Source organism: Eublepharis macularius, chromosome 16 (genome assembly GCF_028583425.1).
Source record: "Eublepharis macularius isolate TG4126 chromosome 16, MPM_Emac_v1.0, whole genome shotgun sequence".
NCBI lineage: Eukaryota > Metazoa > Chordata > Lepidosauria > Squamata > Eublepharidae > Eublepharis > Eublepharis macularius.
In genome coordinates this window covers 12,311,961-12,433,856 of record NC_072805.1, presented here as the reverse complement: position 1 = coordinate 12,433,856, position 121,896 = coordinate 12,311,961, and the positions used below count along the sequence as shown (strand labels likewise).

The 121,896-nt window shown below is 45.9% G+C and overlaps 5 protein-coding genes across 8 annotated transcripts; 3 read left to right on the top strand and 2 right to left on the bottom strand.

Annotated features, from left to right (window-relative positions):
* Positions 1-4,022: 4,022 nt before the first annotated feature.
* On the bottom strand, positions 4,023-8,725 carry GINS3 (GINS complex subunit 3). Its single transcript, XM_055000625.1, has 3 exons — positions 8,502-8,725; positions 6,873-7,106; positions 4,023-4,658 (listed from the first exon to the last, which is right to left on the bottom strand). The coding sequence occupies exons 1-3, from the start codon at positions 8,676-8,678 to the stop codon at positions 4,428-4,430; spliced, it is 642 nt and encodes a 213-aa protein (XP_054856600.1). The 5' UTR covers positions 8,679-8,725; the 3' UTR covers positions 4,023-4,427.
* A 29-nt stretch (positions 8,726-8,754) lies between these two features.
* Positions 8,755-22,543, top strand: PRSS54 (serine protease 54). The gene is made up of 6 exons (XM_055000837.1): positions 8,755-8,868; positions 15,537-15,597; positions 17,397-17,571; positions 19,744-19,994; positions 21,180-21,295; positions 22,043-22,543. Exons 1-6 carry the CDS (start codon positions 8,755-8,757, stop codon positions 22,541-22,543), a joined length of 1,218 nt encoding a protein of 405 aa, XP_054856812.1.
* A 169-nt stretch (positions 22,544-22,712) lies between these two features.
* Positions 22,713-45,811, bottom strand: CCDC113 (coiled-coil domain containing 113). Of its 3 annotated transcripts, none has more exons than XM_055000512.1 (9): positions 45,512-45,811; positions 42,184-42,319; positions 41,344-41,505; positions 39,267-39,422; positions 34,292-34,372; positions 29,763-29,918; positions 26,982-27,089; positions 25,306-25,461; positions 22,713-22,999 (listed from the first exon to the last, which is right to left on the bottom strand). In XM_055000512.1, the coding sequence occupies exons 1-9, from the start codon at positions 45,661-45,663 to the stop codon at positions 22,907-22,909; spliced, it is 1,200 nt and encodes a 399-aa protein (XP_054856487.1). In that variant the 5' UTR covers positions 45,664-45,811; the 3' UTR covers positions 22,713-22,906. The 3 variants fall into 3 exon arrangements, with proteins under 3 accessions (XP_054856487.1, XP_054856489.1, XP_054856488.1); XM_055000514.1 differs by having other exon boundaries at positions 45,574-45,661; XM_055000513.1 differs by lacking the exon at positions 25,306-25,461.
* Positions 45,812-46,161: 350 nt separating this feature from the next.
* CSNK2A2 (casein kinase 2 alpha 2) lies at positions 46,162-84,927 on the top strand. 2 transcript variants are annotated; one of them, XR_008598370.1, is made up of 12 exons: positions 46,162-46,351; positions 48,660-48,771; positions 63,015-63,116; positions 63,657-63,707; positions 68,456-68,515; positions 69,487-69,570; positions 71,655-71,765; positions 73,691-73,792; positions 76,454-76,554; positions 78,783-78,931; positions 80,824-81,315; positions 84,494-84,927. XR_008598370.1 is itself a non-coding variant. In XM_055000668.1 (12 exons), exons 1-11 carry the CDS (start codon positions 46,248-46,250, stop codon positions 80,898-80,900), a joined length of 1,053 nt encoding a protein of 350 aa, XP_054856643.1. In that variant the 5' UTR covers positions 46,162-46,247; the 3' UTR covers positions 80,901-80,917; positions 84,494-84,927. The 2 variants fall into 2 exon arrangements, 1 of the variants encoding a protein (XP_054856643.1); XM_055000668.1 differs by having other exon boundaries at positions 80,824-80,917.
* Positions 84,928-91,505: 6,578 nt separating this feature from the next.
* On the top strand, positions 91,506-100,834 carry CFAP20 (cilia and flagella associated protein 20). Its single transcript, XM_055000171.1, has 6 exons — positions 91,506-91,731; positions 94,037-94,116; positions 96,287-96,398; positions 97,261-97,449; positions 98,967-99,077; positions 100,432-100,834. Exons 1-6 carry the CDS (start codon positions 91,648-91,650, stop codon positions 100,435-100,437), a joined length of 582 nt encoding a protein of 193 aa, XP_054856146.1. The 5' UTR covers positions 91,506-91,647; the 3' UTR covers positions 100,438-100,834.
* The last annotated feature ends 21,062 nt before the right edge of the window (positions 100,835-121,896 follow it).

The following is a 121,896-nucleotide window of genomic DNA, read 5'->3' as shown; positions in this document are numbered from 1 at the left end:
TAAACAAACCAGAGTGTGTTTAAGCAGCCCAGCCCTTTCCCCATTGCTTCTGCCACCAAGAAAAAGTCACACTCAAACTGCACTCGGCTACCAAAGGGATTTATAGATTCTCTAAAAAATATTATGAGTTTAAAGGGGATAGGCTGGTCAGGGGTCAGAAGCTGGACTGGGCATGTGTGCCCCCTTCCCCTAATGTTTTTAACAGCTGTGTCTTTGTTAAGATAAGGTTTTTGTACAACGTCTTTGTAACCAAGAGACGTTGATAGAAAAGCGGGGATTCTCCAAATCCTGCATTGGCACAGTTCTACCCTGAAAGGGGAGAGGGGCTGTGAAAAACGAAAGTGGAGACTTAGGCAGCAACAGCCAAAGCCCCTCTCAAGCATCAAAAAGTTTCATCTTGGCCCTGCTGAGGGGCATCTAGCTTGGCTGCAGCGCATCCTTGCTGGGCAGGGCTGGAAGTTCCCTAGGACTGGGTTTGACCTTCACTTTGCATCGAGTCACCCGCCCAACGTCAATAAAGACATGTGAAATAATGAAATGAACTGTCACTGCCAATTAACACGCCAGGCTTAATCGGCACCTGGGGCTTTCAGTGCAGAATGAGGTACCAGGCCAGCTCCAAATGGGATCGCTTCCCTTGCACCAGCCCTCTGGCTCTCCTTGGAACAGAAAGACCAAAGTCAAACAACAAAGAGACAAATGGAGCCAGAAGAAAGCATTCTGGGAAAAGCAGGACCTCCAAGAGAGCATGGCTGGTGGCAGGAGACCCTCCATCCAGTAGCCAGGGCACTCAAAAGTCAAAGCCTAGCCAGAAGGAGCTCTGACCTATGGAACTGCTTTAGATGCTACCTACAAGGCAGCAGAAAAAACAGTCTAAAGCCAGAGCTCCAAGCTGAGGCTGATCAATTTGAAGGAGCAGCAGTCAGTAGTGCCTACAGCCCACTCTATAAACCAGGATCGCCACCGAGGAAATATAATAATAATAATAATAATAATAATAATAATAATAATAATAATAATAAAAACTTTGCAATTCATGTGGAAAAACTGCAGCTTTCTGACATAACACCTACAGAACTGCAAAAGATGGCGCTACTTGGAACAGCGTACATATTACACCAATATCTGGTTGATACTCAGATCTCCGGTGGAAACTTGTATCAGCTTAGCAAGGCCAAACAATAATAACATGTGACCTCTGCTTATTGTTGATTGTATTTCAGATAATTTGAATAACAATAATGATGATGATAATAATAACATTTGATTTATATACTGCCCTTCAGGATGACTTAACACCCACTCAGAGCGGTTTACAAAGTATGTTATAATTATCCCCACAACAACAGAACACCCTGTGAGGTGGGTGGGGCCGAGAGAGCTAGAAGCTGTGACTGACCCAAGGTCACCCAGCTGGCTTCAAGTGGAGGAGTGGGGAATCAAACCCAGTTCTCTAGATTAGACTCCTAACCGCTACACCAAGCTGGCTCTCATCAAACTCGCTTATAATGAAAAAAGAAGGCCTACAGTTCAGCTCTTAGCTTCTCAAGGAAAAAGGATCTGGGGTATTAGCAAGTGGTGATTCTCAGCATGAGTAAAAGCTTTCACCAAGCAGGAAGAAGTTAGCTGTTTGTAAATTTCATATAAGATATTCGAAGTCCTGTTGATCAGGAGAAAAGCAGGATATAAATATTTTAGACAAAAGCAGTATATTAATCAATTAAAGCAGGGATTGGTGTTATTTATTTCATTTATATTCTGCCTTACTCTCCAGTGGGTGACCCAAAACAGCTTCTCACCTCCATTTTATCCTCGTAACAATGACCCTGTGAAGTTGACTAGGCTGAGAGTGTCTGGCTGGCCCAAGGCCACCCAGTGAGCTTCCGTGGGCCGAGTGGGGGTTCACACCTGGGTCTCCCAAATCGTAGTCCAGCACTCTAACCTCAACAACAGGCAAAGGTAAATTGGTGTGAATGTGAGTCAAGGCCAAGTATATTGGTGTTAAATTCTAATGGGATAGCTGTTGGGCTACTGCAGCTACTGCAGCGTTTTGTGGCACCTTGGAAGCTGTGGCAGAGGTTTCCACGGGCCGCAGCCCACTCCATTAGAAGCATAAAGTGTTACAGTTCTGCCCACTAACAGTGAGAGAGATTTCAGCATATTACTGAAAATGTGAATAAAAATATGAAAATATCCTTTCCTTCTAATACCGAATGTTACCTTACGCTACCTCAAAAATACACATTTAGCAAAGTTTTAGAAATGCATACAGTTGTTTGAATTTACTTATGAGGGCAGATAATTAATCAACTCAAAATTCTTTATCAAATGACTGTCCTAATATATTTTTATGCCACAGTCAATGTACATGAGAGTAACTAGGAAAACCTCCTTCTGTTCAGCTTTTGCCTTGAAACCCTCATGAGATGAAACTTCATAGGGTCTTCATGAGTTGGTTGCAACTTGACAGCACAGTTTACCTTAAGAAATTTAAATCAGAGATTCAACTTCCCTCAAAGGTGACTGTGGGAATGAATGACTGTAAATCACTCTGTACACGAAAACATCCTATACAAATAATGAGCACTCTTAGAATTCTTGGAGGGATGCTACGATAAACTGGCTTCTGGTAAGTTTGCAGTGCAACGTTTCTTAATGAATAAAACTAGAACATTTAATTGAGTTGACTCATCTGTTCTGCTAATGATGCTGCTAGCAAAACAATTCACTGATCCACTCTTTGCATTTCCTCTTTCTTTCATTTCTGCTACACGACGAGCAATCCCTTGACTTTTTCATTTTAAACAGAGGCTGAAGTATACTTGGCCTTCTTAGAGTGATACCAATATAGCCACTGTTATGATACTATTGTGACGATACCAGCTGTGAACTTTGCTTAAAAGCAATGAACACATTTAGTTCAGATTCAAACTGCATTATCATTTACATATAGCCAACGTTCTTTAAAATGCTCTCCTCATCTTTGAGAGATACTTACAATCTTTCTACTGGCTCCTGAGCATCAACTAAAGCTGCCCTGGACTTTTTGGTCTCTAAACATAAGTCTACCTGAAATTCTGTATGCCCAACAAAGGCGCTTGCCTCTCTTCTTCCTATAGCCCACACGGTCCAAGTAATTAGTTGCACAAACTGACATTTCAGAAATGTTGGTTTTGAATGCACCTTATAAATTCCCACAGAATTTATGGTTGGGTGTTTTATAAAACATCGCATACATACAAAATGAAGCTTGAATATTCTGAAATGTCTTCCTGACAAAACTTAAGATGCATATCAACTTTAATATTTCTCAACCGAACACAACTTGGGAGATGTTTGCATTCAGGCTTGCAAGTTCCAATTCCAATTGCTTTTCAAAATTCAGCTCTAGTCCTCTGTACCCAGGCACAGATTTTGCAGACAATTCTCTCTCCAGGTTTCCATGGCAATGCATCTCCTCCACTGAGACAATAACAGTGCAATCTTAAGCAGAGTTATTTCGTTCTAAAACTACTTAATTTCAACAAAGCTCAACTGGAATAACTTTACGTAGGATTGCACTGTGAGTCAGGTGGCACAGTTAGACTGCTGGAAAACATGATCAAGCCCCAGTGCTAAGCTGGGAGAACCACATACTCCAAAGTTTTGAGCTTTACATCACAGTACGTTACATGCAGGACTTAACTGATAGGATCAACACCCAGCAGCCTGCAGAGCATCTTACTGGCATATACTCCTATAAAGAATTTGGTTCAGGAATCATTTTAGAGAAGCTAGAGAGAATGAAGCACTAGCGGAAGCAGCACTAGCAGAAGTCACTTCTGCGCAGCGCTGAGAAGTTTTGGTTATAGATGCCTACTCCATTCACAAAACTACATTTCAGGGTGATCCTTCTTTAAAGTCAGGACAGTTAAGTTTCTAAGCACAGACGCTGTCAAAGGCATCATCCAGAAACACTAAGAGACACAACAAAACGTCTAGGTACTAACTCCCTTCATAACATAATACAATTTTAATGACGATTAAAACAAAAGAGATGTTTAATGAATTCCCCATTAATTTACACAAATGATTTCCAGAGACATCAAACTCAGTTGTTTTCCTTTGCATTTCTAGACCTCCCTTCCCTAAAGATTAAAACACAACTGGATTAGAATAATTAAAATGCTGATGATTCTACAAGGAGGTCTATGTGCTGCTTGTAGGCAGACAACCATGAAGCAGAAGTGGTCCCATAGATCCTCAGGAGACATACACAAACATGCATCGCAGAATTCTCAGAAATATACTCTGAGCTAATCTCAAGGATGTTACCAGAATGAATTTTAATTCATAGCATAATCATGAGTTTATTTGCATGTCCTTTAACACTGACCATAAACCTTGGCGAACTATCCTGGATGAAAGTTTCATGTTTTTCATACTCTTTAACTGTCCAAGTCAGTAAATTTTCTCTTCCGATAATTCTGGACCAGGCTGGATGCCGTGATCTGAGAGGCCTGACCCATTTCCCAGGACTGGAAGTCATTCAGACCTTTCTGGCCAACTCGAAATAAAACTCTTTCCAACTCATCCAGCCGGGCTACCAATGCAGACGTGTCTTCATTGTAAGCATTCTGGGATGAGTCCATAATACGACGGAAACGGCCGATAAACGTCTAACAAGAGAAACAAAATGACTTAGAATGGAAGAACAGAAAGGGGATTTTACTATAATCTTTCTTTCTAGACAGCAAAGAGTAAAGTAGACAGCAAAAGTAAAGAAGGCAGGGCCAAAACCCAAGAAAACCATGGAAGCTACTTCCAGAGGGGAGGACTCTATCAGTTTTTGGACTTGATTTCAGCACTGAAAATTTAAAAAACAAAACTTCACACAACTAACATACAAAAGTGAAGAAAAATACTCTAAGGATGAAAGGACAACTAACTACTAAGATAGAATCAGAGGACATTAGAGTATGAAGGGAGAGCATGAGGCCTCCTTTTGAAGGGGTGATGGCAGCAGAGTAATTCAGCCTAGAGCCATGGAGGGGATTGTATTCTGCTCCTTTTGGTGCAGGCAATCTTGCCAGCCCAACTGGTGAAGAGCAAAGCATGTGGCTTTAGGTGCATTAGTTCATGCTTTCCCCATGATAGCAAAAACAGGACCAAGAGACTTCGAGAAAGAACTGCATTCTTATCATAAGGTGTTCTTCTTCCTTCTGTGTTTGTGTGCCTTGCAACTCTGCTTTGTACCCAGCATTCCAGAGGCATCCCTCACCACAATCTTGTTAATCCTGTTCATGAACTTCAGCAGTAAAGATTCACCCTTGACTGGGGAGGAGAGAAGAAGGAAAAAAAGAGAGATGGATGGGAAGTTAACTGGGGAACCAGTCACCATGTGGCTGGTGCTGTTGCTCCCCAGAATGGGCATTATTTATGGTTGAAAAATAAAGTCCATCCACCCCCAATTTGTGGACTTCCTCATTGTTGAGTGATACCATACCCCTTGTTCACTTCCTTTCCCTGCAGCAAACTGCCAAGGGAACGGAGGGGCATTTTTTCCACAGGGAAAGAGATGCAGGCATTCCTTTCACAGGCCAAGGTCAAGCAGGTGCAGAGAAATAAGGATTGCTGATTTAGGCTTCTGTCAGAGTGTCTCATTACCCACTGAGAAGGAAGGAGGGGGAAGTACCCCAAAGTCTGCAAACAGTCCTGGGAGAAGATTACCTTGCTTCATTCCCAAGAGGATCAGCAAAACGCACTCCATCCTAACAATCCCACAGGTGAGAAATGTTACGAGGGAGAGAAGAAAAAGCTTCTAGGAGTAGGGAGAAAAAAAAGTTACTCCTAAGTAGGGGTTCAGGAACAGCAAAAGCAGAGCAAAAGAACTGAGAAGGGTCCACCTTGGCAGAAACATCTTCAGATTTCTTTTTCAGCCCCGCCTTCTCCTAGAGAACTTAACCATTTGCTTCAGCTCTCTGGCTGTGTCTACCGGCACAAGCTGAAGTGCTCTTAGCCTGAGGACTGTAGCCTAGAAGCGGAAGGAAGATCTGCTAGCACACAAATAGAGGGAGGGAGCAAGCAAGACCTGTTATGCATTCAGAATCCTGCTTCCCCCCCCCCCATTTGTTTCTACTGCATTTTTACGTTGCAAGCTGCTTTGGGTCCCCACTGGAGAAAAGCAGGATATAAATAATTAAATTAAAGTCAGGAGAGTCCTTGAACCTATCTAAACATCTGGCCTGATGAAATGCAAGAGACGGGGTTTCCCTGGAAGGCTGATATGTAGGGAGAGAGTCCTGCTGTGATCATGAAAGAAGCAGCCAATGAGCCTCCACCGAGTCTATTTGGGATGAGCATAGCCCATGCCGGCTGCTCCAACTCTCTAGTTACTTCTCAATCCTTCCAAAGGCTACTTGGGGGGGGGGGGGAGAGCAACACCTCCCCTTCTTCAGTAGAGCAAAGGAACTGGAGGAGAGAGAGCGGGCTGAAATTTGTATCTCACCATTCTACACACACAAGCAGCCAAACCTAACATTTATAACCAGGACTGAATGTCTGAGATCAAAGGAACATACTTTCAGATTTACACAGACTTCAATCCACTTCACTTTGCCATTTTAAGGAGTTGTTAGAGAAAAAGAAACACTGCACTAGGAAAAGCATGCTGATAGTTCACACAATCTTTTTCTGGGCTCCACAAAATCCCAAACTACACAATTTCCATCATAACAGCACAGACAGCTTGAGTATGCAGTTTGGGTACAGAACATCAGCCTTCAAACGGCAGGATCAGGTAGAATGTAGAGAGGCCAACTGCACAAAACAAAATAGGCAGAGAGAAGACAAAAAGCAGGGTGAGCCATCTTCTGCCAAGTTCAGAGTTTTACCTGCAATATGGTCTGAGCTATTTCAGCATTTTCAGGACTGTCGAAATTCAACAACTGGGAACCAAATCCATAGTAAAAGGGCCCCAGTTTATGCAGGTCAACCACATTGGCATCTGCAGTGAACACCGTCCGCCAGCTCTCCTTGTAAATCTTCGGCAGTTCCACAGAAATAACCCTCCGCTTATTGTCATACAAACCTTTTGCCAGCCAGAGGGGAATTTCCAGCTTTGTACCCTGCATATCCCAGAGTAAGTAAGAAAGAAAAAAGAACAAACAACACAACTCTTAACTATTCTTAATATTACAAGAGCCATACGAACACTGCTTCATCCTCAATTAGACTAGTTTAATCAGTGTCAGTTCTATCTACTCTGATGGGCAACGGTTCTTCAGGGTCACAGGCAGACAACTTTTACATCATGATCGGATCCTTTAGGAGATGGAAGACAACCTGGGACCCTTGGCATGCAAGCCAGATGCCCTATCACTGAGTCACAGCTTCTCCCTAAGTTGCTCTAAAAGCTATCCCTCTAAGTTTATACAGAGATCAGACGACTGGCAGTAGATTCACAACCAAATACACTCCAAGTAATTTTCACACTGCTACACAGTACTCACTAAGATTTGGCTATGTTTTCAGGAGCACATTTACATAGAAATCCACAGTCCTGAAATCAAGGTTTAATTCTCACATCCAGGAGTAGTAACTCCAGTGCAACAGCTGTGATATCAATACGACAGGCTTGAAAACTAGCTTTTTGTCTGCTTCTGTGATGTTTTTGTGGGAGAAATCTCAAGACACCCTCCCTCCTCCCCCAAATGGGGGGAGGGGAGGTAGTTGTGAACTTCCTGCATTGTGCAGGGGGTTGGACTAGATGACCCTGGAGGTTCCTTCCAACCCTATGATTCTAAGAAACCCCTGCATGAAACACATCACAAAGAAGTAAACAGCAAAAACAGACTTTGTAAGCCCCAACAACGCCTGATACCATATCTTGAGTAGGAGACACAACCACAAGAAATTTAAAGGAACAAAGGGAACACAGTCAGTCTTTACTATAGATCCAGAGAAGTTAGCCGTGTTAGTCTGTAGTAGTAAAAATAGAAAAGCGTCCAGTAGCACCTTTAAGACTAACCAACTTTACTGTAGCATAAGCTTTCGAGAATCACGGTTCTCTTCTTCAGATGCATCTGAAGAAGAAAACCGTGATTATCGAAAGCTTATGCTACAGTAAAGTTGGTTAAAGGTGCTACTGGACTCTTATCTAGTCTTTACTATGTGACTTTCATTCATTCATTGTAAACAAAACTGGAATAAACCGCCGTAAACTCAACTTCATTTTCTTCAAACTACTATTCCCATTTAGTGTCTCCAGTTTAAACCCACATCCACGTCTTTTAACTACCGTCCAGGCTACGAAAAAATTCTGCAGCCCCGCCCCTTCCTCCCTCTAACCCCCCCCCCCATTCCAGGAGGCGGACCGTGCTGAGAAGAGCCATTCAGCACGCCGAGCTCAACCGCAACGGCGGTGACTTAACACTTAGGCCACACCCACCCGCCACAAAGCGACGAGAATCCAGCAGGGCAGCCGGGAAATGTAGTTCCTTCCATGCCCCCACCCCCGTTACCTCAGGGACAGAACCGAGGGGCTCGGCCCCGGCTTTTCCCAGAACGGCGGCTAGTCGCGGCAAGGCGGTCTCGGCGCGGCATGGCAGCCTCTCTTGGGACATGAGAATGTCCTCTAAAGAGAGGTAACCCTCCTCGAGGCCGAAGCCCGCTTCCACCGGCACGTAGGCCTCACTCATCGCGCTCCCTCAGCTAGAGCGCGAAGCTGAGGCCCGTGACGTAGAGGTCTGAGCGAGGCCCGCTTGGGGATGGCGCATGCGCAGAGAGAACGAGGTCCGCCGAGGGGAGCGCCTCGATGCTCGTGGCCGGACCGAAGAGGTCGCCTCAGTCAGCCCGCGCTCGGCCGCGAGAGGGCGGGCCGCCCCTTTGGTCTGTTGCCGCGAGAAGCAACAAAAATGATTTTTAAAATGTTCTCCTGCGTTCTTCAGTCAGATTCATAGAAGTCTAGTGACGCCTCAAAGACTTACGGACAGAATTTATTATTCCACCGTAAACTCGCTTCCTCAGAGGCCAGAATAAATTTTGCTAGTCCCTTAGGCGCCACTAGACTGTTTTAATGTTGCAATATCGAGAAAAGAGTGGCGTCCTTTACAATCCTAAACAGAGTTATAGCCTTAAGCCACTGACTTAAGTGGACTTAAAAGAGGAGGAAACTCTTGTTAATGTCACTGTTGCAGCACGAGCTTAAGAATTTCAATAGGTCCGTCCAATCATAGCAAGCTAACATAACATAGTTAACCTACATCATTATCATCATGTTATAATCCACCCTGCTCACTGAGATCCAAGGCAGATTACATATAATCAACACATAGGATATTAACTGAGCAAAGTACAGTAATGAACAAGACATTCAGTGAAAGAGATACCATAGGAGGTAGAAAATTTGAAAAACAAGCATGAAGATGAAAAGCACAACTAATTTACGTGGCATGTTTAGTTAGGCAGAAACTCCCTAGTAAGCACATGTCTCTGTCAGCAAACAGAGACAGTATGCAACAGATAGTGTATAGTCCCTGTCCCTACCAATGCATCTCTCTCAGCTACTTCTTAAGATACAGTCCTATAATCTGGGTAGAAAGCCTTCCTGAATAATTCAGTTTTGCATAGTTTGCGGAAAACCAGGAGAAAGGGAGCTTTCCTGATAAATTTCCTGGTAAATTTTCAGTTTATTTAAATTTTGTGTTTATTTATAGAATATTGCTTGTGTGGTGGTCGTTTGATTGGCCCCTGAGGAAGTGGACCTCACACGAAACAAGCTAATTTTGCTGGCAGCTTGTAGGGCGGGGGGGGGGGGATCCCTTTGGGGCTCCTTCCTGCTTCACTGCTCCACCAACCTGAAAAAGAAGAAACTACAACTACAAAAAAGATATCAATCTAATTGCATTGGAGACCCAGATGGATTTCTGTCTGCTACACCAGACGGATTTCTGTCTGCAACACGGAGAATCATCGTTAAAGACTCTGGAGGGCTTACAAAGTGCACCCCTCTGGACACTGGGTCACTGAATATCACCTTGACGGGTGTATTATGATAAGTCTTGAACATATTGTATGAGAGTTGATCATTATTTTTGTATCAAGTATAGCAATCGAGAAACATTTGCATTAAGTGCATTTAAGAAATATTATTCACTTAATCTTTGTCTACTTTCAGGCAGAGGTCATCCACTAGAGCCATCAGAGCCGTCTCCATCACATAGCCTGGCCTAAAACCAGACTGAAAGGGTCTAAAACTCCAGAATTGTCCAGGAAGGCCAGGAGTTAGTCAGCCATTGTTCTCTCAACCACTTTGCCCAGAAAGGGTAGCAACTGGGCGATATTTGGCTACATCATTTTTGTCTAAGGAGGTTTTTTAAAGTAGTGGGTTGATTACCACCTCCTTGAGAGGATAAGGGAAGGTACCTTGAGTTAGTGACTGATTTACGATAGATATCAAGGACTCCTTTATGTTGTCTTTTCAAAGATTTTAGTAGCTAGGATGGGCCAGGATCCTGAGTACATGTAGTGGCCTTCACAGATTTTAGAATTCTGTCAATATCTGTCACTGTGACTAAGTCAAAATGATTCAGAAATGGACTGGGAGGTGCATTAAGCATTACTTCTGGCTCACCTATATTACAGGTGGCATCTAGATTAGAGCGTATTCAAGCTATTTTATCAGTAAAAAAACTTTGCAAAAGTGTCACAGCTAATTGTCTGCTCTTGAACCAGTGAAGGTTCAGATTTGGGAGTCCAAAGACATCGAGATACTTTAAACCGCTGGGATGGACGTGAATTTGCCAGTGCTAGGGTTGCAGAAAAGTAACGTTTCTTTGCTTCTATCACTACTACTTCATAAGTTCCAATAGGCTCTGTAGCATGCTCTATCCAGTTCTCTTTAGATCCCCCAGCTCTGTGGTGAACCATGGGTCTGGTTTCCTCTGCAAAGGAGGAAGGGCTCAGCAAGGAGCGATCTTGTGAAGAGCTTCAAGGACCTTCAGATTCCATGTTTCCACTGCAGCCTCAATAGAGTCTGAGTTTGGGATTCCAAAATTCCCAGTGCATTTAGGAATCCAGAAAGATCTATGATTTATTTACTTGTTTATAACCCATGTTTCTCCCTGAGACACCCCTGGATTACTAAGTACAGAAAGAGAAAATGCAATAGGGCTAAGTATAAAAAACTGAATGACAGTGCCAGCAACGTGAATGTACAGTATAAGATATACAATGAACAATGCAATGGAAGTAGGAATACAAAACTGGATATGGATCTCAGTCTTTTGGGAACCTTGTGGCACCTTAATGACTAATATTTTATTCTGGCACAAACGTTCATGGGCTAGAGCCCACATTGTCAAATGCATGTCTGATGAGTGAGAACCCACTACACGCATCCCACAGAAATGGACCCTATTCCAGGCAGTGGCTTTCATTGGATCCTAATAAACATCAGTCTAGTGGCTAACAAGATTTTATTATGGCACAAACTTTCATAGACTGGAGCCCACTGTATCAGATGCATGCAATATTGGCAGAAAAATGCAGTCAGAATTACAAACAGAAAGGGGCGGGGGGGGGAGATTTGCTGTGAATCCCATTGTCACTCGTTCTGATGTGACTTTGCTGGGCCACATGGAACTGCAAAATCAGTGAAATAACTCCCCTCTCATGTAGTTTTCATGCAAGAAAATGGCATTAGGGGGAGGGCAGGAGCCTCCCCCTGCGGCACTGTTCTGAGCTCAGTGCATACACATGTAGAAACATATCATCTAACAAGACCCCCTGTCTGTGGTTCTGTGGCAGAGCATCTAGTTTGTATACAGAAGCCCCAGGTTGAGTCTCCAGCCTCACCAATTAAAAGAATCAAACGCAGAGTGATATAAAAGACCCCTCATCCTGAGATTCTGTGAAGATTCTGCCAAGTACAGCAGGCAGGTGTACTTGGCCTTAATAGACCAATGGTCCAACTTCATATAAAGCAGATTAAATAAGGGGCTGTAGCGCCGTAGTAGAGCATTTGCTTCACATACTGGAGGTGCCAGGATCAATCCATAGCATCTCCAGTTTTTCAGAAAAATGATCCGGTAGGAGTTGATATAAAAGATCAGAGTAGACAAGAAGACTGACCCTAATAGACCAATGATCTGACTTGGTATAAGGCAGCTAGCTGTATGGTACTGTTTTAATTAAAATAATAAAAATTAAGTTACTGAAACTAATATTGTTGTAATAAGATTTCAAAAGTCCCGCAAAAGAACAGGAGATAAAATCCAAGTACAAAGTAAGAAATCTACTAAGAGTGGGTGAACAGAGGACTTCCTCCTAACCACTAATGAACTGTCAAAGTCGGATGATTTCAATTCTAATTGATGCAGGTAGGAGGCTTGGCTCCTTCCCAGCCATCAGCAGAGACTAAATCAGCACAGAAGTGGCTGGCACCTGCTCTTGGTTTTAAAGAAGAGAACAATTTTTTTTTTTTTTGAAAAATTTTTATTGGGTTAGAATCCATTATTTCCACATTTACATTCAATTTTCCCCAATTTTTTCATCTCTAACCCCCTCCCTTTCCCCCCCTTTTTGTTGACTTCCAACAGCTTTCTAACCCTTTGTCCCCTTTCCCTTAATTTTATTAGCTTCCTCTCTCTAAAACAAATATATATTCTCCGTTATTCTAAGCAGTACATCCTTAACTATTTTTAACATTGTATGCCCAAACTGTAAGTCTTTGTTTCCATCTTAAACAATTTATCCCAATTTTTCAATTTCAGATATTTCTATATATCATAAACCATATAGATCATACATTCATTTATATCAAACAATTTGACTTATTCTCTATATATTACTCATTCTATCTTTTTATAATAGTTCTATATATCTCTCCTCACGTAGTCAATCAATTTGACCCATCTGTATCTTCAGACATTCAGTTTGGTACAAAACTTATCAGAAAGAAAGAAAATATTGTTAGTTAATCAATCCTTATATTTAGTCCTTATAATTAATTATTTTCTCTATGTTCTGTTTGTTAACCTATATATATCTATATATATGTCAATCTATTAATCTGACTGCTTATTAATTCACAAAGAAGAGAACAAATTTTGATGGTTTAGTGCTGCTACGTACCACTACAAAAGTGAGAAGCCAGAAGGAGGGGTGATCAAGATAACGCATGCTATGGTTGTTGTGGGTTTTCCGGGCTGTATTGCCGTGGTCTTGGCATTGTAGTTCCTGACGTTTCGCCAGCAGCTGTGGCTGGCATCTTCAGAGGTGTAGCACCAAAAGACAGAGATCTCTCACTGACTCTGTCTTTTGGTGCTACACCTCTGAAGATGCCAGCCACAGCTGCTGGCGAAACGTCAGGAACTACAATGCCAAGACCACGGCAATACAGCCCGGAAAACCCACAACAACCATCGTTCTCCGGCCGTGAAAGCCTTCGACAATACATATAACACATGCTGCGTTGTATCATCCTAAGGGGAAGCATCAGCTGATACCCTCCTCAAAGACCCAGCTATCTAAAGTAAACTTCCCTCTCCCAACCAACAACAAGGTGTTTCCATCTTCACCACATTGATCCGGACATTCATCCACTCTCTTGGGGACCATGTGAGATGGTTGGAGACTATTTCCTCTCTTGGTGGAAGTGTCCCAAAGTCCAACTTTATTGGGACTCAATTATTGTACAAATTTTAAAAGGTAACTAGATACATAAACATCCTGAAACAATCCTCTTGAGTCTTTGGGAAGATCTCATGAATGATTCCTATCAGAAAAAAACTGATTTTTACTATGCTCTCTGCTGCAAAACTGTTAGCACCATCCTGGGGAAAAAGAGAACATACCATCTATATCAAACTGGTACAAGAAACTATGGGATGTCTTTGTTACGGACAAAACCTCAGACCGTTTTCAATCTATAGAAAACCCATACTACCAGTTTATGTTTTTTGGGCAATGGCTATCTTTTTTAAGCTACACAAACACCACAGAACAATCATATATCTCTGATCCATATGTCTACAGTTTTGTTAGCTTAACTTGATATGCTATATTATGAGTGGTGACGTTAATGTTAGTCTTCAGGTAATATATACTTTTTCATGACATGTTCATTCTCTTTGTACTGTAGATAGTTTGTAATGTTTTTTTTAAATTGTTAATTTGTAAAGTTGGAGGGGTAGTTGTATAAATAAAGACTTTTTTTAAAAAAACCAAAAAACAAAGTGTTGGCAGGCTCTGCTAAAGATCACAGCATGAGCTAGCTAGAGAGGCGAGACGGCTAAGAAGACCCATCCCTGGCACACACAAAAAATGGAGAAATAGGTTATAGGGAAGTTTGATGTTGGGAAGGGGATCAAATCCCTCCCATACTCCTGCTTTCTTCTCACAACTCCTGGGAAAGGGCCTTTCTACATATGTCCTTTGACTTGTATGAGCCTGTCCATAGAGCTGAATTAGTATAGAAAGAGACACCAAGTGAACGTCTTCTTGACAAATGGGAAAGGACGTGGTGGTGAAGCGATGAAGGACAATCTGAAGGAATTGCAAGCACCGTGGCAACCATGACCTAATATTGACTTGTGATGTAGTGCCAGGCTTGGCAGGACACACACGGCATGGCACACCCAATAATGGCAGGAAGGCAGGCATCACAAGGCCAGGCAGAGAATCCTGTGGTATAAGAAGGCATACAAATCTGGGGTTGCTGTGAGCAGAACACCTTGGAGATGGAGCTGGGGGAGCTGGCAGGAAGGGATAAAGCAAGAATAATAGAATGGAATTTCTAGGAAGGCTAAGTAATCCAGAACAGCACTTCAGAACAACAGAACCTCTCTTCACTTCCTCCTGTTTATACTGGTTGCCACGAGCAATTTATCCTTCAACCTAGTAGGGGAGGAGAGACACTTCTTCCGATTAAGCCACACCATTACAATTAGAGCAGACCACAGTGAACGTAGCATCTAAATGTTCTGCCTTCACACTCACCCACCCCACCCACAATTGGCTGGCCCCCCAAGTTACCCCTGCACATTTATCTGGGAAGCCTGTGCGCTGCAGAGAATTCTGGGGCACATTCTGGCACGCAGGCTGAGCAATGTTTGGCTCTTGTCAGAACGCCTAGTTCTTCATCCATTGGAACTGAAAGCATGACCTATCACACCCCCAAAGTTTCCCTGTGGCTTACTGAGGAGGATTGGCAATGAGTGGTCAGCTGTCTTCTGCAGGAATTGGTCTGCGATTACTTCTCTTTGAGGAACCTCAAAATCTCAAGAAAGTCCAGGGAGTCAAAGAACTCATTTTGAAAAGTTCTATAAAGGAGCACACACTTTGTGTGTTGCTGTTTGGCTGTGTAATGGGTAAATAAAGGATTTCAGGGTAGTGGGGAGGAGAAATGTCCCCTAGAAAAAGGGCAGCGCCTTTTTGGATTATTCCCTTCCTGCTGCACCAGTCCTGGGAGGATAGTTCGCCCCGGTTGACAGAAGAATAGGCAAAAGGATTAGGGCGTACCTGGGTCAACTCTGAATCCTGCCTCTCTTTGACAGGGATGCCATGTGGGAGGCCTGTTTCTTCTGTGCCTTTCTATCCTACACTATGCTCAAGCTGGTGAGTGAAATGACTGGCGTTTTAGTATTTTTGTTCATCCAAAAGACATCTTTCTGAACTCTGGGGATAGATGGAGAGGTGGAGACAAAGCCCTCGGGAAGGAACTGGGGAGAAGGTAGCCGAGATGAGGACCCAAGCAGAGATGTGGGCACATGTGGAAATCCGTAATAATTATGCCAGAATTTATAAACCAAACATTCAAACAATGCAGTTTCAAGGCATGGAGCAAATCAGATAAACGTGTCCACTTAGCACTGATCTCAATGACAGATGCAGTAGTATTTCCCAGAAATTAGATGTGAAAGTGCTTTACAGTGGTTAGAGTGTTAGACTAGCATCTGAGAAACCCAGGTTCAAATCTTCACTCTGCCACGAAAGCTTTCTGGGTGACTTTGGGCCAGTCACACATTCTTAAACTAACCGTCCCTCACAGGACGGTTGTGAGGATAAATTGGGGAAAAGCTACTTTGGGTCCCAGTTGAGGAGAAACATGGGGTATACATGAAATAAACAAACACGGTCCCCCATGTGGATGATGAAGTAGAACAGTGGGGCCTCCCAAAGACAAGATGGGGAACTCTCTGGATATGCAGGAACAAATTACTTTTATAATTGACCAAAAGGGAAAAAAGTCAAGCTGCTTGATAAGGATTGAAAAGGCTCCAGAAGGGAATAGTTCTGAATATAACCAAGCAGGGCTTTTTTTCTGGGAAAAGAGGTGGTGGAACTCAGGACCACACAATGATGTCACTTTGGGTCAGCTGGAACAAGGGGGGAGTTTTTTAAAGTTTAAATCACCCTCGGTGAAAATGGTCACATGGCCGGTGGCCCTGCCCCCTGATCTCCAGGCAGAGGGGAGTTTAGATTGCCCTCCGTGCCACTCCAGCGGCGCGTAGGGCAATCTAAACTCCCCTCTGCCTGGAGATCAGGGGGCAGGGCCACCGGCCATGTGACCATTTTCAAGAGGTGCCGGAACTCCGTTCCACCGCGTTCCAGCTGAAAAAAAGCCCTGTAACCAAGTGTCATGGGGTGTTGGTGGTAGTGATAGAAATACCAGCCTGCTCAAAACCCCGAGATCTTGGAGAATCTTGCAGGGGCAGATGTGGGGATGGAGTGGGATTTCCAAATTATTTTCCCTTGCCACAATTCCTTAATTGCTCCAGATAACTTTAATCTCAACTCAGCTGTAGTCAGTCTGCCAAGACAACTCACTGAACTTTGTGAAAAAGCAGGGACATGAGCGTCCAAGGCTAAACCAAATGATGTATTCACATGCCAATTTTGGGGTGGTGGTGGATATTCTTATATCACATCAACGGGGACCAAATATACGGCAGCTAGTCCCATGTTGGGCTAGTATCTTTTCAATTTTTATTCCACTTCTCCTCCAAGGAGCAGCTTTGCATATGACTCTCACTGCCTCCATTTTATCCAAACAACAACCCTGCAAGTTAGATTAGACTGAATAAGGGTGCCTGGCCCAAGGTCACTCAGCGAGTTCTATGGCTGAGATGGAATTTGAATTCAGATCCTCCTTGTTCTAGTTCAACCACTATGCCACAATGGTAAAGCCATTCTCCCCATAGGCTATTACAAGTCCCATATCTACCATAGACTTCTGTAGCCATGATTGGAGATTCCTTTCTTTTCAAGAGCTTTCTTTCAACATGAGGTGTGGTTGCTCCTGTGTTGGAGGATTTCTTCAATATAAAGAAGGGAAAAGGGTGAAGGACCTGTGGAGATTAAGGCAGACTCAGTTGGTTCACGAGAATTCATGTGCTGCTTCTTCCTCTTCGTAGATGCAGACTGTGGACCACGGGTTGCAGCCCTCCTAGGTTCCAAGCAAGATGTTACCTCTGCAGGTGAATTCCCTTGGGTGGTGTCCCTGCGTGATTTCTATAACAATCACATTGCCATGGGATGTATCCTGAGCCAGTACTGGATAATCAGTGTGGCTGCCAGTTTTCAGAACAGGTAGGTGAAGGATTCTGTGCAAACAACACACACACTCAGCTGACTCATGGTGGCCAATGGGGTCCAGTTGCCTTAAGTAATTAACAATAGTTCTTACAGTATGATGTTATCCTAAGCTGAACATCGATAGGAAAATCACTGCTGAATCTCCTTTGCCACCAGCATGAAGCGTTATACTGACATTTTAGGACTGTTTTGCTGGTGGAACTCAAAGAGACATTACTTGTGAAAGCAGCACCCACACACACACATTCTGGGGCTAGCATGGATGGCAGGTGCACCACACACATTCTGGGGTTTAGTACTTTTCAGTCCAAATTTATGGTTGCTATCCAGACTTGTACAAAACGGGCTTTGCTTTGCAGCTGCATTTATGTCTCCTAGACATGTGGTCTAGCCTTTCTCTCATCTCTCATGAGGTTAGCTGCTGTGCATTTTTTCTTATGGGAAGGATAACCATAAGAAAAGATAACCATCCCTGTTCCTTGCAGCTTGTTTTTCTCCCAGAGTCTCTAATATGAATGTGTCATGTACGATAAATGATTTTCATGGCCTGAAGGACTCCTTGCACCCACAGTAGGCCCTTTGTATATATGACCCTTGGAAGGGTGCTCTAAGCAGCATACTTGTGCATTGTGAGTGGGAGAAGGCTCTACAATTTCATCCTAGCATTTCAGCAGTTGCTAGATATTGATTGGTACCTTTAATATCCAAGGTTAAGATCATGAGTAACCAACATATGTGCAGTTGGTAATGGAACAGTTGACAGTGTTATGTTAAATTTTTGTTTCTAATGCAACCCCCCCCCCCTACTTCTTTTTTCCTCTGGGGAAAACATTCAAGCTCTTCATACATTTCCTCCAGGAGGGCAAACAGTTTCCTGGAAACTGAGAAACAGTGCAGGGAAAGATCATGGCTATTTGTCCATTTAAACTGCCGTCAAGTCACTGCAGACTTATGGCGACCCCGAGGCTTTTCAAGGCAAGAGATGATCAGAGGTAGTTTGCTATTGCCTGCCTCTGCATAGCAACCCTGGACATCCTTGACTGTCTCCCATCCAAGAACAAAGCAGGACCAACTTTGTTTAACTTCTGAGATCTGACAAGACGGAGATCTGTAAGACGGAGCTGTTCTGCCAGGTGTATGGTTGATGCTGGGTCGGGCCGGCCGAATAGGGTAGAATGGAGCCCTCCCTATCAGAACATCCACCTCCAAACTTTTAAATGCTTAATTATCTTTCGTGACGGTGGAAATGGTTTGGTTGAATTATTTTAGTGCTGTGCTGTATTTGTATTTTTAAATATTTATATTGTATTTATTGTGTTTTAACTGTACATTTTATGCATAAATGTAATCCACCCTGAGCCTGCCAATGTGGGGAGGGTGGAATAGAAATTGAAACAAACAAACAAATAAAGATCAGGCTAGCCTGGGCCATCCAGGTTATGGCTATTTACCATTAATTTTTTTAAAAAATTAAGATTAAGAGATCATCCAGCATCTTGTCTATTCCGTGCCCCCCCCCCCATTATTTTTACTTAAGGTCAGGTTACACAAGTGAGGAGATACTTGCATAAACACCATGTATTTCTACTCTGACAACTCCTCAGCAACTTGATTCTTGCCTTCTGTGTGGCTGAGGTCCTATTCTGTACTGCAAGCAGTAGAGGACCAGAACAAAACTGGCACGGTTGCTTTGATGCAGAAAACAGCAGCTGAAACTTTTTATGGCATGGAAAGCATCAGCGTCACCGACTATGGCCTGCTGTTCAAGGGCCAGTGGAAAAGGTGGCAATTTTCGCAAGCCCAGAATTCTAGAATTTCTTGTATGCAAAGGGGAAGGAGCGAGTTTGCTGCCCTTGCCAAACTTGACTTAGGAGAGCCACTTGATTGCATCCTCAATTTGGAATTTTATTTCCCATTACAGTTTTTTCTTTTTTATAATTTCTGTTCTGAGGACAAATGTTCAGTAGGCGATGCTTCACCCATCACTGTTCCTCTGTGCTGAGGGAAGTGGAACGTGTCCCTCATGCAGTATTCGTGCAAGGCACAAGCACTCTGCTAGAAATCCAAGGCAGAGTAGGTTGGAAGCAACACTCTGGGGTCGTGGGCCCCGGAGCAATGTCTTTGGCTAACTCTGCGCTCTTTTGCTCATACTCTCTTTGGTTCCAGGAGCCAGATTTTTGCTGTGCCGGAAGTCACAGGTCAGAAGAGCAGCAGAAGCACTCCCTTCCCTATCAGCGCCATCTTCCTCCCTGAAGACTTCGATGAACTCACTCTTGCCCACAACATTGGCCTTTTGAAGGTGGCTGACCCCCTCGAATTCAGTGAGACCGTGCAGCCCATCTGTTTCCCCCACGAAGACTTTCCCACCAACGCTCTGAAGAGCTGTGTGGTTGCAGGCTGGCGGAATCCTCGTGCGGGTAAGCAACTTTCTCTTGGCAGGTGCCACTCAGGAGTCCAAGCAGATGGCCATTGGACACATCCTTTTAAAACATTTTTATCCTTTCTTTCTTATGAAGAGCCCATTATGCCCGTTTTTACCTTTATAGTCAATAAAGGCCCTCATGCCAACACGATGTGTATTTCTATGTAAAAATGCTCCCTCTGAACAGCAGGTGCCCCATTTGACCTCTTACCAAACTAGATGACCATTAATCTAATTTAAGCTCATGGGTGGTGTGGAACACTTTCTCTTAGAAATAAGACCAGCAGGCTAGTGAGACCATGCATTTTACCAGTCTCCTCACAGGTAACTGGCATGAGCTACTCCCCTCTCTGAGCCTCTGACAGACAGGGCAGCTTTTGGCGTAATTGGTGCCCCAGAACCAGGTCTCAGCTGCAACTTGAAAGGTGCACTTTGTTCACTTGACAATTGTTCACAATTGTTCACAATGACAGATCTTAATAGGATCCTGACACCTATGTAAGCCACTACTTGTGCGCTCAATCCTTGCCCATCTTGACTGTTAAAATCAAGTAAGGACTACATTAGTGAACCACTGAGGTCTATTGTAAATCAACTGCTAACTCAGGGCACCTTCTCCCGACCACTCAAACAGGCAGTTATCCATCCACTAATTTTTTAAAAATCCCTAGACAAAACGGATCTGTAGTCTGCCCTTTCTCTAATCTGCCCTTTCTGGGCAAAGCGATTGAGAGAGCAGCAGCTGACCACTCCAAGTCTTCTTGGATAACCCTGGATAGCTCTGGACCCTTTCCAGTCTGGATTCAGACCAGGGCATGGGACTGAGACGGCACTAGTAGCATCAGTAGATGATCACCATCTGAATATAGACAAAGGCCGTGCCTCCTTACTGCTCCTCCTGGATCTGCCTGCAGCCTTTGACACAGTAGACCATGACATCCCGTTGAGGCGTTTAGAAACAGAAGTGGGCATCAAAGGAAGTGCCCTGGACTGGTTTAAATAATTTATCTTGGAATGGACTCAACTCAAAGGGTTGCCGTCAGAGATCAGGTATCTCTTGTAATCTGCCTTGAGTCTCAGTGAGAAAGGCAGTCTAGAAATGACATAAACACATTAACATAAATCAATAAAACCTGGAATCCCCAGTTCTCCTCACTCCTTGATCTCTTTGTCCAGACAGGACGTGGCTCTCTGATGAAGCTCCCTGTGGAAGATATTGACCCCTGTCCTCTGAAAAGAACCATGACTACCGAGTGTTCCAGTCACAGGGAAGGGGACGACGCAGTGGGATGCCTGGTGAGGAAGCCACGGGCAGGGGCTCATCTGACGGAGCAGCCTTAGCCCCCAGTATAGTTTAACCAAGGCGATTTGGTAACAGAACCAGCAGTAAAAATGCAGCAAGAGATGACGTTTTTATGCTGCAAACGCATTCTATTTTGGCAACTCTAGAACAGGCCATTGCGTTGAAACGTTCCGTCCTTTTAATAGGGCGGCCTATCTTTTGCGAGTGGAGGCAGGAGAGGGCCCAGCCATCCCCAAGTGGTGCTCGTCAGACACGGAAGACATGAGCATTCCGCAAAAGACAGTGCTGGGTGTGAACCGAGGGTCTGTCGAAGGTTCAAAGGTGATCTCGGGATTGTATCCTCAGATGCACCTGGGAACTTTGTACCTGAGTTGGCTGTATGGAGGAATAAACCAGGGAAGAGTACAAGTCTGGATCAAGGGATCCCATTAATAATAATATTTGGTTTATATACTGCCCTTCAGGTCCACTTAACACTCACTCAGAGCAGTTAACAAAGTATGTCATTATTACCCCCACAACAATCACCTTGCGAGGTGGGTGAGGCTGAGAGAGCTCTGAGAAGCTGTGAATGACCCAAGGTCACCCAGCTGGCTTCGAGCGGAGGAGTGGGGAATCCAACCCGGCTAGAATCCCGCTGCTCTTAATGACCACGCCAAACCACTTGTGAATGTTAAATGATCTGCTTTCAGGGGAAGGCCCCTTGGAGAGCTTTATTACCTGCCTTTTCTCTTTCAAAGGGGGACCCGGGCAACCCTCTCATGTGCCAAGCAACGGAAACAGGCCACTGGCTGCTGAAAGGAGTACTGACTGAGGGAGGCACCAGATGCTACGGTCCATTCCTCTACACCAGGCTGTCCCATTACAGCGACTGGATTGTAACCACCACAGCAAAAGGAGGAGCTCCCATCTATCCCACCCTTGGCAGGAGAGACTTTGCCGTCCGGACTCCAGCGGAGGAGCCCAGGGGAGTACTGGAACCCTTTCTAGACAGCAGAGTTCTTAATTTCTCAAAGGCTTCAGAAGATCATCCTCTCAGTTCTGATGCAGAGCCACAGGAGGGGAGTGCAGAAGAATTTTTAGATGGGCCAGCTAGGCCACAGGGCAAATCTCTTCCAGTCTACTATGATTATTACAGTGGTGAGCAGCTCCCCATTTCCACAGCAAACAGAGGTCAGCCCCATGGGCTGCTCACTGTCAGCTTCTTGCTTCATCTCCTGACTTGCTCAATGACTGCTTGAGTGAGTGGCGTAGAGTTCAGCAGATTTTGCACCAGGGAAATCTCCCATCTTACGCTGCTGAGATGAAGAGTAATGCTCTGTGGTGCTAATCTGTCTCTTTCACCAGGAAGTTCTTTTGAGCTTATTAAACTTCACAACCTTTGACCCGCTTGCTATGAAATGACCCCCAGAGTAGAAAGCCATTGTAATTGGAAAATAACTCCTCACAAGAGAACAGAAAAGGAAAGACAGTCACAATGGTAAGAATCCCCGCAAGGCTCAGGGGCCGGCGCCTTGGCCAGAAGCGAGCACAACAAAGGCGAGGGAGACGGAAGCAGCGCCCTGGGAGTTCTTGCTGTCCTCGGATGCTGGAAAGCCACCCTCTTAGCGGGCCACTTGTTCGGGGAGGAGAGCCTGTAGCTCATGACTGGCCAACTTTGCCTTTTGCCAAACGCTGCGGTAGCTCTGCAAGGCCATCTGCAAGACACAAGAGGCAAAAGATGAAGGCAACCTCCACTGGGCAGGCATCTCAGAGCCAAGCTACACGTGACGTATTACACGTGGAGAGCACTTGGTTGGCCCTGCAACTTTACCTGGGAAGTGTAGTCGGAGTCTCCTTCCCCTCTCTGGGAGAAAGGATGGTGGAGCAGCAGCTGTGGTGGCGGCAATCTCAGCAGTTCCTTCTGCCTGCTTGCCACCTGCCAACTTCAGGCTTCCCTCACCGGCTGAAGACACGCCCTCGCTCCGGTTTTCCTCCGGGAGCTTGGGGGCAGGGGAAGGGCATGTTAGGGCAGCAGCAGCAGCAGATCCCTCTGCTGTCGCTGCAGCTGGAGCTTTGCTGACGTGGTGGCTTTCTCCAGAGCAGCTCCCCGAGGGCAGGCAGCCCACCGGACACAGGGCGCCCTGGGAGAGAGCAGCAGCTGCCTGCCCCTGGATAGTCTTTGGGGGACCTCGTGTCCGGTGAGCTTGTGCCTGGAAGAATGATTTACGCTGCTAGCTTCCTCCGGCTCTTCAGTCAGTGAGAGGAGCCTGAAGCTGGCAGGCAGTGAGCATGCAGCTGCTGAGACTGCCGCCACCACTGCAGCTGCTACTCCACCATCTCTTCTCTGACTACACTTCCCAGGTAAACTTGCGCAGCCCCGCCACGTGTAATGCATCACTTGTAGCTTGGCTCTCAGCCCACACTTTTAAATTTTCAGTCAATTAATATAGTAATTAATTCACCCTGTGAGGTAGGTTAGGTTGAGCGAATGTGACTGGCCCAAGGTTACCCAGCGAGCTTCTGTGGCAGAGTGGTGATCCGAACTTGTCTCTCTTAGATCCTAGTCTGACACTCCAACCACTACAGAACACTGGCTTTCCATGGCTAATGGAGTCCGAGCTTCAACAGAATGTCTCTGGTGGCCCATGCACAGGGCTTCTAAGAAACATAGTCTGTCTCAAATACAGGCTATGGCACGAGGAAAAGGAAACTCCTTTCCTTCAGCAGCTGCCTTCCTTTAATTGCTTTGCACAGGTATGCCACTCCAATCGAGGCAGTTGGAATTCAGGCTGTTTATTCCCCCACATGGCTCAGAAATTCACACATCCCAGCAGGAGGAGCCAGATGTCACCTGGACAACAGGTAGCAAAATCCAGGATCTGGGCTTCTGACTCAACCAAGCCAACAGGGGCTTTCCCTAGAAGGCCAGCACAGCAAGCTTGTCCCTGTGGAATGGCCCAGTTCTGTATGGTGCCTATGTCCCATGTTATTCCTCTCTTGGACGGTGCTGAGTCTGTTCCCATCCTTAGTCCTCAACTGGGTCAAATGCAGCAGGATCACAACATTATTGGAGGCCACGGTGGGAAGTCCCAAACTCTTTGGTATCCTGCCCCCCGCTCGTTAATATACTGGGATACTTAGTGGTGTTCCTATAGGGTTTATTCTTCTTTCCTTATTCCCCCCGACTCTTCTGTTAAGAATACCTGCTATGAAGCTTACAAATTTAATATAGATAAAATAACACTATTAAAGCAAACTAAAAATGACAAAACAGTAAAAAGCATAAACTGAGAAGCAACTTAATACCATCCAAATCTGACATTATTACAAGTCCAGGTAAGCAGGACGGCGGTAGCCTGGCATTAGTAAAGTGACCAAGCAAACTCATCCTGGGAAGGGATCCGCGCATATGGAAGCCACAGGAAAGGCCCTCCCCTCTGGCGCTGGCAGAACCAGCCAGAGAGGAACTTCAGATACTGACGGGCAGGTTTGTGGGGGATGGGGCGGGCCTTCAGTATCATGCTTGGAACCCAGGGAAGGGTGCGCCATCGCATTCCTTCACAATCGTACAAGGGAAGAAGCAAGAATCCACCAATGGCAACAGCAGGGGAACTCTTGGCTGACAGCCACCAACCGAGGCAGGGGCATTGCCTCTATTCAATTCCGTACTACTTAAAGCATATCAACGCTGCCCCTGCATTGATTCCACCCGTGGTCCCCATGCACATGGGGTGATTTTGAAGAGGAATTTCGCCCCCCCCCCTTCAACTATCAGCATGGTGATGCTCAGCTACACTGGGCCCACATCAGTACCAGACACAGAATAGTAAAGTTGTGGTCAGCTGTGTTTTGGATCTGCTTCCGACAGCAACCGCCTATAAGAACACATTTGGGATCAGGCCAATGGCCCGTCCAGCCCAACACTCCGTGTCCCACAGTGGCCAAAAAACCAGGTGTCATCTGGAGGTCTGCCAGTGGGGAAGGGACACTAGAAGGGACACTATAGGCTGAATGACCCTACCTGTGCAATTTCCACCTTCCTCTCCCAAATCTTGATGGCATTTTCCAGTTCATGGACTGCTATCTTCTCATGGACATAATCAAGGACAGGAGGCACTCTGTACTCTGTTAGCTGCTTCCTCAGTCTTTTGTTTAAGAGCTCCGCCTTGTTCCGCTCCTGAGACAGAAAGAGCCTGTAGCTGAAGACTGGCCTCCTTCTGCTTGTGCTCAACACTTGCAGTGTCTTTACCCCCGGCCTGTAACCCACCCTGTGCTCAGCATGTAGAAGGATGTGGTTTCTTATTCAGAATGCCCAACTGGAAAGAGACAAAGGGCCACTGACTCCCTCTGCTGACCTTTTCCCAAAGGAGTCTGTCCTTTATCCCCCCAATTCCCTTTTGGGTAGAAACTATTTATGCTAATGTTTTCAAAAACATGATGAACAGGAAAGTTAACGTATTCCATCTTAAAATTTTCATTCCCTGGTGAGGGTTTCCAACATGCTATTTACAGGTCATTAAGTAGGCAGAGTTCTTTCTAGGCACCGACTTTTGCTGTTTTTGTAGTGACTTTTCTACTAGAACATGTCTTGACAAATTATTAGAAACAGCACAAAGCAAGCAAACAGAAATAGTGAACCGCATACATTAATCAGATCACACAAAATCAAGAACGTATGAAATGAAAAAGAACGAACCCAAACTACTAAAACAGCTGATGCTCCAGTAACAACAACAACATTCAATTTATATACCACCCTTCAGGACAACTTTATGCCCACTCAGAGTGGTTTACAAAGTATGTTATTATTATCCCCACAACAATCAGGAGGGTAGGGCTGAGAGAGCTCTGAAGAGTTGTGACTAAGAGCTAAACAACAAGAGATGAATTACACGAGGACATTCACGTGAAGGGAGTCACAATAGTAGCCGGGACACGGAGTTTTAAAAGACAGATTGGAAGGCTCTGTCAATTTCTCCTCTCTACAGAGCAGCAAAGATGGCTCCTTAGAGGGTTTATTTCCTCTTCACCTCCGGTGAAACTGAGAGAGCCTTCAGGAGGTGAAGAGGAAATAAACAAACCCTCTGAGGATGGAGCTGGCTCTGTAGAGAGGGGAAATTGACAAAGCTTTCTGATCTCTTTTAAAACTCAGCTTCCTGGCTAACATTGCAACTTCCTTCACGTGGGCGTCCTTGTCTAATTTGTCTCGTATAGTTTAGTTCTAACTCAAGGTCACCCAGCGAGCTTCAAGTGGAGGAGTAAGGAGTCAGACCTGGTTCTCCAGATTAGGGTCCTGCTGCTCTTAACCACTACACCAAACTGGCTCTCCAACAGATGCTCTTTGGAGTAAACTGTCTAACATACTTTCCTAAAAGAAGCAAGTGAAAAGCCATTTCAAAGGGCTGGGTGCACCCCATGACTTGTCTTTTGCCGTACGGACAGTGACCATGAGAATGGATACCTGGATAATGAAGCTGGAGCTTATGAGTATAACAGCCACATGAAGCCAGAGCTGTTGCTACTGTAAACCAGCATGAGACGGAGCTGGAAGCAAGAGTTTGCCCAGAAGTGAGTTGTGCTCTGTGCACTTCTGTCTAGACTTAAAAGGTACGGCCACTTTCCTTAGACTTGCTTTAGAGACATCCCCAGAAATCAGAAGCCCGGCCTGCCATCCCCTGTGCCTGCTTTCGTTCCCACCTTCTCAACAAGGATGCCTTCTCGTTCAATTTTTTCCAGAGACTCCTTTCTCTGAGCAATGTCCTTCACCAGGCGGGTCGCCATTGATGTTGTAGTCTGCAGCTTCCTCTGAAATAAAACAACACGGTCCAGACAAAATGAAGCAGAAGGAATAATTCGGCATTCGGATTAATTTTGCTCATGGGAGTGCTGGCTAGCCATACACTTCATATGCAGCTGGAAACTAAAGTGTGTGGTGCTCAGCTCAGCCTCAAAGCACCAATTCCCTCCTGTGATTTCCCCCCAGGCCCTGCAACTTATCTGAGACCCTTCAGTTGCTGTTCTGCTTTAGTTTTTATTCAGCTACCAGGAAGTTCTAGACACTGAAACACAGAAAACCACCGAAATGAGGTGTCCTACAAAATCTAAGAATGAGAACTGAATGGAGGCAGGACCCCAAGAGATCTCTGCTGAGTCTTCAAGGAAATAAAAGATGGCTCCAGCTCAAGTGCAAAGGGGAAAGCAAAGCACCTTTTTATTATTTATTAGCTGTGCAGAAGAGGGGATTGCAGCATGTTCAGCTTGTGACCAAGGGGGAGAAAAACGACATCAGCTGCAGCCTCTCTGCTACACAAGAATGGAAATAATTGGAACTCCACCCCCCCCCCCTTCTGCATCTGCCTTACCATGCAATGAACATCTGCACCAAACTGGACATTGCTCACAAATTACAAGGCCTATACTTGCCACCTCTGACAAAAGTCTTCTTGTAGGAAGGCCCAACTGTGCCAATGAATCAGTGCATTTTAGCTCAGGCTTTCATCCACAAGCATGCAAAGGTCTCAGGTGAAATCAGGGACAAGGGGCAAAAAACACCAAAGCGGCCGCTCAGCAGAAGCAAGACCAGCGCCTCTGTTCTTGCTGTGTTTGAGGGCCACAGTCTCTTTCTCAAGGGACTGGACTGCTACCAAAGGAACATCCGTATCAGGGGATGCACATATGGCTGCCCCCACAATTGCAGACCCCAGACACCAGCACCCAGGGGACCTTTTCAGTCTGCGTATACAGAGTTCCAAGCCAGCTTGATATGCATCCAGATGAGCACGAAGGAAGGAGAGACAGAGGATAACTTCTTTGGCCCAACCAAGACAGACAGCAGCAAAGAAAAATAAAAATGATAGCTTCCGGATGAAACGGACCACACAGCAAATCTAGGCAGTTCAAGGGCAAAACACACCAGCATTTTGCTTGTGGCAGCCCAATAAAACATTTACTTTGCAAGATCCTGTAGCCAGTGTGGTAGAATACTGGACTAGGAGTTGGGAGAACCAGTTTGCATCCCCACTCTGGCATGGAAGCTCACCGGGTGACCTCAGGCCAATCACTCTTTCTCAGCCAAACGGACCTCAAAAGGTTGTTGTGAGGATAAAATAGAGGAGAGGAGAACAATATAAGCTGTCTTGGGTTCCCACTGGGGAGAAAGGTGGGGTGTAAATTAAATTAGTATATACATTTTAAGTCAAAGTAATGTGTTCCTCCTATACGGCTAGTCCATAGGAACAAGCCACATGGGAAAAGAGAAAGGTGGCTGGAGCCAGACAAAATTTCTGCTCACAGAAGGTACTTTTGTCAGCAAAACAGAAAGTTCCTGTCTCCCCTGCCTTCCACTGCAGCCCAATGATCTCCCTAAAATGTTGCTCCCGGGGGACAGGAGGTGCCCTCAGGGCATGAGAGACAGTTCAGGGGCCTTCAGCAGGAAGGGGGAACTGGTGGAAATGACACCTCCCCTTCTGTTGGGGAAAAATTTAGTTTGGATTCAACCCAAGATGTGGAAATATCCTGGCAGGGATTCAGATTGGGAGACAGAGGGAGGGGTAAGAAGTGTGGAAAGGGAATTTCAAAGGGAAAGGAAAAGCAAGACAACAGGGAGAAGAAGGAAGCTGAAGTTGTAGGGACAGGAACTGAAATAGCTGAGAATTGGGAAGGGCAAGGAGGACATAACGGAAAGGCTTCGAGAAGGAAAATGGAATGGGAGAAAACAGGCCATGCTCTGCCTGTCCCAAAGAAGGCACCCTGCTGTCTAGTGGTGGAAGAGGATGTCAGGATCGAAACTGAACTCCTGTGTTAGCAGTGTGAGAAAATTCAGGAAGCAAAACAAATTCTTGCATCAGGCATGGAAGGAGGCCTGGAGGCCGGACCAGCTCAAAAGGGATGGGGGGAGTGCCTCCATTTTATCCTCTCAACAACTATTCTATATTAATAACAATAAAATAATAACATTCAATTTATATACTGCCCTTCAGGACAACTTAATGCAACACTCAGAGCAGTTTACAAAGTGTGTTGTTATTATTCTCACGACAATCACCCTGTGAGGTGGGTGGGGCTGAGAGAGGTCCAAGAAGCTGTGACTGACCCAAGGTCGCCCAGTGGAGGCGTGGGGAGTCAAACCTGGCTCTCCAGGTCGGAATCCTGCCGCTCTTAACCACTGCACCCAACTGGCTCCCTGTGAGGCAGGCTGAGAGAGAGTGGCAGGGTCTCTGGGACACGCGGCTCAGCTTGTGGGGCACACGGCTCAGATCCTTCTCTGCCTTGCTCCAGGGGCCAACCCCAGCGACCAGGAGGAGGTAGAGAAGGCAGCTGGGGAGACAGAGGCTGTAACCACTGAGGGGGGAAGGGCAGCTCCTCTGATAGTGATGGCAAAGTAGAGCTCATGGCTACACCCCTAATGTGGAGTGCAGGCAGAAGACCTGTCTGTAGAGCTCTGGGGCAGAAGAGAGGCGTAATCTTAGCTCAACGTACTTTGTAGAAGTTGAGGATCTGGAGGGCATTGCCCACCGTCATCTTCTGCCGCAGCAGGTCTTGGTTTCGCTCCTCGATTTTCTCCAGGAACTGGGCATTCTCAATCTTCAGCTGCTGGAAATCAACCTCGTGAAGCGCCTCCCCCAGCTCTTCCTTCTGCAAATGGACCGGGGAAGAGTGACAGTCAAGTCCCCACACTCAGAGAAAGCTGCCCCGTTGCATCACTATGCTTGCTTGCTTCCAATTGGCTTCTCTCTGATGGGTTATTCTGCCCCATCTCTACGTGAGATGTGATTGAGTCAGTCTTTTCTGGCATACTCATCAGTGGAGGAGTGTCTCTTGTGGTGTCTCTGTGCAAGTCGCTACTCGGAGTTTAATTTTTTCTCCTTGGAAGAGAAATTCAGAACAGTGACTGCCGTGACACATGGGGTGGGCTCTTAGCATGATCTGAAAGTCATTATATTTATTTATTTTTTATTAAGGGTTTTATATAATAAAAACAGAAAAAAGACAAAACAGAGAGATACAATTACACAAAAAACCAGCCAAATAGAAATCAGCTAGCAAACAAAAAACAATAACAGACAGTACAAACAGAACAAAGAATACACAGAGAAAGAAAAAAACTAAACTATAAACTAAAACTAAAAAAGGCTTCCGATTTTCTCCATGACAAATATTAGTATTTTCAAATTTCCTCTTACTCTATGTTAAAAATAAAAGTTCTCTTTTTTCTAATGTCTAAATTCCTTAGTCCAAAAACCCATGAGTCATCAAATCATTATTGCTTATTTTGTGTAAAAAGTCAAGAAGTTTCCATTCTACAACAAACAAACTTACTGTCTTCTCTCTGATCAGTGAAGTAAGTTTCGTTATCATTGCTAATTCTAACACCTTTACCAACCACTCGTCTATTACAGACAGTGTTGGACTCTTCCAGTTTTGTGCATATAATAGCCTTGCTGCCGTGATCATATATAAAAACAAAATCCCACAGATCTTTCCAACTGAATGTCCATCATTCTCAACAAAAATGTATCTGGTTTCAATTGTCATAATTTTTAGATGTTATTTTATTTATTTATTTCAAATTTGTATTCCGCCCTCCCCACAAACGGACTCAGGGCGGATACCAACATATTAAAAATACAATAAAAATACAATAAAAATGCATATTCATTAAAAACAACACATTTAAAACAGGATGGTGGACAGCCTTCACAGGGAGGGTTTTATACACCCCGTTTTTCCAGGCTGGCAGAGGCCCAGCCTTGGCCATATGCCTGGCGGAACAACTCTGTCTTGCAGGCCCGGCGAAAAGATAGTAAGTCCTGCCGGGCCCTGATTTAAGCAGACAGAGCGTTCTACCAGGTGAGTGCCAGGACTGAAAAGGCCCTGGCTCTAGTCGAGGCTAGGTGGGCCTCCTTGGGGCCAGGGACCACCAACAGCTGTTTGTCCCCTGACTGGAGTGTCCTCTGGGGAATATATGGGGCGAGACAGTCCCGTAGATACGCTGGTCCCAGTCCGCACAGGGCCTTATAGGTCAATACCAGAACCTTGAATCTGATCCGGCACTTCACTGGCAACCAATGCAGCTCGCGTAAGAATGGTGTTATATGTGCCTTATTTGGCACTCTCGTAATAACAGGCACTGCTGCATTTTGTACCAGCTGTAATCTCCGGGTCAGGCTCAAAGGCAGCCCCACGTAGAGTGAGTTACAGTAATCTAGCCTAGAGATGACCATTGCTTGGATCACTGTAGTTAAGTCACGGGTTGACAGATAAGGGACAAGTTGCCTGGTCTGCCACATATGGAAAAAAGAGGACCCAACAGCCGCTGTGACCTGTGCCTCCATTTTCAGGGAGGCATCCAAGATCACCCCCAGGCTCTTAACCCTTGGAACTGGCACTAATTATGCCTCATCGAGGGCCAGGAGCCGGAGTCCCAAACCTAATCCCCCGTGGCTCAAGTACAGGATCTCCGTTTTTGTTGGGTTCAGTTTCAGCCGACTCTGCTTCAACCAACCAGTCATGGCTGCAAAAGCATGTTCCAGAATACCTGGGGCTGAGCCGGGCGGGCCAGCCGTCCATCATCAGATACAACTGGGTGTCATCTGCATATTGATGACACCCAAGTCTGAAACTTTGCACCAACTGGGCAAGGGGGTGCATATAGATGTTAAACAATAAAGGGGAGAGTATTGCTCCCTGTGGGACCCTGCACACCAAAGGGTGGCGGGATGACAATTTCTCCCCAAGCGCCACCCTCTGTCCCCAGCCATGGAGAAAAGAGACAAGCCACTGTAAGGCAGTCCCTCGTGTCCCCACATCGGCGAGGTGGTGAGTCAGAAGATCGTAATCGACTGTATCGAATGCTGCCGACAGATCCAATAACATCAGCAGTGCCGAGCCGCCTCGATCCAGATGTCTACGAAGATCGTCTGTGAGGGCAACCAACAAATGTCTCTGTCCCATGTCCCGGACGGAACCCGGACTGGAAGGGGTCTGGGGCCGAGACCTCCTTCAGGAAGCCCTGCAGCTGTTCCACTACCACCTGCTCAATCGCCTTTCCCAGAAACCGGTTCGAAACCGGGTGGTAATTGACCAGGTCGGTGGGGTCCAGCGATGGTTTCTTTAAAAAAAGCCTCACCACAGCTTCCTTTAATGGCCCAGGAAAAACCCCGGAGCCTAAGGATAGGTTAACAATGGCCTCCAGCGAGGACCACAGCCCCTCGGCACTGGCCTTTACCAGTCACGATGGGCATGGGTCCAAGGAACATGTGGTGGGCCTAACTAGGGTCCTGTCAATTTCCTCCCCAGAGAGTGGGCTGAAATGATCAAATATCGGCCCCGAAGACGGCCAAGGGGTCTCCAGCTCATTCACTGAATCAACTGTGGCTGGCAAGTCACGGCGGAGAGACAAGATTTTATCAGCACAGCTAATATCTGAATTCAAAATTTGATGGCCTCCCTCTGGCAAGGGGACCAATGACCAAACCACATTAAACAATTTTGCTGGGCGTGAGCTAGCTGACGCGATGGAGACTGCATAAAACTCTAATGTGAGAGTTAAAGGTGTCTCCAGGTTTGGTTCAGAAAAAAATGTATCTCGGCTGTTTAGGGGAACGCTGAAATTTCCAGCTGAGTGGCAGAACCTCTTGGGGGAGGGAGGCTGGCTGCCATAGTTGGGTCGCAGGCACAAAGCTCTGGGACATGCATGAAAAAGGTGCCATGAGAAGACAGTCTGGGGGAACCAAAGGAGGCAGAAGTGGCTCAGTGGCTCAGTGTTGGTCTTGGATCTGTGGAGCCCTTGGTGGACTTGGCTAGGAAGTAAGAATGGGTTCACAGGAGATCTCTCTTCAAGCTACTTACGAGCAAGATGAAGCCTGTAAAGCGTTCCCAGCCTCCTGGGGTCTCCTTTGCTAGCCCTGATCCTGGCTCTTGTGCTTCTGCTTCAAAGAGGTATGCAAGGAACCCACCCAGCGAGACACAGAGCGCAACATACTCCACAGCTGATGCCTCAACGGCAGACCACTAGGGGCTCGGGGTCAGTTTCTGCTTGGCAGTCTTTCTCCCCCCTAACACATTTCTCCCCACTCTTCTTGCAAGCAACTGAGTGTTTGCTTTCCCCCAGCGAGGCAAGCTTAAATGGGAGCGAATCACTGGCCCTAGGTCACTGAATGAGTTTCATAGCTTAGTGGGGACTGGAACTCAGACCCCCTACAGACCTTGTCAGGAACTCTAACGACGACATCACAAGAACATCAGGAGAGCCCTGTTGGGTCAGACCAGCAGTCCATCTAGGCCAGCCTCCTGTCTCATATAATGACCTACCAGTTACTCTGCAAGGCCAAACAGGGCCCAGAGGCCCAGGCTGTCTCCTGATGTTGCCTCCAAGCACTGGGCCTCAGAGGTTCACCACTTCTGAATGTGGAGCTTCCCTTCATCCCACACGTACTCCAACCAGGTCACAGAGTACCTAACAAAACCTCTTTTGAATCAACTGTCAGATCTGGAATTGGGAAGAAAATTTCCTCCAAAGGCATATTGGCTGGGAAACCCATGTGGATGTTGCCATTCCTTGTTATTGTGTCTTGGCTCATTTGCCTGAGACCTCAGAGTGAAGCCGGCCCACAGAACCTGCCCCCTTCTTCTGGTATCCAGTGGCACACTTGGCACCTCAGACTCTGGCTCCTTCTGCAGAGGTAATATTTGTGCCTCAGCTATGGAGGATCTTAACAAGCAGAGCACTAAAATAGGACACAGGGCAACGCAGGAACGTGGGGGAACGGAGTTCCAGCACCTCTTGAAAATGGTCACATGGCTGGTGGCCCCGCCCCCTGATCTCCAGACAGAGGGGAGTTTAGGAGGGTAATCTAAACTCTCCTCTGTCTGGAGATCAGGGGGCGGGGCCACCGGCCATGAGTTCCACCACCTCCTTCCCCAGAAAAAAAGCCCTGGTGGTAGGGTTCTGTAACTTGGTCAGACATGTCAAGCTGCAGAAACATATCATAAAGGTACGTAAATACCTGCCTGAGCTGCATTTGCATCTTCTTCTTCTGAACTTTCAAGGAATCATTTTTCAAACGGATCTTCTCTTTTAGTACATCCTGAAAAAAGAAAGTCACTTAAATTCTCTCTCATACTTGCAGGTGTGAGTTTGATTACAGGCTGGGTTTTCGCATGACATTTTGGGTTCTTACCCAAAATGCTACTCAAACTCCATAAGCCGTTTTAACAACACCTGCCGATAATGGCAGTATCAATCCCCTCCTCCTTTTCAGACGTATCTTTTTCTGGACATCTTGAGGTCCACCAGGGTTTGTAGAACTATAGCCACGGCTGATCCTGTTGTGCACGAAGCTAAATCTTGGCAATTAGATATAAGAATATTAAATTGCATTTCATTCAAAAACTGTCCAAACAGCCCTTTAGCAGTTTGACTTTACCCTTACTGATCTCTCATATAGATCAAATTAATCTGTGTTAAGCATGTAAAACACACAAATAGTGATTAAAAGCATTTGATCCTGCTAATTTAAAAAATCAAATTACATAATATTAAAGACAGATTTACTTATTGTGTACCCTCTGAGGCCTTGTGTTCTCAAAAATATACAGCAAGAGCCAAATCGACTAGATTCAAAGCAAGTTTAAGCAAATTATTAGTATTGAGACTAACAGCGCAATCCTAAGCAGCAGGGTGGAAAGCACATAGGGAGAGATCGAAGGCTTGTGTGGGTGTAAATGGCACTTACGTGGATGCAACTCCCCCTCCACTGGCCCCCGCCCCCGCCCAAGGTGCACTACTGCAGACGGGCTGCCACCAGCGGGCATGCTTGGCAGCTGGGCAGAAGTGTAAGTGCGGCACACGGTCTCATGCTGGCACTGGAGGGGGCGGGGGTGGGCCACTTCTGCTTCCAAAGCCACTCCGGGCTCGGGAATGCCCCCTGCAGGGCGGAAAATTACTCCATGAAAAACAGAGGTGTAGCCCATAGGCGCCCATTGAACGGGAAAAGTAGGGCCCCTCTCCTGGCGCCCAGCCCCGCCCCCACGGCCCAAAGGAGCATAGGATGGGAATTACCACGGGGGCCAATCCGCATGCACTTCCAGGGTGGGTGAGCCCCTCTCCCCACACCCAATCACCTGTCCACGTGCCCTACAAAACCTCCGGCTGCACTGCTCGTGATCTCAGGTAGGTGAGCACGTGGCCAGAGGCTCTGCCTGTCAGCCTTCTGCCGTGATTTTGTGCGTGAGGCAGGAGAGAGGGTACTCATGGTGGCAGGCCCTGAGTGCACTGGGGGGACTTAGCAAGAAAACTGGGAGAACTCTGCACTCGCTCAAGGGTAAGAAGGGCAAAGTCCAGAATGTCTGGATAACTAACAATAACCACCCAAGTCTCCTTGCAGGTTATCTGACTCTGAAGTTCCAGCTGATCCCGAGAAGATCGCAATTTTACTAGCTGATTCTGATGCTAACATATCCTACAAAATGGCTTTTTATGTCCTGGCTGCATAAAAAGTACAGGCTAATGCTGTGCTTAAGGGATTAAATTAACTCTGAACATTGTGGATTTTTACTGTTTTTATTAACGGTGTATACTTTTATTGTCCTATTGTTCTGAAGTTCCAGCTTGGTAAGAAGCAAAGAAGCACTGAAAGGTAAGAAGGAGCTGCAGTGGCGGCTAACCCGGCTCGCTGATTTGTGCCAGCTGCCCCCCTCACCCGAGTTTGCCTGACTGCCAGCCTCTTCAGGTGAGGCTCGGTGGGGGAGAGGGTGGTGGCAGCAGCCCCTGCCTGCCCCAGAGGCAGTTGCCCAGAAAACTACTCTTGACTACCCATGTGGGAGCTCTGTTCAGACTCCCTCAGCTGGGGCCCCTCCCGGCAGAGGAGGAAGTGCGGCCAGTGGTTGGCTTGACTGGGTGTTTGTAACACCCTGTTGCTGGAGGGTGCTCAGCCACTTGACTTTCTCCTTCATGGGACAAGATCATCCCAAGGTAGAGCGCTGTCTCACCAGAGGGTCATGCATCATATGTTGTTGCAAGCTGCACCTGTGGAGCTACCGCCACAGTTCTTAACCAATGGACACCTTCCCTGATTGGACTTGGCCTTGGTCACGCACTGGCCTGGATCACTTGCAACATGTATCTGTTTCCCTTGCAGGCAGATCGCCACTTGTCTGGGAGACCAAGGGGAATGGCTGTCTAAGCCCCCCATAAGCCTCCACAAGTGCCATTCAGGTCCTGCCCAGGAAGCAGTTTATCAAGGCAGCCCGCGGCTTGGCCACACTGGCAGGAAATACTTCCAGAGAATCTCTGCACCTTTTCCAGTTTAATAAAATATGTGTTGAAAAACAAGAAACTGCTGCCTGTTCGCTCGCTCCCCTGACATTGACTGTAGCTGCCACCGCCCCCAACTCCTCGTCGGGACGTCTTCTCACACATGCCCACAAATTTTTCCTGGCTCGGGGCTGGGATCGATGGGGTGGGCTCTGCTGCCAGGAGGAGCAGGTGTCAAGTGACACCCTGTCCAGCTTCCCTGCCCCCTTCCCACCCCTCAATGTAAGTTCAGGCAGTAGGGTAGGAACTGAAGTGCGGCCCATGAAGGTCTGGCAGGGCAGGGGGGAGGCTCCACTGAGGACGTTCATTCTCTGACAGACTGAGCTGCTGGCGTCTGATAAGCCAGGCAGAGGGGAAGGAGGAAGTTACTGCAGGGAGGTGGGGGGATGTGGAGCGACATCTTCGGATCTCCTCTTCCTCCAGGAGGATGGACCACCCTCCATTTCGCTGTTTGTAGAAGCAGGGATGGACTTGGGAAATCTGGCACGGGGAGGGGGTGAATGGCGGCCCCTGGAGCAGTTTCTCTTCTCCCATGGGCTGTCAGTCCATGGGGGGGGGGGGGGGGCGTCTGACCTGAACTGGGGCATGGCTCTCAAGGTCCAACCCATGCTCTTGCATCGCTGTGAGGCAGTGATTGTTCAAATGGCACAGCCGCAAATCTGTGGGCGCTTTGCATTCCCTTGTGGTCTCTTGCGTGGTTTCCAATGGGCATTCCTGTCACTCATTGTAGAACACACTCCTGCATCTGCCTCTCCAGATCCTGGGGGCTGCTCCCAAGTGCTGCAGGCTTTCTGGTCCCACTTTTCAGGGAGGGAGAACTTGTTTCTTGCAGTAGCAACAGCAGCGGCTGGGATTTGCAGGCACACCGAGCTGCGGCCACTGGCCTGGCCCTCATCGGAAACGGGCTGGACGGGCAAGAGGGCGGGTGTTCAATCCGGACCTTCACTGTCACCTCTGTTCTCCTCCCTGGCAGGGATGCCTGCTCTCTGAGGGGGGGTGGGGCTGTTGGCAGCAGCAGGGATCACGGCCTCCCCATTGGCTGCGCTGCTGCTTGCCCCTCGCCTGCCTGTCAGGGGAGCGGTGTGGCCATTGGCTGGTGTGAGCAGGGTTGTCAGGGGAACAGCAGGCGGGTGCTCCTGGTGGAGGCCACACCTCACCTTGCCACGCTCAGGCACCAGCGGGACTCTACTGCAAAGGTCCATAGGGAGCTGTGGAGTGGCACCCCATTTATATTGATGCACGAGCGATGATGCTGTCTCGGGGCTTAGGACTGAGCCGCCTAAGCATGAGACAATTTCGCCAGTTCAGTCCCCATACTGCAGCATTTTTTGTGACCATCTGCACCCAATTTGCCCCCGTGAGTAGTCATTCTGGTTATCATGTGCCTTTACCATTGCTTTCCTGGGAGAATTTATACCCCGACTTTTTAAAAAAAATCCATTTTCCAATCTGCTCTCTCCCTGCGCATATTCCTTATCTCGTCTTTTAGCATTTTTTTTTGTCTTTTAGCATTTCACCCTCTTCTGCCACACTCCCACCCTCTGCCAGCCCACTTCATTGTGATTGGCCACTGTTTTCTCTCCAGCCGCTCCCTCCCCCTCCTTTCTATTCCTCCCCCCACTTTCCTTTCCAGTTTCCTTTCCACTCATTTTTTTTTTTTAAATCCAGCGTAGGATCGATGCACTGATGGATTGAGAGGAAGAAATCCAGGAAATAGATTGATCCAGAGTTCCAGCAATGCATCAATTCATTACATGTGCAAAAAAAGAAAAAAGGAAAAGGGCTGGTGCTGTGATGTCACCAATGACAGCATCGGAGACTAAAGTGCCAGCACTCATCAATCCCGACACATTTTGACATAGTGGAGACTAAAAAGAACGGCACCACACTGACCAAACATGAGATGTGTGAAAGGGCCCAGACAAGCCAATCTGATGCCTTTTGGCTCGACTTCTGCGATAGTGAGGGGCTAAAGTTGTATCTCAAAAGGGGCACAACACAGAAGGCTGAGCCTAAATTTGCCTCTCACCCATTGACTGGAAGGGACTTTGCCCCAGAAACAGCAAGGAACTTCTCTGTTGGTTAATAACTTCAACCCAAGAGGCTGTATGAACAGGGGTGGGGAAGGGGCCTGGAAAACCTTTCAGAGCTGCTCAGAGAAACAGAGAAAACCAGGTTCACACACAACCTGAAATTCCAGCATTCTGCTGGAAACTGCCACTGGCAAAAATTGTCTACAGAGACAGAATGGCGTCTCTCTATATTTATTTTTACAATAAAACAAAGTGAAAACCAGTTTAATTTTATACTTGACGTATGACGACCGTATTAGGACTCTATCTCCTTGGCACCCTCCGTCAGAGTTCCTAGGTCTGAGCTACTGGATCCTGGCAACCAATCAGTGCATGTTCTGGCTCATGACCTGAGATGACTGGGAAGTGGGATGATTCTGTGTGTTCCCACCCTTCAAAAGAAGGTGAAGCTGATTCCACCCCTTTCCTCTGAGACAGATGGTCCCCACCCCCCTTCCTGAGCACCGAGAGGGCTGCACTTTAGTACTGGCCTAACGGGTGCAAAAGGGTCTTGCGTGCCTGCCTCACCAACGTCGACAGAACCACTTGTGAGGGGAAAATGACAAAAAAAATTGCCAAATGATCTCCACTGACCCTGGAGCGGATCTTGTCTTCCATGTATCTCAACACCTTATCGGAAGCGATGATGCTTCCTTTCTTCTTGGTTATGGTGTTGACGATGTCTTTTTCAAAGTCCACTATGGCTTTCTTGATGTCAACCACACGAATGTCTGCTTCCTCCAAGGCAGCCTGCAGAATTCAAACCACATCGTAAGTCCTGACATGTCACATTCCACTCATTCTCTGGGGTGGGGCCTACAACAAGCTGCTCAGGAAGTTGAGACAGAAGTGAGCTGTTCTTGGGCATGCAGAGTGTGGCCAGCATAGCGGCACCTGCATGATGATCTCTACCTCTGATTTAAACAAGCAGGTGGAGACAGTGAATACTTGAAAGCAGCTGAGCTCTAATCCAAGGTCCTGACTGATAGCGAATGATCACAGTGAATCCTAAGCAAAGGTGCATCTTTCTAAGCCCACTGGCTTCAATGAACTTAGAAGGGCACAACTCTGTTTAGAATGCCACCGTTAATCATCTTTCAAACAGCTCTGCAGACTTGCCCATGATAATGGAGCTCTGTAGATGATATGTAGGCCAGACTGAAAGGTTGGAAACTCATTAAATATGGAGGTTGCCCAAATTCTTCCTCTGGGAGCTGGTGTGAGCAAGCAGCAGTACCAGCGTTATCAAACCTTGGTGAACTTTATGGCTGTTGTTTCTATGGAAGCAACCCTCAGCCTCTTCAGAAGGCAGTCCCATTTTATTCAATGGGGCTTGCTCACAGCAAAAAAAGTTCTTAGAGTTGCAGCCTCTGTTAACATGGCATTGAGTGAGGAAGTGGGAAAGAATGACCCCATCTGCAGATATTGTTTCTAGGGTAACGTGCCTGCTAAGGAGCCCTTTTATGTCAGCACTAGAGATGGGCACAGAACAAAAAAACCTGAACGACGTGATTCGTGGTTCGTAGCATTCCACGGAACCTCGAACCACGAACGTTCGACCTTTTCCCAGTTCATGGTTCCGTGGCATTTCAACTGCCCTGCACCGGCTGCTGAAGCTGGTGGGGGCGTTTGAAACAGACAGCCCCTTTCTTCTGCTGCCTGGGCGTTTAAAACTGACAGCCCAGGAAGCAGCCCGGGCAGCAGAACAGCTCTGGCAGTAGGAGAAAGAAGCTGTCATTCCACAACCTCCATGCCGGTTCCAGCATGGGGTCTGTGAAATGACAGCCTCTTTTCCTGCTCCCCAGGCTGTCAGTTTTACAGACCCCGCGCTGCGACCGGCACGGGGTCTGTGACACTGTCAGCCTGGGCAGCAGGAGATAGAGGCTGTCAGTTTCAGCAAATAGGCTGAACCCTCCTGCACAGGGACTGTCAGTTTCACAGTTTCAGCCCATCAGCTGAACCCCTCCTGTGCAGGGTCTGTGAAACTCTGAATCCGGCCATGGAATAGCTGGAAAAATTCGTTTGTTCAATAAACACGCGTTCCCATGGAACGGGTGTTTTGGTGAAAATGAGCCAGCCATTCCGTATGGAATTTTGTTCCGTGGTTCATTTCGTGCCCATCTCTAGTCAGCACTAAAAGGCATTCTGGTCTACTTTAACATATAAAACAAGAGCAAAATCACCCAGAGGCTTGGATAATAATGCCAAAGCTAATCTTGTCTTCCTGCAGAAGACAACTTGGCACACTTCAGGAAACCACAAGTCTTCCCAATCAATAGCAATCAATCGAATCCTTGAAATGATACATCCTTTCCAGAACGAAGGCCACAGGGCTTTTCAGTGTCCATGAATGGCTGCCTTAAGCTCCCTCTACTCTTGTCTGTGGATCCATACAGGATTAGTACTAAATCTCAGGAAAAAAAGAGACCCTCAAAGCCTTAAGTTTTAACATGTTTTTAATGACTGAACGCTGCTCGCTTACTTGGTAGGAAACCTCAGCTAATGGAAACTCTTTTCTGACAGTAAGCTCCATTGGTACCTTGAAGCCTGCCTTGTCTGTCACAGCAGCTGCTGTGTGGCCAGAAATGGTAAACTGCTGGTGTTAGTGGATTTGCCCTAAAGTGAATAAAGAGGAATACAATATAGCCCAAACACACACAGACAGCTATACCAAATAGTTCTGCAAAACCCGTTCCGAGTTCTCCTTCATTCGCTGAATGTCTTCCCTGGTCTCCTCCAGCTCCCGTTGTGCTAAGTCGCACTTCTGCTCTACAGTCAGACATATCAGTCGATCTGCTGTTATACGGGATTTAGACTTGCGCCTGCCGCGTGACTGCAATCCAAAAGGAAAAGCGAGACACAAAGGTGTAAAGCCAAAGCTACAAGGGGTGTTTTTTAAATTTGGCATTTGCTAAAAACTGTTGTTTGGGGCTTTTGTGGCTGAGTATTAAAGCAGGATATGCAACTTAATCATTAAGATGCAGTGAACAGGATTTGTGATGGATCAGATATAATGTATTGTCTATAGTATACTATTGGATACTGCCTGCAGCTACAAGTACGCTCGATAGATGGGTATGACCAATTGACAGCTGGGTAAAACGTGAGTGTCAAAGCAGCAATCAGAGCATGTGATTGGCTGCTAATTGCAAACTGCCTGTTTGCTTTTCTCTCATTTCATATTATTTCCAGATTCTCAGGGAAACAAGAAATAATCAGACAATGCAGATTGGCTAAGAGGAATGTCTCTGATCATTCTGATCTTCGGGAGGAACTGAAAGAAATATTAAGTGAAATGATAAGTATTGTTAACAGAGGATTAAACAGAGTCAAACAGACAATCTAAGAATCTGGAAAAAGGTAGAATGAGCATGCATGAGTCAGACCTGCAGCTTTGCAGAAACTGAGAAGAAATGCCACAAGATTCATTTGGTCACCAACCTCAAAGCTACCAAATCCTGTGTTACAACAATAGGAATATCAATCCCTGCCAAACAACCCTGCTGCTTACATATACTGCTGGCCCCAGATCCAGCGAAGAGCCGTGTCTATCTGGCGGCAAGTGACCGGTCAAATCTCTTGGCTCCATCCGATTGAAAAATTTCTCAAACATTGCTGCCTCCAGTTTGAGCACGGAATTGGCATGGCTGCAAGAAGATGACAGCTCGTGTGAAGGATCTGAACTGTTTCTATACATCATATGATTACAGATGGGAGTTTTCACTTCGTGGTTCAAACCAGAGAGATCAGAATAATCAAATGGCACACAACATGCCCCCAAGGCATCCTGCTCCTTAGAGGTGCAATTTTACTGAAAGAGTTTGGAGAGCACATTCGGGCTAGTAACATGGGATATGAATTTTACCTGGATTCTCTAGGCTGTTCTTTGGTGGTGGAGAGTGCCCTCAAGTCATAGCTTATGGTGACCCCTGGTTGGGTTTTCATGGAAAGAGACTAACGGACGGGGTTTGCTCATTGCCGACCCCTGAGGCTGTTCATTAAAACCTCCTACTTGGGTTGATCCCCAGAGTGGGTTCTGTGGGTGCCATGGTGCCTGCCGACACATTCCCTGGTGCCCACCAAATGTTTTTGGAAAGTGGGTGAGGCCAGGTGAGGCACTTGCCCAGCAGGGCTTCTGACTGGCCACTGGTGACCCAATTGGCAGGGCAGATTAAAATAAAAAGTTTTGGTGACTGTTGCCACCATGTCTTTATTTTCTCTCACTCCTCCTTCCCAGTAGGTGGGTAAAGATGGAAGCCCCCTGTGCAAGCACCAAGTCATTACTGACTCATGGGGGGGACGTCGCATCACAACGTTTTCTTGGCAGATTTCTGTTACGGGGTGGTTTGCCATTGCCTTCCCCAGTCATCTACACTTTACCCCCAGGAAACTGGGGACTCATTTTACCGACCTCGGAAGGATGGAAGGCTGAGTCAACCTTGAGCCGGCTATCTGAACCCGGCTTCCGCCAGGATCGAACTCAGGTCGTGAGTAGAGCTTGGGCTGCAGTACTGCCACTTACCACTCTGCGCCACGGGGCTCTTCACAGGGTATTTTTTAAATATACTCTGTGGACATACAAAGTAGCCTTATGCCAAGTCAGACCAACAGGTCCATTTAGCTGGGCCCAATATTGTCTATTCTGACTGGCAGTGGCCCTCCAAGGTCAGCTGGCAGGCAGCACAATATAAATCCCAACTCTTATAAAGCAGTTTTGGCAACTTAGCTCCCACCTCTGAAAGGCTCATGGAATTTAGCAAATTTCAAAAACCAAGAAGTGATGTGAGTTCTGATTTTAAGGTGACGCTGGCGGAGGCAATAAGAACTGGCCCGTGAAACTCTAAATGCATGCAGCGCCTGATTTAGATGGAACCGCTGCCTGTGCAAAGCAGTGACAGAGCCTTACCCTGCTGAAATGAGATGGCGCACATGTGTGCCAAGGTGCACGGGAAGGTGCTTTTGCCTCTGCCATTGCCACGTTTCAACTGAGCTTCACAGGTCTGCCTTCCTGCTAAGGGACACTTTTCTTCAATTATTCAGTCCCTACTTTCCTCTGCAGAAGTAACGGGCAACATGGAATTTGCCTTAGTTGTCAGATTCCACCCCCCCCCCCCATCCCAGCATTATGCTGCTCTTTCTAAACAAGGGGAGGGGACCGGTATGGCACGGTGGCTAAGACCAAGAACACGAAGACCTGGGTTCAAATACCCAGTCTTGCTATGTAAGTTGTTGGGTGAATGTGGGCCATCACTCTCTCAGCCTCAGCTACCTCACAGGATTGTTGTGAAGATACTGCAGGGAAAGGGAGACCCAAATACAGCGCCCCTTGGAAGACAGGAAGGTAATATACACTTGACAAAGAAAGAGAGAGGAGGTCACAGTACCCTAAGTGCAGATGGGGGGTAAACAGGTCCTAGCTAAGATTAAAATGAGCTAGATCGACAGGGGGAGGAGTAAATTGTGCAAGACAGAGAAATAAAAATGAGTGTGCAAGAGAGTGAGAGTGAAGTGTGCTAGCAAGCTAGCTGGGAGCAGAGGGGCCAGATGGACAGCACTGCCAGACCTGGAGAAAAATGTCTGGTCCCTGTAATAGAAGGTGAGGAAATTTACTGAGTAATGTTTGGGGCAAGTAGCACCTTCAAGCGCTTCAAGGTGCTGGGTACCATCTTCAGAGCGTTCCATGGCTTAGGGCCTAGGTATCTACGAGACCGCCTGCTGCTACCGATAGCCTCCCACAGGCCGGTACGCTCCCACAGAGGGGGCCTCCTCAGGGTGCCGTCAGTCAAACAATGTCAGCTGGTGACCCCCGGGGGGAGAGCCTTCTCTGTCGGGGCCCCTGCCCTCTGGAATGAATTGCCCCCGGAGATCCGTATGGTCCCTGACCTACACACCTTTCGCCGTGCCCTTAAGACGTTATTATTCCAACAAGCGGGGCTGGCCTAAATGTGTTTTAATTGAGTTGTCCTGTTCTGAGTTAAATTATTTAATATGTTTATATTTTATATTCTTATTGTTTTATATTTGTATGTTTTATCTTTGCTGTACACCGCCCTGAGTCCTTCGGGAGATGGGCGGTATAAAAATTCAATTAAAGTTAAAGTTAAATACCAACTAGATTTCCAGGGTAGGAGCTTTTGAGAGTCAGATAGACAGATCTGACTATGGGAGCTCTGGAAAGCTCCTACCCTGGAAATCCTGCTGATCGTTAACGTGCTACTGGACCTGAACCTTGCTCTTCTACTACAGACCAACACAGTTACCCACCGGAAAGTTATTAATCCTCTTTACTTCATTTATGCCCTGCTTTTCTCTCCAATGGGAACTCAAAGTTGCTTAAATATTCTCCCCTTCTCCATTTTATCTTCAGAACAACCCCGTGAGGTAGTAGAAAAGAGTAAGAGTCCAATAGCACCTACAAGACTGAGAACACTGGTGGTAGGGAATGAGCTTTCGTGAGCCACAGCTCACTTCTTCAGAGACAGCTAGAATGTGAGTCCATCTGTCCTTATATCTGAAATCACTTCCCTCTCCAAGACAAGACAGGTGGACCCACATTCCAGCTGTGTCTGTAGAGGCGAGCTGTGGCTCACGAAACCTCGTCCCCTACCCCAAATCTGGTCAGCCTTACAGCTGCTCCGGGACTCTTGCGCTTTTCTCCTGTTGCAGGCAGGCTCTCGCGCAGCTGCCCATCGCGATCTATCCCTGTGAGGGAGGTTCCGCTGAGCGGCTCCATGGCAGAGCGGGGATCCGAGCCGGGCCCGGCCCGACGCTGTAACCACTGCACCGCACTGCGACGGGGCGGCGGAAGCTCTCCTGCCGCACGCGGGCCCGCCCCGCACCTCATCTCGTGCACCATACTGCGCAGCTCGGGCAGGGCGAGCGGGGCCAAGTCCTGCAGCACCTCCTCGCCGATCTCCCTCGACTCGCCCGTGCGGATGCTGTCGCGCTCCGACTCGTCGTCCGTCAGCAGCCGGGGGGCCGGATAATCCATCTCTCCCCACACAACGTCCCCCTCCGACGGGCACCGCTTTTCGTCACGCGTCTGGCGCGTTCAGACGTTTACGTCGGCGAGGCGAAGGAGAAACGTGCCCGGGAGAAACCCGACGAGAACGTGCGAGCGAGCGTTGCCATAGCGCCGGAGGGCGGGGCAAAGAGGCGGGCGGTTGCGCGCGCAGCCCGGAGGCGGGCTCGGCGGCCGCTCCCGCGAGCGGGCGTGGGCGCCGGCGCGCGCGGCGCAGCGGAGTCCTCCGAGGCGGCAGGGGTCGCTGTGGCGCCGGGCCCGCACCGGCCTGCGCGGCTGCCTCTCTTGCCGAGCGGGGCCGAGTCGGGAGGCGTGTCGCCGCCGAGGCCGCTGCGAGGCCGCCGCCGCCGCCGCCTCCTTTTCCGGGTCCGCTGCGGCGGCGAGTGGAGCAGGCAGCGAGGGCCCGCCGACAAGCGCGCAGCGGCCTGGCGCCGCCCCCGCCGCCCCTCTCCCCCGCCGTGCTGCGCCTGCTGCTGGGCCGCTGCCGCCCCGCCGCCCGCCTCGGCCTCGGCCGCAGCCGCGCCGCCCCCCCGCCGCGCCGCCGCCTCGCCGCCATGCCCGGCCCGGCCGCCGGCAGCAGGTCGCGCGTCTACGCGGAGGTGAACAGCTTGAGGAGCCGCGAGTACTGGGACTACGAGGCCCACGTCCCCACCTGGGGGTAAGAGCCGCCCGCCCGCCCGCCGTGGGTCGCCCTCGCCCGGCCCGCGGGCGCCTCCCTCTTCCGCCCGGCCCCGAGTGCCGCACTGGCCCCGCTGCGCCGCTCGCTTCCTCTTTTGGCGCGAGGGGCGCGGGGAGCTCTCCGGCCGGAGGCAGCAGACGCCGGGCGTCGCGGCGCGGAGCAGGCCGCCTCGGGGGCGGCTGGGGCGGGGCAGGCCGCGGTCTCCGGAGCCTGCTTTGGGGCCTCTCCAGGGCAACCGGTTGGCGACCGTGTGTGGAAACCCAAGACTGGGCTAGATACAAGCGCAAGGATAGGACTGAGGGCAACCCTGAAAGCTCTGGCCTGGGCGTAAGGGCTCTTGCACGTGGCGGTTACTTCAGAGTAGACCTGGGTAGCCGCGTTTGTCTGTCTGTAGCAGTGGAAAAGAGCCCGAGTCCAGGAGCACCCATAAGGCTGACAAAATTTGTGGTGGTGCTTTCGTGAGCCACGGCTCACTTCTTCAGATACCTTTCGCAAGGTAGATGGATTTCCATTCTGTACGGCTAAATGGGGTGCCTTCCGTGGAGATAGATGAGGATGGGCAGCCGCGTTAGTCTGTCTGTAGCAGCAGAAAAGGGCAAGCGTCCAGGAGCACCTATAAGACTAATTTGTGGTAGGGCAGGAGCTTCCGTGAGCCACAGCTCACTTCTTCAGATACTGTATTCTTCAGAGTCCCGAGTGGCTGCATCTCACTTTGATGTTGCTATTCTAGCGTGGAAGGAGATGACCGAAGGAGAGGTAGATCTGGGGTGCAGAATGTGAATATAGTGAGGGCCTTTCTTCCTTTCCTTTCTCATAATGCTCAGCGTTTGGGGTACCCAATGAAGTTGATGGGCAATGGATTCAGGGCGGTCTTCTTTCCTCAATAAGTTTGCTGCCCATGTGATGGCCATAAGCATTAAGAGAATTAAACACATTCATGAAGAATAGGTCCATCAGCAGACTGGTTAGAACGACTAAAGGAACCTCCCCATCCAGGGGCAGTCGACCTCTTAATACAGGTGCCAGAAGGGGGATAAACATGTCCTAGATAAGATAAAATTGTGCTAGATCAAGAGAGAGGGAGGAGTTTCGTCTGCAGTAGAGAGAAATAAAAAGTCTCAGCCTCTATGACCTGTATGTAAGCTCCCTAAAGCAGCTTGTTGATCACTGTGTGAAACAAGATGTTGGACTGGATGGCCCACCAGTCAGATGCAACAAGGTGCTTCTTATGATCTTATTTCTGGGTGAGATTTTCTGCCAGATCTGAGCCAGATAATTTTGTATTTCTAACAAGAGACAAGCTTTCCAAAGTGACAGCCAAGGCATAGAATATTACTTTGAGTCTCAAGTTTTATGTTTAAATCAGACCATGTGGGAAACACCTTTTTAGAATGGGTGTCCTCCTTTGTTGAAAAAGAGATCCAGGGCACGCTCTCACACTTCTGTTTGTTGGCAAGGGTGCAGGTGGGAGTTACAGAGTTGTGACATATAGACTTAAAGCAGCATACCTTAATGGGCATAAAGCATACCTTTAAGACCAAATGATATTAGTTACTCTGAATGCTTTTATAGTTTTTTAGTGTTATTTTATGTATTGCTGTTTTATTGTTATGATGTTGTGACCTGCCCTGAGCCTGCTTTCATGGAGGGCAGGATATATAAATAAATGTAAATTCTGTATTTGAAACAGAGCAAAAGTTGGGGTGATTTGGAAATAGGAAGTGCTAATCAGGAATGTTACCCTATGAACCAGTTGGGGAGTATGTTTTCCTTCCCTGTTGCCATCAACCTTGTTTGAATGTTGGTAGGAAAGAGAGAAGGTAAAGTTTTCTATAGAGAATTGTCTTCCACACTCAAGACCCTTGAAAAAGAGAATTGATAAAGAGTTATTTTGTGTGGTACACTGCCCCCAATGTGTAATTTGGAACAGTCTGTCAGTTCCGTAGCATAAGTCAATTGTTGACTGACTTAGAGAAGTCTTAACAGCTGTTGGCGGATTCTTATTCTGATCTCATGGCTATAGATGAATAACAAGTATTGGGGATTCTTAACTTAAAGAGTTTTAGGTTCTTTTCTTATTTCCCTGCAGTTCTTATAATACTGAAGATTATTCTATCCTGCAGTCACGTTTCACAAAGAGCGATGTTGAAAATGCTACACTGTCTTGAAGTGAAACTCTCTTGCTCTTCACATTTGAAAAGAATCTAAAGCATGACCATCTCTTTCTGGAGGAATTAGGAGAGAATTTCAAGTTTGTAACTAAAGCATGTTTTTCTTTTCACTGTAGTAATCAAGACGATTACCAACTTGTTCGGAAACTCGGCCGGGGGAAGTATAGTGAAGTCTTTGAGGCTATTAACATTACCAACAATGAACGAGTGGTTGTGAAAATTCTTAAGGTGAGTTTTTGTGGGGAGCCTCTGAGGTGGGGACAGCGTTTTATGGTATTTCTACAGCTGTGTAATAGATTGTTCTTAACCATTTGAACTTTCAGATTTAGAATAGGAATAGGGCCATTGAGTTGTATCTGTGTTTTAGTGGTAGTTTGGTAACCATATTCCCTCAGCTCAGAAGGAGCTGTTTGCATCTACTCTGCCCTCCCCTCTCCTCCTCTATATCTGACCAGTTTCTTTTTGCCCTCCATGCATCTGATGAAGAGAACTGTGATTCTCGAAAGCTTATGCTACAATAAAATTGGTTAGTCTTAAAGGTGCTACTGGACTCTTTTTGATTTTGCTACTACAGACTAACACGGCTAACTCTGGATCATATTCCCTCCCTTTCTGTCCTGGAAATCTGAAGTTGCAGCATGAAACTATTTTTGTGAAGAAATAGTATTGTGTCTTGTCTTAGTACCACACCTGCTGTCTCTGTGCAGTAAAATAGTATCTGGTGGATCCTACGGGGCAGGATAGATACTAAGCTAGGATAACTGTAATGTGAAGCTTGCAGGGAAGAGCCGTTCCATTATTTGCATTATCCTGGAAAGAGCTGTTGTTGGGGACCACTTGGATGGGTTCTTTAACAAGCAAACTTGGATGTTGCAGTGAACTACATGCTAATACTAGCCAGCCTTGCTTAAAATGCGGTGGGAAGCATGTGTATCTTCGTATTATATTTTGTCTAACAGCATTTTTAACAGAATAACAGAGTTTTGTGGCATGTTTAAAGATTAACAAATTTATTGTAGCAGGTGACCTTTTTATGTCAAATGTCCATCCCGTTGGCAGGGAGGGGGGAGAAAAGACACCACAGCTCAGCTCTTACTGCCACCACAAAGCATTGGGTAGGCTTAGGCTGGGAAGCTTCGTGCATTGCAAGCATGTCGTATAATTGCAGTCATTCTTCACTGCTGTTATTTCTGCATAAGATGAAGATGTTTGTCAATCGACCGCCTGTTATTTTACCAAGAAACATCTGGTGGGAGAAATGAATTTCTCCTTACGCTTTAGAAGACTATTGGTCCCACTTTTCCGAGTAGTACTGTGATAACGAAAAGGCAGTTCGAGGAAGTAAATGCGGGGTGGAAGAGAACCATGCATGCCACTTTGAAGCCGTTGAGGAGGGCAGGGCAACAAGTTGAATAAACTGATCAAAAGTAGATTCTGTATGTTTGGGAGTGGAGGACCGGCGTGGTTGGTGCCTAAGACAAAAAACAGTAGTAAAAAATGTGCGTTAACATTTATAGGGCTTTTGTGTTTGCTGTGGCAGCTTACTCGATTTGTGTGCGGTAGTCTCTGCTTATTGTTGTCCTGCTAAATGCCAGTTCTGCAATAGTTTGACGGGTTTTGATGATTCTCCAGCCCCAGTCGGATTGCCTTTGCAGCCTCCATGGAGAGTGCTGGTGCTCACTGTGCTTGTTGGTTTTCCTTAAAATGTTTTGCAAGAGTAACATGTTTGTCTTGAGCCAGGAAGTGTAGAGCAGTGACTTTCAAATCTGGGAGGCTCTTTTGAAATACAATACACAGTTAACTTCCTGAATATGGTGTGATTCTGCCGTTTAGCGACTGTCTTATTGCTATGCATATGGTTAAATCAGGGGTTTGGAATACACATTTTAACTAGGCAGCAGTGGACAGGATTTAAGGTGTCAGTGTGTGTTACAGAGCTTAAGCCTTTAGGAGCTTACAGTCTTAAGTTTGGCACCGAGGGGAGATGATAGGGAGGCTTGGGGGGGTGATAGTACCCTTGCAGCTATTCTATTGAATTTACATTATTGAGACATTGGGGGACATGCAGAGCCACTGACAACTTCTTCAAGTGCCTCTGAGGTATGCCACGCACTGAATAGGAACTTTGGTTGGATAAATGTTAGGCAGCAGTCACATGCACCAAACTCTGAGCAATTCCCCTTGAACACAGCTTGCTTTCCTATTGCTCAGGCCTTGTTTCCAAGTGAGCACAACTAAGATCTACAGAAAATTTTTCTAGTTGATTCATGTGAATGGTCAAACCAGAATCCATTTCCCAAGTGTTTCTCAGAACCCAGAGAAGGTTCAAAATAACTTTCCAGCGCTTTGTATATAATGACCATCTTGCTTTTTGATATAGTATCTAAGTCATACACAACGTCTAAAGTAGCACAATTATCTAGTCCCAAAATAGTAATCAACAAGCAAGGGGACTCAGGGGGGAAGGGAAATCCCATCACCCACTGCTGGCTGCCTTTCCTGTGCTAGCGCCACTTTTCTCCCCCTTCCCTGTGCTTCCCCCATTCGCTCCGGCTCCCATTCTTCCCTGTCCTGCTTTCTCTCCTCCCATTTTATTAGTAGCCTTTTCCCTTCCTAGTTCTCGTCTCCCCCTCCCTCAGTCCCTGCATCTTCTCCCACTTCCTTCCTCCTGCCTCCCCCTAAAGGCGGTATCAGTAATAAAATAGTTTAAAAGTGCCAAGATCTTTCAATACTGCTGTGTGAGATCTTAGCTATCAATTTGAGTTGCTTCGGTTATTGTTGATTAGGTTTACCAATACCACCCAAAATGGCAGCCACGATCTCGCAGTGTAGTCTTGCAAGATCTTGGCACTTTTAATTTTGTCCTATCTCCCCCATCCTACTTTCTGCAAACTTGGGGGTCCTCCTTCTTTGCAAAAATATCTGCCCTAGCCTTGAGTGGCCCCATTGTGTGGTTTTATTTATCCACATGGTGAAGTCATTGCTGTTAGACAGGTAAAAAGTAGGTAAAGGTGCAAGCACCGAGTCATTACTGACCCATGGGGGGACATCATATCACGACGTTTTCTTAGCAGGCTTTTGTTACGGGGTGGTTTGCCATTGCCTTCCCCAGTCCTCTACACTTTACCCCCAGGAAACTGGGAACTCATTTTACCGACTTTGGAAGGATGGAAGGCTGAGTCAACCTTGAGCCGGCTACCTGAACCTGGCTTCCGCCGGGATCGAACTCAGGTTGTAAGCAGAGCTTGGGCTGCAGTACTGCAGCTTACCACTCTGCGCCTCGGGGCTCTTAGATAGGTAGATATCATTTTTTTTTAGACTTAAAGCTACTTTGCAAACTCATTAAAAGAGTGTAACAGTCCAGATCTGCCAGTTTACTCTCCAACAAATACCCTCTCACAGGAAACCATTTTACAAGCCTTCCGGAATGCAGTAAATGAAGGCACCCTCCGCACCCCTGCTCTGTAAGCCATTGCAAGGACTGGACATGCCACAGAAAAATCGCATAGCTGACCATTGCCAATTGGGCAATCTTAAGAGAGCAAGGAGAAGATTGTCTGAAGAATATGGCTGGTACAGGGGGCATATAACAGGAGATGTGCTTTCATAAGTATGAGATCCCCAGGCTGTGAAGGAATCCTGGATCCTGGAAGCAAATACCCAACCAGCGCCATTGATGCAGCAGTGGAGTTATATATTTGACGCAGCTGACAGAAATTTCACTGCTGTGTTTTGTAACAGTGGAAGCTTTCAAAATTCTTCAAAGGTCACCGATGTAGAGCTTGTTACAGTAGTTCATTCTGGAGTTTAACAGTAGCGTGGATCAGGATGGCTTAGTTTGCAGAGTCTAAGGAGTCAGTTCATGAACAAGAAAGAAGAGCAGCACCAACCTGTTTATCCATTGACAAGGTGGGGTCTAGGAGCAACTCCAAATTCTTAATTAAAGCTCCCTTTAGTAGATCTTCAATCCAGTCTAAGGCAGTAAATCAGTGCCAGTCAAACACTCTGCCTTCCAAGTCAGCATCACCTCCATATTGCATGGATTAAGTTTCGGTTTGTTTGCCCCCAGCCTCTTGACCTTGTTCTTAAGACACTGGTGCAGGACTGTTGCAGCTGCTTCTGGAGGCTTAGGTAACGAGATAATGCAGGCTGACTTTTACATATTGGGGGCAACCCATTCCAGATGATCTCTGCTGAAGGCTTAACATAAAGGTTAAGGTGTATGGGAGATAAAATAGGACGTGCAGCACCCTACACGCCAGGTTCGAACTAGTTTGTGCTGCCTCTCCTTGGAAACTCTTCCTTGCCAACAAGAACAAAACCAACTTTACCTTTTGTCTCAGACATTGATTGCTGCTGATGTGCCCAAATATTCTGTGTGCCCACGTCAAATGTTGTTGACAGCTCTAATATGTCAGCAGTGATAGACTGTCCTTATTGCATTGCAGCCAGAGATAATCAACCAAGACCAGTAAGTGATGTTTCAGTCCTGAGTCCAGGACTGAAGCCAGACTGAAATGAGTCAAAGGCACATGTTTCATCCAGAAAAACCTGCAGTTGCTCTTCTGTGACCAGCTCAGTCGCTTTGCCCCAAAAGGGAAGACAGGTTGATAGTTCCCCACATTCTGGTTATCCAAAGATGATTTCTCAAAGTCTGATCACAGCTTCTTTCAGATGTGAAGGAAATACCCCTTGGGAGAATGGCTTATTAATAATCTTCCCTAGGAGAGTTTCCACTTTCTCTTAGCATGATTTTAATAGCCAGGATGGCATGGATCCAGTATGAGGAAATTGCTTGCACTATTACTGATGCCTTGGGTCGGGTTATTTTTTTTGAGTCAGCGGTAAATAAGATAAGAAAATATCTTCCTCATGTCATAAATATTTCAGTGTACTTATTATACCCTAGTCAATCCATTCTTTCCGCACTTTTTAATTTATTCTCCTTATATAATGCTGAATTATCCCACATAGGAGAGAACATATGGGTAGAGACTTGGACCTTTCTGCAGTTCCTCACTAGTCACATTAGCAATGAATATAGGTGGAAGAAATTCTTCTTAAAAGCTGTTGTGATGCATATACAATCAGACAAGTAAGTAATTGTCAATTCATTGTTTGGTCTAACTAGGAGCTCCTTTTGTTTTGGGGATAAATCAAGTGCACACTTTGAAATTTAAAAAGAAATGTGGAATAACTGAAGGTTGGAAAAAATTAGGTGGCTGTCTGCAGTTTGTTGTGCAGGTTATTTTGACTGAGCAAATATGCCTGTTATGCAGGTACTCCTGTCAGGGAGCTGAGATTGTTAATGACTCACCCATTATGTGCACCCTCATTGGAAAACCATATTTTGTTGCCATACAGCAGCCCTCACCTCTATTTTACATACTCGTTCAGGTGCAGGGCATCTTTCTAATATATTCCACAATAAAACTAAGTAATACTAAAAAGTATTCTGTGCATTTTTCTTGTGTGTGCTTTACCGAGATACAGGACAGTTAAAGTGTGCATTCTCAAAGACAATGTGCGTGCATCAGAAATCTGGTGGAGTAAGAATAGCATGATACAGTTTGTCCTTGAATATAAAATCTATAAAAAGGATGAGGGAAAGTAGATTTTGGGATAGTGTTGCTAGATATGATTATGGACAAATGAAACCAATGAGCTAGAAAACAGGAACAAACTTTTGCAGAGAGAGAATCACTGTGGATAGAATTGGACTGTTTTCTATGGTGGTGGTTGTGGTGGCTAGCCACCCTAGGCACCTGATGGTTGAGGAAGGTATGCAAATACTTTTAAACAATTACTTTATATTAAAAAAAGCTTAAACAGTAATTTAGAAATAGTGACATAAACAGTAATAAACTAACCATCACAAGATGAGGAGAGCAAGCGAGACAAATACTAGATGTTAGCAAACATCTTTTGGGAAGGAGTCCCACAAATGGATGCAACCACGGAACAGGTCTTTGTTTCCAGTGACCTCTTTCTGAAGGTGGAGAAGCTCAAAGAACGGCCTTCATTGACTGTCTGAGCCTGCAGGCAGATTCCTAGGAGAGAGAGTCCTTCAGATACTCCAGTCTCAGATGTCTAGTGCTCTAAAGGTCAAGCCAGAGCTTTAAATTGTGCCCAGAAGCTAACTGGTGGCCAATAAAGATATTCTAATACCGGTGAAACTGGCTTGCTGCAGTCGGTCTCAACTAGTTGATGTTGCCAAGGTCCTTAAAGAGAATCTCATCTACAATGCATTGTAGTAATCAAGCTTTACCAATGATAAGGCGTGGATAACTGTGACAAGATCGTCCTTTTCCAGGAGAGGATGTAGCTGGCGTACTAGCTGGAGGAGGTAAAAGGCTCTTCAAGCTACGGATACCGTGTCTGTGTTGATAAGCAGTGCTGGAGCTAATAGCACCCGCAGTCTGCAAACGTGATTTCGGAGAGGGAGTTCAAGCCCATCCATCAGGTTGAATCTCACCACCGTGGTCAGCTGTTATTTGTTAAAAATATTTCTGTACCAACTTCATGCAAGTTTGGTTTACAAAGCCATAGCCAAAAACAGCAATTCACAAAGCAGCCCTCTTAAAACTTCACTAGTATAGAAGCTGACAGTCTGAAATCCATAAATCGACTGCCATAAAACTCTGCTAATTAGTTAGTTCAAATGAGCAGGTCTTCATTTTCCACAGTTTGTGAAAGATGAGAAGACAGCACTGCTTGTACTTATGCAGAATCTTGTTCTAAAACGATTACCAAAAAAGTCACGGAGTCGGCCACTGCAGCCCTCTTGCGTACTTTTGGGAAGGGGTGGCAAGGAGGAGCTGCCTCAGTGAATGAATAGGAACCAGTGAATAGGGACCAGTGGTCCTCAGTGGGCTATCCTGGGATTTGGCTGCAGTTTTACGGCCAAGCTACAAGTGATGCCAGACACGTGTTTTTTAATGTGTAGGAAATGCACTGTTACCTGGGAACTGTAGTTGAAAACATTGTTATGTCCCTAGTGCAGGAAGGTAGGGGAGGGGAAGAGCTTTTCAAAGACAGTTTTCAAAGAGAACCATGTGGGAGGGCTGGAGGAGAGGAACTTTGCAGTTGTTTTCTTGCAATCTCTGTGGAGAGATGAACCACCAGCTCTTCCCCTCCCCTGCCTCCCTGCACTAGATACAGGGTCTTGTATTACTCTCTCCATTGAGATTGCAAGAAAACAATTTTAAAGTTCTTCTTGGTCTTTGAAAAGTATCTTTGAAAAGCTCTTCCCATCCCCTGCCTCCCCACGCTAGGGACAGAACGCTGTTTTTAACTACAGTTCCCAGGTAACATTGTGTCTCCGACACATTAATAAACACGTGTCTGGTGTCACTTGAACCTTGGCCCTTAGACACCATACATTCCTTTATTAAGAGTCAGTGGGGTGTAGTGCTTAGAATGTCATATTAGGAATGGGGAAGACCATTGTTAGGATCTCCAATCAACAATGGAGCTAGCTGGGATGATCTTGGGCTAGTAACTCTCAGCCTAACCTGTCTGAGGATCAAGTCAGTTCAGGAGACTCCAGTCGCTGCAGTTATCAGGAGCTGGTTGGAGCATGCAAATTACTCACATTTTGCAGTCACTTCGTTGGCCACCCATCAGCTAGCTGTCTCAGTTCAAGGCACTGGTTACTCTCTACGAAGCCCTTCATGTCCTTGGTCCCTTGTATCTGCAGGAATACTTCTCCCTGTGTGCTCCGCCATGACAGCTTCACTCGTCAGGGCAGGGCCTTTTGCAAAAGGCAAGCTCAAGAACTGCCTGTACGTGCTCGTTCACTGTTGAAGCTCCTGCCTTGTGGAATGGTCTGCCTGAGGAGGTCGGGAAACCTCCCACTCTCCTAGCATTCTGCAAATTGTGCAAAAATGAATTATTTACGAGGGTTTTTTAACTCAGTGAATAAGGCTATAAGGTTCAGAAGCATGCCTTGATAAAGGAATAAACTATAGTATATAGTGCACCCTGAGTCTTATTATGCGACTGCTAGATAATTTAAAAACTGATAAATCACCGGGCCCAGATGGCATACATCCAAGAGTTCTGAAAGAACTCAAGTGTGAACTTGTAGATCTCCTCACAAAAATATGTAATCTGTCATTAAACTCTGCATCTGTTCCTGAGGACTGGAAGGTAGCTAATGTTGTCCCCATCTTTAAAAAAGGTTCCAGGGGAGATCCGGGAAATTACAGGCCAGTCAGCCTGACGTCAATACCGGGTAAGTTGGTGGAAACTATTATCAAAAATAAAATTAGTGGGCACATTGATGACCAAAAGCTGATGAGGAAAACTCAGCATGGGTTCTGTAAGGGAAGATCTTGTCTCACCAATCTGTTAGAGTTCTTTGAGGGAGTGAACAAACAAGTGGACAAGGGAGACCCGATAGATATTGTTTATCTTGACTTCCAGAAAGCTTTTGACAAAGTTCCTCATCAAAGGCTCCTAAGTAAGCTCAGTAGCTATGGGATAAAGGGCCAAGTCCTCTTGTGGATCGAAAACTGGCTAATTAATAGGAAACAGAGAGTGAGTATAAACGGGCACTTCTCACAGTGGAGGGTGGTGAGCAGTGGGGTGCCACAGGGGTCAGTATTGGGTCCAATGCTTTTTAACTTGTTTATTAATGATTTGGAATTGGGATTAAGCAGTGAAGTGGCTAAATTTGCAGATGACACGAAATTGTTCAGGGTGGTGAAAGCCAGAGAGGATTGTGAGGCACTCCAAAGGGATCTGTCGAGGCTAGAAGAGTGGGCATCCATGTGGCAAATGAGGTTCAATGTAGCCAAGTACAAAGTAATGCACATTGGAACCAAAAATCCAAAATATAAATACAAGTTGATGGGGTCTGAACTGGCGGAGACTGACCAAGAGAGAGATCTTGGAGTCATGATAGATAACTCACTAAAAATGTCAGCACAGTGTGCGACTGCCATAAAAAAAGCTAATGCTATGCTAGGGGTTATTAGGAAAGGGATTGAAAACAAATCAGCCGGTATCATAATGCCTCTGTATAAATCGATGGTGAGGCCTCATTTGGAGTACTGTGTACAGTTCTGGTCGCCACACCTTAAAAAAGATATCATAGCACTGGAAAAAGTACAGAGAAGGGCAACTAAAATGATTAAAGGGTTGGAACACTTTCCCTATGAGGAAAGATTGAGGCGCTTGGGGCTCTTTAGCCTGGAGAAAAGACGACTGAGGGGAGACATGATAGAGGTTTACAAGATAATGCACGGGTTAGAGAAGGTAGAGAAAGATGTGTTTTTCTCCCTTTCTCACAATACAAGAACTCGTGGGCACTCTATGAAATTATTGAGCAGTCGGGTTAGAACAGATAGAAGAAAATACTACTTTACACAAAGGGTGATAAACACATGGAATTCGTTGCCACAGGAGGTGGTGGCAGCTACAAGCATTGCCAGCTTCAAGAGGGGACTGAACAAATATATGGAGCAGAGGTCCATCAGTGGCTATTAGCCACAGGAGATAGATGGTATTCTCTTTGTGGGGAGGTGGTGCTCTGTTGTCTTGGTGCTGGAAGGAAGGCAGTGGGAGGGCTTCTGGTGTCCTGGCCTCACTGACAGTCCTTTAGATGGCACTGGATTTCTAGCCACTGTGTGTGACAGAATGTTGGACTGGATGGGCCACTGGCCTGATCCAACATGGCTTTGCTTATGTTCTTTGCTTAAAGGTGTATAAATAACATAAATAAAAGTGGAGGAGAACTTTGTCAGCTGCCCTGAGTTTCCTAGAGGAATGGCAGGATAAACTGTGATAGATTATTGATACTTGTTGAAATTGTTTGCAGCCTCATCTGTTTTGAATGTAAATGAGAGGGTTGAGTAGTTCCCAATCCTATATTTATTTATCTCCCAGCAATTAACATCATGTATAGGGGACAAAAGAGAATCTTGGGGAACTTATAATACAGATGGCTATGTCACAGAATGGAAACTGCTGCATTGGAAAAGAGTGGAACTACCTATTCAGCTCCAATTTAGCCACTGCACAGAAGTCCAAGAAGAGCAAAGGGGGTTGCACCCTTCCCCCTCCTCTTCTCCCATCAGGGAAACCAAAGCAGCTTGTGTCCCCAAACCAGACTGTTGTAATCAGCACAATCCAGGAACGTCTGGATTGGATCTGGAGATTATCAACCAGTTCGTTGTTGGATAAAAAGTTAAGCATCTTAAATAGCTGAGGAAGTTTCTTGAGTGGTTTCATGGCCACCTCCTTCAAGGCAGCCTGAGTCAGCCTGGGATTATCCAACCAGCCCCGTCCTTGGTTTCAAACTTGGTACCTACCCAGATGCAACAAGAAATGTCTTATGTTTACACTACAATCAACCTAAAATCCATGTGAGGGCAGATATGAGCAATTTTATCCATGAAATGTTTCGTGTACAAATCACAGAAGGGGCTACCCGTGGTTCAACTTTAGTCTTGGGGTTCATGAGATGGAGGTATTTCACCACCTAGAAAAGCAGATGCAGTTATGGCAAAGAAGTATTTTTGCTTCATTGTCACAGACCTACAAATAGTCTCTAGGCTGTGTCCCTGAAATACCAGGGAGCTGAGCTGGCTGTGGTCAGTAGGAGAAGACATATAGGGGGAAAAATTTCAGGTGAGTAGCTTTGTTGATCTACAGCAGAACAGCAAGGTTTGCATCCAATAGTACCTTAAAGACCAACGAGATGTGTGTCAGTTACTTGACTCTGTTTCCATGCTTCAGAAACTGAGAGCACAAACAGACCCTTCAGTATTATGAGCTAAAATGTGTTGCTTCAATGCCTATGTCATACTTAGTGTTATACACACACACAGTTGTAACGAGTCAGATCCCGTGTCTAAAACCAAGTTTCAACTTGCCAAGAGAAAGATGGATCTCTCTCCGGGGAAGCAGAAAGCAGTTAGTCTTTAGACCTGTCAAACAGATAAGTTCTTTGAACCAGCTGTTTATCAGTACATTTATTTATATAGGGTTCAATATTGCTTTGCAACTCCTCATCAAACACACAGACACCAATTTAGAGTTTATTTCACTTTATTGAAAATACACCCTAGTTTTTTAATGAAGCAAGCAATCAAAATATAAATGGCTATTAATATGAATCCTATAACAACAGAACATAGAAAGGCAATAAGAAATAAGTTCACTAACATTTCTCAATAAATCCTAAGTTCAACATTGCTCAAAGTTTCCATGAAATACATAGGTAGAAATGGTTTCTCATCTAGATTCTCCCAAGAGATCTCTTCCATCAGTACCCTGCTTATTCTTTCTGTGTTTGCAATGATATACCTAATCATATGCAAATATTTAGGGTCTATTCACATGATAGCACAAACAAATATTGATTCGTTTGACACTTCACTGAATATTCATAATTTCATAGTACAGCCTTCCAATTAGTTAAAAAATTATGTCATAATCTGTACTGCAGGAAAATACTATAAATCTCTGACAAGTGTCAAGAAAAGTTAAGTTGGATGATCACCATTGGTTGAATCTCTGATAGAGGAACATCAATCTCGGTAGAGTCCACTATTTTAATTAATTGTCAAAGGATGAAAGCACACCTGTTGAATTACCTTATACATAGAAAAAATACACTGAAAGTTCATGCAAAGTTTAAAAGTTCATCTAGAGTATAGAAGCTAGGCCTAGTATTGTTCAGTATTGATCATTGGCATATGATCTTAATCTATATTGGCATAACACAGTTCTTATAGAAGCAGCTTGTATGTCTCTCTCATTTCAGATATCAGAGCTCATTAACATAAGACAAGCAGAAATATGTCAGGTCTATGGATGACAGGCTATGGCAGATAAATCTCTGTACCCTCACAGCAAGCCCTCCATGGTCTTGGTTGAAAAGGCTTTATTCAAGGAATCAAATCATGTTCATAGATTTGTCTACAGGTTGATCAGAAGTTGACAGGAATAACAAGATCTGTAAAAGTTACAGTTCTTATAGGTCCCAAGTACACATCCCCCCTCCCAACAGGAAAACATAACTTTTGGCGCGAAGTTCTGAGAACTCCCTAAATAGTTTACATACTTCGTCTAGACAAAGGAGAGGGGCAACAGATTAAGAATGAAACACAGTATTCCTCTTTCCCCTGAAAACTAGCAGGTTTGCAAGGTCAGAAACACTCACCTTCGAAGCACAAGAGATAAGACACTCTGGCTACAGCAGACCTGTGAATACAAGGCAAGTTATGGCATCAGCTATATGATATCAAGGCACAGCATAGAACAATGGTTGAGCACAAAACACTGGCTCACAGCAACACGTCAGCTGAAAATAATGGCATGAATGGGTGACAGACATGACAAAATCACAGCCCCATGCATATTGTACTGACAGAGTGCTGATTAACCTGGAATAATGAGCACACCAGTTCTTGATTCAGTTGGTAGTATCATCATTAAAAGGGTGGGGAATTAACCTTTCATTGACCTTGCGCTCATAGTGCAGTGTTGTTTCTAAATATTCTGTGATCTGATAACAAATAGCATGCATATTTTATAGGGTTGGCTTGCAAGTCAACTGACTGCTTGGCCATCATCAGTTGACTGCCCGAGAGTTGACATCAAATTTTGCTTCATTCAGAAATGTTACTGTTTATATGGCAGCTTGTTTTTATTTATTTTTTACACGCTGGTGTTCATTAAGCACTGGATACAAGCTGGAGACTACATGCTGGGGGAACTAGCCACCCCCCCCCCCAAGAGTCATCCTTTTGTTCCTAATTTCAGGTGGGGAGCCACGACACACAGGTCATACAGACTAGAATAAGGATCCATCTGGTAGCTAGCTCTGGCAAGAGAAACATGAGTCAGTAGTTTGAGCCCCACAACAGCAAGAGCCCCACAACACAAGGCAAAAGTCCCGGCTGACTGGCCCAGCAACAGTGGTGTCAGATGCCAGAAAATGAAGGGGCCAGGACTAGAACCCGTGCCTTTACAGAGCATCTCCCTATTCATAAAGCCAAAGCACAACAGCTGTTGAAAACAATTGCCTGTTACCTGCTAGTGCTCTCTCTATGCAGGAGATGGTGAGCAAGTCCACCTGCCCCCTTTCCCCTACATTGAACAATCCCACCATCCCTGGGACCCCCTTTTGCAAGAAGGTCAAATTGCCACAGTGAACAATGGAGCTGCATCCGTCTACTGGCCTGGGGCTGAGTTAGCTCCTTGTCTGTCGAGAGGACTTTCTTTTTTTCCCGTGTGCTACTACCACTGTGGTGCTCACAGGGATATGCCCTCTGATGTGGAATTCAGGCCTTTCCCAGCTGTGTTGAGCTTTGTTAAGTTCCTTCCTTTATTTGGATATTTATACTCTGCATTTGTCTCCAAAAGGGAACCAGAGCAGCTTTTATATCATTCTCTTCTTCTCACAACCATTCTGTGAGATAGATTAGGCTAAGTGTGTGTGTGACTGGCCCAAGGTCACCTAGCAAGTCTCTAAGGGGTGGGGAGAGGTGATTTTGAAGAGTCAGCCGGGGTCACTGAGATGAGTGAGGTCTTCTGTTCCCAGGCTGTCGATGGGTTGATCTTGGAGATTAGGCTTAATGGGACCGAAGTGATGGTTTGGGAGGTCTGATCATGGGAGGAGGTGAATAAAGAGATTCTCTCCCCCTCTCTGTATGGATGGTATGAAAATCAAAATCCTTTAGAAATAACGGTGGAAAAGGAAGATGCTGATTTGGCTCCTGGAACTGAAAGAGGGCTGGATGAAGTGAACAGTGGTATGGTGTCTTGGATAGTTCTGGCCAGCTGTGCAGTCCTCCTTCAGCCCTCAACTGAGAGATGTGTAGAGGATTGCTGTGGTAATGTGTGTGTCTCTTTTCATAGGTTCTCCATGCAAACAATTGCCAGTTTTGATTGTACCTTGTGCAGGGTACCAGAGACTGTCTGGGGCTTGTGTTAGTGTACCATCCACACAGCTGCCTGTTGAGGCCCTGGCTGATCCTTCACCAGTGGATCATGGATAGATTCTTGCAGATGGCAAATGCCTGTCAGTCTGTTGTAGAAATACACACTTTCCAGAAAACTTTGATATAGTTAGACATAGGAGTTCATTAATAGGGCAGTCATTGCCACATCCCAATAAAACAGAGATCTGAATCTGACATTTTTCCTTCTTCAAGTCCTTGCTAGAGAAAACAGGAACATCTCTATATCTAGAAGCAGCAGGGACACATCTTTCTCTTTTGGTAGAAGTTCATGGGTGTCTTTATCTTTCTGAAATGGGAACAAAGTGAACTATATTGCTGCAATATTGCCAGTGGATGACTGTTTTTATTTGTTTCTTTCCCAGTCCAGAAGTGGCATTCTTGCCAGTGACCTGTGTTTCCATGAGGCTGACAACCTTTCATCTGTCCAGCTTAACTTGCCGGGTGTAAACTAACACTGAAAGAAATCTCACTTCTAATCACTCTTGTGTATTTAAGCCAGTGAAGAAAAAGAAGATAAAACGAGAAGTTAAGATTTTGGAGAACTTACGAGGTGGAACCAACATCATCAAACTGATCGACACTGTTAAGGATCCAGTGGTATGTGCTTATACAACCCCCACTTCCTGTGTGTGTATGTGTGGTCTGTTTAATTGTTATTTTAAATTATTTTAGGCTTTGTATTTGAAGTGCTTGTTTTAATGTTTTTATCACTGCCTTGGGGATGGACCCTAAGGTGGGTGAAAAGATGACATAAAATGTTTTAAATAAATATATAGTGTGGATATTTGGGCTAACCTCAGAAATGAGTTATGGGATCCGGTCAGTTTCTTGGGTTTACTATTCAGCTGTGTGTTGTAGATGTAGTACTTTTTCAGGCTGGGATTTTTAATGTGTTGATTTCTTCAAGTATGCCATTTTACATTTCTTTTAATCCACTGCTGAGCACTTAAGGTAAGGTAGGATAATGATCCAAATAAATCCAGGCTTTTAAGGGTTAACTGGAGAAAGTGAACTTCAGACAGGTACTTCCTTATTAGATGTTTGAGTCTTGGGGCTTATCCAGTAGAAAATTAGAATAATTGGGGAGGAAGTTTATAGAAGGATGTGGCTAAACCATAATTTTTTTCTGTGTTGCAGTCAAAAACTCCAGCTTTAGTATTTGAATACATCAATAATACAGATTTTAAGGTGAGGCTTTCTTTCTTTCTGTCTGTCTGGATTTGTTAGAAAACCTTGAAGGAAAACTGTTGAAATGCAAGGATTTGTTTGTCCTTACGTTAAATAATTTGATCCGCTTTAACCCTACTGTTCAGCTGCAAAGCCCTCAAGTTGTCTTACAGCATAAACCAATATTAAAAAGCAACTCAAAAATAATTAATACAATGCATATTGTAACCAAAGATACTGCACCTGAAAAGGCCCAGCTTGTAGCTGTTTGTCCATCCTTAGTGAGGGCAGGTGAAGCACAGCATGACATAATACGTTGCAGATTAGCAGGAATATATTGCATGTTTGGTCTTCTGTGTGTGCATGTGTTAAATTCTTCCTGCTTTTTCATAGGAAAATACCCAGTGCTTTTCACAAAAAAATCAAATTCCAGATTAAGTCAATAAAAATATACGTTGAAATTTCAACCAATAATAGGAGATGCAAAACAGCATTTTTTCTGTAATAGAACAGTCATGAGATACAAACTGACCATTACAAACCTTGGAGAATTAACCTGGCACCTAAAAAAATATAGTGTTGGTGCTTCATGGAACTGTCTGGCAAGGTTATTCCATAAAGAATGGTATTCTGGTTAAAGTTTCGGATTAGGATCTGAGAGATCCAGGTTTGAATCCCTGCTCTGTCATGGAAGCTTGCTTGAGTGACTTTGGGTCAGCGTAACCTATCTCCAGGGTTGTTGTGAGGATAAAACAGGAGAGGAGAATGATATAAGCTGTTTTGCTTTCCTCAATGGGGAGAAAGGCAGTGTATCATTGAAGTAAATCAATAAATAGAGCACCATGGGGGGAGGATCTTTTCAGCCAAGTGCACGTTATTTCTGAAAGTGTGGCATCTACAGAAATACCTCAGAAGCAGGCCTTAAACGTTGGATATGTTTGTTATAAGAGAAGGTGGTCCTTCAAGTGCCCAAGCCATTTCAGGTTTCATCAAAGCCAGCCTCTTCAGTTGTTCCTGGAACAAATCTTCTTCAACATCCCAGTTATTAATCTCACGTTGCCTTGTTCTAAGTGAATTGGGGTGTCCAGTCTTTAGGGACAGCCCATGTAGGGCACATTGCAGTAATCTAACCTGCATGTCAGAAGGGCATGCATCCTTGGCCATGCTATCTTCCTTACTAAGTAGCACCTCAAAGACCAAGTAGATTTCCAGGGTATGAGCTTTCAAAAGTCAGCGCTCCCTTTGTTTGAGGGAGCAAGAGGTGTTCCTGCAGAGAGGCCGTGAAGGGCCTTGTACATGATAGCCAGCACTTTGGAATTGAACCGGGTAGCTGATAGGCAGCCAATGGACTGACTGCAGAATGGATTTAATATGCACACACTGGCCTAGCTCCTGATAATAAAGCAGCTACAGCAGTCTATCTGAATCAGAGTCTCCAATTTGACTTTAAGGGCAGACACATATAGAGTGCATTATAATAGTCGAGTCTCAGTGCTGTTGTGACATGTATCCACATGTCCATATTCTCTGAATCAAAGTAGGTGGCCATTTTCTAGGCTAAATGAAGTCAAAAGAAAGCATTTTTGAAGCTGCATCAACTTGCTTATCCTACAGTAATGCTGTGTTCAGTATAGCCCCTAGACACTTAACACAGTCAGCGAGGGTCAGCTGAACCCCATCACAAGTTGGAAGCATGATGTCCTCAGGCTTTCATGAACTAATAAATTGCTGTGTGTTGTCTGGTATGGGAGAGACCTTTGGACTTAATCCTTAGAAGTGCCTGTATGATCTGATGCAAAACGTTAGCATTGCTGAAGGCCTTTACAGCAGAGACTGTAATATAGTCACCTTCAGTCTAATTTGTATTGTATTGACTGCAATATTCAGTTTGGGCGATATTCAGTTGCAGTGTTCAATTTGGGCACATTTAACTCCAAAGAGAGAATTCCTTCAAAATGTGAAGGAATTGGTCCAAAGGGTCAGGAGGAACAAATCACAGTAACAGAAGCTTGGAACGTGTGCCACAGATACGGAAAGGTACTGATGAGTCCAAGAAGATGCCACCAGCATTAACGAGCAGAATCAAGGAAGCTAAAAAAGTTGACAAGGCTTTCCTTTAAAAACTGGAAGCTGTGTCTGAATGAAGAAAGTAAATAGGAGTACAAACTCAGGCAAAACAAATGCAAGTTGACAATAAAATGATTTTTTTTTAAAAAAAACAGTGAAAATATGAAAATAAAGGGTATTTTTTTTACATCAGAAGTAGGGAACTTGAGAGAGAAGCATCTGGACTGCCGTATGATAAAGGATTGAAAGGATTGCCAATGGAGGATAGGGAGATTGCCAAGAAGCTGGATAAATTCTTTCTTGCAGACCATGTTGGATAGATACTTCAATCTGAACTGTTTTGGGGAATGGGTAGAAGCATGTGAAGAAATGTGTCAAAGGTGGGCAGAGGTGAAGTTCTAGGGCTAATTGATAAAAGTTCCTAAAGTAGCATGTTTGGCAATCACATCCCAGGCATGCTTAAGGCCAAATCTGATGAAACTCAAGTTGTTCCACAAATGAAGTTTCAATCATTTTCTAATATCAGGTGTATCGGTGCCAGATTCAGGTAAAGACTTTGGATCCCCACCCCTGTCATTTTCTCAACTAGAAATGGAACAGAGACTCCTCAGCTTTGGACAGATACCAAAGTTTCCTTTGTAAGCTGAGTACTCTTAGGATAAGAGGATAAGTAGTTGGTTAAAGAAGAATAAGCACAGGGTAGGAATTAGTCAATTTTTATTCTGAAATAAACAATCTGAATCAGTCTATTGCTTGTATAACAGAAGTGATCTGGAATTGGAGGGAGACCTGAGGTAGCCAAACGTGACTTTGACACCAAATTATTCAATATGGTGAAATATAAAGCAGACTGCTGAGGAGTTCAGTGTGGCCTCCAAACAAGGTGAATAGGCAATAAAATAGCAAATCAGGTTCAGTGCAACTCAAAAGTTCCAGTTTCTTTGTGCACAGATTAGTTCTGAATTAGTGGTCAGTTTCCAGGAGAGAGATTCTGCAATTGTGGTAGCTGGCTCTAAAAAAGCATTTAGTCGGTGTGTCAGGGTCGTGAAAAAGGAGAGTATCACGAAACAAGGTAGCAGGAAAAAGAATTCTATCATGAAATGATGTTTCACGATAAGAGTTCTTTTTTCTGCTAGGGTAGTGAAAAAGTCAAATCAAGCTTCCTGTTGCATGTGGTCACAAAAGAGATTAAAAATAAAATATAAATCTGTGATAAAGGCGTATTTGGAATACTATGTATAGTTATCAACAAAGAGATAATTGAGCTAGGAAAAGTGCAGGAAAGAGCAGCCCAGATAAACAAGGGTACAAGTCACCAATTTTATTTTATTAGGTTTTTTTGCCTACCCTCCCCATGAGCAGGCTCAGGGCAGGTTACAACATTATGTAGTGGTACAAGAAATTAAAGCAACAATAAACAATACAAGATAAAATACACAATTTCATAATTCCAATACAGAAGTTAAAACCGCAATCGAAGATGCAGCATGTGATGGTTCACCATAATACATCCCCACACACCAGTGCCATGGTTTTGCTGAGTATGTGGGCAATTATGGGATTTTGAGAAATGGGCATGGGTGCCATCACAAATGGCTGCCATAGAAGGTGGAACCACATCACAAAATGGCTGCCATTCCATCTTCCTGTGGTAGGGGCATGTCCAAGGTGTTGCTTCTTGGGCTCTTCAGAAACATCGCCTGCTCTGAAGAGGTAGAAGAAAGCGACAGTTGGCCCTTTGCTTTAGGGAAGAGACGTTATGGAGAAGGAAATGGCTATGCCAGATACACTGGTGAGCACAATGGTGTGTGTGGATGCCATGCTGGCAAATCACTGATCATCTGGGGATAGAGTACCATACCTATAAAGAAAAGTATTTTTTACCTTCTAGTTTAGAAAAAAATGACTGGGACGGGTAGGTTGAAAAGGCTTAATATGAACATGTGAATGGTGGTGAGGAGAAAGTGGAGAGAGACATTTCTCCCTTTCCTTGCTGTGAAGAGCTACAAGATCAAAAAACAGAGTAACTTTTAAAAAATAAAATAGACTGTCTTCCAGTGAAATTGATTGGCAGTGGGTTCAGGGGACATAAAAATACTGCCCACGGTGCATAATTAAATTATGGAATTTGCTGCCATAAGATATGGTGGTGGCTACTGACTTTAGGCATCATTAAAATGTGTTTAGAGAAATTTATGGACAGGAGTTAACTATAGTTAATTAAACATATAACCTCCAAGTTCTGAGGCAATATGCCCCTAAATGCTAGTTAACCGTGCAATAGCTGGGGAAGGCCTTCATGCCCAGCCTGCCTGTCCCCCGTTGATAACAGGGAAGGGCCCGTCGTCTTCGTACCTTCCTCGTGACTTCCTGGACTCCTCTTGCGAGGATGTGGAAGGGGCAGGGGGCCTGGCCCAGGGGGCCTTTGGTCTAGTCCGGCAGGGCTGATGCTTATGAGGAGAACAAGTTTACTGTGTTTTCCCAGTTAGAGTGTGCAGCTCTGTTTGTTTCAGGGCCACTTGTCCAAACTTGCAGAGCATTCAAGAATGACCCTGTTTTTAATACTGTATTTTACATTTCAGATGTGGGTCAGAAGGTAGCCTGTGTGAATTGTAGGGGTCTAAAGCATAGTCCAGTGTTGTGTTTATGCTGATGCAGAAAGTACAGTACTGACTTTTGTTTCCTTCTCAAATCCATTTCAGCAACTATACCAGATCCTGACAGACTTTGATATTCGGTTTTATATGTACGAATTGCTCAAGGTGAGTGAGTGAAGGTAGCATATCAAAAGATCACAGAACGTCATGTTTGATTGTGTTGAGATGGGGATGTGTGCATCAAACAAAGGGCCAAACCAGATTGATTTATGGTGTGTGTAGCAATACTGCTTAGCAATATAGAAACGGTTATACAAAACAGAACAATGAATCACTCATATTGTTCTGAATAAACCCACAGGACACAACATGTGTACTGCACAGCTTCAAACATTGCACATTTGTTTATGCCCATTTACAGTTAAATCAGTTTGTGCAATGAGGACCAGCCAGCCATATTTGTGGGAAGACACCTCAAAATGCCTCCTTAATAGTTGAAATCTCAGACTGGAGTAACTTCCACATAGGATAACACATTGAAGGGCAGGAAAACCCATAATGGCCAAGATGTGTGATGTTTCCTGACCCTCAGAGGCAAAATCTTTCATCAAATCAACTCCGTCTGCCAAATTAGTCCATTCTATTGTCTGAAGCTGGATTTAACCGAAAGCCTTCTGGAAGCTTAGAGATCTCTAAATTTAGTAGGTTTTGCCCAGTAACATTGCTATTTGAGTATGGAATAAAAACAGAAGTGTTCTTGAAAGTAACATGCCTTTTTACCTGAGGGGTAGCAGTAGCCCCCCACATTTGTGTCCTTTCAAGAATCCTCAATGTTAATCATTGTCAAGGGCTCTCCTGTCATTTCATGCTACTTGTGGAAAGGTCAGTGTCCCTCATTCTCGCGGAAATCTTGAGTGACTCAGTTTTGGAGTCCAAAAGCTTGAAAGAGTGTGCTCACTGTTGCCTTTCCAGTTGGCCCGCTAACATTTTGGTTCACGTGTGCTTTGTAGAAGGGTGTCATCTTCACTGGCTGTAGAGAGAAACTGGCACATGGTAACAGTTGGATTATTGGGCTTCCTTATCAGTCAAGAGACTCTGCATTGTATTAGGTTCTAACTTGTATGTGTCCCTTGCAGGCCTTGGATTACTGTCACAGCATGGGGATCATGCACAGAGATGTCAAACCTCACAATGTCATGATAGACCATCAACAGAAAAAGGTACTGCCCACAGGAAGGTATTTGAGGAAAGCATAGTTGTTTTTTTGGTGCAGACTTGGGTCTGTGTCTTCTTCTGCACCCCCGTTTTGCGGGGTTAAGGCTTATGGTTTTTGATGTCTCTTACATTTCTGTCAACCCTTGTAGCTGCCTCATACTGAGTCAGACCAGTGATCTGAACAGGTCAGTTATGTCTACTCTGACTGGCAGTGCCTCTACAGCGTCTCAGGTTAAGGTCTTTCCCATCGGCTATGACCTGATCTTTTTTAACTGGCAATGCCAGGCATTGAGCCCAAGATCTGTTGCATGCAAAGCCAATGCTCTGCTGCTGAGTAACAGCTCTTCCCTGGCCCCAGCAGCTGTGGATCTCCAACTCTGTAGCTTGTGGAAATTTGCTACTTTATTTTAGATCTGCATGCCACCATTTCATGCTCTTTGCAAAGCAGTTTACAAACGAAAGAAAAATATTATTACAGTAATTAGAAATAATAGTGCCGGTGGATGTGTATACTCGTTCCTGACATTCCTAGTTTTGCCTATGTCTGGATTCTAAATAGATGGTATAGAAGGCACTTCACTGTCGGTTCTATAAGCACAATATGGAGGGGAGGGGGATTTACGCGGTCTCTTTTCCCAGCACAGCCAATACATGGGCATTGCAAGAACTCAGTGTTGCTTGATGTTTGAGATGGCAGACCTGTTGGGTTTTTTTTTATTGCAACAAACAACAAAAGTTCACATTGAAAAACAAAAACATAGAAACAAAAAACAAACTAATAAATAAAGACCTAGAGGGAGACATACCATTTAGATATTTTACAGAATTTCTTTAAGCTCGTTACTTAATCAATAACTCTTCTGTATTACCCATATCTTAATTAAACATAACACTTTGACTTTACTGCGAAGATACCTGCATTTTTTATCCCCCATAGTTCAGCCTATCATTTGTTGCCAAACTTATAACTCTAATTTTCAAATCCACAGATCATTAGCTCTGACTTTTCTTTTGCATACAGAAAGTCCATGAAAGGGTTTCCAGATCTTCACAGAACTGGCTGTTGTTTTGTCCCTCAGCAATTCCGTTAATTTTGCCATTTCCACAATCTCCAACATCTTCACTAGATCTAAAAGCGCAATATGGAGGGGAGGGGGAATTATGCGGTCTGTTTTCCCAGCACAACCAATACATGGGCATTGCAAGAACTCAGCGTTGCTTGGTGTTTGAGATGGCAGACCTGTTGTTGTGTATCTCATCAGAAGACCTGTAGGAACATTTACATTTTGGGAACAAAAAAAGGTCATTGTTAAGCTAAGAGGGCTAAGTTGCCTTTATTCCCTTTCCCTTGTTCTCAGATGCTGTCAGTGGCCAACCAGACTTTCCTTGTGCCACTGTTATTTTTTTTATTCACTCTTACATTTTCCTGACCAGATTGGATGCTTTAGGAAGGTCAGGCAGTTGCCAGAGGCACACGTTACACCCAGGTTTCACTCCCCTTGCTTTAAAGCTATTGCTGTCCAAGAATGTTGCTTGGGGCATTAATGGAGGAGAGAACACCATTGTCTTTAAAAACATTGTTGAGGAACAAGATTCTTTACTTTCCCTGGTTTGCTAATATCCCTACCCAGAAAGAGTTATTGAGAACTTCGGATCTTTGGTGAACTGCAATCTACTTGGCTGGCGGGTTGCCAGCGGAGTCGGGACCCCTCTTTAAATTAAAGCCTATTGCCCGGAGTGTCCACGTGAGCGAGGCAAGGAGCCAGTCTGTGTCTCTTATGTTTTAGAGAGGGTTGGAGTGTTGTCTTTGCTGCTGACCTTGTATTTCAGCCTGAGGACTGACGTCTTCCGTCTTTGTTGTGCTTCAGTACACAATCCTGTTTCCAAGCATTCAGTGAACATTTTTTAGACAAATGCCTTTTAGTTAGCAAGTGAACCGGCTGGTGGTAGGTAATCTGACCGGCATGTACAAGGCACAGCAGACAAAAGGAGCCAAGCAGCAGCCTGGCTTGAGGCTGTGTAAGCATTGTGCATTTGACCCCAAAGTATTTGGCAGACCCACTGACCGCCTTGTGTGGTGTATTCATAGTTGCGGCTCATAGACTGGGGCTTGGCAGAATTCTATCATCCAGCTCAGGAATACAACGTCCGTGTGGCCTCGAGGTACTTCAAAGGGCCGGAACTCCTCGTGGACTACCAAGTAAGACTCCGCCTCCAGCTGGTTTGCTTGCTCCCCAGTCTGGATGCCTGCCTTTGTGCTGGTAGGTGCCAGCACATGCTGCAGAAGAAAAAGAGAGAGAGAATGCTCCCCGTGCAGGGAAAGGGCAGCAAAAAGTGGTTGGATTGGTGTTTTTGCCACTAGCAGCAAATCAAATGAAGGTGGCTTCCAGACATGAATGAGGAGATCTTCTTGGTGGCTGCTTCTCTCCTGTCCCTTAGAATCTCAGCCAGGACGCTTTTTAGAAGTGCTGAAACCCCTTTGTTAGTTCTTTAAAAAAACAACAACAGGTGCCTACCCTCAACGTGCATTATAGGATAGTATAATAGATTGAAGACTCTATTGTCCAATCAGGCACGACCCTGTGATGTCAGCTTTTGATCCCATCCAAGTCCTTCCTAATGTGGTTTTATTCCAGCTGTGACGAGATCTTAATCCCATCAGCTCACCTTTCTGGTCTCAGGCAGCCACTTTGCCCTTTGAAGGACATTTGTTTGCAGAGACTGTCCTCTTCTAGAAACTCCATTTAACATCTTTGAAAAGAAACTTCTTGTTGCCAAAGGGCATTCATAACTGCTGTTGAAGGAGTGGGCGTGGTCAAAAAGTGCCAAAATAACCAGACAGGAAAAGTCTCTATAGAACTAGGTCAGTTGGAAGCTATGGATGAGGACAGAGATGTCCCTTTTGGCAGACACTTTAACGTCCAAACGACACAGTAACGTTATTCCGTGAATTCAGGTCAGGGTCTCCCATCCTGGATTACATGCACATGCGGTCCCCCAATGGGGCAAATAACACTTCCGCTACAGTTTTGGATGGGGGGAAAGCTGAAGCCCATCCTTTACCAGCACCATAGTCCTGGTCCAAATTGGACCCTGGTGTACTTGGGAACTTTGTTCCCAACAGCCACTGTATGACTCTTAGCAGACCATGGTTGAGTCAAGGAAACCCAGACTTGACTCATGGAAAAACATTTTGTATAATTTGGGCCCAGTTGTCACATCCTTTAAAAAAGTGCCCTGTCTCTCTTCAGTCTGGTTAGATGAGCAACTCCGGCTCTGCCCATGTACATTGTGGGGTTCAGACTCTGCAAATGAGACATATCTGCAACCTGTAGCCTAGGAAAGGAATGGTCGCAGGGTGGAAGGAACCGTGGAAAAAGCAAAGTGATGTTGTAACAAAACAAGTATAAATGACCCTTGTCACGCATTCAGAGGAAGAAACTCTCTCGACTTTGTCTTCAAAGCAGCTTGGGTGGGCGGAGGGCGGAAAGCTCTTACTAGTTGCAGTGGTGACAAAGACATACATCTCTTGCACCTAGCTTTTATTCTCCCATAACAACTAATAGCACCTTTGCAGGAATGAGTTCTGTAGAGGAAACATTGTGTGTGTGTGGGGGGGGGGAGGGTTAACTCTCCTTCCCCATAACCAGTCACATTCTGCAGTCTCCCACTGCTTTGTGGGGAGGGGGGGGATCATACTCGAGATCCAGGCATGGATCTTCCATGTAACATGTAGTTTGGCCCTAAGGAAAAAGCTTGGTAATAATGAATGAATGGTAGGACTGGGCCAGAACATGTGTGCACAGAATGTGCTCCCGATCCAAAGCTGTTCCTACAAATCCTGGGCTGTCCTTGGAAGCAGCTGGTAACTGCACATATGGATGAGACAAGTTCTGTGCAGTGAGACGGGGGTGGGGGGTGGGGGTGGAAAGATCCATGGAGCACAAGTACATTCCTTTGGAGTGGTTCTTTTCAGCATTTAAAAAAAAAACTTGTATAGCATTTGTGAAGGCCAGTGCTGTAGTTGTGTCAAGTTGGGTTTCTGAGGGACTGAAATGTCTGCAGCCATCTAAGCATAAGATGTGCCCCTCCTTCACTGCTGCTTCTGGTATTTCCCTTCCCCAGATGTACGACTATAGCTTAGACATGTGGAGCTTAGGCTGTATGCTGGCAAGTATGATCTTCCGAAAAGAGCCTTTCTTCCATGGCCAAGACAACTATGACCAGGTGAGAAATGGAACACGGAGCATCTCGGTGGGCAGGGGAGAAGGCCGCTTGTGGAACATGGCTTTTTCATTCCATACTTCTTGTGGAGATTAATGTAGATGGAATTGTGTTAAGCGGCTCCTAAGTTTTAGTGGCAAAGGAAATCCCAGGCCATAACTTCTTTCTATATAAGCTGTTCAACTTAAGGTGTTTTCTTTGGAAGCTTAAGTGGAATGTGCTTGGCCTGCGTCCTCCAGGACCAGCGCACTGGCATGCTAGATCTTGTGTCTGTGATCCACACGGCCTTTGGCTGCCTTAGTTCCATCCCTTACCTTCTGTACTGTCTACCAAGGGGCGGCATCAGCCAGCCTTTAATGTCACGTAAAGTCTGTCGACCTCAGAATAGATGCCAAAAAAGTACAATGTGCACAAAAGCCTTTGGAGTAAAGAACTACTTTAAGGGTAGACAACATGAAGTTTTGCTTTTGTGAACTACCAGTAGAATTCTGGGAATTACATTTAAGCTTATTTACTTTATTTATACCCCACCTTTCTCTCCAAGGAGGACCCAAGGTGGTTTACATAATTCTCCTCTCCATTTTATCCCCACAACTAACCCTCTGAGGTAGGTTAAGCGGAGTGTGCGACTGGCCTAAGGTCACCCAGCAAGCTTCCATGGCAGAGCGGGAATTTGAACCTGGTTCTCTCAAATCCTAATCCAGCTCTCTAACCACTGCACCATACTGGCTCTCCATGTTGACTTCCAGCACTCATGAAGATCCACGTCGAAAGTGTGATGCAAAAATGTCTTTAAAAAAAAATCACAGGCGGATTCTCTCTACCTCATTTACTACCTATTATAGTGCATTTTCTGTCAGCACTTAGATGTAGCAAGAGTAGAGGGGAAAGGGGTACTAGAGACTACCCTTTTACCAGACTTTCCTTAAATCAAAGACCCTCCCATCTCTGCCATGTGGAGGCTTCTCTTCAGGATTTACAGAGATGTATCAGAGTGGTTGCTGGCCCAGCAAAAGGAGAAGCAGAGCCCGCATTGGAAGCAAGGTGTCGAAGAGCTCTCTGTTGGCTTTGTTGTATGGATAAGCTGGGGCCTCTTATCCCCTTCCAGAGTGTACTAAAGCCTAACCTCACTGTCTATGTGTATTTACTGTCATTGAAGCTTTAAGCTGATTTCTTACAAATAGATGAACCATGTGAACTTGCAATAGTTTAATTAAATAACGAGAGGGCAAATATAATACGAAAATAACTAGAAATACCTTATATCTTAAGTAAATACAATATACAGGGCTTTTTTTCTGGGAAAAGAGGTTGTGGAACTCAGTGGGTTGCCCTCGGAGGGCCATCTAAACTCCCCTCTGTCTGGAGATCAGGGGGCGGGGCCACCAGCCATGTGACCATTTTCAAGAGGTGCTGGAACTCCATTCCACCACGTTCCAGCTGAAAAAAAGCCCTGACAGTATATATATCTTAACTAAAATTATTCCTGTTGGCAGTTTAAAAGTGAAATCTGAATTAACAACAACAAAAAAGGATGCCTATTTTAAAGTAACATTAAAGCAAATTCTCTCTTAATTTACCCAGAATTAAGGGTAGAACATAGTTACCTGTTCCAGTGTTCAGCTGTGTTTTAACCTGGATGTTGCAGAAGCGGTTTCTCTCAGTCACTTGGTAGACAAACCCCCATGATTGTAACATATTAAAGTTCAGACAACAATAACTGACCCAAATAAAAAGAAATTAATTTTGGAATCACTGTGTGACTTCTGTCTGTGGTTGAGAAGTAAGAGAGCAGCTAGTATTAGTTATGAGAGCCAGTGACCCCAATTTCCACCCATGCATCTAGTCCTTCAGTGGGCATCAGCCAAGGGTCATTTCCATACGCAGTTGCTAAGAGTAGGTGATCAAGGTAAGATGGGCTCATGTGATGTTTCTCTTTGAATGGTAGTCACTTGTCTGTCCAGCAGAGGGACGAGAAGTTCATTTCTAACCTGTGACCTCCAGCAGCAGTTTTTAAGTGAAGCCAGACTTGTAATCGCCCGGCAGAGCTCTTCCAAAGGCCCCAAAATATCTGCTAGAAGGACAAGTGGGGACTGAGCCTGTGCTCTTCTACCCCTATTTCCTGCGCGTATGAGACTTTTAACAAAAATTAAACCTCTCTTTGTGATCAGAAAGCAGCCCCGTGGCGCAGAGTGGTAAGCGGCAGTACTGCAGCCCAAGCTCTGCTCACGACCTGAGTTCGATCCTGGCAGAAGCCAGGTTCAGCTAGCCAGCTCAAGGTTGACTCAGCCTTCCATCCTTCCAAGGTCGGTAAAATGAGTCCCCAGTTTCCTGGGGGTAAAGTGTAGAGGACTGGGGAAGGCAATGGCAAAGCACCCTGTAACAGAAGTCTGCCAAGAAAACGTCGTGATGTGACGTCCCCCCTTGGGTCAGTAATGACTCGGTGCTTGCCCAGGGGACGACCTTCACCTTTTTGTGATCAGAAGATTAGTTTCCCCAGAAAGCACAGCGTGTCCAGGAAAGGGTGCCCTTTGCCTGACATGCGCCCATCGTCCTTGGGCCAGGAGCTCTTGAGCCAGCCAGCCAATTTGGCTTAGAGAAGTTAATGCCGAAGAGTCTGTGCCTTTCTGTAGCTGGTTCTTCACATGTTTTTATTTATTACAGCTGGTTCGCATTGCGAAGGTGCTGGGCACAGATGAATTATATGGTTATCTGAAGAAGTACCACATAGAACTGGACCCACACTTCAATGACATCTTGGGACAGTGAGTTGTTGGGTTTGATTTTGGTGGTGGAGAGGGGTACGACTAGTGTGACATTCGGGCTCCTGTATTTTACTGGCAGGTGCTGCTTTCCTCCTGTGATGTAGCCTGTGAATTTCCGTGGTCTGAATATCAGGCAGATTCTCCTGCCCCCCCCCCTTTTCACTGTGAGCTTTCAGTTTTGTGTCTCTGGCATTCTCTCTTTGCAAATACAAGAGGGAGCAGTTAGTCAAGTGCCTCTGCATCCCTAGATGCACAGGTCCCTGATAAGACAGAGAGCAAAAGAAAAAAACATGATTACCATTAGATTAGCAAAGTGAGAGATGAATTGCCCTAGGTAAACAGTCTCCAACTTTATTCATGGGAAGACTGTCACATTTTTCTTTTTCTGTGTCTTGCAAGGGGCCTCTACATCTGAAAAAGGGCTAACTTCCATGACCCAGCAGTCATTGGTGGAACTTGAAACCTGTCTTTGCACCATCTAATCCAATTTAGCTTGCAGCATGTCCTGCCTTCCATTTTAGGACTACAACTGCAGACTTGGATCGTTGCCACTATGCCTGGAGACAACACCCCCCCCCCCCCACACACACACTGTTTTACTAAATGTCCAGCTTGTTGAAACGTTCTAGAGCACTTGAAAGCTTGCATACTTATCTTGCAAGTTGGTTCTGATAAAAGGCATACATGACTTTTAGTTTTGGACCGTTCTGCCTGTATACCAGCCTGGCTCTTTGCAACTCCTGTGCACTAATGTGCCTGTTTCCAGTTCATATAAACTGGGGATGAGTGGATTCCTTCAAATTCTCCTCTGGTGTTGTTCTACAATGTTACTTTGGATCCCCTCCAGTTGTCTTCCAGCTTTGAGGACAACTTTGGGGGAGTAGTTACAGAATTCACACAAGAACAAAGTTCCTCTAAGACTTATAAATATATTTTCAATTTTAAACAGCTTCCTTGAAAGGAGAAAAAATACTAGGTCTCCTAGAAGCACAACAGAACATTGGTATTTTGCAACATGAAAAAGAAACTTCTTCAAAAACTTAAATCCCTTGAGTGCAAAAAACATTTTGTTTAAAATTTGTTTATAATGTTGGCACATAACGGACTTGTTTTGAAGTGGCTCTGTTCTGTTTTTTTGTACATACTTTCTGGAAGATTCACAGATTCTGACATGATTTCCTCTCCAGTATAGTAAAAAGTCCAGTAGCACCTTTAACCAACTTAAGCTTTCGAGAACCACAGCTCTCTTCATCAGATGCAACTTTGAGGCATAAGCTTTCGAGAGCCACAGCTCTCCTTGTCAGATGCAACGTTATTGTAGCATAAGCTTTCGAGCGCCACAGCTCTCCTCATCAGATGCAACTTTATTGTGGCATAAGCTTTCGAGAGCCACAGCTCTCTTTGTCAGATGCATCTTTATTGAGGCATAAGCTTTCGAGAACCACAGCTCTCTTCATCAGATGCATCTGACAAAGAGAGTTGTGGTTTTCGAAAGCTTAGGCTACAATAAAGTTGGTTAATCTTAAAGGTGCTGCTGGACTTTTTACTATTTTGCAACTACAAACTAACGCAGCTGACTCCTCGGGATCTCTTTCCAGTAATGTGGAACCCTGAAATGTGGGGAACAGTTTGGCCCAGGTGAATTTTGTAAGCATCCTTAGTTGTGATATTCTTAGGGTGATAATGCAGTCTTGAATTAGGACTAGTGCAGCACATGATACCTCCAAATATTTTTTAGAGAACTGTTCAGAAAATTGGATTTTATGGGACTTTTGGTGTGTGCTTGTGACAATACATGTTAAAAGCACAAGCCAAAGGCCCATAAAATCCAGCTTAAGACTGCTATAGTCTAACATTGTTTAAACTGTGTTGTATGTTTTGATTGATATTCCCGTCAGAATTATATAAATAAGAAGTATTTTTTAATAAAGAGAAGCAACTACCCACTGTAGCAGCATTGCCAAAAAAGCCTATCAAAGCACATGATTTTTTTAACCCTTGGGAATGTCTGCCTTTTAATACCTTGAAAAAGCATGCAAAATCTTCTCAAATACATGTGAACCTCTGACTGGCTCGGTGATACTGAAAGCTGGAAGCAAACAAATGATCCAGATCTGCCTTGGTTTGGAGTATGTTTGAAATAGGAAGAACAGCCTTTTCGCCATTGCATCCCTGTCCCCCGCATGTGGTTTTGACACAACAGAGTGACTTCCCCACTTTGCTTGCAGGCATTCACGGAAACGTTGGGAGAACTTCATCCATAGTGAGAACAGACACCTGGTCAGCCCCGAAGTCTTGGACCTTCTGGACAAACTCCTGCGATATGACCATCAACAGAGGCTGACTGCCAAAGAAGCTATGGAGCACCCCTATTTCTGTAAGCTTTCTGGGGAAGCAGGGTTACGGGGGGCGGGGGGGGAGGCTGTTCTGTTAGACAATTGCTTATATTTGGTAAAGTTATGAGCCATCCCAATGTCCTACCATTTTCTAAGTGTTTTGACCTTTTGAGGGAAGAACACTCATTTTAGAAGGGGACACCTGATGCAGTTGTTTGTAGAAAATATTTTTTAAAGCAAAGTTGAAGGTTCTGACTAGCAGTCCAGGAAGAACAGTGTGGGATCCTGGACATCTTCTGACTTGGAAGGTCTAGTTTTATGCTGCCTAGATGAAGCTTCAGGGTGGATTGTTGTTATATCACTGTCAGTGGCACTTCAGAGTTCATAAGCACAGCTGTTTCTCTCCATCCTCCCCACCCCTCTGGGGCTTGTGATGAGTGTGGGGAGTGGAACTAGGCAGTTCTTGTGCATCTAGACTGTGTTTTGGTTGGGTGAAAGGTAAAGGTAAATTCAAAATACCATCAAACTTGGGGTTCTTAGTAGTTCTTCCACTCAAGTTAGCAAGAATAATTTTGCTTGGGATTTTTCAGAAGCCACTCCTCCATTTTGGAACCGGCTTCATGAGGACGTGCAACAGGCCCAAACTTTGCAAACCTTTCAGAGGGTCTGCAAATAGGAGCTTTTCTGACATACTTTTGATGGCTCATGAGTGGAAGTTACAGTCTGCTTTGTTTTACTCGTATTTATGATGAATTGAGATTTTGGTTGGTTTTAATTGACGTTCTGGGCCCCATGGACTGGGAGAAAAAAATCCAAATAAAACAAATGTTTAATGGGTTCTGAGGAGGGATTTTAAACTGGTATCGAGTAGGTATATTTGGACTTCCTTGAACAGATCTTTGTGGTGTTGTAGAGGATAGGAGGCAGTCCCTATCTACAGGGTCCTATCCAGACTTGCTTTTGGTGGGCAGGTTTGTTTTGCGTGTAGCCTGCCTTTCTTGGTGAGGCTCAGGGCAGATTACAAAATGCAGAAATAAATTCAAATGAACAGCAAAGGTTTCCAGTTAATAATGCAGTTGGGCTAGGATTACAGGGTTAGAATGCAGACAAACTAGGTCAATAAAAATTGTCTAAGGCAGGGATCCCCCGACCTTTCTGAACCTGTGGGCTCAAAATCCCACCTTTGGAATTCTGCCACAGGGTGATGGGGGGGCAGCCACAAAATGTCATGGGATAGTTAGGTGATACCTAACTCTGATAGTAACTCTTCATCATTTTAGGGAGAAGCTCTGTTTAACAGGATTTCTTTTAAAATGAACATATTGCGGAAAAATATTTTCCCACTTATACACGGCTTACCTTCCGTCATATAGTGCAGATTTTTGTGCTGTGGTGGCAGATGCTGCCAAATCAGTCTTTTAAAAAATCTGTACAGCCAATCAGATCTCTAGTGGCCAGTCAGAAGCCCCGACGGGCAGAAGCCCCACCCACTTTCTAAAAACTCTTGGTGGGCACCAGGAAAGGTGTCAGCATGTACTGTGATATCTGTATGCACTACATTGGGGATCCTTGGTCGAAGGCACGGGAATAAGGTTGCAGAGAAGATTTTCTTGTTTCCCAGAGATTTGGCTCATGTATGCCTGTTATTCCAGTGATGTCTCCTTACCTGATGATTCAGCTAAATGTTTGCACAGTCAAGCAGGACATATTTCTCAAATGAATATGACAAAGCATTAGTGAGTGTCACTTTAAATCAGGATTATACCAATGCTACGGTGACTTTCCTTGAGAAATTGTCAGTTGTAGCAGAATTCCTGCCTTGCTGGTTTGCTTGTGGCTGCTTCTTTGGGATATTTCCAGGAAAACCTCTGCCTCTCCAAAACAGTCCAGCAGCCTTCTGTGAGTGTTAGTAACCCCTTCTCTTCTCCTGCAGATCCTGTTGTGAAGGAGCAGGCCCAGCCCATCTCTGACAGTTCTGTGCTCTCCAGTGGCCTAACAGCGGCGCGATGAAATTTGGGAAATGACGGGTAATTCCAGAGGTTTACAAATACACACCTTCAGTCCCCCAGGGAAGGGGTGAACCAAACCTGTGAGCTCAACAGAAGCCTCGTCTTGAAGGGGGGTTAGGGCTTCGCCTCCATCTCTCTCCAGCACTTATGGCTACCCTAAATTTCTCCTTGTGTTACCAAAGCCCTGGCACCAAACCGTGTGTAAGATCTGTATGGATACAAGGGTATGGGCCATACCAGTGGGCTCTCGGTTGATTCTGCAGTTTCCTACTACTCTCCTAACCAGCCCTTTTTTCTGTTCTTCCATCAGGCAACTTTTTGACCCCCCCACCCCATTCCCACTGGAATGTAGCATGCACCCCATTGAAACAAGCCCGTGTGTCGCCAGGCATAAGCAAAAGCAAGCCCTTCAAGTGGTGGGTGTCATTCCTTTTTCCGCCGAGTCTCAGTTTGGCCATTGATTCCCCCCCCCCCCCCCCGGTTTAAACAGCACATCTTGGAAATGGTTTGGGTCAATCAGGCTGGTATTCTTCAAAACACATTTTGAACAGGCAGCTATCTGGGAGACTCCTGATTACCCCCTTCTTTGTACGGAAGCATCTGTTTTAGTGGGAGGAAAGCTAAAGAGAGCTTCCTGTAGATCTTGCATGGCAAGACATAGTCTTTTAAACTAAAAAAGCCAGCGTTGTGATTCCCAGTGATGTGCAGATCCAAATTGCTTTGATTCCAGCAGCTTCACGGTGTGTGGAGAAGTAAAGAGGGCTCGTAGGCAAGGAGGCCAGCAGGAAACTTGGGAAACCAGAAACGGAGAGGCTGTTCAGGACTGGAGTGCAGCTCCTGTGTCCAGGGTTTAGATCCCTGTAGCGTTTTTTACATGCCAGTTCAGTGTTGGCACTGTTGCTTTGGGGAAAGGGTGTGTGAGATGCTGCTTATTGTTTTTCCATTTGGGTCTCTTTCTGAGCCCCATAGTTACTGGAGTGGGGTGGGTGGGCTATATTACGCGATTCTGGTGACCTCAAACCTAAATCCACAATTTTTGTCGCCATGCCTAAATGCAGATTCCCCCCCCCCCTTTCTGTTACTTTGTTAAATATTTAATTTAATAAGGTTAGACTGTCTTTATTTGAAATATATGTTTACATTCCACATCCCAAAAATGACAAGTTAGCATTGATATCAGGTCAGATCCATTTGTACAATTCACTGGAACTAATAAATCTGTCTACATACAAACTTGTCTTGTCCTCAGTCTAGTCTCTGGGAAGGGAAGGATTCTTGCAGGGATGAGATCTCTCTTCGGTGCTACAAGGAGAACCTTGTTGGAATCCTCCATCTTAAAACTAAACAGCTCATTGAGTAGCATTTTAGACCTGGAAATCAGAGGCATGAGTGCAAGTGGCTGGTGAGCAGCATTAGTGGTCTCTGCTCCCATTCCCACTGTGCTGAACAGGAGTCAGTGAGACGAGGCCTTGGAAGTAATATGAGCACAAGAGTAACTTAAAAGCGAGGGATCTCCCTCCTGAGCGCTGGTGCGTAGGGCGCACCTCGAACCTTTTCATTCTGAATATCTGGATGGCAGTTCTCAAACCAAGTTTATGTTGAACTTCTTTAGTTTGCAGTATCTAGTTGACGCCCCTCTAACCATTTCCTCTTGGTGAATTGCTGTTTTCCTAGGATGCACCAAGCATCAGAGTGGCACACTTTCTGGATAGCCTCTCTTCATTAGAACCCAAAAGTCTAAAAGTGTGACTGTTTAGCGTTAGCTTCTCTTTATCTCTCTGCTGTGCTGCATATAATCTTAACAATGGGCTTCGTGGTTTCAAAAGCCCATAATTTTCATGTTCCCTCAATGTTTGGCTTTTCCTGAAGAAGTAATGCACTGTTCACAGTGCCCGTCAGGGAAGTCAGTGTTGCCCAGTCTCGTTTGCACAATTAAACTTGCTGGCATAGGAGTAGGGAAGAGGAGGAGCCAGTCCTCAAAGCATCTGCAGTAGTTGGGTGAAACATAGTTTTATGAAGTAGCTGGTCCTGCCACCCCACACTGCAGTCCTTTGTTCTAAAGGATCTGAGGATGATTTGGTTTGTGGTGTTGAAATAACTGCACATCTGCACAGTTAAGCTAAACCTGCTCACCATCACCTGGCATGAGAAGAACATGAGAGGGAGCATATTTGAAAAGTTGGGCTGTTTTGGTTTCAAGCATAATTCATGGCATTTCTTAATACTGTGATCTAGCACATACGTATTCTGGAAGAGAAGGGTCCAGGGGCTCTGCATCCCTTGTCTGTATTTTCCACCACCTTCTGTTGATATAGATGCCACTCTAATGTACATTATGGTACACATGTAGCCACCTCCCTCACATCCAAGCCACTGAAATGAAGAGAAGTTACCAGCAGAGCAATACAGGAAGAGACAGGAGTGCAGGTCTAGCTGTTTGCCCACGGTACCTCCTGTCCAGGAGTGACTCGCCTCCAAGCAGGGCTGTGTGGACTAAAAGCTGGATTGTGTGATCTGTGCAAGTATTTGTGTATTTTCTCTTTTTTGCACACTTTTGGCTTTGGCAGTCCTGAAAAGGACTATGCAAATCCCTGAAGCCCCCCGCCCACCAACTTCTGTGACTTTGGCAAACATTAACCAAACGAGCGTATTCTGAATCCATAACGCTGCTGCTGCTTTTGGCAGGTGTGTTCTACAGCAAGTGCGGTGAAGGTTTCCCCAAGACACACACACACAAGGTGTGGGTCAGCTGTTACACAGTTCTTTCCTGTATGCTGTCCTAACACTAAACGAGAAAGGGATGCTGGCATGACTGAAGTGCCTTTACTGTCTCATCAAGAGAACTGGCAGACCACCCCCAAGAGTCATGCTCCCATGGAGGGTGAGGAGCAGGGCTTGCTTTGAGTGGTGTTCTTAGTACCCAAGTGTGTTAGGGGATTCTGGGATGTTACTTTCTGTCTGATTGTTCAGATTTATTGTATGTAGGGTGTTGGGCTGGCTGCTAGGCAAATTTTCCAGTTCTGAACTTCCGTTACCATAATTTGCTATATCTAAGGTGTGTGAGGATTCCTCTCTGACTTGGGTCAATCCTGCTTTTTGAATGAACTCTTTTCTGCCTACTGTCCTGGACACACTTCAGAAAGAGACTTCCAGAAAAGTCTAGCTTCCTTTGAAAGGGCCCAGAGGAGGTATGTTTTACTAATACTGGGATCCAGCTCCCTACGACAAGAGGCAAGAACTCAGGGTTGCAATTAAAGATGTGATTTGAAATGAAGACAATTTGAGTTTCTTTCTCTGATTTACTTATTTTGATTTGCAGTTCCTCTCTTAAGTCTTAGTCCTGTCACAACTTTTGCCCAGCTCCAGCAGAGACATTGTCATTTCCTTTGCAGGTGGGAGAAGCCCTGGTAGAAAGGTTGGCGCTGTGTCATGGGGCCTCCATTGGGAAAGAGCAGGGGTTGGACCAGCAGGCAGTGTGTGATGCATGCATGGACGTTAGCATTTGCGCCCTCGTTCGTGTTACTAACCGTTCTGGCTACACAATGCTGTTAATCCCAGCTTTGTGTTTGATGTTCGCTTCCCATTTTTCCCTAGGTCTGTCTGATGCTGTTCCTCCCAATTTTCCATAACCAGAACAAAATCAAACGTCTTATCAGCTTGTGTACAGAGATGGTGATGTGCAGCTTCCAGAAGTCATCCCAGTGGCAGGTTATGGGAACAGGGACTGCGGTGGCGGCAGCTGACGGCACCCAACAGCATATAAAAACACAAACTTGTGTCTTTGACTTCCTGTTGATCTCCTGACCAAGAAAGCATGGGCGATGTGAAGGGTAGGCAAAACCGTTGCCAGTTCATGGGGCTTCACTCCAGCCTTGGTGCCCTTCCTCTAAACCCAGCCCATGTTCTGATAAAATGGTTCCCGTTTTACAGGCTGGGAGAGGAGGGAGGTCCTGTGGCATGATGGACAGTTCTATAACAAAAGAATAATTATTATTATATATTGTTGAATAAAAGTTTTAAAAGTTAAATGTATGCAGAGTGTTATGGATGGAAGGAGCTATGCCCTGAGGATTGCCACTCTGGAACCTGCCTGGGTATGTAATCAGCAGTTTCTTCTGGGTGAGGCCCAGGAATCGGTCGGCAGAGAGAGTTGGGTTTTGAGGGTGGGTGTACACTTTTTAAGTTTTCAAAGGTAAGTATAATCACTGTAAAAGAGTAAAGAAGAGTCTTATGAAATCTTCTGTTGCAGTTGCAAATGCTTTAAATCCAAGCCCATCCACTCCATAGCATCCCCCCACCCTCCTGGCCTGGTAATCCGTTGGCAATTGGATAGATGTGATTTCCATATCCTAAGGCAAAAGAAAACAAGCAAGTGTGAAGCAGGCAATTACAACAACTCTTGTAGTAATTATCTCTCAGAAGATGGTGTGGAGAAAAATTCAGACGGCTTCATCATTCTTAGCATATCCTGCTGTATTATAAAACATCCCTCAATAGATATATCAGAAAATTCTCCAATCCAGGTCTGGGCATTTGGGGAAAATAGCATGGGGGTAGTCGAGCACTACCAGATGCTGGACTGCATTCTCTGGGTATTCTGTCCAAATAGCTGTAGCAGGCAGACATTTGTCTAGAGCTAGTGAAGGAATTCTATTTCTGTCTGGTTTCTTGCCTCCCTCCTCCCTACATTAAAAGATACTTGGCTTTGTCCTCCTTCCCATACTTGAAAATGAAGTGTGCAGTGGTCAAGATGGCACCTCCAAGAGAGGAAGAAAAGTGGTTGGCTGTTACAATTTTGGGGTACAAAATTTGTTTTCTCCACCCCCAAAATTCTGGTTTCCTCTGATGTCAGTTCCTCTTTTTTCTTGTAATGTGCCTTTCTTCTTGTTCCCAAACCCAGTGAGTTTGACAGTAGTTGTCGTTGGTTAAGCGCAAATTTAGCTATCTAACCAGCTAAGCTCCCATCACAGCAGTCAAGATCATTTCCTGCTCATCTGTCCTTCCTTGTGTGTCTCCTCTCCAGGTTCCAGACTGTCCAGGAACTTTTCTGATCTAGATCGGAAACAAATTAGCTCCCGCTACTTCAACTTCACCCAGACTTCACACTTTTTCTTGTCTCTTCTCCCCTAGTTCTTTTTTTATAGAAAAAAGCTCTTGCGTTAGCTCCATCAGCTGTAACATATAATTCTACCTCTCAGAGCAGTGTTTCCCAGCCAGAGTTCTGCAGGACAAGGTCAGGGGTTCCACAAGAAATAGTGAAATAAATAAATAATTTCAAAGACTGCAAAAACTTCCAAATATGCAAACCCAAATATCACACTGACAGTAAACCTTATATTGGCTTTGGGTGTGATGTTTCAGTAAACATTTGATTTGATAATTTAATATTAAAAAAGATTAGATAATGCAAAAAAGAGGTAAAATGCTTCACTTTTTTCTTATAATGTACACTGATCGGTGATAATTTAGCAGTAATTGAGTTGTGCTTCCCTGTCCTCAACTTTTTCTGGCCTATAAACATTTTCATAGGTAGGGATTCCTTGGGATTTGAAAAATTAATTTAGGGGTTCCTCCATGGAAAAAGGCTGGGAAACACTGTCTTAGAGGAAGAAGGCTCTTGCTAGGTCTCTGGGGAGGTAATTTGACTTTTACTATTTTGATAATCCATATTGAAGAACATACTGCCACTTTTTCTGTTAACTGTCCATATATGAACATGCCTGTTGTTGTTCCCTCTTGAGGATGTGCTTGGACCAGCTGCCCTCTGATCCCACCCAAGCTAACATCCCTGGTCTCTTGACCCAGAGGCTCATGGCTCATATAAAAAGTGTGTTTTTGAAGTGTGTTTGCCTGTTGGGCCTTCGCAGTGGCTTATGAAAACTAAGCACTGTTTTCATAAAAGAAGCATACCGCCCAACAGTCATCCTAGACAAAAATAAGAAACTATAATCCTAAAAACTGAAGCAAGAATGACTGCTAGTGAATCCCTGAGCTGCACACCCTTGCGTAAGTGAGCTGCCCTGTTTGTGTCAACGGCCAGAGCGGACCCATTACTTCAAAGCATGACTGCTTGGTGGTTAGCAAGCGGGTTTACCTGCGGAACTTCTAATCTAGCACTAGGCTTTGCAAACTTTTTACATCCAGGAAACCATTTCAGACTGACTGATCTGTGTCTCTGTTGCAAAGTCATCTGTGAAAGCTCTATGCTAAATATGACATTTGTGCTAATCTGCAACATTTACAAAATACCGAGACCCAATTTAAACACAACAGTAGCAGGGCAGAAGAACTTTGCTGTATGACTTTGCCAGAGGCTCAACTTAAATGAGACGTGCACATGTATCATCATCATATTGGGGGAGTTTTGTCCTGCCAGCATCACACTTAAACAGGCTTAGTTACTCAACCCTTGTACCTTCCAGCTTGGAACAAAGTCTGCATGTTTCCTATGCATCGTATTGTTACAGCTCATGCTGGAACAACAGTTTCTAATTTACTCAAATTAACAATTAGTTGTTTTAATGGCTGTTCATGCAGAATTAGCGCGCACACAATTATTTTGCCGTTGCGGTGGTAGTTGTGTTAAGCCTGTTGCAGCAAAACCAAATAGGCATCTTTACAAACTAACAAGTTTGAGGGACAATTGGAACAGAACAGAGGAGGAACATTTTGCCACTTGTCCAGATTGAGGTCCCCCTTCATCCCATCCCAGGTAACACTACTGGAGAAGCAGCATGTGACCTCTTCATTAAGCCAAACAAGTGTTAACTTAATAATAATATTTGATTTATATACCGCCCTTCAGGACAATACCCACTCAGAGCGGTTTACAAAGTGTGTTGTTATTATCCCCACAACAATCACCCTGTGAGGCGGGTGGGGCTGAGAGAGCTCTGAGAGGGCTGTGACTGACCCAAGGGCACCCAGCTGGCTTCAAGTGGAGGAGTGGGGAATCTGACCCGGCTCTCCAGATTAGAGTCCTGCCGCTCTTCACCACTGCACCAAAAGGCTGTGTCACTTCAGATGTCATCCCTCCTGCGGAAGCACAGGTTGTCTGTGTTATGGGGTATAGCTTGTCTGCCATTCATGATGGGTGGTGTAAAAGGAAGCGAGCATTCTAGAACAAGAGTTCTTCGTGTTCTCTATGCAGTTCCAAATATGGATTCTGCACCGGTATCAAAGTAGCTTCAAAAGGTTCCAGAACTCTAGCCCAAGAATTTAATCTCCTCCCCTGGGAGAATTTTGCCTCTGCAAGCATGCCTTGGCAGGAGTGGTCAGCACCACCGCACTCAGTTCAGTTGGCACTGGTTCTCTAGAAATCGCCTCAGATTATTTATTTAAAATCTAACTTCAGCCTTTTGTCTATTTTTAAAATGTAATGAGGGACTTCATTTTTATTTCTCTTTGGTCTTTCCTCTTTTTCTTTCAACCATGTCATAATAGCCTTTCTCTAAACAGTGCCCAGTGCACTCTCTCGCTTACAAATGGGCATAATTCTCGACTGCTCTGTTTGGATGAAGCCATTTAAAGACTAATTGATACCTGCTCTCCCATTTAACTTTTCCAAGCAAGCCAGGAGGAATCGTGCTTCTCACTTAACACAGCTTTCCTCTTTCTTATCAGTGACCCCATTGATGCAGTCCATCTTAGGATCTCAGCCTTCGGCATCATGTCTGGCTGGAGCCGGGTCTCTAGCAATAGGTCCCATCTCTCAATCTCAGATTGTAGGTCCAAGGCCCTGACGTTACAAATCCATAAGGCTGTGCATTGATCACAAGCAGCTTCAAAACTGACTGAATGCTGTAAGTAGAGGCTCAGAAGATCAAGAGCCTGTTAAGCTGATAATAGACATGGCTGAAAAGAAGAAGAAATGCACACATCCTCAGAAGTTTTGAAGTTCCTATGAATGTTCCCCCTACTATGGTAATGATCCCTTGGGTTGGTACTAAGATGTATCTGTGATTCTTCACAACAGCTGGTCTTGCCACCACCTCCAAATTGTTTCCCATGGTGGCTTTTATAGTAGCTTCTTGGTTCCCTGGAGGCTCTGCAATCACAGTGGTATTGACAGATGCTATATAATAAACCTTAAGCCTTGTGTAGATCTAAACAGTGACGGCCAGAGAGATTGGTATCCTTTCTGATACTGAGAGATGGCAACGCAGAGCATACCATATACTCTGGGTTGAGCACATACCACTACGCTTGCAAACATAGTTCTCTGCATTTCTCAGCTGCCATTCGGATCCAATGGCTACTTGATCTCATGGCATTTATTGACAAGTCATCCTGTTTACAGGACTCCATATCTGCTTCATATGCCTATGATTTCTTTTGCCCTTCTTGGGACGCCTTTTTGAACTCAGTCTTTCAGTCTCTGTTGTGGTGAACAGATGCCCCAACTGCTAGCAGGTGCCCTCCATTGCCTGATTCCAACAATCCCAGTCATTAGATGCATCCCTGTAGGGCTGTAGGGCCTTTACAGAAAGAGATACGCTCTTGTACAGAAAAGGATGCACATCTAGTTGCTTGGAGTCCATTCATTTCGTTTCACTGGATGCTGTCCAATGTTTGTAGGTAGCTGTGGATTGTGGCAACGCAGCTCCACTTGAACAAACAAGGGTAGAAAATCTCACTGTGTGAGCTGGAATTGGGAGTCTGATTTATCTGGTGTGACTTCTTTGTCACAGCCATTCATCTTCCTGCTCAAGGTAATTTCATGTACATGCACCTAGCTGTGGGGAAGAAGTGGTTCATAGCTAGTTGATAAATCTATGGAACTGATACAAAATTGGACCCGGGCCACCCTACTATGAACCTATTTGTTTTGTCCTACAGCAATCCCCTCACTGTTGCAGTAGAGGAGGTTGTAGGAGATAATACCTCAATTACTTCATTCTCGGGCACTTGGTGGGGAAAGTGGAATATATCTTCCTACCTATAACCTTATTGACTCATCTATTTTGGAAGTTAATGATGGACACTTAATATCCACATCCGTCCTGTTTGTGCTCCTCTTGTCCTGTAAAGTGAAATAAAAGTTTCATTTACTACCTCATACAACCCTCCTGTAGAATTCTCCAACACAACACAGAAAGTTACCATGGAAGACATGACTAGATACAGCTTTACAATCTTGTACCTGCATAGTACTGTAGTACTTGCAAAAATTACCCCAACGGTTAAATTAGTCTAAGTGGAAAAAATTCTGCACTGTGATGAACAATGACAGAACTCTAATCAAAAGATGTTTCTTCTTCTCTAGAGGTCTGATTAATCACTACAGGTACACCTGAGAGCAAGTTCTACCTTCACTGTTGAAATTCAGCATTCTTGTTTTCCCAGATGCTGGTTAACTTTTAGAAGTATGTCTCATTTGCATGCCCCCTCACATTAAGTTCATAATTTCCCCTTGGTTATAACTTTTCCAGTCCAAATTTCTGGAAAAGCTCTTTGTCCTAATGGGCACTTGTGTCTTGTTCAAAACTTTATAGTTACTTCCTGTGACTTTAAAAAAAATTAGTCCCACTTTAAGCGTGGAGACAGATGAGAGTGGGTCCAGCTCTAGTGAGGTCACACAGCCAACTGAGTTGCATGTCAGGAAGTGCCTGGTAGATTAACTAGGACACCGGTGCATGTTTAGTTCAGTTTATTTCCTTAAAATGATGTCATCACATTTTTCACAACTATATATTTAAAAAGGAATTCATAAAAGGAAACTATATATAAACATTTTGTCAGTTAAACAATATATCAAAAATAGGGAACCACTCTACAGAGGCATAAAATATTTATTAGAAGTTAAATTAAGCGGACTCTTCTGTCCTGAGTCTTCGAAAGATAAAAAGTGAACTAAAGTATCGGGAGAGGCAAGAGAGATTCAGATCGTTGAGGCTCGGTGTTCTGTTAACAAAGATCTTTCGCGGAGTCACATCGCCTGAGCAAAGCTTCCGGACAGGTGCGGGTGGCTTTGCCCTCCCCGGCTCCCTCCGTGAGAAGTGGGGAGGGGGCAGGGCCCTAAACTAGGGGCGCCATCTCTGGGTGGGGGGATCCTTGAAGGGAGGGCGCAGTGAAGACATAAAGGCCAGCTTCCGAAGCCACCCTTTCCTCACTGTGGCTTGGAGGGCGGCTCAAATTCCGGGAGAGCTCCAGGCCGCACCTGGAGGTTGGCAACCACTGCCACAAACAGCATCCCAGGCAGCGCTGCCAAATGCCGGTTAAAGGGCAGTCTGTGGGACGTTCGAGGCCCACACGGGAGAGCCTTCTCCTTCACACAGCGAGACTCTGGCGACGCCCTCGGGGTTCGGGCCGGGCCAGAGGACACCACCGTTCCAGCCGCCCAGGGGCGCCTCCTCCTCGACCGGTCTGACGGACCCGGGTGATCTCTACTGCGCCTGCGCAACTGGGACAGCCCTGTGCGCGGCACGAAGGGGCGGGGTCACAGCAGCCCTTCCAGCCCTTTCATCCCGCCCTCACGTCGCCTTGGCAGCACGCACGCGTCGCGACAACACACGGCGGGGGAACGAGTCCCGTCCAGAAAATAGTCCGTTTGGGGGCAGTTTCCGGGCGGTGTGGCGACGGCGCCCGCTTAAGCTTGCGGCGGAGCGTTCCCGGTTCGTTTGCGGCGCGCATGCGCGCGCGTGTTTCCTTCCGCGCGGCGCCTCGCAGCTGAGGGCGACAGAGCCGCGCTCGGCGGCCGCAGCAGCCCGCGCGGAGCCACCCCCCTCGGCCCGGCTTCGCTCGGCGGGATGTTCAAGAACACGTTCCAGAGCGGCTTCCTGTCCGTCCTCTACAGCATCGGGAGCAAGCCGCTGCAGATCTGGGACAAGAAGGTGGCCCCGGGGCGGGGAAGGGCTGTCTCCGCCGGCTGGTTTGGGAAGCGGGTCTCCAGCCCTCAGGAAGGGGCGGCGGCGGCGGCGGCCTTTCCTGCGGCTGTCGCCTGGGCCGAGCGCCCCTGACTTCGCCTTGCCCCCTGGCTGGACGCCCTAGACAGGCCGGCGGGCCGGCCTTGGGGGCGGGGGAGAGGGGCTTGGCGCGCTTGAGGCGGTGGCCCCCGGGGCGGGGAGCGCTTCCGTGGCCTGAGCTTGTAGCCCCCGGAGGGGGGCTCTGCACTCTTGCTCCAGGGCCAGGCCGCTTGAGGTGGCGCCCCTCTGCCGGGGCAGAGGCCCCATCACTGGCCTGTAATGCTGGCCGGGAGGGCCACCGAGTCCCCTGGGGGTTTCTTCCCCTACGCCAGATCTGTGGCCTCCTTAGCCCCCCCTATCTGACCTTGGCGGGGGAGAGCCCATCAAGTCATAGCTGACTCATGGCGACCCCTGGTGGGCTTTTCATGGCAAGAGACTATCAGAGGTGGTTGGCCATTGCCGGCTTCTGTATCCCTGGTCTTCGCTGGAGGTCTCCCATCCAATTACTGCTTAGCTTCTGAGAGCAGATGAGATCAGGCTTACCTGGGCTATCCAGGTCATGGCTATATCTCACCTTACATCCAGTAAAATCAATGTACATTGAAAGGGAGGGGGTGCAAACATGCTGCCTTGTGAAGGTGTCTTATACAGAGGGAGACTGTCATGCTTAGTATTAATAATAATAATATTCAATTTATATTCGGTCCCTCAGGACAACTTAACACCCACAGAGCGGTTTACAATGTGTGTTGTTATCCCCACAACAGTCACCCCGTGAGGTGGGTGTGGCTGAGAGATCTGTGACTGACCCAAGGTCACCCAGCTGGCTTCAAACGGAGGAGTGGGGGATCAAATCCGGCTCTCTGGATTAGAGTCCTGCCACTCTTAACCGCTTCACCAAATTAGCTTGGTGGTGGCTCTGCAGGGTAGAGGCCTTGCACTTTGCCTGCTATGGGAATCTTTCTTTGGAGATGTCAGGGATTGAATCTGGGACCTTTTGCGTGCAAAGCAGGTACTTTGCTGCTGAGACACAGTCTCACTTATGTGTGTTGCTCTATCACTGAGCTATGGCTTATTTAAGATGAGTAAGACCATTGGTCTGTCAATGCAGACAATGCCCATCTGTCAATCGTGGCCTGAGCCAGTAGACATTCTGAATGGGGTGTGGAGGAGATGGTAATGTGCTGTATGGGGGCCAGTAAGTGAAAGCTCAGTCTGGACAAAGCCAGGTTGATGCTGGTAGATACTGTGCTTTGAGACTTTGGTATCAGCCTGTACTTGGTGGAGTTGTGTCTTTTCTAACACAGTAGGTTCATGGTTTGGGGGTGCTATTCTGTGTTTGCAGGTGGGAGTTTGGATCTCATCTGTACTGCATGATCAAGTTTTGATCAAGTTGGGTTAGTTTACCAACTAACCTTCTCTGGAAGAGCAAGACTTGTCCACAGCAATCTGGGGTTTAATGGCATGCTGGTTGGACTACTGCGATGAACTTCGTATGGGGCTGCCTTTGAAGGTTGTTTGGGAGCTTCAGTTGGTTTAGAATGCAGCTATGAGGCTACTGATCAAAAACAATAGTACATCACCAGTGTTAAGAGAACTGCACTGGCAGCCAGTTCATTGCTGGACAAAACTGGAAGAGCTTAGGGTGTCCAAAGGGCTATCTGCTCCCACGTGAGCTTGCCTGATCTTCAGAAAAGACCCTCTTTTGTGTGCTCTCCTCACCCACCACCTTTAGAGGTAAGGTGGGTGGCAACTCTATGCTGGCACTTTCATACTTGATCTTACCGCAGTTCATCTGGTGCCAAGACTTTTAAGTGCTTTAGGCTGTTGGTGATAAATAATATCTGATTTGTAAAATTGTATCTCTTTTTTGTCAGCCCTCTAGACTGCTTAGGGTCTTATGGCAGCTCTGACACTTAGCCTTTTGGTTAATAATTTTATTGTATTTTTGTTGATTCCGTGTTGGTTGACTCCTGAACTGTTACGAGGCCACATGGCAGTGTGTTCAAGACATTAAATCTAAGCTGCACCATTCAAATCTGAATGGCTTTTGAAGGCTTTGGTTGGAACTCTGTGCTTTCATTTTTGCCACATCCTGTCATGCCTTTTTGGTTGTGCTGGATTCTGGAAGCATTTAGACTGTTCTTTTCCTGGCAAACAACACAAACACTTGTTGGGGCAAGGCTCTTTGCTGCTCAGGGTATGATGGGCTGTGTCCTCTTTTACCTTCCAGGTGCGGAATGGCCACATCAAAAGAATCACGGACAATGATATCCAGTCACTGGTGCTGGAGATCGAAGGAACAAATGTCAGGTAGGACAGAGCTCTTAGTGACTCTTTCCTCTGTTGAATGTTTCACATATGCAGTTAACACACAATGATTGTCAGAAGGAGTTCTGTTAGTATTATAGACCTCAAAAGAAGGAATCGGTCACTATTCTGAAATTGGTTCAGAATGTAACATAATTAGATAAGAATATTATAATGGCAATAATAAATACAAAAATACATCATTAATACAAAATACATCACCTGTAACCTAGTAACATTGAAAAATAGGGATAATGTAATAGAAGCATAAATAATACATTCCTAATTAGATAACAGTAAGAAATTAGTAACAATGGCTGTTGTGGGTTTTCCGGGCTGTATTGCCGTGGGTTTGGCATTGTAGTTCCTGACGTTTCGCCAGCAGCTGTGGCTGGCATCTTCAGAGGTGTAGCACCACACTGTGACACTGAGAGATCTCTGTCTTTTGGTGCTACACCTCTGAAGATGCCAGCCACAGCTGCTGGCGAAACGTCAGGAACTACAATGCCAAGACCACGGCAATACAGCCCGGAAAGCCCACAACAGCCATCGTTCTCCGGCCGTGAAAGCCTTCGACAATACAAATTAGTAACACATCTTTATTTTAAATGATTGGTAATAAAAATATTGCCTCAAGATCACTTTACAGACAATTACTAATATTGCAAAAACAAATTCTATACATACATTAGGTTAAAATACTCAATCTAATATGGATTTTGATCCTGCTAGAAACCAGAAATCTCATTATCTCTGTAACCAGGCAAACAAAGCATATAGGCTCTTATATCCTCTTGAAACTGGCCCTTCTAAAAGGTTAGGGGGGAAAGGATTTTTCTGAAAGAAGATATCTTTGCTAATGTTTCCTTCTCTTGCTTGAAGGACATTTTAGTGCTCTTGGCTTCCAGGGAAGGGGAGTGGAAACCCGTTCCTTCCGCCATGTCTTCTGGATAATTAATTTTTTTTTGATAGAGTGTCTGGCAGGATTTTATGTCCTGCAACTTGGTCAATATATTTGTTTAAAAAAAAAACACTTCTATGTGGAATAAGATTCCAATGGTGGAATTTTTTTGAATAATTATATATTGAATGTGCCAATACAAGTCTTTTATTTCCCCCCAAACTACATCCAGATTGTCCTTGGATATTTGGAGTGCTAGGTGTGGAATGGGAGCATCAAAAGAATCAAGGATATTTAGTCACCACCGACATCTGTGGCTCTCACTAATTATGGTGTCTGTTCCCTGTATTTCGTTTAACTCCTAACTGAATAAGCAATACTTTAAACTGTGTTGGTTTGCTAACTGGACAGTATTTTTTAAAACTACTAACACACGATGGATTTGAAAATTCTGAAATAACTGCCATGAATTTTCATTAGTTTTAAAATGTTTTTTGTTATCAAACCAAATTCTTTAAAAGACTCTTTCTGTTCATATTTTAAAATATCCTGAATAGTTTCAGAATGTCAGTTCTCAAGCCACAGCTACTCCATGTTCTCCTGTTATAATCAGTAGTTATTTAGTTCTCTCCCTCCAGGCCCAGGTGCTGCCCAGGCCGCCTATATCCATGGGAACGAAGAACTCTTATCAGCCCGGCCGACCTTGATGCCCTGGCCTTCCTAGGCCTTCTAGACAGGACTAAGGGGGGAGGCTGGGAAGGGGTGTTTGAAGTGTTGTTACTTTTATTTTGTGTGTCATTCTCAACAAAGCTTTGGTTCAGCCAAGGGCCTCAAGTCCTTAGATCATGAACCCCTGTATCCTGAGCATAATCTTCCAATAAACCTTTTGAAACCAAGAGACCTTGTGCTTCTTGCAGAAGGGGGGAGACGAACTCTAGATAACTGGGATTCCATAGTCTGACAAATAGTGAACAGTGGCAATCCAAGAAGGGCCTTCTTGGCCGTGGCACCAAAACTTAGGAACCTCCTCCCCAGGGAGATATGTCTGTCTCCCTCTATTGCTGCCCTCCGCCAGCAGGAGAAGAATTTTTTGTTTCGTTTTGCGTACCTCAAAATAACTAAGCAAAACTCACTGAATGTTCAAAGGCACCCAAACCCAAACATGAATCTTGATTGAGTTGGGTCTGTTCTGGGTTTTGTAGCATATGGCATTTGAGGAAAAGCGCTGATAAATAGTTTTGAATTTGCAATCTCTCTCTCTCACTCACTCAGTACCACATATATCACGTGTCCTGCTGACCCAAAGAAGACGCTGGGAATAAAATTGCCCTTTCTGGTGATGATAATCAAGAACCTGAAAAAATACTTCACCTTTGAAGTACAGGTTAGTGAGCTGCGGTGGCAAGCCCAAGTGGAAAATTTTGTGTGTGTGTTTGGAAGTGGGCACTGTCATACTTTATATGACAGAGGATATTATGCCTAGAGCTGCCCAGAGGCTGACAAGCATACTTCTTAAGGCTTAAGACATTTTCTAATCTTTGATGCCATGCCAGGCAATACAGTTAGGACGTTTCTCAGAAGGCTGAGGCCCCTGCTGGGACAGATACAACGTAATTTATATAACTTACAAGAACTCGCACAGAAGGGGAGTGGAAATCCTGTTCCTTCCCCAGCCCCCTTCCTGTGCTGTGTCCTCCTCCCCTTCTAGCTCCCACCTTCCCGCCCCCTCCCCAATTGCCTTAGTTTCCTCTTTGTTCCTCCTGCCTCCCAACCCTGTTCTAACTCTTTTCCCTACACCCTCTTCTTTTGCTGGGTGTCATTTTTCTTCCTCTCCTGGCTCTCCTTCCCTGTGCCCTCACCACCCCTCTGTTCCCAACTCCCACTCCCTCCCCACACACTTATTGGCAGGCAATGTTTAATACCATTTTAAATACTTTTTAAAAAAAAACAACAATGCCAGCACATGTACAGACATCACTCTTTAACTCTTGAGGAGAGTTTTAATGCCCGTGTTTTTAAAAATGTATTTTCTGCAAAACTGAGCTTTACCCTGTGTGGCCCCCATACGACTCTTCTTTTTTTAAAAAAAAATTCTCACAGGGGCTGTAATTGACTATTAGATACTTGATGACAGTTGAGCATAACGAACCGCCCCGTTTCCAGTCAGTCCTTGATGAGTCAGGCCTCCACCTTGGGATGCCTCAAACCCGGGCTCCGTTTCAGGATGTGGCTTTTTTCTTCATCAGGTGCTAGATGATAAAAATGTCCGCCGGCGGTTTCGTGCCAGCAACTACCAGAGCACAACCCGTGTTAAGCCCTTCATCTGCACCATGCCCATGCGCCTGGATGATGGCTGGAACCAGATTCAGTTCAATCTCTCCGATTTCACTCGCCGAGCATACGGCACCAACTATATTGAGACCCTGAGAGTCCAGGTGAGGACCCTGATCCTGAAGGCCTTTTGCAGGCTGGTTTGGGGCAGGCAAGGACGATTGCAGCGTTGGTTTCAGAATATTTGAGATCCGCTGATTGTGGGGAATCCAGACATGCATCTTTATTTAATGAGTAGTTAAATGGTGGAATTCACTGCCAGTGGATGTAGTGATGGCCAGAAGCAGGGATAGCTTTAAAAGGGAAGGTTAGACAGATTCATGGAGGGTCTCCATCTGCATCTACTAACCAAGGTGAGAAAAGGGAGCAGTTGTATTCAGAGGCAGTAACTCTTTGAGCCCCAGTACTAGGAGGCAGTACAGGATGCCCAGTTTGTTGGCTGTTCAGGGGAACTCATTGGCCATTGTTTGAAACAGGATGTCGGACTAGATGAACTTCTGGTCTGATCCAGAAGGGCTGTTCTATGACAACCAGCAAGCATTAATTGGCACGTTGGAAAAGAACACGAGTCCAGTAGCACTTATAAGACTGACAAAATTTGGGGGAGGGTATGAGTTTTCGTGAGCCACAGCTCACTTCTTCACATAACTGGTATCTTCAGGTATCTGAAGAAGTGAACTGTGGCTCATGAAAGCTTATACTCTACCACGAATTTTGTTAATCTTTAGGTGCTACTGGACTCCTGCTCTTTTCCACTGCTACAGACAGACTAACATGGCTACCCATCTTGATCAATCAGTGATAGAGTTTGCTTATTCAATTGGAAGTTATAGCGGCCTGTATCCAAACCTCCATGGAATTTGTAGAGTGGAACTTATCAGTTTTTCCCCTTGGTTGGCCCACTGAGTCCCTCCAAAATGTCGTTCTTGGTGGCCAGCGGACTCTCAAAAACAGCATAGGGGGCAATATGAGGGTCTGCAGTGGGAGGGGGGGAATTGACAGAAATCAACACAATCTTCCCCTCCAGCTGGGGAGCTGCATGCTTGGATGCAGTAACATTTCCATTTGAGTCACGTTCACTGAGGCTCTGACAGTATGCACACTTAAGTTCAGTTTTCAAAAGGCAGGTGATTGATCAGCTAAAAATTACCCACTGTATTGGCAGGTTTCCAAGGTCAGCTTTCAGAGCAAAGGAAGTTTTCTGTTCCAGCCTCAGCAGGGCTAAAGTCCTTGCTTCAAGTGGCAGAACAACCATCTGGCATGCAGTAGGCCCCATGCCCGGACGTTGACATTTCCAGCACAGAAGCATCTGGGGAAGGCTTGGGTGTGCTACCACCACTCTGATCTCAGTGGGCCAGTGGCAGGTTCTTGCTGCTGTGTTGAAATGAGCCCTGAAGATGGGAGGCCTTTTCCAGCTGCCTTGGTGTCATTACTTTCAGCTAAACAGCCATCTAAATTGGGTTGCCATGCCAGACAATGCAGATAAGTTTCCCTCTGCTGCAGCTCAGAAAGAATTGGCACTAGAGTGTTGCAGTTTGGCTTGAAGCCTAGAAAGTCTGCCAAGCCATTTTGAAAAGCACGTTTGCTGTGGCTACCTCTCTTACCTCGAGTGCCTTTTCAGATCCATGCAAACTGTCGCATCCGCAGAATTTACTTCTCAGACAGGCTGTACTCGGAGGATGAGCTTCCTGCTGAGTTCAAGTTGTACATCCCGGTCCAAAACAAGGCCAAGGTGAGCAGGCGTGTCGGGGGAGGAGGGGCTGGGGGAAGAGTTCCCAAATCTAGAGCAGAATTCTGCAATTGCCCTTATCAGATACCTGACAGAGCAGGGGCAGCTGAGTAAATATTCTTTAACTGGTACCTTAGTCAGAGCTTAGTAAGGTCAAGAAGGTGCCCCCTCCCTCCCCTGCGTCCTTTCCTTGGGCGCTGGAAATCAGGATGCTGGCTGGACTCTTTCTCTGCCCAAAGCCCATAAATCTTTTGAGTTGGGTGGTTTTGTGGTCTTGATCCTGCTTTTAACTGATTGTCATATTTGGAGTAGAAGAGTGGTGAGAGTGTCAGATGAGGGTCTGGGAAACCCAGGTCTGAATCCCAGCTCTGCCATGAAAGCTCACTAGGTGACCTTGAGCAAGTCACTCTCAGCCTCACCTACCTCACAGGGTTGTTGTGAGGATAAAAAAGGAGAGTGATGTAAGCTACTTTGGGTCCCCATTGGGTAGGGTCTAAGGTGAAGGTGGGGTATAAAGGAATAAAGGAATTACTTAGTCCCCAAGCAAGCTTGGGTGGGACGTTCCATTTGAAGCAAGTCCTAGCTTGGATTAGAATTGCGCGGGATCCCATGTGAGCCGAAAAGGCACCCTCCTTCCCCCGCCAGCTATGTTCCTGTCAGTCCTCTTGCACAAATGTCTGCGTTCTATAAATGTCCCCTAAAGTTTTTCCTGATGACAGCCATTTCTGGAATTTGCATCCTTTCTTCATGTTCTCAGTTTCAGATCCCCCAGTTCTTAATGGGACTGAAGACTGTTTGATGTATGACCTGAATGGCTCATTATGGCCTAATTTTTTTTAAAAAACCACAATAGCCTGGATGCTGCACCAAAAACACTTTAGCTTGATCTCACCACTGGATTCTAGTCTTAACATCACTTGGGTGGCGGGGTCCATAGGATGTGACAATATTTGCCCACTTTACAGGGACGTTGTAAAGACGACTGTGGTTGCACGCTAAGTGCTTTGGACAGGGACACAGTGTGCAAATGCTGAGCTGAGCCTGTCGCTCGGGGTGGCTAGTTGCTACTCAGCCGTGAGTCCTGGGCTGTTCTTGCTTGTCCCTGTGTTTTCATCTGAAAGCCCATAGGCCAATACTGCTTATGTTAAATTTATTGTGAGGCCACCCGTCAGTAAATTAGTGTGGCTTGATTGAACCTGGAGAGCCAGGTTTCAGACCTCAGAGCCTTTGCTGCATGATTCCTCTTCCTATGAGATGTCGTTTTGTGTCCCAGGTAAGGGCTGGAGGGTTCGGACGTCAGATGCCTCGAAATAACCGCAGAAGTCTGACTAACCTTGTCTCCTTCCTCCTCTCACAGCAATGATGATACTTTCCGGGAAACTATCGGAGAGATGCAGTCTGAAGACGGGTGGATTTTTTTTTTTAATTATACAATATTTAGGTGTTGATTTGCATAGAATAACTGTTTATTTAATAAAGCTGGTATTCCTAACTCTGGGCCAGGACACTGCTAACCATGTCATTGTCCGATGTGAGGAACAACCCCGATCAGGTCAGCCCCTGTGGATCTGCGGGATCTGATCTTTAGTCGGACACACACACAAACCCCTTGTTCCTTGTCTGGACGCCAGTGGCTTCCTCTTTATTTTTATTTTGGTTTTTTTGCTCTTCATGTGTTGTTTTTATCTGCTATAAAATGTGTGTGGCCTGCTCCCCCTCCCAACCTGAAGCAATTATTAAATATTTGATTCTCTTTGTAAGGCTGGCCGTGGTATCTGCTCTTCCCTATAACTTGTAAGCCTAACCTTTCGCTGTCTGTGCCAGCGTGCCATGCTTTGCTCGCTGGGCAGGAGGAGTGAGAGGGCCCGTGACCTCATTATCAGCCATGTCTCATTTCTTGGTGCTGGTCCAGAAATGGCTAATTAGTTTGTCCAAGTTGGCCTTGCGCTGCAAATGCAAGAACCTGGCTTTTCCCAAAGTAAAGGCCCCCTAATCTGCATTGTCACCCATCTTGTCTCTCTAGTCTATCGATGGCACCACAAGGAGCCTAGATTGCACAGGGGCCTTTCCCCGAATAATTGTGAGCAGTTATTGAAAGGATTCAGACTAGTCCTTGTTGCTTGGCTGTAACGGGGAAAGCGCGTTCCTCCTGCAGAACCCAAAGCGTGGACTCACTTTGCACAATATTGCCTCTCTGTTCAAGTACAAGGGTTTTTTTGGTATCTTGCAGTTGGGTAATTTTGCTTCTTCCTGAAGTGAGTTTCGTAAGATGGGCCTGAGGAATCCTGCCCCAAGCAAACTACCCTGTAAGGATCTACATGGCGAGTTCTGTCCCCAGTGCTTTTTAACATCTACGCAAAGCACCACTCAACCTATTGTGAGCAGTAATGAAGCAAAATTTTATCTCGTCAAAGCTAGACAGAAATGCAACATGTGGAACCGTACCTTGGAGCGTGGACGGAACAGGAGCCACCATACTCAGTTCAACAGAATGCCTGGCTGAACAAATAGATTTTAAACTGATGAGTGAAGCTGATTAAACTGGGGAGAGAAAACCAAGTCCCTGGTAGTTACTAACCACATCTGAAGGTGGGGGCACACTCCTGAAAGCGGAAGGAATTAATTGGTATGGGGTTTGGTATCAGTTTGCTGACACCCCGTGTTACTTCTCTCTGGAAAGTGGTGACATTTCTGAAATGGAACATACAGCGGCAGGGCAGGAGTGGACTGGAGGGTGATTGATAAACCCGTAACTCAGTCCAGCTGAGATGTCTGCTGATGACAGAGGTCTTGTACCAGTTAGCAGGGGCGATGCCTGTTCTGTATGGCGTTGCTCATGGTTTGCCGTACAGCCGTTGTAGTCCAAGGTGCCATTTATCAATTGCTAGGAATTTAGTCGTGCCATTCATGGATCAGAAACTTCAAGATTGGACTGCTGTACTGCATTCTGTCTTTCTAGTACTCCCCTTTTTGACTAGAATTTTCTTTATTTAAACTATAAACAATAACATACAAACTATAAAACAATAAACATAAAGAATAAGTACTCCTCTTGAAGATGGTCTCAAAACTTCAGCGGTGCAAAATGCTGCTACTTAATTATTAGAAGGTTGAATTAACTTGTTTACAGTTTCAGCTTCCAGTTCAGTTGCGTGTGGGTATGCCAAGCTGTATACAAGACAACAGTGTGCGCCATGAGGACATTTCCTGGTTGCACGTCTCAGCCTGCATAGAGCAGAAACTCATTTGTCTTAGTGCTAAGGTTGGCCTTTGGAATGAATAATAATAATAGTAAGCATGCAGAATGCAGATGTGTAAAAGTTAAACTGCAGGTGACCTGGGGTTTCCAGGCATGGAGTTCAGCTTGAGGAACCCATGAAGAACACGGGGTGTGTGGTCTATATTTTGGGGTGCAGTGCTGAGGGGAAGGGTGTGGTGAACTTGAAGTAAAAATACAGATGTTTGTATTTTACTCGTCACTTTGTTTCCCCTCGCTGGTGCTTAAAGCGGTTGTGGGGTTGGGAATACCAGCAAAAGTTAACACCCCCCCCCTTCACAGTGCCTCAGCTTTTTCAGTGACTGCTTTTGAGCACCAACTGTTAATGTCTTGACATCCAAGTACATGGCTCAAACATCTCAAGGGAATGCTGAAGCCGTAGCCCATGTCATGTTTTGGACAGCCCACCCACCTCCCCATTCATCTTCCATGGCTGTTCTGTGCTGCTTACTGCCAACCAGTTTTCTGTATCCATATGCTTATTTTGATAAGAGTGATATGCCACCGTCAAGTCTATTTACAATTCAATATGATACAACACATAAGGAAAAGAGGTCAGAAAAGGAAGAGGAAAAGGGGCAAAATCCATAACTTGTAGGTAATACAGGTAATATATAACTGTTCCCTAATGACTGGATGGGATGGCTGCTTCAGAACATGGCTACATTCCATTTGCACGTTCTGATTTACACACCCTCCCCAAATCAGAATGAATATCCTGAAACCTTAGATGTAGGAAAAACAAATATATGCAAAAATCGGTTCACTGGTAATTGAAAACGGGAGATAGATTTTCTTTGTGCTTTCCACTCACCCAACCAAGCACACCTTTGGGAAAGATGAGCTAGCAAACCCATCCAGAGGTGGGCACACAGGCTATCACGAAAGTGAATTCATGCCGTGCTTCAACGGGCCCTTCCTCCCCAAGGCCGTCGTCGTCTTCTGCTCAAAAGAGATTGTGTTGCCTGTTTATTTTCAAAACCCACCACCCCAGGCAGGGCATGAGCATTATGGTCTGTAGGGCCTAAGCCTTTTATATTCATAGAACAATCTTCCAGAAGGAATCCAACCTATTTCCATATTGGGGTGGCAGGAGGGCATAAGGGACGTGGGGTGTCTCCTCAGCACCTCAGCTGCTGGATCACAGCAACAGTCTTCTCCTGCTGTGCTCTGCCATTCCAGCAGACTGTGCCAGAGGGAGATGGTGAGCTCCACAGCTGGTGGCAGGGGTGTGCACACGCCTGAATTCTGCTGAACAGCCACCTGGGCTCATCCACCCATCATGCCTTGGATGTACAGGGCAGGACTGACTGTGCTTTCGGCCCAACTGCCCCTACTGCTTTATTTTTAATAATATATTAAATAATTATTTAATTATTACTAATAATAATTGTGCCTGTTTCCAAATCTGGGTGCTGCTGCTTGCCAACCTTTCCCACAGGAGGACAAATGACTCGCCTGTATTGGAAGTTCTTTCAGGGGCCTCCTATGCAGCCACACAGCTCACTTGTCCTTGCAATGGGCACGGGTTATCCTGTGGCATGGGCTAAGGGAAGAACTGGGTGGGCAGATGGCATTCTGCCCCCCCCCCTTTGAGTTCCCCTCCTAGAGGCTGGCAGAGTTGGTGCCAAAGAAGCTCTTGGAAGGGTTCTCGCCACAGATCAGCCACTTGAACAGCATCAGTGGCAGGTAAGGAACCTGTTCTTCTTTAAAGAAAGAAATGGATATGGCTTTTTCAAGGTGTCTGCACAGATGGGCTTTGCACCTGTTCAAGAGCTATGACTCAAACTTCCAGAGCGAGCTTTTAGGCGCAAAATCCTTCTTCCCTCAGAGGCACAATTCAGACCACACATGCACAGAGGAGCTGTAGCACTGCAGTAGTGCCACCGTTTTGAGGTTTTTCCAAGAGCTTTTCTCTCCAGAGCCAATTTTTCATTTAAACGCATGGTCATATTTTGCATGTGTACACGTCAACTGTTGTTGCTAGTTTCTTCCTTTGTTCTATATCCCTGTTCCTTCTGGAAAAGGGTCTTAGATAGATGGAGACCCAGGCATCCAAGTACAAGGATTGTCTTGGGCCCTGCCTTCAGGGTAAGGGATGAGGAAGACCGCCCTGGGATGGAAGGAGCCTGCGAGGACAACATTGGGCTGTTCTAATGGAATCAGTTACTCCAAGGACCAAAATAGCCCATTCTGCCAGGCTTCATCAAGTTTTGACACAGCTGCAAAGGGTCTGTATTCTAATTCTGAGTCCAGGTCTCTCCTCCTGCCCCAGACTAGCATCTGTGGTCCTCACTAGCAGAGCAGCTCCGCTTTTCTAGCTCTCCCCCTCTTGTTCAGTGTAAGCTGAATTCTGCAGGCATGTGTTCCTGGAAGGGAAAGTTTACTAGATGAAGGAGAATGTCCAGTGGTCCTATTTGCTGCCTGCCTCTGGCCCAGGCCTTAGAGCCGGCTGTGAGTAGAAGGACAGCAGCAGGAGCCTTCACCAGCTTGTGCTTTTCCATAGCCTCTAATCCAGAAGCTGCAGCAGAAGCGCAAAGCGACCTGCAGCGCCAGAATTGTGACACCCTGTGTAGTGCCTCTAAATGCCAGCAGGTGTCATTGCCTGCTTTTCTGGAAAATGCCGGGCAAGAGGAGGCAAGAAACAACCACACACCCCATGGCAGATCCTTGACAGCTCAGTTATTTCTCCTTCCTGCCTCCAGGAACTGAGGACCAGAGGAATGGATCCGTGGTCTGGGGATTCTGATATTTGAATGGTAATTCTGGAGAGGCTCTGGTAGTAAAGTAATGCAAAAAATGCTTGCTACAACCTCACCCTAGCCTGCAAGATGGCTTCTTACCTCAACATGGCCAACCTCGCCACCTGGATCCATGCTATGGTAACATCAACATTTGACTATTGTAATGCACGATGCATCGGTCTCCCATCTCAGTTAACTAGGAGACTTCAATTGGTGCAAAATGCTGCCACTCAACTGTTAGCAGGAGCAAGCAGGAGCGTGAACATCACTCCCATCCTACAGTCACTCCATTGGCTACCTATCAGTTACTGTGCTCAGTTCAAGTTATTGGTTATTATACATACAAAGCTCTTCACGGTTTTGGTCCAGCATACCTATGGAACCGCCTCCCTCCACAGCAGCTTTGCTCATCTGAACAGGGTCTCTTTGCAGGTGCCAGCCTGTACATGGGCTTTCTCTGTGGTGGCCCCTACCCTATGGAACGGCCTGCCTGAGGAGAGCCTCTGTGGTGGCCCCTACCCTATGGAACGGCCTGCCTGAGGAGAGCCGTTATTCCTGGTTTTCTACAAATGATGCAAAACTGAATTATTCAAAAAGGCTTTTTACTCAGATAGGAGGGCTGTATTGTAGGGAGGGGGTCTCAGATGCTTCGCTAATGAGTTAGGGACCATAGACTTCACCACTATGTTGCCTTGCATATTATCTGTTGCTTTGAATATGTACTCCTATATACTACCTGTGCTTCATGTTATCTAATGCTATTCCTAGAACTGATTATGTTCAGTTTCAGCAATTCTTCAACTCTGTATTGGATCCTGCTAATGCTGTGTCTTTGTAAAATCCTATGACATTTCCACACTGTGACACTGAGAGATCTCTGTCTTTTGGTGCTACACCTCTGAAGATGCCAGCCACAGCTGCTGGCGAAACGTCAGGAACTACAATGCCAAGACCACGGCAATACAGCCCGGAAAACCCACAACAACCATCGTTCTCCGGCCGTGAAAGCCTTCGACAATACATCCTATGACATTGTTTATAGAAATGTCCTTGATACTGATTGTACTAATCTCACATTACGTAATCCGCCTTGAGTCTCAGTGAGAAAGGCAGACTATAAATGAAATAGAGTGCTGCTAAACACTCAGAGGTAGAGATGGGCATGAAACGAACCACGGAACAAAATTCTGTACGGGATGGCTGGTTCGTTTGCACCAAAACATGCATTCCATGGGAACACGTGTTTACGGATCAAATGAATTTTTCCAGCCGTTCTGTGGCCAGTTTGGAGTTTCACAGACCCCGCGCCGGTTTCAGTCCATCGGCTGAAACCAGCGCGGGGTCTGTGAAACTGACAGCCTCTTTCTCCTGCTACCAGAGTGGCAGAAGAAAGGGGCTGTCAGTTTCAGAGTCCCCCGTCTGTGAAATGATAGCCTCACGAACTGGGAAAAAGTCGGAAGTTCGTGGTTTGTAGAATGCTATGAACCACTAATCACGTGGTTCAGGGTTTTTGGGGGGGTTGTGCCCATGTCTACTCAGAGGCAAAGATGTAAGATTTTCAGCATTTTTGAAGCCATGGTTTTCCAGATTCTTTTGGAAAAAACTGAACTATATGCAACACTTTCTTATCAAAACCTAAACTAATTTTACTGTTTGAACTACCATAATATGCATAATTTAAACCTCGCTATGTAAAATTTTGTGTGTGTGTGTGTGAGAGAGAGAGAGAGATTTGCAAACTGCGGTGTCCTTTCTCCCCTTAGAAGATTGGGAATAAATTCTGATAGGAAGTTGGTTGGAAATAGGAAACAAATTTTGTAGCAAAGAAAAGATACAGCTGTCTCATGCATACTGTATTTACTGAAGTGTAAGACCAAATTTTGTCAGAGGTATGCCATAAGAAAGAGGGAATAATTTGTGGGAGGAGGCATCTGACGTGTATGCTCATCTTTTTGAGTAAGTATGGTGTTTGGAACTTTGTCAACACTGGAAACACTGAACTCCTCAGTGGCATATCATCATCGCACACTTGATATTATCTTAATTGTGAAAAAATTAGCTGCACACAAACAATAAGCCTGTCCTAGAAAATGTACATCTAGCACAGGAATTATCACTGATATCATTATTATTTGCCTCAACAAATAATAACACTACATGTTTTAAGCGAATATAACCTTGCCCGAAAGCATTTCACGCCTTCCAAAAAGAGAGAGCAGGAGAGTTTTTCCATTCCTCTCCATTTTCAGTTTTTTCATTGTGGAAAATACCCCCCTTCACCCAAAGGACTTTTTCCCACCCCCCCACCCCCAGGCTTCACATTTCTACTCAGGTAATACCCTGCATTGCTCATGGATGTCTTCTCCCCCTCCCCTCCTAGCAAAGCTGGGCAAGTTAAAGAGGCTGGAAAGACATATTCTGAATTTCTGTTGCATCAGCTGAATCTCCTCCAGCCCAGTTACTCAGAGTAATTAAGAATCTGATGGCACTTCAGTCCAACCCCCACCCCCACCCTCAGGAGGGAGATTCAGTTAGCAGATGCTTATTTTTTAAAAGGATATATGTATTTGCACAATTATTTGCTGATGAAATTATCTGATCCAGCCTGCCTGGCGCCATCTTGTCAATTTTTCATGGACAGTTTTGGACTGGGTTCCCTGACTAATGTAGACACAGTTCTCAGGACCAGAAAGACCCCTCCCCTGAAAAAAATCCCTACCCTGCTGGAGAAAATAAGGATTATCACATCTCTAGTAGAAGGAATAGTTCCTAAACATTTAAATGTGAGCTATTGTTTTTTTTAAATCTTCCTTTAGCTAAAAACCATGTAGTCAATTACAGCTTTGCTTCTAAATTGCCTTTTTTGCGGGAAAGGTGATTCAGTGGACGGAGTCAGATCAATGTCAGGTGTTCCCGATAACACATCTGCTCTTGACCCATTTCAGTCTGGCCTTGGAACAGAGATGCTATTCATTCCTGTAGACAGTCTCTGCCTACAAAAAAGGTTTTAAAAAATGCTGCATCTATCCACTGCCTTTGACACAGATGCACATAGGGTTGCCAGCTCTGGCTTGGAAATTTTCTGGAGATTTGGGGGTACTTCCTTGGGAGGGGCTTTTCTTTCTCCTTGACTATATGGTTCTCCCTCCAAAGCAGCCATTTTCTCCAGGGGAGTTAGCCATGTTAGTCTGTAGTAGCAAAATAGAAAAGAGTCCAGTAGCACCTTAAAGACTAACCAACTTTACTGTAGCATAAGCTTTCAAGAATCACAGTTCTCTTCGTCAGATGCATCTGATGAAGAGAACTGTGATTTAGTTCGATAGGAGGGCTCCTTTTAGTAGATAGATAGGAGGGCTGTATTATAGGGAGTCTCAGATGCTTCTCAGTTAGGGACCTCTGGGCGTCCTGGAAGCTTAAAGTTTAGCATTTACAGAGCAGCAAAAAGGGGAAGGGAAATACAGGCGCCTGTATTTTAAGCTTTAAGCTTCCATGACGCCTTTAAGCTTCCAGGACGCTTACAGATTCTTTAAGCGTCCAGGACTTTAAGCTTCCAGGACCCCTACAGATCTTTAAGCTTCCAGGACGCCTACTTTAAGCTTCCAGGACGCCTACAGATCCCGGCAAACCTTGAGGTAAGAGAACATGTGCTGAACCTGGGTATTTCTTAACGTGTGTTTTGGCTCTCAGTGAGAAAGGCAGACTATAAATGGCATAAATAAATAAATAAATAAAGCACCCGTTTTAAAACAGCTTCAAGGATGTCCATCAGGCTCTTACCATTAAAGCCCCTTTGTGATCTAGTCCCACAGACCTACAGAATGCTTTCTTTAGTTAGGCTCCCCCTGCCTACTTGGCCAATAATAAACTAACCCCATACAAGGTGGGTGGCACAACCTTCCAGCCCCGAACATCAGCTTTACCAAAGAGAATCACCTCTGCCTTGCTGAGGTTCTGCTTGTTCTTCCTCATCTATGTGAACATCTCAGCCTAGGCTGGCATCGGGAGGCTTATCTCAAGATATTAGTGGCAGCATATGGAGCTCTTGGCAAGGTCTAGATTCAGAACCTGAAATAAAGTCTTATAAGACTAATTAAAAACAGGCATATGCCATCAACAAGCAACCCCAATAACAAGGATTATAAAAAGCAGGGCTCTGTCCTCAGCTGCCAGTCTTACTTGTGCCTGGCGGAAGAGAATGGCTCACTTGCCCTCAAAAGAAGGTCAGGGAAGGGGATGGACGAACTTCGTGGGACAGCGTGGCAGGGTGTCTGTTTTTCATTCACAGAGCAACATCAGCTTAAAGTATTTGCTTTAAAACATTTACTTGTGGAGCTTTTTAAAAAGGGCCTCATTCATTTAACATCCCATTTAACATGACTTTGGCCATATCCCTTGCCTAAGTGGAGCAGCAGGACATTCTTTGTCCCCTCTAGTTGATTGTCGGCATGTTTGGCCATTTTTTTTCAGGAGTCACAATTAGAGATGGGCACGAACAGCATTACGAACGCAAAAAAGCCCACAAACAGCCCAATCTGCTGTTTGCGAACAAGCTGTTCGTGAGGCCCCATTCTAAATGAACAGGTGGCCATTGCAAGCCTCGTTCGTTGCTGTTCGTCAAGCCAGACAGTCTGGCACCTGCAATCAGTTCCCATGGCAACTCAGGAAGGGATTGTCTGAACTCTGAACTCCTGCTGTTGTCCTGGAAACCCCAATCTAAGCCCAATTTAGCTTGATAGGCAGGTCTTCCTTCCAAGTGTGGACTGGAGCTCCAAATTTGTTACAAGAGGAAAAGACCAGGGGGGAGGGGGTCTCCCAGCTCTGGCTTTCAGGGAGAGACAGCTGCTGTTAGAGAGACAGGGTGAGTGCATTGGAGCTTGAATTTTCATTGTGTGTGGTGGGATAGGGATCTACCCCTTCAGGTTCCAGGGCTGCTGCCAGGCTCTGGGGCCAAGCTATTATTTATTATTGGTACATTTCCTGCTGCCTGCTCAGGTAGGGTTTCTGGGAGTGGTGCAGTAGGGATCTTGATGGCTGGAGGAGAGCCTGCTGGCCCCCATGAACAACCAACAACGAACATGTACATGACAGGATCATGTTTGTCAATGTTCATTTTTTGTTGTTCATGGATGGCAACGAACAACAAACACCATGTCCGTTTTTTTTCTGTTCACTCCCATGTCTAGTCTAGTCTAGTCTTCTTCCAGTTTTCAATAAAAATGTTTATCATAATAAAGAGCCGTTCATCTTCGTTCTTCTGTGCCTCCACACATGGGGACTGCGCAGGCGCAGGCCAGCCGCCGGAGAATTTTCTAGAGCTTCCATGGCTCCGAAGGGGCCGTTTGTCGCGCGCCTCAGCGACCGTTTTCCCGCCCAAACGGTCACGTGATCCTCCAGCGACCAACGGCCCCTTCCCTCAGTTCTCTTCTTGCCGCCGCTTGGAGAGAACGTGAGCTTCGTTGCTCTGTGCTTTTGTGCTTCGTGCTTTATTCTGACTGATTGCTTGGGGACAGACTTAGTCCACTCCTCTCTGAGTGGGAGTCAATAACATCTGACTCATGGGTCTTAACTATTGTTGAACTGGGATACGGGCTGGAGTTCGTTGAGCTGCCTAGATGCAGTTCACCCCTGACAGCTGTCAATAACACTATGGCCGAGCTGGATGCGGAGATCGTGTCGCTCTTGGCCAAGGGTGCTGTGGAAGAATTGCCCTATGAGGACTCTGTAAAGGGATTCTTCTCTAGGTTCTTCCTGGTCCCTAAGAAGGATGGGGGCTTACGTCCCATCTTAGATCTGAGGGACCTTAATGCCTTCCTCAAGGTGACCAAATTCAAAATGGTAACGTTGGCGGCTGTGATCGCCTTGCTGAAACAGGGGGATTGGTTTGCGGTTCTTGACTTAAAAGACGCATACTTTCACGTGGGCATACGGAAGGAGCACAGGAAGTACCTGAGCTTTGTTTACCGGCAACGGGTTTTCCGGTATAAGGTGCTCCCCTTTGGCCTGTCCACTGCCCCACGAGTGTTCACTAAATGTGTGGCCCCTGTGGTTTCCTTCCTACGGGAAGAAGGCTGTACCATCTTTCCGTACCTCGATGACTGGCTCATCGTGGCTGAATCGGAGTCTAGGCTGGTGCAGGACATTGGCTTGGTACTTAGCACTTGCCAACGCCTGGGGCTCCTGGTGAACTTGGAGAAATCCAAACTGGTGCCCAACTGCAAAGTGTCCTACATTGGTGCACTGTTAGACTCTGTGGAGGGTAAGGCCCTGCTCCCCTTGGAGAGGGCTCGGTCCCTAAGGGGTCTAGTGTCCATGTTTAAAAGGAACCGGTTCCAGTCTGTGCGCACTATCCAGTGCTTACTAGGGCATATGGCAGCGGCCACCTCTGTGGTGCCTTTCGCTAGGCTGCGTATGCGCCCTCTCCAGAACTGGTTTGTGCGGAGGTATGATGCTCTGCTACACCCTCCGTCCCTCAAATTCTCTATCCCGAGGGTCATCCTCTCCTCCTTGAACTGGTGGCTGTCTGAAGACAACTTGTTTAGAGGGACCCCTTTTGGGTATCAACACCATGACATCACGGTTACCACTGATGCCTCTCTGATGGGATGGGGGGCTTACTGTGGTGATGTGTCTGTGCAAGATGTCTGGTCTGACAGGGAAAAGACCCTCCATATCAATGTGCTTGAACTAAGGGCCATTCGTTTCGCACTTGTGTCTCTTACAGCACTGCTGAGAAATCGTCAGGTCTTGGTGCAGACGGACAACACGACTGCCATGTACTACGTGAATCAGCAGGGGGGCACAGTGTCCATGGCCCTGTGCCGGGAAGCCACACTCACTTGGCTGTGGGCTATCAAGAACGGCGTGTCGCTCCGTGCTATACACGTGGCTGGGTCGGACAATGCCCGGGCAGATGCCCTCAGCAGGGTCCCTTTACTGGACCACGAGTGGGAACTGAACGTAGAGTGCGTTGGGCCAATCTTCCAGAGGTGGGGTCATCCAGTGATAGATGTGTTCGCCACTGCGGCGACCACCAAGGCCCACACGTTCTGTTCCAGGGCAGGGAGCGACCCCCTCTCTATTGGGGATGCCTTCCAGTTTACGTGGACGCAGGGCTTGCACTACATGTTTCCTCCGTTCCCCTTGATTCCCAGGGTCCTGTGCAAGATAGAGGAGGACGGGACGGACTGCATTCTAGTGGCCCCCTTCTGGCCACGGCAGGTTTGGTTCCCGAAGCTCCTGCGGATGTCCCAACGGACGTATGTGAGTCTGCCCCCTCGGCAAGACCTTCTCCTAAACGGGAGCCTGGTCCACCACGATCCAAGGAAGCTGCACCTAACGGCTTGGCGGATCGTTCCTCCCCGATAGGCTTTACTGACGAGGTACAGAGGGTCCTCCTGAATGCTCGTCGGCCATCCACTAGGCGCGCTTATGCGGCCAAGTGGCGCAGGTTTGAGCTCTGGGCACTTGCCAGAGGAGTGGTGCCTGACAACAGTCCCTTGGGGGTTGTGTTCGAGTATTTGTGCCACTTGCGTGGCCTGGGCTTGAAGGCTTCCTCCCTCAAGGTCCACCTGGCAGCGATATCAGCTGCTCACACCCGAGTTGAGGGTGCTACGGTGTTTTCTCACCCACAATCCCGCCAGTTCCTTAAGGGCATGTACAATCTTTACCCACCTGTGTCAGCGCCAGTGCCTCAGTGGTCGCTGTCCTTGGTGCTCTCACGTCTCATGTTGCCTCCATTTGAACCTATGGCTACCTGCCCCTTGGATATGCTATCCTACAAGGTAGCATTCTTGGTGGCCGTCACATCGGCCAGAAGGGTCAGTGAACTGTCTGCACTGCGGTCTGACCCTCCCTTTCTTGTGTTTCATCCCAACAAGGTGGTCCTGCGTCCCTGCCTTGAGTTCCTGCCCAAGGTGGTGTCCGCCTTCCACCTCTCGCAGGATATCTCACTGCCTGCTTTCTTTCCTCAACCCTCCTCTAAGGGGGAAAAGGCCCTCCATACCCTAGACTTGAAGAGGGCCCTAGCCTATTACCTGGATAGGACGAAGGGATTCCGCTCCAGTCCTCACCTGTTTGTATGTTTTGGGGCCAAGGACAAGGGTAGCAGGGCTTCCTCACAGACCCTGTCTAGGTGGATTGTGACGGCCATTAGCAAGGCCTATTCCCTGGCAGGGGTGGCTTGCCCGCTTCATGTCAGAGCCCACTCCACGCGGTCCCAAGCATCCTCTTCGGCACTCCTCAGGGGGGTGCCCCTGGTTAACATTTGTAAAGCAGCCACATGGTCCTCTGCAGACACTTTTGTCAGGCATTACGCCGTTGATGTCAATGCGGAGCAGGATGTATCTGTGGCCAAGGCTGTCTTACACTCCCTTTTTTCCTGAGGGAGTTTTGGTATGACTTTCTTGGCGTACCTGTTGGGTACCCTTGAGTGAAAGTGTGTATATATGTGCCTGGGGGTGTGTATATATGTAAATATTGAGTATTTATGTGTCCTTACACAGTATTTTTACATAGATGTATATATGCATATCTATTTATTGTTGATCTTGTTTGCTTAATAAAATAGTGTTGGACTTCACCCCCGCCTTCCTTATTGTGTGAAGCTTGGTACACTCCCATGTGTGGAGGCACAGAAGAACGAAGATGAAAACAGGGTTAACATACCTGTAACTTATGTTCATCGAGTTCTTCTGTGCTGACACACAACCCTCCCTCCTACCCCGCTGTGAACTCCAATGCACAATACTGTGATGGCTGTAACGGATATTGGTGTTTTTAAGGTGTTACGGCTGAAGTGTGTTGGTCAAGCGGCGGCAAGGGAGAACTGAGGGAAGGGGCCGTTGGTCGCTGGAGGATCACGTGACCGTTTGGGCGGGAAAACGGTCGCTGAGGCGCGCGACAAACGGCCCCTTCGGAGCCATGGAAGCTCTAGAAAATTCTCCGGCGGCTGGCCTGCGCCTGCGCAGTCCCCATGTGTGTCAGCACAGAAGAACTCGATGAACATAAGTTACAGGTATGTTAACCCTGTTTTACTCTCAATATACAATACAAAACACCACATTTATGGCTGCCATTACACTGTGCTTGTGTGCTGTGGCTGGAGCAGAACACCTCTTAATGATAACAGCATAAATCCACCATGGCCTGGATGTGCCATCTGTTTTTAATTCATTCTGACTGCAGTGTTCTGTACCAGCTCTAGGTGCCAGACAGTTCGGCTCTCAGGTATAACTGAGGGTTATTGGCATTAACCTGAGTACCTTAAACATTCAAGAAAGTGTGGGTCACTCTGCCCCAGCGCTGACTGAGGTGGGCCATTGTGAGGCCCTGGGCTGAGCAAGGTGCGCCATTATGAAGTCTTATGATGAGTGTGGTGTGGTGAGTATGGTTTGGTGTGTGAGTGATGTAGGGAGAGCGGAGTGGAGAGAGTGGAGTGGTTTGAGCAGAGTGGAGAGAGTGGAGTGGTTTGAGCGGAGTGGAGAGAGTGGAGTGGTTTGAGCGGAGTGGAGAGTGTAGTGGTTTGAGCGGAGTGGAGAGAGTGTATTGGTTTGAGCGGTGTGTTAAACAGCAGTGTGGTGGAGTGGCTTTGTGACAGTGGTGGAGTGGCTTTGTGACAGTGGTGTGGTGATAGTGGTGGTCCAACTTCTTAAGCTTGACATCCAGATACAGGTAAGCACCCAATTTCCACCTTAAACACTTGTGAAAAACCAAGGGGAAAGTTAGGAGGGTTGCTGGGGCTCTCCCATGTTTTGCAGAGAGGTCTACATGCCTGGTTCTCTGCCCATTGGACAGAAACTGTGGGTGTGGGTTGGTGGCTCCCCTGAGGCTGGGGATGCTGACCTGGAGAAGCTGATGGGAGATATGGAAGCAGTACAAGAACGATGAGCTTCACTTGAACTAAAAGGGAACCAGGTTGCTCGGACATAACGCCCTGAAGGTGGTAGAGCCACTTCTAAACTAATCCTAGAGGAAAAGATGATGGATCCACCAGTGCAGGGCAATCCATTCCAAAAAGATGACCTGGGAAGGAGGACAGGAGATCTGGGGCAGGGGGTGGACAGAAGGATGGCAAAGCAGAGCCGTGTGTGGAAAGAGAGGGGCCAGGGGGGCACAGGATGATGGAGAGGGGAGCACATGATGGGTGTCTGTGTGCCGATGCTGTATGCCAATGCTGGAAGCCTCCGAGCTGGGCACTAAATGACAATTTCGACAGGGTGGGTGTCTCAGAAACATGGTGGAATGGGGAAATGGAAGCAGCCAAAATGTTTGGGGGGATGAACTCCCCCACAGAGTCAGTGTGGGTGGAGATTCTGGGCCCTAAGGGTTACTTGAAAGGGTGTGGGGGTACTATCACCTACCTCATCAAACCTTTGAGGCTGATCTAGAGCTGGAGAAGGAAATAAGGGCGGTGGCTAAAGCCAATAATGTTGAGATCCTGGGTGACGTCAGCTACTTTGATGTTGGCTCGGTAAACACGTACTCTATTCATGCCGTAGCAATGAGATTGCTTCACATCATAAAGGACTCTGCCCTGGAATGGTTGATCACAGAGCCAACCAGAAGGGAGTGAGTCAAACTTGGTTCTGAGTGAGGCCTAGGACTTGAGATTGTTGTAGGAATTGGGACCAGTGAACTCTTGTAGAAAAGAGCAAGAGTCCAGTAGCACCTATAAAACTAACAACATTTGTGGTAAGGTATGAGGTTCCGTGAGCCACAGCTCATTTCTGTCTGCTACAGATAGACTAATACGGCTACCCATCTTGATCTATTAAATTCAGTGATTCCTGTCAATGGAAATTTACCCCTCAAATCCCATTTGATTTCAAAAGAGGTAATGTTAGAAAAATGAGAGGAATAGTTAGAACGAGGCTGAAAGTGAAACAAGAGAGTCAAATCCTTAAAAAATGCTGCGAACCTATTTAAAACCATGCTAACTGCCCAATGTCCACCTCCGGAGAAAGCCATCAAGCCATTCTTCTTGGGGCAAAGAGGACAGCTTGTCCCACAGAGCTTTTCGCCCTCTAACTGGGCGCCCCGGCCATGTGCTGTGTGTGTGTGCTCTGGATCCGTGAAACGCTGGTCCATGAAATGCTGGCCTTTTTGCTGCTGTCTCCTTGGAGCCCTATCTTCAAGACTCGTAATTATTGCCCTCCCCCTTTCCTCCTTGATTTTTAGTTAGCCTGGTATGCGTGCTTTGTATGGCTTTTGTATGTTTGCCCTTTTTACTTCTCTGTAAATAAAAAACCTTTCCGGTTGAACACCTGCCTGATTTATCTGAGACTTCTCTAAGGAATAATCCCGATAAACATAGATGGAGAATCCCAGTTACGCACCACTCAATGTGTTTCTTTAACTTAATTCCCCCAACTAATGAGAAGACCTCCTATTTGGGTTCTATTCTGGGGTGGCAAGATGGAGAGAGAGTGTGTGTGCACGTGAGGGAGATGGAGGAGGAGGAGGAGGAGGAGGAAGATTCCCCGAGACTCTTCTCTATGCTGCTCTGGGATGTGGCATCTGGGGGTGTGGCTATGCAGCCACCCAGAGCATGGGGGGCAGGAGGAAGGCATGGGCAGCATGGAGAAAAGGCTTGATGCAGCCCTGCACACCTCTGGCAGAAAGGGCCTCTGGTAGCAGAGTTGGGAAAGACCATGGAGAGCACCTACCGGGGGGCTGGAAATAGGCGGCCCCACGAAAAAACAACCAGCAGGTTCACTTTCTGTTCAGACACCGAAACTCAGAGCTTGGGGGGAGGGGATCTGGCTGAGCCACCTGCGACGGATGCCGAGAGATGCAGGATGCATGTCCTGCCTCTGTGGCTGCAAGACGGAGAAGGTGAAGACAGGATGGAGAAGGAAATCCCTAAGAGTCGTGTCTGCATGTCTCAGGGATCGCTCTTGAGTTCCCCTCTGTAGCCTGAGACTAGCAGGCTCTCTTCACGTTACAAAGTACTTAGGCATGCTCGAGTGAACCTCATTTCATGTGCCCCCTCCAACTTCACTTGCACTCGCTCGCACAGTCACACTTCCATTTGCTCCCCATGAGTACACTCATGGGTCCTCCTCAACTGCCGAAAGTATCACAGTTTCCCCCATTTCCCACATCCATTCATTGAAATGCCCATCTTGACAGTTTCTCACACCTTAAAGAAATGTGAATTGCCAAGTCAAAGGCGCGGCTAAATGGACACCCGTGTTCAGAGGTCGTGCCCTCTGAATGCCAGCGGCTGGGGCAACATCAGGGGGGAGAACTTCCCTCTGTCCCTCTGCTTTGTGGGTCTTATGGGGTAACGGGTTGGATACTGTGGGATCTGAACTGTTGACCTGATCCTTAGTCTTCGGCTTTTAGCTTTTACTGTTTCACTAACGTTTAATTATTCTTGATGTTTTATTCCAAGCCACACAGTCGCGCCCGACCCTCGGCTGCTCCGCCGATCGTGCCCCTCCAGGCCTTTCTGCCCTATAGCGCGTCGAGGGAGATCACAGAGTCTCGCAGTGAAGTTTTTGCAGGGTAGTTCACCGTTGCTTTCCCCAACCCAACACACTTAGCCGTACGACAGCCACGAATGGTAAGTCATACGTTGCCACCCCCTTGGCACTTTGAGCCGGTGTGGGATAAGGGGGTGATGTTTTATTGCCTTGTTATAAATTCCTTTATACGCTTGTTTTAAAATGTAGCTTAAAATGTGTGAAATAAATGTAGCTAGTACTAAAATTCCTTATACTCTTCCGCAGGCTATGTACAAGTCAAGAGCTGATGGTTATTCAGCCCCTAAATCTGGGGTAAGTACTGTAAAAAGGCTTTGACTTCTGCTTTCATTGTATACATTGTAATTCACAATCAAATAATTCTCAAATGTTTGATGACTTAATGTTCCCAATATAACTGGTCTATATATGCTTGACCATGGAGAGGGTGTTACCGGAAGTGGTCTCCTAACGATTTTGGGGGTAAATTAGCGGCAAGGAGAAGGCTATGCGAGAGGGGAAATGAGCGGGATCCTCCACCAATTTTTACGGGGTTCCTTCCCAAGGAAACTGACGAGACACGGCTGTTCTTCAAATTAAACATCAGTTTTATTTAAGAGGAAACCTTCATGCACACACACACACGGCAAATTAAACAGTTTACACAAGCACAAAAGAGTCCTAGGAAATTAGCCAGAGTTTGGAATAGAGTGTGGGATTTGGGGTATAGTTACCATCAGAGGAGAAGAGGTCCATGGAGTAAGAGGGCCTGCATAGTTGGCCTGGAGAGGATCCGAGGGTCTCTCTGAGGAAGCAGTAACAGGCCATACTGCACAATTTGGCTGGGGGAGAGCCAGTATTTTTATAGGGAAAATAGCCCCTTAGGCTGGAGAGTGACTGCAGCCTGGTAAGACAAAGGACTTTAAAGGTCAACTCCTGGGATGGACCTTGATTGTTGCTACTGGGACATGAGAAAGAGGTAGCTTGCTAGCTCCCGGTGCCTCACTAAGAAACTGTACTTTTGATTGGGTTTCTCCAGGGTGGGAGATTGAATTTAGAATCATGATTAGGTGTTCCAAGGTAGTGGCTAAACTTATCAGAGCTGATTGATGGTCCTTGATTGTGGGACAGGCTTTTAGCTAGGGCGTGCTCTGTGAGAATGAGGATGTCGGAATGTCAGAGGGAAAAAAGGTTAGGCAAAGCTCTCAAGCACCCATCTTGTCTATAGAACCGCGCATTGAGGTGTGGGTGGTATCCATTCCTGTTTCAGAAATGGCTGGGCTGGGGCCCTTGTTTTTAAGGAATCCATAAAGACTTCTGCACAGTTCTCGTGTGTATATTGACATGTAGAAAATGTTCTGTTCCAAAACTAGATGAGCTTGTGTTGCATTTTTCTTGACTCCAATCCAATAACTCTCCTATCTTCAGGGTTCTGTGGGTCATCTGATGGACCGGCTTGCCCGAGCAGAACTCCTTGTAGAGCGGCTCCAACAGCAGCTGAAAGAAAAGGACAAGGAGCTCCGTTCCAAAGAAGAACAGTTTAAGGTATTCCTTTGGATTTATCAAGGTGGTGAAAATGTATTTCCTTGGCCTCTGTCCAGTGCAACTCTTTCCTAAATGTTCGCTGTCCATCTCCCCTGGCCAGGGAGGCTTTCTCCCTCTGGTATGCTGCCTCCGCCGGGGAAGCTGTGGTTGAGAAGGTGCATGCTGTATCGTCTCTCCCATTGACCTTGCGAGGTAGGGTGCTGGAGCTTCCTCTTGCCCTCCACCGCCCCTGGATGTCCCCCCCCCTTAGGCATCTCTCCTTGGGCCAGGGGGACAACTGCCTCAACAAGCGGTAGCCCTGGCTTTGCAGTCAGGGGTGCGAGAAGAATCAGTGCAAAGTTCTCTAAGAAACAACTCTGTTTACTACAGCCCCCACTCCAGAGTAAGATGCAGACAAAGACTCAAAGTTACAAGATAAAAAAGTAAAGAGGGAATGAATACTAGCTAAAAGGAAATGAGAGTTTCTGAACATGAGCCCCTTGGGAACGGATGGGTAGAAGCATGCACTCATGAGGCTGATCTGGTCACATTGAGGCTAGACTACTGTAACACACTCTACATGGATCTCCTCTCAAAGTCAGCTCAGAGACTCCAGTTGCTGAAGAATGCTGCGGCTCGGTTGTTGTCAGGAGCTAGGTGGAGCATGCGCATGACTCCCACTCGGCAGCCACTCCATTGACTACTCCTCAGTTACGGGGCTCCATTCAAGGTTTTGGCTATGAATTAGAAAGCCTTTCATGGCTTCGGCCCCGCGTATGTGCAGGACCGCCTCTCTCCCCATGCTCCGCCATGGCAGCTTGGCTCATCTGCAGAGGGCCTTCTGCAGATGCAGCCCTGCAAACGGCAAAATCAGCTGCTGCCTGTACGTACACCTTCTCTGTGGTGGCCCCACCTTGTGCAATGGCTTGCCTGAAGAGGTCAGGAGAGCTTCCACTGTCTTGGCTTTTTGCAAGCTGGGCAAAAGTGAATTATTCAGGACAGCTTTTTTTACTCAGGTAACAGGGCTGTGCTGTGAGAAATGGCTTAGAAAGATGCTTTGATGAAGGGCCAGGGACTGTATACTATGCTACTGGGCACTGTCTGTTGATGTAGCTAAGCTCCTACTGGAAAATTCCAGCATCAAATCATTATGTTTTGTTTCAGCAATGGTTCATCTTTGTATTTGAAATTATGTTTCTTGTTTCAAATTCCTGGAATTTTTAGCCTATTGTACCATTTATTGGACATCCCAGGCATTGATTGCATTTATTTACACTGTATAGTCCACCTTGTGTCTCGATGAGAATGGAGGACCATAAATAACATAAATAAATGAAATATTGACTTAACTATTGTTATGTTCATAATTAGCAGTGATCTAGATTTTCAAACAGTGATCATAATTCTACTTTAAGTTTCCATAAACTGCCAAATTTGGTTGCCACTCAAATGTAAATATTTTCCAAGTGAGAACAGATGTTGTTATAAGCCAAGGGTTAAAAAAGCCCTTTCTGAATCGGTGTCTATAACACCATGTGCCTTCGATCTGAAGTGTTTTAAGTGCAAAAATTAGCCTTGTGTATTTGTTTATTTTCATATATATGTTTTGTGTGTGTATGTTTAACGACATATTCAGTTAAAAACAAGCTCTTAATAATCTTTAGGAAGAAAAAGCAGAATTTGAAAAAACAATAAACCGCCTAATGCTTCAGCTTAAATCTTTAAAAAATCCAAAGAAGACATGCTCTGAAAGCGGTCCAGCTGAACAAAAAAGAGTGAGTTTTAACGTTATAATTTCAGATTGACTTTAAGATTTAGGCCTTTGCCGTTGCGACTTAATGGCATATACACACATGCATATTATCAAAATTTCCGTCATGAAATCCTTCAGATTATATAAGTAATTCTTTAAACGTTTAATCTCTTGACTTCCATAAAGTGCATTCCTGTACAGTTCAAGAGGAAATCAGTGGCTATATTTAGCAATTTAAACCCATTTCTCCTCCCTCAAAGAAAAATCATTTAGTCATGGCCCTGCACCCATATATGGATTAAAAAATTAGGGAGAGAGGGGGATAAAATAAACACAAAAAGTCATGATGACCAAATTCTCCTGTCTGTGTTTCCTTGGGCAATCTAAAGCGACTGCTAAGATCTCGCAAGATTATCTTGTGAAATATCAGTTGTCATTTATTCCACTTTGCAGCTGAAGGAGGTGGGGAGGTAGATAAAGGAGAGAGAATGGAGGTGGGGGTGGACAGAAGGAGAATGGGCTGGAAAAGGTGAAGGTACGGAAAATCAGGAGGGGGGAGCAGATGTGAAAGGAGGTCAGGGAAAAAGAGATGGAGCAGGGGAGAGGACAGGGCTGGAGAAAGGAAGGACACCCCCTTTCCCGTGACTACTCCTAAGCCCCATTGAATAAAAGGTCTTTAATTCCTAGGCTACTGAGAAGAACTCTAAAAGACGCACCGGTTGAAAAATTAGCCTGTTTTATAGCACCGATGTAACATCAATAATTCTCTGTTGGTTTTTATCAGAAGCTAAACTTCCATATTTAAATGTTTTTAGGGCAGGAGAGATTGGAAGCCAGAAAGCACCGTGGAAAGGCTTCCTGAAGTGATGCTCCTCCCCCGCAAACTCCTGTGCTTTGAGGAACCAAGTGTTCAAAAGAATGAGCTTCCCAAAAAGGTACTTCTTTATAACCTATGAAGACCCTATGAATGGAAGACCTCCCAAACATCCTAAACTTAACATACATGCTCAGATCCTGCAAATAGAAGGATGTGGCTTCGTTTATTCAGTCAAGCCATCTC

What these genes read in the sequence shown, in the direction of transcription:
- GINS3 (XM_055000625.1), bottom strand. Translation starts at nt 8,678, where the DNA reads ATGAGTGAGGCCTACGTGCCGGTGGAAGCGGGCTTCGGCCTCGAGGAG. An exon ending in CCCTCGGTTCTGTCCCTGAG is followed by an intron (nt 7,107 to 8,501) that starts GTAACGGGGGTG and finishes TGGGATATGCAG; the next exon opens with GGTACAAAGCTGGAAATTCC. An exon ending in TAGCTCAGACCATATTGCAG is followed by an intron (nt 4,659 to 6,872) that starts GTAAAACTCTGA and finishes TTCTCTTGTTAG; the next exon opens with ACGTTTATCGGCCGTTTCCG.
- PRSS54 (XM_055000837.1), top strand. Translation starts at nt 8,755, where the DNA reads ATGCGCAGAGAGAACGAGGTCCGCCGAGGGGAGCGCCTCGATGCTCGT. An exon ending in GAGGGCGGGCCGCCCCTTTG is followed by an intron (nt 8,869 to 15,536) that starts GTCTGTTGCCGC and finishes TCTCTTTGACAG; the next exon opens with GGATGCCATGTGGGAGGCCT. An exon ending in CTGGCGGAATCCTCGTGCGG is followed by an intron (nt 19,995 to 21,179) that starts GTAAGCAACTTT and finishes TTGTCCAGACAG; the next exon opens with GACGTGGCTCTCTGATGAAG.
- CCDC113 (XM_055000512.1), bottom strand. Translation starts at nt 45,663, where the DNA reads ATGGATTATCCGGCCCCCCGGCTGCTGACGGACGACGAGTCGGAGCGC. An exon ending in AGTATGGTGCACGAGATGAG is followed by an intron (nt 42,320 to 45,511) that starts GTGCGGGGCGGG and finishes ATCTTCTTGCAG; the next exon opens with CCATGCCAATTCCGTGCTCA. An exon ending in AAGACAAGATCCGCTCCAGG is followed by an intron (nt 34,373 to 39,266) that starts GTCAGTGGAGAT and finishes TTCTTTTTTCAG; the next exon opens with GATGTACTAAAAGAGAAGAT.
- CSNK2A2 (XM_055000668.1), top strand. Translation starts at nt 46,248, where the DNA reads ATGCCCGGCCCGGCCGCCGGCAGCAGGTCGCGCGTCTACGCGGAGGTG. An exon ending in GCCCACGTCCCCACCTGGGG is followed by an intron (nt 46,352 to 48,659) that starts GTAAGAGCCGCC and finishes TTTTCACTGTAG; the next exon opens with TAATCAAGACGATTACCAAC. An exon ending in TGGTTGTGAAAATTCTTAAG is followed by an intron (nt 48,772 to 63,014) that starts GTGAGTTTTTGT and finishes TGTGTATTTAAG; the next exon opens with CCAGTGAAGAAAAAGAAGAT.
- CFAP20 (XM_055000171.1), top strand. Translation starts at nt 91,648, where the DNA reads ATGTTCAAGAACACGTTCCAGAGCGGCTTCCTGTCCGTCCTCTACAGC. An exon ending in ATCGAAGGAACAAATGTCAG is followed by an intron (nt 94,117 to 96,286) that starts GTAGGACAGAGC and finishes TCACTCACTCAG; the next exon opens with TACCACATATATCACGTGTC. An exon ending in ACTTCACCTTTGAAGTACAG is followed by an intron (nt 96,399 to 97,260) that starts GTTAGTGAGCTG and finishes TTTCTTCATCAG; the next exon opens with GTGCTAGATGATAAAAATGT.